Source organism: Meles meles, chromosome 6 (genome assembly GCF_922984935.1).
Source record: "Meles meles chromosome 6, mMelMel3.1 paternal haplotype, whole genome shotgun sequence".
Classification (NCBI taxonomy): domain Eukaryota; kingdom Metazoa; phylum Chordata; class Mammalia; order Carnivora; family Mustelidae; genus Meles; species Meles meles.
Genome location: NC_060071.1, coordinates 105278958 through 105423136, shown reverse-complemented (window position 1 = coordinate 105423136; position 144179 = coordinate 105278958). Strand labels below are relative to the sequence as shown.

The 144179-nt window shown below is 38.3% G+C and overlaps 2 protein-coding genes across 7 annotated transcripts; one reads left to right on the top strand and one right to left on the bottom strand.

The window, feature by feature from the left end:
- Positions 1–8169: 8169 nt before the first annotated feature.
- Positions 8170–8974, bottom strand: LOC123944333 (UMP-CMP kinase-like). Its single transcript, XM_046009352.1, has one exon. The coding sequence runs from the start codon at positions 8970–8972 to the stop codon at positions 8310–8312; it is 663 nt and encodes a 220-aa protein (XP_045865308.1). The 5' UTR covers positions 8973–8974; the 3' UTR covers positions 8170–8309.
- A 35411-nt stretch (positions 8975–44385) lies between these two features.
- DDHD1 (DDHD domain containing 1) lies at positions 44386–139678 on the top strand. Of its 6 annotated transcripts, none has more exons than XM_046008629.1 (14): positions 44386–45365; positions 84570–84743; positions 91796–91897; positions 93811–93939; positions 95021–95168; positions 103520–103626; positions 109039–109145; positions 117482–117744; positions 119343–119418; positions 124446–124595; positions 126578–126830; positions 128220–128411; positions 130862–130945; positions 136952–139678. In XM_046008629.1, exons 1-14 carry the CDS (start codon positions 44522–44524, stop codon positions 137131–137133), a joined length of 2811 nt encoding a protein of 936 aa, XP_045864585.1. In that variant the 5' UTR covers positions 44386–44521; the 3' UTR covers positions 137134–139678. The 6 variants fall into 6 exon arrangements, with proteins under 6 accessions (XP_045864585.1, XP_045864586.1, XP_045864588.1 ...); XM_046008630.1 differs by lacking the exon at positions 91796–91897 and adding an exon at positions 85364–85384; XM_046008632.1 differs by lacking the exon at positions 91796–91897.
- Positions 139679–144179: the final 4501 nt, after the last annotated feature.

The window sequence follows — 144179 nt, the reverse complement described above, 5'->3', positions numbered from 1 at the left end:
CCTGGGTGGCTCAGTGGGTTAAGCCTCTGCCTTCGGCTCAGGTCATGATCTCAGGATCCTAGCATCGAGCCCCACATCAGGCTCTCTGCTTAGCAGGGAGCCTGCTTCCCCCCTCTCTCTCTCTGCCTGCTACTTGTGATCTCGACCTCTGTCTCTCTCTCAAATAAATAAATAAAATCTTTTTAAAAATTAAAATAAAATAACTATGCTTAATATCTTAGAGGCGCTAGTGTAACATTTGGGGAGTTTCAGCAGAAAGAAACTATAACAAATAAAAACTATTAGAACTAATTCTAAGAGCCACAGAAACACAGGTGAAGAATGAGTTCAATGGATTTATAAATAGACTCAAGGTAATTGAGGAAAAAATCAGTGAACTTGAAAGAAGATCAGTAGAAATTAGCTAAACTAAAACATTGTAAAAATGGATTTAAAAAATACACGAATGGAGTAGTCAAGATATGTGAGACAATAATGAACGTTTTAACTACAAATATTGGAATCTTAGAAGGTGAAGACGGAGAGAACATGACAGAAGAAATCCTGGAAGAAATAATGGATGAGAAATTTCTAAAACTAAAAGAAAAAAAAAGGCATCACACTATAGATAAAGATGATCAGAGAACCCCAAGTAGAACAAATACTAAGGGAAAAGAAAACTTCTGAAAAGCAAAAAGAAAAAGAAAAAAGCAATCTTAAAGGTAGCCAGAATAAAAAACCTATTATATACAAAGACATAAAGACAAATACTAGTATACTTCTAGTCAGAAACTATGCAAGCCATAAGATAGTAAAGGCACATTTTTACAGAAAGAAACTGTCAACCAGAATTCCATACTCAGCAAAAAGTATTTTTTCAAAAATGAAGCTGAAGGAAAGATCTTTCAGTTAAATAATAGCAGGTCAAATTCATTACCAGCTGACCTGTGCCACAAGAAATACTAAAGGAATTTCTTCACACAGAAGGAACATATCAGAAATTTGGATCTATAAAAAGAAATGAAGAATCCCAGAAACACTAAAATAAAGGTGAACATAAAAATTTTGTGTTATTTCATTTATAAGACTGTCTAAAGTAAAAATATAGAAATGTAATGTGGTTTATAACACAAGTACAGAGTTTGGCAATAACACAGAAGATGAGAGAAGGAAACTCTCTCCTGAGTAAGACCTGCCAAGGCGAAGTTTGACTGCCAAGGAAAGAAAGGCAAGGTCACTAAGAAAGCCTTGACTCTGAGACTTTCATTAGAGAAAAGGAAAAAGAGTCTTTTCAACAAATGATTCTGGAACATTTATAGAATCCATACTTCACACCATTTATAGAAATTAACTCCAAATAGCTCATAAACCTAAATGCAAAACCTGAAACAAGGAAATGTCTAATGGAAAACCTAAGACTTGTTACTTTGGATTCTTAAATATGACACAAGCCACAGGCTGGGAGAAAGTGTTTGTGAAAGGAATATCTGATAAAGGACTTATTTCTAGAATATATTAACAAGTCTCAATGTTTAATAATAAAACAAAACAATCTTTAAGTGAGCAAAAGATTTGTATAGATACTTCATCAAACAAGATATATAAAGGTCAAAGAAGAACATAAAAAGATGTTCAACATCATTTTGTCATCAAGGAAATTAAAACACAATGAAGGGGCACCTGGGTGGCTCAGTTGATTAAGCCACTGCCTTCGGCTTAGGTCGTGATCCCAGAGTCCTGGGTTCAAGTCCCTTGTTGGGCTCCCAGCTCCACCGGGAGTCTGCTTCTCCCTCTGATCTTCTCCCCTCTCGTGCTCTCTCTCACTCTGTCTCTCAAATAAATAAATAAAATCTTAAAAAAACACACACACACACAATGAAGTTTTAACCTATTATGCTAGAATTTTTTTGTAATGACAACAGCCAAGTATTGACAAGGAATGTAGAGCAACTGTAACTCTGATACATTGCTGTATGAGAATGGTAAAGCCACTTTAGGAAGAAGTTTGACAGTTTCTTATAAAGTTAAACATACATTTACCATGTGATCCAGCAATACCACTTCTGGGTATTTATCTAAGAGAAATAAAAATATATGTTTACATAAAGGCATGTATGTAAATGTTTATAACAGCATTATTTATAACCATAAAAGAACTGTAAATAAATCTTCAACACATGAATGGATAAGCAAATTGTGGTCCAAGCATGCAACAAAAAGGAACTACTGATGTACACAATGACATACATGAACCTCAGAATAATTATGTTGAGTGAAAGAAGCCAGACTTGAAACGGTACGTACTGTATGATTCGGATCATGTGACTTTCTGGAAAATGGAGAGAAAAGCTTTTAGTTTTAATTTTAGTTTTAGCTTTAGTCAGTAGTTTCTAGGAGCTGAGGCTAGACAGAGGACTGTGGACAAAATGTAATATGGGAACCAATTCAAGTGATTAAAATGTTCTAATTTTTTTAAAAGATTTTATTTATTTATTTAACAGAGATTGAGAGCACAAGTAGGGGGTGTAAGCAGAGGGAGAAACAGGCTTCCCACTGAGCAAGGAGCCCAATGTGGGGCTCGATTCCAGGCCCCCAGGATTGTGACCTGAGCCGAAGGCAGCTGCTCAACAACTGAGCAACCGAGGCACCCCAGAAATATTCTAATCTTCATCGTGGTAGTAATTACATGTTTCTCAAAACTCACAGAACTGTATGCTAAAAAGGCAAATTTTTCAAATACACATTATAAATATACACACAATAAATCTGACTTTCAAAATATCTTTTGTAGGGAGACTATACAAGAAATCAGTTTGGAGGTATTCAAAGGAGAGAGGTTTGGGCTCTTGTCCATATCCTATCTTCACAATTTTACCAGGACTATGCTGGTGACAAATGCAACATGAATCAGAAACATCCTCAGGTATTTCCATGCAATTGTTCATTAAGCAAGGTACTCAATGTGTTCTGACTCTGAGGGGAGGGGGGGATAATTTCTTGTAAATATTTTGCTATTTGCCATTGGAGAACTTCTTATGCTATGAAGAAGCCAGGGTGCCAGAGAATTTTCTCATGTGATTGCATTCAGATTTCTCCCAGGATCTTTTTCTGACTCTGAAACCAACTATTGCCATTCAAAATAACCTTTTTGAATGCTTGAAAAGATTTGGCCAGGGTCAGAAAAAGACCCAGAAAAAGATCAGGGTTTCATGGGTGCTAGGATCCTAGCAAGCACTGCCTTTCAGGCATAGCGATCAGCCTAAGCATTTACATGTGCTCTTATCTTTGCAATAGCTACCTCCTTAGGAAGCATTGGAACACGCGGAAGTCTTTAAGCTGCTCGCCATTCTTAATAGGGTTTCCTACGGAAGTTAAAAACCTTTGTTGTATCCAAAGCATTCCTTTTTTTTTTTTTTTTAAGATTTTATTTATTTATTTGACAGAGAGAATCACAAGTAGGCAGAGAGGCAGGCAGAGAGACAGGAAGTAGGCTCCCTGCTGAGCAGAGAGCCCCATGTGGGGGCTCAATCCCAGGACCCTGAGATCATGACCTGAGCTGAAGGCAGAGGTTTAACCCGCTGAGCCACCCAGGCACCCCTATCCAAAGCATTCCAATCCATGGACTTACCCAAAATCAAATCTACTACCAATGTATATGTTAACTCTTTTTATCCATCGCTAATTGACAAGCTCTGATGAGTGCAGTGAGTTCTCCCACATAACAGATTTTTGCCTCTGACAAAGATCCCATTTTGGAGGTGAAATGAGATCTGGTCTAGTGCATGCCATCTGATATTTTCCTGTTTCAGTTTTTAGATATGACTGTCAACAAACTAGACTAAGTCTGAATTTTCTAGAGGAATTTTGGTAAATCAGTTTGGGGCACAGATAGTTCACAAACTGAGGTGCAACGGTTGTGAAGTTCTTCTTCAGATAATGGGAGAAGAGCAGAATTGAAAGGACCACAATGATGAATGGGAGAATATAACAGGGTTTCATAAGAGGTAACCCTACTGCTTGAAAATGTTGCATGTTTTCAGTGTGAAAAAAAAAAAAAAGATTATACAGCATGAGGGATCACTAGATTTAGGAAGACCCTAAAATCAAGTCAATAAGAATTTCCACTAGTATAGCAGCTGCAAAATAGCGGTCTTAGGCAAAGCCAGTAGGTTTCATCACTGAGTCAAGACACTGTAGTAAGCTATTGGTGTTTGCTGAATTCCTAGGTGAATCAGAATACCTAAGGCTTGTTTGGATCCCTCAAGTAAAAAAGGTAGAAAGATTCATATTTAGACAAACCCAAGACTATTAATCATGTGCTTCATAGGGAAGTGATTTGGTTACCCATGATTTAGTTAAGTCATATGATAGCACGGTAATTTCAGTAGCCAGAGAAATCCAGGAATCATCTTAATTGTCTCATATTACTAGTCTGGGGGAATTTTTTTAATAGTTTGTAGTCTATCGAAAGAGTAGGGGATTTACCTCTGCATAAACCATATCCTAGCTAATAATGAAATTGTAACATCTCTTTGGAAATCTTACCTCTTTTAAAGTTACAACAGTAAGTTATAGAAGAATTAGTTGTGAAGCTTACCTCTTCTCTGGAACACAACAAAAAGGTCATTCACATACTTCGTGAGAATAGAATCACAAGCCCTGGTTGAGGACTTGTGAAAGGTAAGAGGGCACCTCAAAAACCTTTGTGGCCTAAATAAGTCAAATATCTTATTGATTTTCCCAGGAGAAGGCAAACAAGTTCTGACTATTTTGATCCAAAGGGACACTAAGGGAGGAAAAACACAAATCTAGAACTACAAAATATAGTCACAGAGGCAGTAAGGATGAAATCATATTTGGATTTGCTATTACAGGTAGTATATAATAAAATATTTGGCTGGCCTTTGAAAGCAGCTATATTGCCCAGTGTTAGAAATAACCCACTTGACGCCTGGGTGGCTGAGTCATTAAGCATCTGCCTTTGGCTCAGGTCATGATCCCAGGCTGGGATCGAGCCCCACATCAGGCTCCCTGCTCAGCAGGAAACCTGCTTCTCCCTCTCCCACTACCCCAGCTTGTGTTCCCTCTCTCGCTGTGTCTCTCTTTGTCAAATAAATAAATAAAGTCTTTAAAAAAAAAAAGTAAGAAAAAGAAATAACCCGCTAATTCTGTACTTATGTAACCATACCTTATATGAGTGCGTGTGGACCGAGTGGGAGGCACTTGACAGACTAATACCACTGCTGATAACCTGGACCAACACAGTGGCCTAACCTAACATCCCTTCCACAGGTGGAAAAGTTTGGACATAAACAGAAAGAAAGAGGAATTATAACTGAGAATAAAGAAATGAGTACGTGGGTAAGGCAATGAGGGAAATAAAATAGTCATTAGCACTTAGGACATTAGCTCTGCACTTTAGTACAGAGCAAGAGATAAAGTTGTCTTTCAATCATACTAGATCCTGAAAAGATGAAACCATGTATTGTTGAGATCACTTCTTTTAAATTTTTTATTTTAACTCCAGTTAACATACGGTGTTTCAGGTGTACAATATAGTGATTCAACACTTCCATGCATCACCCCGTGCTTATCATGACAAAGGTACTCCTTAATCCCCATCACCTGTCTCACCCAACCCCCTCACCCACTTCCCCTCTGGTAACTATCAGTTTGTTCTCTAGTTAATTGTCTGTTTCTTTTTTGTTGTTGTTTTTTTAAAGATTTTATTTATTTATTTGACAGAGAGAGATCACAAGTAGGCAGAAAGGCAGGCAGAGAGAGAGGAGGAAGCAGGCTCCCTGCGGAGCAGAGAGCCCGATGCGGGGCTCGATCCCAGGACCCCGAGATCACGACCCGAGCCGAAGGCAGCGGCCCAATCCACTTGATTTGCCTTCCTCTTTTTTCCCCCCTCTGTTCATTTGTTTCTTAAATTACACATGTAAGTGAAATCATATTGTATTTGTCTTTCTCTGACTTACCTCACTTAGAATAATACTCTCTAGGTCCATGTCATTGCAAATGGCAAGATTTCATTCTTTTAATGGATGAATAATATTCGTGTGTGTATGTGTGTGTGTGTGTGTGTGTGTGTGTGTGTTTACGCTTGAGACCACTGTTGCTTTGGGAACCTGAGGAGATCAAATGGAAATGTGCAAACCTGAGTAACCTCACCTTGGGAGACATTTTGGTTATAGGATATGTTGATGGACTAAACTATTAATGACTAAATGGGACGCTAAGAATGTACCAGTCTCTTTTAACTTATTTTTCAGGTTACGTCTACCATACTGTACATTGGCGTTGTTGGTGAGATTATGATACTGATTATAATACTGATATTGATAACTAAAAGTATTGGCAGATGAAGTTAACATCCTTCTATCCCTACCCCACACCGGCTACTCCAAATGTTAGGCATATAAAAAGAATGACAGCCAAAGTCCACAGCGTGGTCAATTTTATAATAAAGAATTTTACTGGCCTTTATCCCTGATTCCTGGGAGAGAGACTCAGCCCTTGGAATTTTCTGAGGTTAGGAGTTTCTTTGTTATTTATGGGCTCCTTGGATAACACCTGAGTAGGTAAAATGACTCAAGATGGCACGTGGTCACCAAAAAGGACAGCCATGTGATTAGATGCTTGATGATTTGAGCTAGTCTGACCTCAGGGGAGGGGAGGAGGACGCATGAAGACAGAGTTCAATCACACGGCCAGTGATTCAATCAAATGTGCCTCTGTAATGAAACTCCCAATAAAAACTCTAGGTTCCTGATTGGTGAACCCATCAGTGTACTGGGAAGGTAAGGTACCCTGATTCCAGAGGGAAAGGTCATGGAAACGCTGCATTCAGGATCCTCCCACACCTCACTCTATATCTCTTCATTTGTATATCTTTTTATATCTTTTATAATAAAAGATGTATGCCTTTTATAATAAAATTGTAATTGTAAGTATAATATTTTCCTGAGTTCTATGGGTCATCCTGGTGAATTTCAAACCCAAGGGGGAGGGGTCATGAGAACCCCCTGGATTTGTAGCCAGTTGGTCAGAAGTGCATATAGCCTGGTTTCTGAAATGGGATAGTTATATACTGTGCCTTTAAGCCTGTGGAGTCTGATGTTAATTCTGAGTGGTTAGTAACAGAATTGAATTGTATTAGAGCAGACCAGTTGGTATCACAATAACAAGGAAATAGGAAATGACTCTCATTTATGCCTCTGAGATCCTGAATGAGTTTATATTGCTATCCATTGGGTTTTCTTTCTTTTTTTTTTAACATTTATAAGATATATTTATTATTTTTCTGACCAAAGTGCAATGATTTCTAATCTCCTTAAACAAATAACTAAAAAAAAGTATTCAAGAAAATAAAAAACAAATGGGAAATTAACCATTAGATGTTTTTACTACATACCAACCCTACATTTAGTCTAAAAAACAAACAAAAACACTTTGAATGAAGTGTTACCAAAACGCTAACCAATCATTTACCATAAACCTCGTACATGCATTTCAAGGTTCCACTGCTAGGAATTTTGTTAAGATCAATTTAAATCATTAATAACACTACATAATAGAGCACAGGAGCACAGGTCATTAGATGTGATCCTTGCCCCCTACCCTCAGATTTATGTCAGAATAAAGCTGACAAATCTGCCAGGCTCTGAACTCCCAGTGACCCCATCCCAATCCCTGGAAGCAAAGAAGATGCCCTGTCCCACAACTTTGTATAAGTTGTAATAAAACAAAGCCTATTTTCTTACCTTTCTATAAGAAATGGTCAGTTATTTGATATATACTAAAACACTTCTAGGAATTCATTTCATGAGTTTACCAAACACATTTTCCAAGAACCAACTACACAAGTTCCTTTGGAATTTGGTCCACAAATTCGCTTAACAGGTTGGAAATTTAAAACTTGCAAGAAAACAAGGAAGTGGGGAATCCCTAATCCTAACATGTTGTAATTATTAAAGGGATATATAGACATACTAAAAAGTTTTGCTCACAGAAGGCACAAACTATAAAAGGGATATGCTTTTTGAGTAAAAACAAAGAACTAAGCTGATATCCTTCTTTGTTTTGTGAGCACCATAGCTAAGATGAAGTTAGACCCGAATTCACTGTCTACTCTTATAGCCAAAAAAATCTAAGATAAAAAATTTAATTTGTCTTACTACATACTTTCCAGCCATTAATTGAGATGTAATTATGAAAGATTAAAATTGCCTTAAAAAGGGGTTGTAATAGCAGCTATCAAAGCAATATTCAAGCATGATCTCGAGGATGCCTTTAGGTTTAGAGTTAGCCTCCTTTGTCAAAAATCTTCACAACTTCATCAAAAACTTCATAACAGACTTAGAGGCATCTATTTTCTTGACTTTCCCCATTTCTTCATATAAGTCAATAATTGGCTTTGTTGACTGAAGATGGGTCTGAATTCTCTTCTCCAAGCTCTCTCTGTCGTCATCACTTCTACCACTACTCTTTCCCCCCTCAAGGCATCCTTCAATACAGATCTCATTATTACAGTCAAAAAACAGAACGAAAGACACATCTGCCTTCCCATCCATGGTCTTGTTCCAACCTTGAAGGTTGTCCTGATTTCTTGGAAACCCATCAATCAAGAATTCATTCTTCTGAGCATTGGCAGCCATTGTCTGATCCATTTCCCTCTTTAACAAACTGATGGTTATCTCAACTGGCACAATCTTTCCATCTTTAATGTACTTTTCAATGAGTTCACCATACTGTGAATCTGGGTTCTTCCTTTCATCACGAAGAAGTTCCTCTGCAGAAAGGTGTGTATAACCATATTTCTCGACGATGCGGGCGCACTGGGTCCCCTTGCCGGCGCCAGGACCGCCGAGGACGAACACGACCAGCGGTTTCATGAGGCGGTGAGGGCAGAGAAAAAGCGGCCGGCGGGTCAGCAGCGGGAAGCTAAGGCCCAGGAGGTGCAGCAGCCTGCGGCCGCAGCAGCTCAACATACACGGCGCCTCCGCCCGACGCTGAGGAGAGCTGACAGCGGGCGGGGCGGGCCGGGGCGGGGCGGGCCGGGGCGGGGCGGGCCGGGGCGGGGCGGGGCGGGGCGGGCCGGGCCGGGCCGGGCCGGGGCGGGGCGGGAGCTCCATTGGGTTTTCTTACTGAGAAGATAGGAATATTTAGGAATATTACAAGGATGGTAACAAAGGATCATGAGTCCTTTCTCCATTAAGCTCTCAACTTTGGGTTTTAGTCTTTGTTTAACTTCTGATTTTAGAGGGTATTGTACCAGTTTGGGTAAAGGTTCAGAACTTTGATGGTTTCAACCCCAGTAATCTTGCCTACATCAATTTAATTCTTTTGCTGGCACTCTGATACTTCCACTTATAGCTTGATTTAGGCTCAGACATACCTGAACACCAATGTCTAAATTAGTTATGACTTCATTATGAATAGAGATCTCTAGGGATTTCACGGAAGAGACCGTTGAGAGAGCATTTAAACTGGCGATTCTATTTGCATAGCAAATCACTTTCTATTAAGTAAGTAAGTATAATGTCACAAGGAAGGAAAGAATGTGTCTGGGTGGCAGGTAAGATCTGGGCCATGGAGGTTGTCTGAGAATTATTAGAGATACTCACAAACTGAGCTGTTTGTTGACCCAGGGGCAGCAATTGTATAATAATGGTAGGGTTTATAGTTAAGATTGCAGGATTTTTACTTAGAGGAATTTTTCCTTGTGGGTTCAAGGATAAAAAAAAAAATGGGGCTATTTTGAGTCTTCCTTTGAGCACCTTCTTTGATCACCCCCTTCATTGTTTTCCCCTTAGTTTCTTAGTTAACACAAACCGTTGTTTTTCCATTGTCTTTTCTGTCTACAGAAACCGTAAATGTCTTTATAAAAAGACTCTCTGTGCCAGTGGTTAAGTTCCATGTATGCGCTTCTAGTTGTTTTATCTGTAAGGCTATCAAGTTACTCTGAGTCTTACTGTTTTTTAAGACTCTTCAATGTTCAGCAAGGTGTTAGAGATCTGACAATAGAGCTATTTCCCTTTCTGATTCTTGTTGAATATTAAATCTCCTATTTCTGGCTTACGGTCATTTGTAAAAAGTCAGGAGAGAACTGGGGTCACATCTGCTTTCGGCTCTACTCCTGAATGCCGTCTAAAGAATAAAAGAGCTGATCCCTGACATCTCCAATTAGACTCATCCTTTCTTTATGGGACCGAACAGAGCCTATTCTATTTTCACAGGGAAGATTTTAAAGATAGTCTTCGAAATAAGTGGTACAACATCTATAGCTCTTATAAATCCCTCTTGTTTCCTGTGCGATCACCATCTTTTAAGTTACTCCAGCGTCTTCCTCTCCTACATTTTCCATCCAGTTAATTTACGTCTGAGAGTTCCTCTAACGTATGATCTATTTTACATTCCAACAGTAATCTAAATTTCTTTGCAAATTTCCCTTTATCTTACCTAAGCTTTTGAAAGTCTTCAAAATGACTCTCAGCTTAGAATGAGAATAAAATCAGCCACAAGTGATTTTTCCTTATAAGTTAAGAATTAACCAATATTTGGGGATTTTCGGCTAGCCAAAGGGAAGGAAGGGCAGCCTGTCTGGAGATATGTGGGCAGAGGGAGATGGAGGAGCAGGAAGAATAGTATAAAGGCCATTAAGTAATGTTGTGGTTTAGGGAAATTACTTTATGTTTTTCACAGTTTTGTTTTATTTTTTGGCCAAGCATCCTCTCAAGAAGCAATTTTGGAATCTGAATTTCTTACTAAGCTTCTTCATACCAACCAAAAAAATGTAGAACATTGGACATTTTTTATTTCGTCCTCTTTTTATTCTAAGGGATTTCTCAAATGAACAACTTTGTCTATATCAAAAGGTCCCCAAAGTAGCCACTGTAATTTTAAATTATTATTGGTGAAATTATGCACTTAGAAAGATAAGTACACAAGGTTGTGTTGTAGCATAAATATATATAAGAAGCAGGACTCTGGCTCAAAGAAGGTATGAACTTACTTAAGCTTAGACCAGGATGGGCAAACCATAGTCCCTGGGCCATATCCAACTCACTAGCTATTTACATAAAAAAGTTTTATTAGAATACAGCCTTATCTACTTATTTACATATTGTCTATGGCTGTTTTAGCAGTATAGTAGCAGAGTTGAGTAGCTACAACAGAGACTGTATAACTCATAAGTCTGTAACATTTACTACCTGACCTTTTAGAGAAAAAATTAGTAGGGCCTCAATTTAGACTGACACAAACCTATGAGAGTCTACAAATGATCAGCTGTTGTTCCAATTAGATTACTGACTCTGACCATACCACTCTGAGCCTTGAAACTAATCTGTGTAATGTGTTTAGCTTTTGGACCACCTTTTTCACCAAAGCCACACAGCACAGTTGTTTGATGGACTTTCCATACTTCTTCCCCTGCACACAAATCTGGATTTGTTGACCTGGAACAGCCGCCATAAAAATCAACCCAGATAGATTCTGATGACCTCCCTCTCCTCCTCCTCCACCACCTCCTACAGTGAATTTGGCTGTCTCCAGAAAAGATAATCTCTCAGGTCCTCCTTGGGTGGGATGAAAGGGGTACATGAGCCGATTTTGAAAATCTAGGATTCAACCCTGATCTTTGGACATACTTCATTCTTTCCCTAATGACAACCCCAGGCTAGCCTGATTTGTACATCTCCCAGGAGGCAGCTGCCCCAAGACAGCCTAGGGCACTCAGTCTTACTCTAGTTCAGCCACCTGGATTCTGTCATTGGATCAACATAGTCCTACGTCATAAGGATAATAACCACTTTATTAAATACCCTGTTAACTAAGTCCTTGTGAACCCACAAGGGCCAGTCCTAAGTGACCCACATGGGCCAGCATAGGGGATATGCAGAGATCTGTGATTTTCATAAAAATCCATTATCCAACTTTTAACTCACCCTTACAGACAAAATCCAGATGCGGTAGGGGATGACTGGGGGAGGTAGACAGTGAGGTTATAGCTACTGGAATGGTTCGTATTGATTTTGTGGTTGCAGGGGGGTGGAGGATAAAACCTCAGCCCTTGGGAGGGACGGCCTCAGCTTCCAAAGAGATGGAGGAGGAAGGACAGTAATGATCTTTAGAATCACCTCTGGAGCCTTCCTTGCAAAGAAAAATGCACTGATTGAGAAGGGCTTAGGATTTTGACATATGTGTTTGGGAGGGGGGCAGGGACACAAATATTCAGACTACAGCGTGGCTCATAATCAGTGCTACATAAGTGTAGTCTCAAGGATACAGTGTACTCTCTAAAGGAAAAAAAAGAATTTTTGAACATAAAAATAAAAATCCCAGAGTTGTTAAATTAGCAAAACAAAACCTTCTTAACTTAACTTTAATTTAGGAGAAGCCAGTTGGTAAAAAGTTATATTTGCATGATAATTTAAAAGAGTTTGTTATTTATAATCACATATAGCAATTCTTTTAGCAGAATATCCAAGCAGCAATTCCTCTGGATCTTTTTTTTTAAGGTTTTTTTTTTTTTAAGTTTTTATTTATTTATTTATCAGAGAGAGAGAGAACACACAAGCAAGGAGAGCAGCAGGCAGAAGGAGAAGCTGACTCCCCACTGAGCAAGGAGCCTGATGCGGGACTCGATCCCAAGACCCCAGGATCATGACCTGAGCCAAAGGTAGACACTTAACCAACTGAATCACCTAGGTGTCCCCTTCTGGAGCTGTCTTTTTTTTTTTTTTTTTAAGATTTCATTTATTTATTTGACAAGAGAGACACAGCAAGAGAGGGAACACAAGCAGGGGGAGTGGGAGAGGGAGAAGCGGCTTTCCACTGAGCAAGGAGCCTGATGTGGGGCTCAATCCCAGGATCTGGGATCATGACCTGAGCTGAAGGTGAAGCTTAACGACAAAGACACCCAGGCACCCTTGGATCTGTCTTAATGACATATAATTAGTAGATATTGGTAAATAACCAAGAACACAATCAAAGCCGTTAATAACAGCACTTCTCAGATACAGGGAAATGTTGATACCTAGAAACATCATCTCTATAGCAACACTAGTTTTATCAGTTTGCTGGGGCTGCCATACCAAGTACCACAGACAGGGTGGCTTAAACAACAAATTTATTTTCTCACATTTCTGGAAACTAAAAGTCTGAGATCAAAGTATCATCAGGATTAGTTCCACTGAAGGCCTCTCTTCTTGGTTTGTAGGCGGCTGTCTTCTCCCTGTGTCTTCACAGGGTTACACAAAAAGCCATTGCCAGTGTTGTCCCATCATCTGAAAAGTACACACCCCTGCAAACTGAACAAGTGAGACTCTGACATCCAGATCAAAAGTCCACTCAGCCATCAAAGACAGCCCCCAGAATGGAAGAAAATACTTGCAAATCACATATGTTACAAGGGACTTATATCCAAAATATATAAAGAACTCTTACAGTCAACAAATACTCTAATTTTTTAAATAGGGAAAGGATTTGAATAGAAATGTCCCCAAAGAAGATATACAAATGGTCAATAAGCACATGAAAAGATTAATTAATCATTATTAGTCATCAGGGAAATGTAAGTCAAAACCACAAAGAAATATCATTTCATACCCACTGGAATGGTCATAATAAAAAAGACAGCAATAACAAGTGTTGGTGAGGATATGGAGAAATTGGAATCCTCATACACTCCTGCTGGGATTGAAAAATGGTGCAGCCACTTTGGAAAGCATGAATGAACCTTGAAAACATTATGTTATGCAAAAGAACCAAGACAGAAAAGATCACACATCATATGATTCTATGTACATGAAATGTCCAAAATAGGCAAATCCATGGAGACAGAAAATAGATTAGTGGTTGCCAGGAGCTGGGGGTAGAGAAGAATTGGGGAATGACTGCTAATGGGTATGGGGTTTCTTATGGGGATGATGAAAATGCTCTGGAATTAGATAGTGGTGATTAAAGCATAATTTTATAAATGTATACAACCGATTCTCATTTTTCAATGTAATTATATTCTATAAAGTTGCTATAAACACTCAAGGAGTGAACACTAAGCCATTGCTCCTCAGGGAAATAGAGGAGTAGGTTCCCACTAACTTCTGTTCATAACATTTTAGTCAACCAATCAGTACGTAACCTTGTTTTATGTATTTCTTGTATTATGTATTTCTGTCTAAAGTTACCTTATTCAATAGATATTTCTTATAATTAATTATAGGCAGCATTTCTTTACACTAAACCACTAACCAAGAACAGTTTAACATTTTCCTCCTCTTGGGTAATGCAACAGTCAATTTTTCTGGCTTTCAGTCTCACAACAATGCCATCCACTATGCTTTATGCACTTTTCCATCTTTTCCATGGCTTCTTCAAACACTAGAGATGTTACTTTAGCATTTTCCAAAGCAGCCTCATGAGTAGATTGGCAAATTTCCTCCTCTTTTTTCCTAGATGTCCTGCATTGTTGATTCACTAACATTGAACTCATAGTGAACAGCACTATAACTCATGCATGGGGGAAAAAAAAAAAGCTTACAAAAATGTGTATTTTCTTTGTAAGGTACATCACAATCTTCCAGTGCTTGGGAACAGTAGATAACACTTCAACACTACAGGTGGGAGCCATTCTACACAGCAACATCACCAACAAAAGCACAAAAAATGCAAAAAAGGGGCGCCTGGGTGGCTCAGTGGGTTAAAGCCTCTGCCTTTCGATCGGGTCATGATCCCAGGGTCCTGGGATCGAGCCCCGCATCGGGCTCTCTGCTTGGCAGGGAGCCTGCTTCCTCCTCTCTCTCTCTCTCTCTGCCTGCCTCTCTGCCTACTTGTGATCTCTGTCTGTCAAATGTATAAATAAAATCTTAAAAAAAAAATGTTAAAAAAATGCAAAAAACATGACACTAAGTATACCACAAAAAGGGCACCTATCTTTAGTATGAGAGTTGTCTAACCTCAGCTGGAAAAGTGCATGTCCAGTAATCCAAATATTTCACCACTCTGCACGTTTCCATGAATAACCAACTCTACAAAAAACCACTACTGAGTTGTACAACTTTAAAAGTGAACTTTATGGGGGCACCTGGGTGGCTCAGTGGGTTTGCCTTTGGCTCAGGTCATGATCCCAGGGTCCTGGGATCGAGCCCCGCATTGGGCTCTCTGCTCAGCAGGGAGCCTGCTTCCTCCTCTCTCTCTGCCTGCCTCTCTGCCTACTTGTGATCTCTGTCTGTCAAATAAATAAATAAAATCTTTAAAATAAAATAAAATAAAATAAAAGTGAACTTTTTGGTATGTGAGTTTTTGAATTATATCCCAATAAGCCTGTTATTTAAAAAAAAAAAAAAAACTTTAGGGTAGCCTGGGTCACTCGGGGTTAAGCCTCTGCCTTTAGCCAAGGTCATGTTCTCAGGGTCTTGGGATCAAGTCCCACATCCAGCTCTCTGCTCGGTGGGGAACCTGCTTCTGCCTCTCTCTCTGCCTGCCTCTCTGCCTATATGTGATCTCTCTGTCCCTCTGTCAAATAAATAAATAAAATCTTTAAAAAAAACTTTAAAAAGAAAAATGTCAAGTATCAGTCTTACATGTAACATATAAAACTTATGTTTTATATATCGCTATGTGTGGCTTCTTTTTTCTCCCATGTATCCAGTGAAATAGAAAAATACCATATGAGAGATTAATGAGACTGACTAGCAGGAAAAAGCAGATGAGGAGGAAGTCTAAAAAGATGTGGGCTTCTTACAATGCTTCCAACTCCTGTTCCTATCCTCTAGAGGCCTGCTTGTCCATACTTTCTTCAATACCACTGTAATTAATGCCCCCTTTTTGCTGAAACTGGCTCAATTAGGCTTCTGTTCTGACAACCAAGACAATAGACTTTTAGAGAATTTTCTTGAATCTTTTGATGAAGCAATGAATGAGTATACCTAGGTCTTCAAACTGGAACTTGAATAGATGCCTTGAAAACATCTGACTGAATCTCTTGAATGCAAGTTATGATCTTGGTCTTTGCTCTACCCAGAATTTAGGCTTGCCATCCAACCCATGCAAGGAAAATGCTGACGCATAAGTACTGGGTGGTGTAACGTATTTCTGGTACTGTAGACTGTGCACTAGCATTCCTAGAACAAGAAGTCCTTTGTGGTCCTGACTCTGTCACTCTCTAGCTGTGAGACCTCTGAAACACAAGATCAGAAAAACAATCATTTCCTAAAGTCTCTTGCTGCTCTGGTATTTTTTGGTTACGTAAATGAAACATACTGCTTAAAATAGTTCATACACTATCGTTTATCTTGCTAACCCACTCCTTCATGGCCATTACAGAAGATAAATAACAACTCAGTCTGACTCAGCCCAGGGCATCCAGATCAAGTTACAGTGTTCAACTAAGCACTATTCCCTCTCAGCTGAATTAGCAAATCCCTATTAAGATTACAATGGATAATTAAAGTGTTACTGTGGTAGAGAGACCTTTGAAGTATTTTCAATAGGATAAAAAAAGAAAGTAAGCTTCATTCCCCTTCTCCCCGCAAACACTCATTTTCTCCACTGTCCAGGAGCCTGAGGCCCAAGGGAGCTCTCCCCAGATGATCTGAACCCCTGGGGCAGAGCAGCTGGGGAGGGTCTGTGAGGAGCAGTGTTGCCAAACTTTAGTCTGCTGCAGAATCACCTGGAGGGCTTGTTAAAGAGCAGAGTGCTGGGATCCACCCCAGAGTTCCTGGTTCAGTAGATCCCAGGAGGGTCAGAAATTTTACATTTCTAGCCAGTTCCCAAGCAAGTTAGGCTTGGGTTCGGAACCAAAGCTTGGGAACCATAGAAAATCTCAGAGAGTCAATCCTTACAGCCAGGTTATATTTGCCTCTGAGAGCTGTCCAGTGGGGAAGCTCTTGTATCAGAGCTTGCAGGTAAAGAGAACCTCCATAAAGGTTTTCCTTATTCTCTTCCTTTTCCTATTTTTAGCTTTCCTGGAGAGGTCAGGAGCTCCTCCTAAGAGCTTTCTAAAGCGTTAGGTATATCTCCTTTCAAAGTCCCATCACATGACGTGTCCACTGAAAGAAACCTGTTCCCTCTTGAAGCATCTGATGGCTATGTAATGTGAGAATAGTTCTTTCGTGAAACAGGTACGTTCAAACCTTCCATGAATGTTTTATGCCATATTGTTTATCTGGTAGTGACTCCTCTCCCTTTAGGTCAGAGATGCAGTGCTCTGATACTCTTTATGAATGCCTACTATGCCCAAGGGCTGTGGGAGATACAGATACCTAAATAGACTGGCCACGGTGCATTTACGCTGCACAGCAGAATTAAGAGTACAAAGTAGAAAATGGCACGTGGCATCGGAAGGGCACAAGCAAAATTCTATGGGAGTCTATAAGGACTATATTTTAAGAAGGAAATCATGGATAGCTTCATAGTATGGACAGATTTTTTTTCTTAAGGTTTTGAGTTTCTGGAAATTTGACCCTTTGTCACTTCGTGTTTAGTGCTTGTTATGGTACTAGGAATGATTATCTAATATTTAGAGGTATAACATTGTCTCTCTGTGAAAGAAAAAGAAAGATCGCTGCATGGGACAGAAAAATTAAAGGGCTAAAGGGCTCTTTACCAGGTGGCAATCTGGAAGTGATAGTAAGCTGACTAGTTATCCACAGTAGTTCAGTGGAACTCCCTTCTGTAACCTTCCATCACACACACACACACACACACACACACACTCATGCACACACACACCCACCCACGCTGCCCCTTTTCAGCTTATTCGTGGGCTGAGCTAGCTGGACAATTTGCAATTTTAGAAAGAGCAGAGAAGAAGAGCACCAAAACAGGTTGTTAACCTTGTAATTTGGAGCTGTTGGAAGAAACATACTTGAAGTTGCACTGAGACTTGCATTCCCATTTAGCATTAGAATAAATAGCGCCATGCATACTCTTGAGTATTTCAAAACAAATAGAAGTGAGAACATGTGTGAAACCCAAATTGTGACACAACTTTCCACTCCATATATTATGTTTGGCTAAATGTAAGTCTCTGATCATACTTGAAATTGAGATGGGGGAAAAGTATCTTAAATATTTAGTGGTGGGGGGGAGAAAAGATACCTAACCCAAATTATTATATTATAAAGAATACTTTAAATATGTGTCAATAGTATTTTTTATTATATTTAAATAACTCGGAGTATTTTTCATTTCAAAAGTCAGAGTAGAACAAAAGAGATTGTATCATGATAAATATTCTGTCTTTTAAAGAAAATGAATGATTTTTCAGTTTCCTTTTAATTCCATATGCTGGGAGACCATACCAAGTTATCCCTATCTTTTATTTAAATGATTGTTTGAGGCATTTATAATCAGATGTCCTAACTGCTGCTGGTGGTTATGCATACTGGTCCATCCAGAGCTAAGCTTCCTTCTTATACAATACCCGGGGGGAAAATGTTTTAATTATTTATAGAGCAAAGGCTGTGTCAGTGGAATTGAGGCTATGGTAATGTTAGCAAAAATATGGAAATCTATGTGATATAATAGAAAACACAATATTAGGTTCCATCACTAACTAGCTGTGAGACCTTGAATAGCTCACTTCAAATCTCTGGTTCTTACTTTCTTCATCTGTAAAGTAGAATAATTGGACTTGATGAGTTGTTCCAAACCAGAATAGGCAGCAGGATCACCTGGAGAGTTTCCCTTTTTTTTTTTTTTTTTAAGATGTATTTATTGATTTTTAGGGAGAGAGGGAAATAGAGAGGGACCACATGCAAGGAGTGGAGGCAGAGGGAGAGGGAAAAGGAATCCCCAAGTCGACTCCCCACTCAGTGTGGAGCCCAAGGTGGGGCTCAGTCTCAGGATCCTGAGATCATGACTTGAGCTGAAATCAAGAGTCAGATGCTCAACTGACTGAGTCACCCAGGGCCCCCTGGAGAGCTTCTTAAAAGCATTCGTGCCGGGACGCCTGGGTGGCTCAGTTGGTTAAGCAGCTGCCTTCTGCCCAGGTCATGATCCTAGCGTCCTGGGATCGAGTCCCATATCAGGCTCTTTGCTCGGCAGGGAGCCTGCTTCTCCCTCTGCCTCTGCCTACCTCTCTGCCTACTTGTGATCTTTCTCTCTCTGTCTCTCTCTCTCTGACAAATAAATAAAATAAAATCTTAAAAAAAAAAAAAAAAAGCATTCGTGCCAAGTCCCCCATACATGACTCCTATACTCCAGATCATCCCATCAAAAACCCGGCAAGTATGTTTCTGAAAAAGCTCTCTAGGCCATTCTGGATCATCTCCTCGGTCTTTCCAACCCTGCCCTCTACCCCTCAATTCTAGGATTCCCTAAGACTATGAAATATATCTTTATTTTTTTCTGTTTATCTCAAAGTAGAGCCAAGTAAGAGAAGAATTAAAGTACTTCAATGAAAATTTGGATATTTATTTTCAAAAGAGGCTTCCCTGTCTTATTCTAGTTGAAATCATAGAATTTCAAGCTCCCCAGAGACCTTCACAAACATAGGTTATCTCCAGAGCTTTAAAAATAAAAACATGATTCTATATTCTTTTAAAACCTTCAAAATTTGGGGGCACCCGGGTGGCTCAGTTGGTGAAACATCTGCCTTGGGCTCAGATCATGATCTCAGGACCCTGGGATCAAGTCCCACCTCACGCTCCCTGCTCAGCAGCAGGTCTGCTTCTCCCTCCCTTTGCAATCTCCCTCATTCTCTCTCAAAAAAAAAAAAACAAAAACAAAAAAACAAAAAAAAACTTTCAAAATTTTATTGGCCTCAACATTTGGCTTGTTTTCATATTTGGAATGCTTTTCTTTTGGAACTTTGTTCAGGAAAAAAGAAAATTATCCTTCCTAACTTGGATAGAGTTATTCAGTGATGATTTTAAAAAAAACACAAAACATTTGTTAAATACCCCTTTGTGCCTGATACAATGCTAGAAGATCTCTAAAACAAGTAAAAAAGAAATCATTACTGCTCCCTGAAAATATTTCTAAGATCGTAGCATAAATAACAAAACTTGAAGTTTTATGGTTTCACAATTCAAGGTATAGGATTTTCTCTTGACTCATCATGGACTCCTTATTTTCCAAAGCATTTGAATATTTATAATCTATTTTTATCCTCAACTCCAGCCTTTTGAAATACATTCAGAAGGCGTTTTCATTCTGATTTATTCTGGCCAATAAACTAAAAACCAGAATAGATCCCTTGTCTTCTGTGAGCAGCTTGAGTTCAGGAAATGTGGATGTTCTTTTGTAGCCCCAAAGCCTAGCACACAGCCTGACACTAAGTGGGTGCTCGGTAATTTTTTTTTTTTTTAAGATTTTATTTATTTATTTGACAGAGAGAGATCACAAGTAGACAGAGAGGCAGGCAGAGAGAGAGGGGGGGGCGGGAAGCAGGCTCCCCGCCGAGCAGAGAGCCTGATGTGGGACTTGATCCCAGGACCCTGAGATCATGACCTGAGCTGAAGGTAGCAGCTTAACCCACTGAGCCACCCAGGCGTCCTCGGTAAATGTTTTAATGGGTGAATAAATAGGAGTGTTGCCTCCCTCCTCGGGCCAGTTCTCCAAGGCAAGGAAAGCAATCAGAGCATTAACTGGGTGTCTTTTTTTTTTTTTTAAAATATTTAATTTATTTGACAGAGAGAGAGAGATCACAAGTAGAGCAGCAGGCAGAGATATAGGGGGAAGCAGGCTCCCTGCGGAGCAGAGAGCCCGATGTGGGGCTCGATCCCAGGACCCTGAGACCATGACCTGAGCAGAAGGCAGAGGCTTAACCCACTGAGCCACCCAGGCGCCCCTAACTGGGTGTCTTGACTGCTCTCTGAATCTCCTGGCTCTGGGTTCCTGATTTCTGGTGAAAAAACCAGGTGAGACACTGTAGATATGCACATAATTTATTATTTTCATTGACTTTGACTTCAAGGATTCTTTTAATTGCCTCCTGATGCCTGGGGCTGCCTCAACCTTGTATGCTTTATTTTTTTTTTAAGATTTTATTTATTTATTTGACAGAGAGAGATCACAGGTAGGCAGAGAAGAAGGCAGAGAGAGAGGAAGGGAAGCAGGCTCCCTACTGAGCAGAGAGCCCGATGCGGGGCTCCATCCCAGGACCCTGAGATCATGACCTGAGCCGAAGGCAGAGGCTTTAACCCACTGAGCCACCCAGGCGCCCCCCCCCCCATATGCTTTAGTAGCAGCTGCAGATGCTAGGCCTTGGGAATAGCTTACAGCTGAAAGCAGCCGTTCACACTCATCTTAGTATGCACAGCATCTAATACAGTGCTTGGATTGAGGATCAGTAGGGGCTCAATAAGTGTTCAGTAAATTGAATTGCAGAGGCTGCTGTGTCTGAAAAAATACAGATGCTTGGCTCCCATGCTTGGAGATTCTGATTTAATTGGTCTTGAGCATGGCCTTGCATCAGAATATTTAAAAGTTGTTCAGACACAGCCATGTCTGAGAACGCTGCCCCTTATTATTAAGAGGGACATGAGTAGTTCATCAAAAGCCACCAGGTGTTAAAGAGAGATTAGCACCTAATAGGAATTTTCTCTCTGATGTAGTCAGAATTAAAAGCTTAGAAATAGGGAATGCTACAGAAAAAAGTGGGCACAATTGTTATGCCCTTTCTTTACACCTTCAAAGACATCACAGATCTGAGACAAGATCCAATATCCTTAGCATGGACTGCAAAGACTCTTCCGTAACCCCAATCGGGTTTTCCAGCGTCATCTGGGGTTACGTCCTCCCTCACCTCCAGAGCCGTGGCCATAGGCTACGGCGTCTCTTCTCACTTCAGACCCTCTTCCCTCCCGGAATACTACCCATTCCTCATCCTTAATCCCATCCCACCCATTCACCCAGCACTTTGCCTTCCTAACTCCTACACACTGTGGAGCCTCACAATTGAATGTCACTTAGGGAGGAATGACTTCCTTGACCCTTCAGGTTATGTGTGCTAAGCACCTGGCATGATGACTCACAGCTGTCATCCATCCTTTGTTCATTGTTCGACATCTGTTGTCTCCATACAGGGCTGGAATGGAATCTCTACCGCCACCACCGCCGCCGCCCCCACCGCAGCTGGGGCCCTGCTACTAAAACATTCTGTAAGTTTGGGCATATTATTTAACCTCTCTAAGCTTCAAGTTTCTAATTAGTAAAATGGTGTTGTCACTAGTACCCATTCATAGGATTGCTATAAGAATTCAGCGAGATCATTCATGCAGAAGGCTTGTGGTCCAGTGCCTATCACATAGTAAGTGCTAAGAAAAATAAAAAGGATGGTTACTGCATTGAAATCTTTAGCTTAGATGTGGTTCATGTTCAGGATGACCTCTTCAGGTCCCTTCTAAACTCGATCTTACAACCATATGATGGCTTACAGAGAGTTTAAGGACTAAATAAATAACAGTTCTTTTTTTCCTCTCTAAAATCTGTAGCTAGGGATGTCTGGGTGGCTCAGTGGGTTAAGCTCCTGCCTTCAGCTCAGGTCATGATCTCAGGGTCCTGGGATCGAGTCCCACGTGAGCCTGCTTCTCCCTCTCCCTCTGCCTGCTGCTCCCCCTGCTTGTGCTGTCTCTCTGACAAACAAATAAAATCTTAAAAAGAAAAAAACAAAACAAAAAAACAAACCTGTAACCAATAAGAAATAAAATGCAGGGGATAGAAAAATAAGTATCTGTTGCCTTTACAGCAGATAAAGCTGATTAGACAATGTGACTTTAGATATGAAGCCAAAGGGGCTTATAACATGTTTCCCAAATGGAATTCACCTCAGATCTGAGCTAGCAGGCCTCTTCCTGGAGGCAGCGCTGCTTCAGTGTGAACCACAGGGAAGAGCAGAGGATGCGGGCATCCGGAAGACAGACTGACTCTGAAAGATGAGCCCAAAAGATACAGAGCCAAGCTCAGGTCATGATCCCAGAGTCCTGGGATCGAGTCCCACATCAGGCTCTCTGCTCAGCCGGGGAGCCTGCTTCTCCCCCTCTCCCTCTCTCTCTGCCTGCCTCTCTGCTTACTTGTGATCTCTGTCTGTCAAATAAATAAATAAAATCTTAAAAAAAAAAAAAGATACAGAGCCAAGCCAATTCACCAGTAAGGTCTATTCCATCTCCCTGGAGGAGTGGGGGGACAGAAGATGCAAGGGGTCTTGCCTTGTCTTGCCTGTTCCTTCTGGGAAAGAAGTGGATGGTCTATCCCTGTCCATGAGGAGAAGGAAATTAAGTACTGTCTCATTCACAATGTAGTTTCAATACGAAAAGAATGGTGTCTTTCCAAAAATAATTACGGGGGCACCTGGGTGGCTCAGTCGGTTAAGAATCTGCCTTTGGCTCAGGTCATGATCCCAGGGTCCTGGGATAGAGACCTGCATCGGGCTCCCTGCTCAGTGGGAAGTCTACTTCTCCCTCTCATACTCCCCCTGCTTGTGTTCCCTCTCTCGCTGTCTCTCTCTCTGTCAAATAAATAAATAAAATCTTAAAAAAAAAAAAAAAAAAAGAATTGCAAAGTGCATTTTGAAAAAAAATCAACCCACAGTGCACTGCCGGTGGTACATCTGATGCAGTAGGCAAGTAAAAACCAGGGTGATTGACTTCTTTTGTTTTTCTTCTAAACCAGTTGGTGTCTCTTTGTGTATAACAGTATTTGAAGATAACATCAAAGTCTAACTTTGAGGCTCTGCATGAAGCTGACGCCCCAGCCTCTCCAGCCTCCTACTCTGGTCCCTTCGAGAGAGAGACACCCTGTCTGTGTCTTTGACTGATGCAGGTCTGTGACCATGTTTCCACCTGTTGATGTCCAAATTTAAAAAGCAAGTTATGTAACCAATTTTTAGTGATATTAACTGTAAGGTGTGATTAACGCTTATCACATAGTTTTGAAAACCATGGACTCGGCAGACATGAATCCACACTCTGCCATTACTGTGTTTCTTTAGACACATTACCTCTTTGTACCCCCATTGTCTTCATCTGTAGAATGAGAATAGTAACAGTATCCATCTTACAAGGTTGTATGAGTAATACAGTATATTCAAATGTCTCAGTACCTTGCATTTAAGTGTTCAATAAGTGTTAAACACTATTATCTACTTTGAAAGACCATTCTTTATCCTGAAATAATACCCACCCTTTCATTTTGATATTTGAATGTCTTCCTTCGTGAAATCATAACAATAGTTTATAGGAAATCTCTTTTTTAATTTCCTCCACAAAATTTGCAAAAAGATTTGACAACCTTGTATTGATTAGTCTCTCCCATTTTTTTTGTTTTAAAATTTAACTGATTTATTAAAACCCAGTATCTGGAAACCACTAAACTATTGTACACTGCCTCCCACTTCCATTTTTTGAAGACCTTGTAAGTAAGAAAATAAGGTAAATATTTTGTTATCAAATAACTTTTAGAATATTACCAACTCTCCTGCCCCTTTGTCTTTGTTGCAACAAAGAAATGTGTTTGTTGCAACAACAAGTTGTCTTTGTTGCAAATTAACATCCAAGGTCCCATTAGTATATTTGCACAGGGGTCTGAAGGGCTCTGTGAAATGACCTATGTTTAAACAGTCTTTACTAGTGGGCAATTAATCTACTTATTTACATTGCCTTGGCACTGTGCATCAGTGACTTTATGATAAATACTGCTAAATGATTATGTCCCCCGTGACAGTGATTCTAATATCCTTTGTCACTCAACTTGAAGTAGTAGAGGCACTGAATGAACAATTCATACATGATTGACTGAAAGACAGAAGACACCAATTAAAACCAAACCACATTTCTTTTTTTTTTTTCTATCTCCAAACTTTATTGACCATTCTCCAGTGGTACTTCTAAAATTAATCTTTTTTTAAAATACAGTGTTGTGTTAGTTTCAGGTATACAATATGGCAATTCAGCAATTCCATATACCACTCAGTGCTCGTTACAATAATTGCACTCCTGAATCCCCATCACCTATATCACCCAGCCCCCCACCCACCTCCCCTCTGGGAACCATCAATTTGTTCTACATATTTAAGAGTCTGGATTTTTGTTCACCCTTCTCCCCTTGTTTAAAAACAAACCTCATTTCGAACTCTAGCCCTGATCTTATGAAATCGCTGGCACTCCGACTGTCACTACTGGGACATAAATTCGTATTTTGAAATAAGTTGGTAATGAAGTAAGGAAATGAGAACTTCTGTAGCTAGGAAGTGAGCATCCACGTCAGCACCCAGAAGTTCTACGAATTTTGTTGGAATGAACTTTAAAAGCCCAGAACATTTTCCCAGGACCTCCTACTTGCTCACACTGCAGCACTGTTGACTAAAACTGTGATTAATTCTGACAATAACCACAGGTAAGGGATAATATTTGTCATAAAAACAGAAGCCTTTGCCTCAAACTAACATGTGAAGGCATCTTTTATGATGAAAATATCCAGGCTCCTCCAGATATTTCTGAAGGAGATGTGTCTGTTTCTCCAAGCTGGCTCTGGGCGTCTGGCACGTCTCTGTGAGTGGGCAGAGGAGGGATGCCAAAGGAGCAGTCCCTCATCTGAACTCTTGATTGGCCTTCTCTGACAGCCCTGCTCAGAGAGAAACTGAGATTAGAGAGATACCTGTCTCCTGGGAATGTGACAAGTGACAGCTTCCATCAGCATTTATCTCTACTTCACAAAAATAAGGCAGGTCTGGATACAGGCCTCTGTGGAACTTGTTGGCAGTCATGGGCCAACCCGAGCTGGGCCCTCATGTCCTGGAATACATACATATTATCCGTCATAACCAGATAAAGAGGCTGCCAACTATGAGAGTGACTAGAATTTGACCTTCCTTCACTGAAATGAGGGGAATCATCTAATGACCAAGAGATTTTTATGAACTCTCAGATGTGTATTCCTATCCCTGTTTAATGGTTGGGGGCAGGGGAGGGGGGACAAAGCTGAGAAAGATTTGGTCATCTCATATACAAGAGCCCAGGAGGTAAATGCGCGGGGCGGGAGATGGAGGAGAGGGGGAACCAGGATTCCAACTTGCCTGCCTGGTTCCAAAATTCAGGTTCTGGCCACTGTGCTAATGGACCCCTTGGTCTCTGAGGAAGGCTGGGTAAGGTAAGCCTGCTCCCTGCAAGACTGTGCCATGTTTGTGAAACTGTCTTTCTAATTAACTTCTGTCCTGAAATGTTTCTCAGAAAGGAACACCCCATCTGAGATTCTTCAGGGTCTGGTTGGCTTACCTGTTCCTGTCATTTTAAAATCCAAAGCTAGGAATACTGTATATATTTATTTAAGTGCATCCATTTCCCCCTTTGTCTTAACTTTCCCTTCACCTCAGGAGAGTCTCCCGAGCAAGCTTTGTGAAACTGCAACCAACAATCCTTTTTGCTAGTAATTCTTCAGAAGTATCTGACTCTAAAGGTATGCTCTGCTGGCTCATCACCTAGAAAGATGGAAGCATAGAAAATTGTTTGTTTTATTTTAATTAATTAGCCATCTGTGAGAGTAAATCTACAACCAAGCTATTGAAAAGAACTTTTTATGGAGTTACACTGAGTATCCAAAATATAGTATCTTTTTAAATAAATGAAGACAAGTAGAAGAAATTATAGTATAGCTTATATGTTTTTATTTGGGTTCTGCTCCCGATATTGACCCTCCCCACCCTAATAACCCTAACCAATGCCCACATGTCTGGACAATAATGTGCCAAAGGAAAGACTTAGGACCTGGCACATTCATCTAGAATCTGGCCAAAAGCAAAGACCTGTGATCAGGAAGGCAAGAAAATGGTGCAAAAACCCAGAATCACAACCAGCCAATCAGCTGAAGGGTTGACTAAGAAGCTACAGATGCAATGAGATAAGCTAAGTCTAGTAAGGAGATATTGAACCATGTGTGGGCAGGTCAGGCTGGATAGTGGGAGCATGAGAACATTCTAGGCGATTCCTTTTATACTGACCTTGGTCCACTTTGCTGGGCCAAAAATGGAATGAAACTATGTTGGAAGATGTTAGAAATAACACTGTGTTAATGGACTAAATGTCTGCATCCCCCTGAAATTAATATGTTGAGATCGTAACTCCCAACATGATAGTATTAGGGGGTGGGGCATTTGATACACGATTAGGTCATGAAGGCGGAGCCCTCATAAATGGGTCTAGTGCCTTATAAAAGGGACCCCAGAAAGCTCTCTCACCCCCTCCACCATGTGAGGACACAGCAAGAAGATGGCTGTCTATGAACCAGGAAGTGGATCTCACCAGAATCTGCCAACACCTTGATCTTGGACTTCCCAGATTCCAGAACTGTAAGAAATAAATTTGTCATGGGGTGCCTAGGTGGCTCAGTTGGTTGGGTGACTGCCTTGGGCTCAGGTCAGAATCCTGGAGTCTCTGGGTGAGTCCTGTATCAGGTTCCTGGCTCAGTGGGGAGACTGCTTCTCCCTCTGACCCTCCCCCACTCACTCTCTCTCTCTCTCTCTCTCTTTCTCTCTCTCTCTCATTCTCTCTCTCTCAAATAAATAAATAAATAACTTTTTTTAAAAAAGGAAAGAAAGAAAGAAATTTGTCATTTCTAAACCACCCAGTCTATGGTATTTTGTGATAGCAGCCCAGAAGGACTAAGACAGAATTTTTACAATTTTGGCACTAATAATATACATCTGAAAACCATGTATTAAAATGAACTTAGCTTGATACTTAAGGAATATACCAAATATCAACTCTTGAAAATGAATTCTGACCAAATTTCCAAAGGAAGAAACAGCATATGTGCATGGTAAGAACTTTAAGGAGTCTACTTTCCTCATCATATCATCATGACCTTTAACCAGTCTGGTTCAGTATCTTTAAGCACACAACAAGCACACACCACATAAATAAAGCAAATCGCCTACCCCATTCCCTATTACCAACCTCACCCAGGAAGCCGCCAGCCTCTTCCACACTTCTCAGCCTGTCCTAATATTCCAGCGCACCAGCCAGGTTCCAGGCGTATCTCCAACTGGCTCCTCTGACCACAGCTCTGTAATTCGCCCTTCTCTCTGCCTCCGGGGTCCTCTTCTTTGTCTGAGTTATTCCTTGCTTACCTGATTTGTTCCACCCTTTCAGGGAAGGGAGAGAGAATGCCATTCCTTTACCTTGAACCATTTTAATGAGAAGATAAAAATCTCTTCCCCTACTACTATCTTAAGTTCCACCTATAGTGATCCATTCCTTTGTGTTAAACTAGGCTCTATCCCTACCACCCTCTTTTAAAATGTAAATACTTCCAGTAAACAGAGACTTTCAGCCTGAATTAATTTATCTCATTCCCCCCCCCCCCCCAGGACAGAAGAAATCAAGATAACAGAAACAACTTGGAGTAGAGACAGCAGTGAAATACAGAAAGAGAAGAAAGGGAAGTTAGAAGCAGTGGGCAACATCACCCCTTTGCATTTTAACTATTAATATGGACAGCACTGGACTTTTGAAAACAATATCCTACCTGAGCTACATCTCCAGAATGAAAAACTCAAAATAGTTTACAGGTTTATTACTGCTGCCTTGTGCCAAAAATCAAGGATTAAATGCAGACTCATTAATATTCATGCAGTGGGATAAGATTTTAAGATATTAACCTAGAGTTTTCCCTCTGATACCCATCTCTCTACCCTGTCCTCCTTACCCCCACCCAGTACTCTTAGGCCTTGCCTAGGCCCCTACAGCTAGACCTTCTTTATTCATTGCCTCGGTCAAGAGCCTCAGAAGCCTTCTAAGCCCTTGATCTCTGCCCATTCGGCCTAGCATGATAGACAACTTCACTGTGTCTCTTCTTTTTCCTTAATTAATTATTTTTATTAACATATAATGTATTATCTGCCCCAGGGGTAGAGGTCTGTGAATCATCAGGCTTACGCACTTCATAGCACTCACCATAGCACATACACTCCCCAGGGTCCATAACCCAACCACCCTCTCCCCGCCCCCAGCAACCATCAGTCTGTTTTGTGAGATTAAGAGTCTCTTATGGTTTATCTCCCTTCCGATCCCATCTTGTTTCATTTTTTCCTTCCTTACCCCCGAAACCCCCCCACTCTGCCTCTCAAATTCCTCATATCAGGGAGATCATATGATAATTGTCTTTCTCTGATTGACTTATTTCACTAAGCATAATACCCTCTAGTTCTAACCACGTCATTGCAAATGTCAAGATTTCGTTTCTTTTGATGGCTGCCTAGTATTCCATTATATATATATATATATATATATATATATATATATATATATATATCACATCTCTTTATCTATTCATCTGTTGATGGACATCTAGGTTCTTTCCATAGTTTGGCTATTGTGGACATTGCTGTTATAAACGTTTGGGTGCACATGCCCCTTTGGACAACTACATTTGTATCTTTAGGGTAAATACCCAGTAGTGCAATTGCTAGGTCCTATGGTAGCTCTATTTTCAATTTTTTGAGGAAACTCCATGCTGTTTTCCAGAGTGGCTGCACCAGCTTGCATTCCCACCAACAGTGTTGGAGGGTTCCCCTTTGTCTGCATCCTCTCCAACATCTGTTGTGGAACCAAAAAGACCCCGAATAGCCAGAGGAATGTTGAAAAAGCAAGCCAAAATTGATGGCATCACCATTCCAGACTTCAAGCTCTATTACAAAGCAGTCATCATCAAGACAGTATGGTACTGGCACAAAAACAGACATATAAATCAATGGAACAGAATAGAAAGCCCAGAAAGAGACCCTCAACTCTATGGTCATCTAATCTTCGACAAAGCAGGAAAGACAAAAGACAGTCTCTTCAACAAATGGTGTCGGGAAAATTGGACAGCCACATGCGAAGAATGCACAAGAATGAAACTGGGCCATTTCTTACACCACACACAAAAATAGACTCAAAATTGATGAAAGACCTCAATGTGAAACAGGAATCTATCAAAATCCTTGAGAAGAACACAGGCAGCAATGTCTTTGCCCTCAGCCACAGCAACTTCTTCCTAGAAACATCGCCAAAGGCAAGGGAAGCAAGGACAAAAATGAACTATTGGAACTTCATCAAGATCAAAAGCTTTTGCACAGCAAAGGAAACAGTCAACAAAACCAAAAGATGGGGGCACCTGGGTGGCTCAGTGGGTTAAGCCTCTGCCTTCGGCTCAGGTCATGATCTCGAGGTCCTGGGATCAAGCCCCACATCAGGCTCTATGCTCAGTCAGGAGCCTGCTTCCCCCTCTCTCTACCTGCCTCTCTGCCTACTTGTGATCTCTCTATGTCAAATAAATAAATAAAATCTTAAAAAAAAAAAAAGACAACTGACAGAAAGGGAGAAGATATTTGCAAATGACATATCAGATAAAGGGCTAGTATCCAAAATCTATAAAGAACTTATCAAACTCAACACCCAAAGAACAAAGAATCCAACCAAGAAATGGGAAGAAGACATGAACAGACATTTCTGCAAAGAAGACATCCAGATGGCCAACAGACACATGAAAAAATGCTCAACGTCACTCAGCATCAGGGAAATCCAAACCAAAACCACAATGAGATGCCATCTGACACCAGTCAGAGTGGCTAAAATTAAGTGTGTCTCTTCTTGCTCAGAGTACCTGAGACAGCTTCACAGAGGTTTCCATGGGCCACTGTGTGCTCCAGCTGAATGATGGTCAACATACAGCTGAGAGAAAGCTAGCAAACCTGAAGACAACTTGAGGTTGGAACCAGAAAGATACCACAGTGACCCACTGATAAATCACCCAAGATTAGACAGGAATGCTGCCAATCTTGGCAGGTGCCAGGATGGATAAATGATGACAACATAGAAGAGATGCTCCTGACCCCCAGCTCCAGGATGACTCATTGGCACAGGTGAGTACCCCAGAACTCAGACCCTGAGATTAATTTTCGACCACCTGACAGAATAGAGATAAAGACAGCACATTTCTTACATAACTGCCTATGTAGCCTGGACTGTGGACCCTCCACATCAGTTAATAAAATAAGTTGCAATTTAACCTCATAGAGAGAAAAACACTTTTTAAAAAAATTTTTACTTTTAATTCCAGTATAGTTAACACATGGTGTGATATGAGTTTCAGGTGTGGAAGCAAGTGATTCAGCATGTCCTCATATTACTCAGTGCTCACCATGATCAGTGTACTGAGAGAAAAACAGTTTTAAGAAATAGGAAAATAGGGCATGAGGAGGACAGGGACAGAAGCAAATGGAGAGCCTCTGCCTCAAGGCATGCAGTCACGCGGTATTTGTACTTGAATTACTTGCAAAAGGGTCCTTTCCCTGGAACCCAGTGCCAGGAATTCTTGGGAGGAGAGCGCCACCCACACTCCTACTCCAGAGGTATCTCACAGCGTGATCTGAGACATGAGGTTGGTTAGGATTACATTTCGGTTAGCACAAGTTGCAATAAGACATTTCTTTCAGACCCAGAATTCTGAAAATTCCTTTCCAGGAACACTGAAACCTGAATACTGTAAAGGAAAGAAAGGGTCATGGTTGGGAGAACAATATAAAACAAGATAAAACACAAAAATAAGAGAGGATGGGAATGAAAACATGAGAGAAGTATAGAGAGATAATGCATAAGATCATATAAGTGGTCTCTAAGCCATGTCCAATACAACCCCTACTCCTAGAACACCCCCACTAACTTAATGGCTTTACTTTGCTCTGGGTTCACATGACATATCAATTCCATTGCTCACATTTTGCTGGTGCTAATAATGGCATACCAGGTGCCCGCATTTGGCAAAAAGGCCAAAAGTCTTACGTACGTAGTCACTGATGCTGAATTAAGGAGTAGGAAAAATAATCACAAGAAGTCATAACTAGAAATGACTGTAGCTCAATTTCCTCATATTACAAATGAAAAAAAGCCAGACCCTCTGCAGATAAATTGTTGCCAGAGGTCAAATGTCTAGTTGGTGGCAAGCCTGAGTCTAGAATCCAGGTGTCCTAATTTCCTAGACCGTACTTACTCTGCTCCTTCATCCCCATATGCTGCTATTCACTACATATCTTGAAACACACCTGCTCTCCCTGATTTCTGTCAATAGCACCAACTTTTTTCCCTTCTGTTACTATGAAGGATGCAGTTAAGGACAGCTGAGATCAACAGGACCTACTGCACCCACCTACAAAAAGAAAGAAGAGGTGCCTGGTGGTTCAGCTGGTTAATCATCTGAATCTTGATTTCAGCTCAGGTCATAATCTCAGGGTTATGGGATTGACCCTGTATCAGGCTCGCACTCAGCAGGAAGTCTGCTTAGGATTCTTTCTCTCACTCTCCCTCTGTCTCTCCCACTCATACTTTCTATATCTCTCTGTCTCAAATAAATAAATAAATCTTTAAAAAAGAGAGGGAGAGAAAGTAACGATACCCAGAGATTCTATTTTTCCACCCATAGAGCTCTACCTGGGAAAGTTCTGGAAAATGCTTATAATAGTAATAAATAATAGTAATAATTTAAAAAACAATTCATTAGTTCTATAGTCACTATATTAGACTACAGTCAGCTGATGGTTGGATGATAGCAGACCTCATTTGGGGAAAGGGTAAACCATCATTGATTGCATCACCATGGTTTTGGTGAGCTCTAAGGGACAGGCTTAACACACAGGAAATAAACAGAAGAAATCTGGGCAGGAAAAAAAATGGGTTTTTGCTGGATGTTATTGCCAATTAAACAGAACTGTTACTTCTTTGAAAGAAGGAAACAATGTTTATGTTCACATAGGGCATCTTCTAAGAAGGTTGCAATATTTTTTTTCAATATGTATCAGAAAACTCTTTGTCCTTGGGGTAAAGCCAAACTTAAGGAAGCCTCATTACCACAGGATATCTTTGCAATTAAGGAGGACCATTAAAAATGAATGGCATAGCCATTTTAAGGAAGCTGAGAAATTGTTCATGTGTCATGGACATTGAAAAGGAAAAAAAAAAAAAAAACCAACAACACCTTCTGAAAATGGAAATCCCCCAATTCTTGATACTGATGCTTCCTGATTTTTGTGGAAAGACAAAATTTCTTTATAAGGACACTTCTGTTCAATTTGAAAAATGAGTTCTGGGCTGTTCTTATGTGTTATCAATTTATACAGAGTCTCATGTACATTAGCATGACTTATCAGGCTGCTAGGTCTACCTAGACACAGTATAATGGATGGAGGAAGTCAGTGCATTATTCAATCCTTTCTTGTGGGTTTTTCCAAAGCTAGATATCTAACGACATGCCTGTATAGACCATTTCTGGAACTGTTCCCTCATCTTTACAATAATGGAAGGCACCATGATCTTCTTTAATCCATCGTATACCCAATTGATTAACTAATCTTCCCTTTTAAAAAGAGAGGGGGCTGAGAGGATGTTATTCTCCTGCTAGAAATCTATCCATGTCTTCCTATCATATACAGAATAGATTCTAGACTCGTGAACATGGCATTCAGGGTCCTCTGTGATCTGGCACAAATTTTGCTTGGCACAAAGTGGCATGTGATTATAGCTTTACTTTCTGTATTTGTTATTATTGTTAATATGCCAGATGGACCTTTAATCCTATTCTTTTAGCTATTTTTTAAGTTTTCATTTCCTCATTTGGCAATTTTCTATTTATAACTTTTGATGGAGGTTTATTAGTTTTTCCAATACATAACTAGGAACTCTCTACCAATTAAGGTTTGTAATCTTATATCAGGAATGTTTTATGACATCTTTTTCAGGGTAGTTGATATGAACTTATGGGTGAATTTAGAAAGTCAAAACACAAAACAGCTTAACTGGTAGGGCCAGAGTTTGTCTTCCTGGCAATTCATGTCTACAATTTCTTTCTGGATACTTTCCTTCTCACCCTCTGCCCTTGCTGTTTTCTACTAGATTCATAAAGAACTACCCAGAGTTTTCTGGCTCCAGATATTTCATACATTGACATTGGCCAGTCTTAAGGGTTCTGACACTTTGTGCCTTTACCAATCTGATAAATTATTGAGAATTATTGGATTAATTTAAAAAAAAAAAAAAGCTGTCTTTTTCCTTCCAAGTGGCAGAACTTCCTTTGTGCCCAGGGTGCCCTCGCTGGACCCAGGACTTAAGACTTTTGAAACCTAAGTGAGGAAGTTGTCATTTAAGAATTGCTAGTTTGGGGTGCATGGGTGGCTCAGTGGGTTAAGCCTCTGCCTTCGGCTCAGGTCATGATCTCAGAGTTCTGGGATCGAGCCCCACATCGGGCTCTCTGCTCAGCAGGGAGCCTGCTCCCCACCCCACCTCTCTGACTGCCTCTCTTTCTATTTGTGATCTATCTCTGTCAAATAAATAAAATCTTAAAAAAAAAAAAAAAAAGAGTTGCAGGTTCATTTGCACCCAGGAGACTACTTTCTTCACCTTGCAAGAGACTAGTAATTGTTCCTGGGGAAATCTATGAGGTGCTTGACCTTGTTAGTATGTTAACTTGACCACAGATGCTAGATGATCACACATTATTCTGAAATTGAAGGGAAAGTTTGAAGGGGGAAGCTTTATGATTCCAGGCAGAGCAGTAGTACTTTGGGTTCCAGGTACAAAGTATGGCCCAGAGCTGGAAAGAGGCCTGATCCCTTCTCCTCCCAACTCAGCCTGGCACTGCTCTGGCAGGCCCCAGATGGTGGAGGCTTAGGGAGAGTCAGAAGAGAGCACCTTGGCAAGGCTGCCACCAATATTAGGAGGAGACAGCACCATTAGTGAGACAACAGCAAGGTTCCTTCAAGTATCTGGAGGCCAGGAAGGGTGTATGGGTGGACACAGTGTTGTCAGAACAAGAGAAAAGGGTTATGGTGGATAGGATGATTATTGTAGTATACAGAAGAGACCATAAGCTGATATAAGCCATCTTTGGGGAACAACAAGAAATATTTGGAAATATTTGACTAGCGATCAGGTCAGTGGGGACTCAAGTGATCATCTGGGCATTAAAAACTTATGACCTCATTTTATACTTAGTGAAAAGTCTGACCATACTGATTGCACACATTTTAAATCCTTAAATTTTAAATCCTTAAAATGTATGAAGACAATGCCTCTACCTTCATTATGTAACTCTAATTATGGGTGTACTTGAGATCCCATTTGGAAGGAAAGATCCACAATGGCAGGCCTATTGAGGAACTATTTTAAAGTAGGTTGAGCTTCGCAATGTCTTTCCTACCAAAATCCGAACAGTGACTTACAGAGGATGAGCCCCTGGTGGGCCCATGTGAGAATGATGACAATATCAGTAGAGACCATGGGATGAAACAAACACCTAGAAGTACCTGGTTTCAGCAGTATAGACTGAGTGGCAATTATGTGCAAGGCCCTATGCCAGATGAAGCAGGAGCTATCAAAGTGCTTACATTTGGGTTGATTTAAGGAAGGTCTTCTCTCCAATCATTCCAGGGTCTTAAGCCTGCTCTTCAAATATGATGGATTGTGTTCCTCTCAAAGAAGCTTCCATCAAATAACTGCTTTTTTTCCTTCAAAATATGTTAGACATCTGCAGTATCTACATGATTACGGTTTTATATTATTTGGCTTTTCCAATAATCTGTATGTGCTTCTCTCTCCTGCCCCAGTCTCTGTCTTCTACACAGTTCTTCAAATCCTAGGTCAGTGTGTACATGATTCTTTCTGCCTGGAATATTCCTCTGCAGCCCACCTCCACTCTCCTTTTCAGCTACCTTTTATTCTCCTTTCAGATCCTGCTTTAGGCATCTCTTTTTCTGGAAGGCTTGTGTGACTGTCTCCATCTTTGCCCTCATGGATGGGTTGGGCAACCCTCCGAGCATTGCCACATCACCCTTCAAGGTCTTTCTCCACGGCTCCTTTCAACTTTCACCTGCCTATTTGTCCATTTTCCCACTGGGCTGTGAGTTCTCTCCCTAATGCTGTGCTTGGCTCATACTTAATAGGCACGCAATACATACGTGTTCATTTCAGTTGACCTTCTGTCAGTTACCCCTAACAACTGTTATGCCTTGAGAGAGAGGTCATATCAATTGTCCTTTATCTTACAAGTAGGAAAGTATTGCCTGACCATTATTTATAGGAGCTACAAGATGCCACAGAAAAGAAAATTCCATTTATATCCTTTCTTCCCTAAGAATGATAGTAATAATTCCATGTTTCAGATTCAAGCTGCTAAGTCTCCAAATCAAACAACTCCAAGAAACTTTCACTTACCTTAAAATTCATTTAGTGCTAATAGGGCTCACGTAGTTTTCATGATCTTTGAAGGAGATCAGAAATGTATAGATATCAAAGAATTTCAGAGGTCCCTGGACTCCTCAGAAGAAGATTTCAAAGTGCATGGAAGAGTACTTGAATTCTCATTTTTATCCCTGCAGCCTGTGCCACTGTTAGTAAGAAAGCCAGCTGTGTTAAAGGGGAGAGGCACAGAGTGGCAAAGAGGACTTTGTGTTACCTAAAATTCAGGTGTATGCTCTTTCCTAGGAGCTGCACCAAGGTAGAGGAGCCAAAAAGGGTTTGAGAGCAGCTCCAGAGAAGAGGATACAAGTAATTGCAGGCCATCTAAGGACTGAGAAGTCCAGTTCCCTTTTCCTGACCTCTGTGTGGAGCAAGAGTTCTGACAGGAACAATTTTAAGCAACTGAGGAATCACAGGGCTAACTGAAATGTGAATAAATAAGGTGCTTTAGATGCTGAATACCACTAATCCTAGTTCATAAACCTTAGAGATAAAAAGAAAGCGGGTGGAGAAGGGGGAAAAAAAAAGGAAACCTTTAGAAATACTGGAAGGTGTTCTGTTGTTACACAATGTATTTGCCACCAGAGGTGCCAGATGACGACTGTGGGAGGTTCCAGAAGGACTTTCATGTACATTATCCTATGTTTTCTTAAGTAACCCTCAGCACAACAAGTGAGGCAAGTATTGTCATTATTCCCACGTAACTGATGATGAATTTGAGCTAAAAGCACACATAGCTAATCTTTGACAGGACTGAGAGCTGATTCTAGTTCTGTCTGCAACCTGTGTGGGGTATCTATGATTTTATTCAATAAATAGTGATTTTATTTGAATTGGGGAGTCAACAAGACTGATGTGGTCATCTAAAGAGAAGGCTACTTGGAATAGAGGAAACTCTAAAACAGTGGGAGTGGTGGACATTATATTATTCTCCATTTGATTTTACTTATTTAAAAAAGTTATTTAATTATACAAGTAACATACAAATATATGCTCAATCACTTAAAGTTCAAATAATATAGAACTTAAGGTCTAACTTCATTTCCCCACCACCTTCCAGGGCTAACTATGTGGGTAATTTGTAGATTATTCTTTCAGATTTTTACCAGTGATTTATAGATATATAGGTGAATATATATGTATATGTATGCACATATTTTTATTATATATGCATAGTGTGGATTTTTAGGGTTTTTTTAAAGATTTATTTCACTGAGAGAGAGTGAATGAGAATAAGCATAGTGGGGAGGGACAGAGGGATAGGGAGAGAGAATCTCCAACAGATTCCCCACTGAGTAAGAAACCCTGCAGGCCTCAATCCCCCAACCCCTGAGATCATGGCTTGTGCTAAAATTAAGAGTCAGACAGATGTTCAACCAACTGAGCATCCCTAGATTTGTGTTTTTAATGTAAAATATGTAAAAAATGTAAATATGTAAAATAATGTTTAAAAAACGTAAAAAGATCAAACCACAGGGTGCCTGGGTGGCTCAGTTGGTTAAGCATCTGCCTTCAGCTCAGACCATGATCTTGGGGTCCTAGGATGGAGCCCTGGTCAGGCTCCCTGTTTAGCAGGGACCCTGCTTTTCCCTCTCCCTGCCCCACCCCTTCAATTGTGCCCTCTCTGTATCTCTCTCTTAAAAAAAAAATCTTAAAAAAAAAAGTTCTCCAGTAAAGATTAATCTAGTCATTATTTACATGTTTGACAAAGTTGTTTAAACACTCATGCCTGTTTATTCACACTATTTATAGTGGATTCAGTGGTGTCCCCCCACAATTCTTTTTCATATGGAACTGCAAAATGTAGCCTTTCTTGGAAATACAGTCTTTGTAGGTATAATTTGTTAAGATGAGGTCATACCGGGGGCTCAGCTCAGTTCTCATTTCACAGTTGTGAATTTACACCCTGCATTGGGCTCCACGTGGGGTGTGGAGACTATTAAAAAAAAAAAAAAAAGAGGTCATACTGGATTAAAGTGGGCCCTAAATGCAATGACTGGTATCCTTATAAGAAAAGGAGAGGTCAGAGGCGCCTGGGTGGCTCAGTGGGTTAAAGCCTCTGCCTTCCGCTCAGGTCATGATCTCAGGGTACTGGGATCAATCCCGTGTTGGGCTCTCTGCTCAGCAGGGAGGCCTGCTTCCCTTCCTCTCTCTCTGCCTGCCTCTCTGCCTACTTGTGATCTCTGTCTGTCAAATAAATAAATAAAAATCTTAAAAAAAGAAAAAAAGAAAAGGAGAGGTCAGACATACAGACACATAAGGAAGAATGCCATGTGATGACAGAGGCAGAGATTGGCACAATGTAGCTACAGACCAGGGAACACTACAGACTGCCAGCAAGCACCAGAAGCTAGGAGAGAGGCAAGGAACAGTTCCTTCCTCAGAGCCTTCAGCAGGAACCAAGTTCAATGACACCTTAATTTTGGACTTCCAGCATTCAAAACTGCAAAAGAATGAAATTCTCTCGTTTGAAGCCACACAGTTTGTAAAAACATAGTTATGGCAGTTCTAAGAAACTAATATACTGTCCTATGTATTCATTAAAATTATTTCCAAAGCACCTCTCAAGAGCATTTCAAGAGATTTATAGTTTCTAACCTGGAAGTATGGTAAGATGAGCGATCTAGGTGAAAGGGGTTTGTGGGCTTGTGAGTCCATAATCACTGACATTTGAAATGTTGATTTATGATGTAAAGGATAAAAACACTGTCTTAAGCAGCAGTTGCAAAAACAATGAATTGATTCTACCATTCAGTCCTTTAAAAATTCAGTAAGTTACTCAGAGTTGCACTAGAGGAAATCCCCACTGAAACATAGCTCCTTTCTTCTTTCCTTTCTACTTCTTATATGAAAATCAGAATAAACTACACATAAGCAACATGCTACATCCAAGTCTTAGCAAAACTTGTGATGATCAATTTTTTATTGTTGAAGGGGATATGAATTAAATACTATATATAATATTTAATATTATATATAATATTGTATATATTATAATATATATAAATAAATAAATGTGTACTTTTGGTTTACCTCTGGTGTGAGAAAGGAAAAAATCCTGGAGTACAAAAGTCATCAAATTCATCTACAGTGGATACATAATATGGACCTCACAACAGGCTATGGTTATACTCTCTCTAACTCACTTTTCTATAACAAAAGGACAGGGATATAGCCAAATCTCTTTCAGATATAAATAAGCTAATGAAGATGCATAAAGAATGCATCAATATTTTATTGATCTGCAATCTGTTGCATTTGAGTATATACCCATTGACCTTTATTTCCAAAAAGAATATTTTAAAAAAATTTATGGGGTTTTTGTAGGTACAAATTTGAGGGCAGACCTCTTACAAATCTTTAAGTAAATGCATTTGATAATTCTACGTTTTAAGTGTGATTTGAAGTAACATAAAAACAAAAAACATTAGCAAAATAGCAGGAGACAATAAATATTTGTTGAATGAATATATAGAAATGAATGACTTTATTCATTATGTATTCCTATGTTATTTCTGCTCATGTAGTACATTTTTATTGTAATTTGGCTTCCTTTATTGATTTCTCTTTAGGGGAAGAATGATTCCTGCGGTCATTCTGGCATTGCAATTATATTCCTCATAGGAAATAAAAAGTTGGCATTCTGGGTTTATTTAAAGATACCTCTAGACTGTGAATGCTTCACAGTAGGGCCTAGCTAGTGCCTGGAACTTAGCAAACATCTAATGTATGTTCAATGAATGTTCTCTGCTTTAGTCCAGGTTGTCATTCCTTTTCATATGTTCACCCAAAAAAAGACACTCTCTGCCATTGTCCCAATGTTTGTGTACCCTCCAGAAGTCATATGTCAAAATTCCCAATGTGATGGGGTTAGGAGGTGGGCCCTTATAAAAGAGGCCTCACAGAGCTCCGTAGCCCCTCTGACATGTGAAAACCCAATGAAAAGATGACTGTCTATGAACCAGCAAGATCTCACCAAACACTAATCTGCCAGCATTATGATCTTGAACTTCCCAGCTTCTAGAACTGTGAGAAATATTTGTTGTTTATAAATTATCCAGCTTTGGGTATTTGTTATAGTAGCATGAACAGAGCAAGACATTCTAATTTTAAGAAACTCGGTAGCGATCCTAAAAATAAAAGTTACAGTAAAAATTTAAATGTAGTGGATGGTTTATCAAACAGGAGGTAGAGCAAACAGAGATATGGTTATATGACCAACCTCCTTCTCCATTCTAAATTTTCCATCTGTATACAATGGATTACGCCATTTCAAGTGTGGGTGTGGTTATTGCTTAGAATAAACTACATGGCATAAGGCCTAATGACCTAATATTTTTATACAGGCGAAAATGGATTAAAATGAACAATAAGGAAACCTTGAAAAGAGAAGAAAAGGGAAAGGTGGCATAAAATTGCACCATGCAACTTCTGAGAGATGGGGAGGGAAAGATGGTCGTTGTTGTTAGATAGCTCCAGTCATGTCTAATGGGTAAGGGAGGGTGGCAGGACCTGCAGATGAAATGCTTTAGTCTTTAATAGCACAAACCACCTAGCTTTGCCTCTTTATTTTCCCCATACCAGCCAGAACTCCCTCAGGTTTGGTTCCACATCCCACTGGTTATTGCAGTGGCCTGGATCCACAATGCCAGAAGTCTGAATCAATCATACTTATTTGGCTTATGAGAAGGAGGCTTGGTCTTGTGTAATGATGAAAACACAGCATCATTCTTTACATACAACCATGAATGTTCAGATACTTCTCTGTCCATTGCATACAATAATGATGTAGAGTGCCACCTGACACCTATACCAACAAGTGGGACTGCAATAGACAGAAGCTTCCTCCTCTTGTCAGGATATTATGACCTAAAAAGATGTTTTAAAAAGCAAAAGTAGGGGGCGCCTGGGTGACTCAGTTATTAAGTGTCTGCCTTTGGCTCAGGTCATGATCCCGGGGTCCTGGGATCAAGACCCCCCATCAAGCCCCACATCGAGCTCCCTGCTCAGTGGGAAACCTGCTTCTCCCTCTCCCACTCCCCCTGCTCATGTTCCCCCTCTCTCTCTCTCTCTCTGTCTTTCTCTGTCATATAAATAAATAAATAAATAAAATCTTAAAAATTTAAAAACTTAAAAAGCAAAAGAAGAGTAGTAGCAGGAAGGATCAGATAAAGGATTTTTTTTTTTTTTTTAAAGCAGAGAAGAAAGTTGAGAAGAGCAACTTCATGGCCTTTGCCTTGACATGGCTAAGGAATACAAGGAAATAAACACATACAGTCACATGAAATTAGAGATTATATTTTCAAGTATCTTCACTCACTGTTAGCCTGGGGCCAGCTACATGGGTCTGTTTACTAGTTGCAACTCACTTCTAAGGGGCAGAAGCAATCTCAACTCCCAGAAATACTGAAAGACATCTCTCCTCGCCAAGGTCTAAACCAAGATAGTGAAATAGAAGAGAATGTGGGATTCCCTTCTCCTGGATTCTCAACTGGGTTGTGGGGTTTTTATTCATCATCTTTGGGGATCAAGAGCTTCTTCAAGAAAGATCATGCTGCCTAAAAGAGCATGGCCTTACCCAACGGACCACAAGAGGATATATATAACCTAATAAGCACAACTGGATTGTGGGGTTTTTTTAAAAAAATATTTTATTTATTTGACAGAGAGAGAAATCACAACTAGTCAGAGAGGCAGGCAGAGAGAGAGGAGGAAGCAGGTTCTCTGCGGAGCAGAGGGCCCAATGCGGGGCTCGATCCCAGGATTCTGGGATCATGACCTGAGCCAAAGGCAGAGGCTTTAACCCACTGAGCCACCCAGGTGCCCCTGGATTGTGGGGTTTTTAACCATTATCTTTGGGGATCAAGAGCTTCTTCAAGAAAGATCATGCTGCCTAAAAGAGCCTGGCCTTACCCAATGGACCACAGGAGGATATATATAACCTAATAAGCACAACTGGATTGTGGGATTTTTATCCATTATCTTCGGGGATCAAGAGCTTCTTCAAGAAAGATCATGCTACCTAAAAGAGCATGGCCTTACCCAACGGACCACAAGAGGATATATAACCTAAAAGCACAACATTTATATAGTAGAAATATTCATTTGATACAGGGTGGAGAATAATTTTTTTTTAACAGAGGATAATATTCATTAGTGGGAATTATACTGTCCTAACAGGTTAACATTTGGCTAAAATAATCGGATCAGAAGCTATACAGGTAGAATATGTTCAATCAAGAAATAGAGATATTTTAGGGGCACCTGGGTGGCTCAGTGGGTTAAGCCTTTGCCTTCGGCTCAGGTCGTGATCCCAGGGTCCTGGGTTCGAGCCCCACATCAGGCTCTCTGCTCCGCGGGGAGCCTGCTTCCTCCTCTCTCTCTCTGCCTACCTGTGATCTCTCTCTCTCTCTGTCAAATAAATTAAAAAAAAAAAAAGAAATAGAGATATTTTAAATGTTATGACATCCCTTATTTTGAATTCCCTTTATGGTACTTATCACACTCTACTATGATGTATCTGTGTACTTGTCTGTATTCCCTTCTAGAGTGTAATGTCCCTAAAGAAGGAACCGAGTCTCCAATTCCCTTTTGTATTGACACCCAGAACAGAGGATGCCTGGCACATATTATCAAAGAATGGTAGAATAAACGCTTTCATGGGTAGTAAATAAAGCAAAGCTCATAACCAAGTTTCATATTCTGCATGTTGTCATAGAAAGACTGGAGAAGAAACTGAAAAGCAAGTACTCAGAAAGCAGTATGAATGGAGAGGAGTGCTCTGATCTTCAGTCAGGGCTGCTATGTCCAACTGGGCATGTTGTTCACCACATAAAATTATCATTTGGGCAAGGGCACAAATTGGAGCAAAAATCCAGCCCATGCTCTGTTTTCTAAGCCATGAACTTCAGCACTATCCCATACCTTGTATTGCACCCAAGAAGCAATGTCCTTTCTTTCAAATTCACTTTGCACTGCACAAGCTAGAGACAGCCATGCTTTGAATTATGACTTAATCTCTAACAGGTTAGATCACAGGGCAAGAAAAACTGCCCCACTGATCGGATTCTCCACAAGAGGAGTGAAAAACAGTGTAGACTGTGTGGTCATGAATTGATAACATGAGGTTGGAGATTGTTTTTCTCTAGATTCTCAACACAGGATAGGGTGTTGTGCTTATAAAATTAAACTTTTTTTCTGGTAATATAAAAGAACTACACAGTGGAGGCTCAGCATTCAACCGGATTCCAGAAAGTGAGCTACAGGATCAGAAAGGCATAAAGAACAGGAAGAGACCGTGAAGATCATAGAATTCTATTGCTGGAAGACACTTTAGAGATCATCTGGTCCAATAATCACCTCATTTTACAGATGAGGAAACCAAAGAGATCAAGGAGATGATGTGACTTGCCTGCGGTTAGTAAAACTAAGTCTAGGACCTAGTGTTTTCTGGCTTTCAGTATAATAATCTATCACAACTGTCTGCACTTACCACCAGTTATAATCAACATTGATTGCGCACCCACTGCGCAAGAAGGTTGAGACATATGGACTCGGTCTCCATCAAGGGCTTACAATGAGGTTGAGAAAACAGGAAATAAGTATTGAAAGATAAATAATAGTAGAAGGTGGCCCGAGAGGGAAGGTTTAGACTCAGGTTTCTGAGAGGGAATAGTGATGTCAACATTAGGGATCGCAGGCATGAGGTGGAACGCCTTTGTGTGTGCCGACAGGGACCAGAGCCAGGTGACTGAGAAGCTCCAGGTGAGGGCCAAAGGTCACAAAAGCAGTGTCAGGAGAACCCAGCTTCCTGGGAACCTCTCCTGTAGCTTAAGCCCAGCGGCTCATGACCCAGAATACAAGGCTGAGTGAGATAAAGCCACTCCTCACCTGGGCTCTGACCCCTAGAAAGGCGGGGGCCGATGCAGGTGTGCAGGGAGAAGAGCGTGGAGGCGGAAGATAACTGAAGCACGTGAGGAGTTCCGGTTGCTCTGCGCTACCCACTGCGCAAGGCCACAGAGCGTAGCCCAGGCGCTCGCGCGAGGCCCGGGCGGAGAAGGGGCTTCCGGGGCGGCGCGCGCGGCCGGCAGGGCGGAGCCGGGGCAAGCACCGCCCACGTCGGGCTGCGCGACAATGGGGCGAGTTGTGGAACGCGGCTGCGGCTGCAGTGGGCCTCGGGGGGGCGGAGCGACCGTCGCTGCCTCCGCAGCCCCGGTTGGGATTTGAAAGATTAAAAACTACCGGTGGAGAGGGCGACGGCGTTGAATGTGTGGCGGAAGCGCTGGGTACCACGGCTCGGCGCGGGGCCGGACAGCCGGCGGCGTCTCCACACCATGAATTACCCGGGCCGCGGGTCCCCGCGGAGCCTTGAACATAACGGCCGGGGTGGCGGCGGCACAGTCTGGGAGCTGGACTCGGATGCGGAGCCGGCGTTCAGCGGCGGCGTCTGCTGCTTCGACCACTTGCCCGGCGGGGACCCGGGCGACGACGAGGTGCCCCTGGCCCTGCTGCGCGGGGAGCCCGGGCTGCACTTGGCGCCGGACGCGGAGGACCACAACCACCACAACCACCACCTGGCGCTGGACTCCTGCCTTAGTGACGAGAACTATGACTTCAGCTCCGCGGAGTCGGGCTCCTCGCTGCGCTACTACAGCGAGGGCGAGAGCGTGAGCGTCGGCTGCGGCAGCTCCTCGTCGCTGCACCCGCCGCCGCAGCCGCCGCTGGTCCAGTCGAGCGCGGGGGGCATCGGGCCAGCGGGAGGGGGACTCGGGGAAAGGAAGCGCACCCGGTCTGGCGGAACCGCCGCCAGGCACCGCTACGAGGTGGTGACGGAGCTGGGCCCCGAGGAGGTTCGCTGGTTCTACAAGGAGGACAAGAAGACCTGGAAGCCCTTCATCGGCTATGACTCGCTCCGCATCGAGCTCGCCTTCCGAACGCTACTGCAGGCCACGGGTGGCCGGCTCCGGGCCGAGGACCCGGACGGCGACCGGGTTTGCGGCCCGGCCTCCAGCTCGGGGGAGGACGAGGACGAGGACCGCGTCTGCGGCTTCTGCCCGCGCGCTGCGGGGCACGAGCCCGAGATGGAGGAGCTGGTGAACATCGAGCGGGTGTGTGTGCGGGGCGGCCTCTACGAGGTGGATGTGACCCAAGGAGAGTGCTACCCGGTGTACTGGAACCGTGAGTAGCCGGCCGGGGAAGGGAGCGGGACGGGCTGCTTGTGGGGCGGACGAGCACCGGGTGGGTTTGGGACTTGACCGCCGCAGAGAACGAGGTGCTTGAGGCCTGGCGTTTGGTAGGGAGAAGGGTGGAGATGAGACACGCAGAGCCGGCAGGTGAATGAGCAGATGGCAAAATCCAAGCCGCCTAGGGTTCAGAAGAAGATTCTGCCGGGGTAGCGCTTCCTGGGTGAGCTGGGTGCTGCTGCCATCCCCTGGAGGTGATCCAGGAACGGATGCCCAGCCCGAAGGTTAAATTTCGCGATCCTACCTGAGCTTTGTCCACCTGGGGATCTGATTCGGTCTCATTTACCCAGAACTGCCTCTGATTTAAAGAGCAGCCTGTCCTCTGAAGTGGGAATGTTAGAGATGATCTGCACGAGAATGAACAGTTCAGTTATGGACTCAGGAAAAGAACATTAATCCCAGGCGGGAAAGGAAAGGAGATAGGTTGTTTCCACCCGGCGTGTTCGGGAGAAGTGGAAAGCAGTGGAAAGCATTGCTGGCAAATTGGTCCGCTCACTCTCTGTGGAATACTCGTTTTTGTCTCTTACGTTCTTGTTTACTTATTCTCAGTTTGCTTCTTAACCTTGAAAAACTACTAAGGCCTATGCTTTGGGTGTCCTCATCTATAAAATAGAGATAATTGTGTCTACCTTGTAGAGTTGTTGGAGAAATTAAATAATGTACCTAACTGGCTTGAAACTGTGCTTGGCACACGTGTGATTTATAAGTGTTAACAGCAGGTCTTATTCAGTTAGACAGCAACACAATTAAGTTTGTAATTAGGTTAAAAGCAAATGTTGCATATGTAATAATATACAGTAGATATTCTACTGTGACACAAACTATTGGCCAGCAGTAATTTGTAATATATAGTTTTCTTTTTTATGAACCTAGGGCCTTAATTCAGATATCTGTCTTCATTGGTTGTCACTAGCCTTAGGTCTTATCTACATTTTACAGTATTCTGCCTTATATTAACATATATTCATGACTTAGCTTCCTTTCTATATGTTTAGCAATCTATGGGCAGAGTCCACCTTTATCTTCATACGCTCACTGGGCCTAGTGCAGTAGATATTTAGTAAGTATTGAACTGCCTGAGTGATTCTGATAATATTAAAACATGAGAAACATGAGTCACTAAGATAACAATTATAGTGTGTGTCAAATAAAATAAACACAGCAGAAAATTTAATTTCTTACTATACTTAAGGATGACATTGAAGGCATTCGTTAACATTTTCACAAGACCAGATTCGTATGGGATTGTCACATCACTCCTTTTGATTACAAGTTCACTAAAGATAGGGTATGCCTGTATTCACTCATTTACTCATTCATTCACCTTTTTCATTTTTGTCAAGTATTTGAAGGTCCCTAATATAGTAGTCTCACGAAGGCTTTAGGAAAGGTGGAAAAGACAACCCTTACCCTTCAGAAGTCTCCCATTTAGTCTTTTCTTCAAATGTCCTAGAAATCACTATGGGCTTTTTCCCTTTGAATGTAGAAAAACAAGGACTTAGTGGAGCAGTAAAGTTGGATAAAATGCAGGGCATCCTTAGGGGTCTGGAGACCAAAGGATGAATCCTACCCTTAAATCGACTAAAGTATATTCACCTAGAATATTGCGTGCTCTTTTGGTTTATGGTAAAATTGTGTTGATGTTGTTTTTTTTAAATTTTATTTGTTTGAGAAAGAGAGCATGACCGAGAGATCGATCATGAGCCAGGGGAAGGGTAGAAGGAGAAGCAGACTCCCCGGTGAGCAGAGGGCCTATAAAAGGATCCCAGGACCCTGGGATCATGACCTGAGCCAAAGGTAGATGATTAACCAACGGAGCCACCTATATTCTCTCTGAGAAAATTGTTAATGCTTGCAAAATGCTTTACTATTTATAAAGTGATTTTTCACATTTTTTCATAGTGATATAAAATTAATGCTACTATTCTGTTTATGAAGAAATAGACTCAGTAAAATTAATGAACGTGTCCAAGGTTACGCAGCTAGAAAGTGGTGAAGCATTTTAGAGTCTACTGGGGGAATAGGTGGGACGTCCAAAGAGCATCTGACACACCACCCAAGGGTGAGGGTATCAGGAAAGCTTTCCAGATAATGTAGGACTGAATCCTAAAGGATGAATTTAATCAAGGGAAAAAAAGGGGAGGGGAGATGCAGGGAAAGTCATTTCAGCCAGATAGGGTAACATACAAAGACACAGAAGCATGAAAATGCATGGCATTTTGAGGAATTTAAGGCTGCACCTGCAGGGAACAAGACACATAGGGTAGGCTTGAGACTTGACCACTGCAGAGACAGGTGTTTGGTCCAGGAAGAGAGGAGATTGTGAAGGGTACCTGCCTTTGAATGGTGCATTTGGAGAGTAGCAAGGAAAGGAACAAGAGTAGATATGTAGTGCTAAGGACTTTGGACTATATTCTGTGAGCATTAAAAAACCAAACAATCAGGGGCGCCTGGGTGGCTCAGTGGGTTAAAGCCTCTGCCTTCGGCTTAGGTCATGATCTCAGGGTCCTGGGATCGAGCCCCGCATCGGGCTCTCTGCTCCGCAGGGAGCCTGCTTCCTCCTCTCTCTCTGCCTGCCTCTCTGCCTAGTTGTGATTTCTCTCTGTCAAATAAATAAAAAAATTTAAAAAATTTTTTTAAAAAAAGAAACAATCAGGGGCGCCTAGGTGGCTCAGTTGGTTAAACAACTGCTTTCAGCTCAAGTCATGATCCCAGAGTCCTGGGATCGAGCCCCACATGGGACTACCTGCTCAGCGGGGAACCTGTTTCTCCTTCTCCCTCTACCGTTCCCCCTGCTTGTGTTTTCCTGCATTTGCTTGCACACGCGCGTGTGCTCTCTCTCTTTGAAAAAAAAGAAGAAACCAAACAATTGAAGGTTCTCTATTACTTAGGTGATTAGTGACAGCACAAAGGCGGAATTAGAGAGTTGGGGTATATCGTTAGAATGGTGAAGGCCTGCAGAAGTTAATCTGAAAGGAAATGTGGACTTCGTCTTCTTAAATCTTTTCAAAAGCAGATAGCCAATAGACCAGTTATAAGCTAGTTTTCGTGAACTAGCATAATAGCAGCACCTATTTTCACTCCATTTTAGCATTTTCTAGTTTTCTATAGTATATAATCCTGTGGGTATCCCAGGCCTTCATATGAACTACAATGAAAACACAGTGGTGCTTGTTGTCCCTAATTGACCATTTCTCAGAAAATCCCATGTCCCTTGCTCCAGTTGGTTCTTCAGGTATGTCTGTATTATATAAGTTTTCATACATTCTCATGAGGGTTTAATCCCAGTATGGTCTCATCAGCTTTTGCAGCTTTTGACTTCCTTCTCATTTTACTTTTCTTTTTTAGTTCATCTGGAAGCTTTCTAAAGAATGAAAATTAAAAAACAAAAACAGAAAAACTTCAGAAAGTTCTTACAGAGGGGTGGTGTAGGATTCCAGTGGTTGTTTAGGGTTTTGTGACCTAATTAAGCCCAATGCATCTGGGTGTCAAAGCCAATAAATTAGCTATGCCTAGTCTAAAAGAAAGGTGTAGTTTATATTTGCTCTTTCTTTTGAACTCTTACTAGCAGACAAAATTTGAATTAATTTAGGGTATATGAATCAGAAGGGGAATAGAATTTATCTTCTATAGATAGGAAGCCCTTATTACATATGAAAAAGTATTAATTTTAGGAAATTTATTTTCATTTTATTGCCCATTTAGATATTTTTCTTACTGCATGTAGACATTTTATTTTATTTTTTCAGATTTTATTTATTTATTTGACAGAGAGAGATCACAAGTAGACAGAGAGGCAGGCAGAGAGAGAGAGAGGGAAGCAGGCTCCCCGCTGAGCAGAGAGCCCGATGCGGGACTCCATCCCAGGACCCTGAGATCATGACCTGAGCGGAAGGCAAAGGCTTAATCCACTGAGCCACCCAGGCGCCCCGCATGTAGACATTTTAGATAAAAACTGATTATTGCTGAGTAATGGCTGAGTGAACTCCCTTGCTCCTCCTCTTCTTTCTAAGCTACTTGTAGCCCTCTAATAGGCTTGTTTTGAGAATTGTTATATATAACATGCCTGGAACAGTGGGTGGTTGGCACAAAGTACTAGGTGTTAACTCTATCTATGTGGATCTCAGAAAACAATAATCCTTATTTGTAGAAACTCACCTGAAATTTCATTAGGATGACCAGCGCAAAATTGTCAAGAACAGGGTTTGTTACTGGCCTGTACCTCACCGTAAGTGAAAGAATGTTTGTAAAGAATATTGGCAAAAAAGTGGCCCTACTTAGAAATAGTGGTAGAAAGGCATAGGGAGCATTATAGAGATACTTGATGAATAGTCTCATAACAATTCTTATGTATGCACTGTACACTAGAGACTATGTAATTTCCATTTATTGACTAAAGTTATTTGACCAAATATTTATATGAATGTAATCCACTTTCTGATATATCTTGAGGTCTACTTGCATTGTTATCATTTTAAACCATTTTCAAACATTTTAGAAATTAACCAGTCTTCATGATATATTGAAGAAAGAATAATATTCCCACCAAAATGAGGTAGAAAAATAAGGGCTTTTTCTGCAAGTACCAAAATTAAATGGTGTTTATTAACTTGGTATACCTGTAACCATCTCTTCCGTCTTTTTCATTTAAGGATTAATAACCTTAATAATCCTTTATGAGGTACAGGGCATCATGGGAAAGTAATGGAGTCCAACCTGGGAGAAGTCACTCTTTCTTGATCAGTTTCTCCTCTGATAAAGCAGAACTATAGGGAATGGAGACCAGGGATTGACATGCCTGACTCTGAAAAAGTGTTAGAGTCTTTTCTATCTCTTTTTAGCTGCATTGTCTCCCACAAGCCTGGACTGGAAAGTAGCCTTGGGCTGCATTGGAACCCTGGCTGCTCGTTTGCAGAATCCTGACAGAAGTCTTCTGAGAACCCTGTTCTAGATCAAGCCTGCTTTAGACTGTATTTTTCAGCAATCTACTGAAGGAGCACAAGAAATGAATGACACTGAGTGATATGTAAGAAGGGCAGGATTTGACACAATCTGATCAAGGCATTCAGGACTTTTCTTCCCCTTTACATTGGACCATTACTTTCAAACTGCTTTCATATCAGTTATTGATCTGCCTTGTTTGTATATAGCTCAAATGTAATAATGCATGCTTTTCAAGTGCTTTATGTAAATATTCAGAGTAATTAGTATGTCTTTCTTTACTCCATCTGTCACCCGCTTCTTTTTTTCATCTCCTTTACTATTTTTTCATAAAAGAGACCTTTTATACTGTTCCTTCCTCCAGATCTTATTTCCTGGGTCTTTTATCTCCGCATCACACACTATAGTTTCTGCTTTGCTAAGATCTGATGTCTAGAACCCTAGCGGTGATCCTTTTCTGATCCCCGGTGGTTGGGGGTTGTGTAAAAAAAAAAGCTGGATGTTCTGGTCATGGAATCCTCTGAGATTATGGACACTGAGTGAGGACAGTATAGGAATGAAAAGGAGAAAGAGAATGGGAAATATACTCACGGAAACCTCAGATGATTATTGGCAGGAGAGATGGGGAGGTAGACAGTTCTAGAATCCCTGATTGTTGGGCAATCTAAGTCAATCAAATGGACATGTTGTCAAGAAAAACTTTAATACTGATAAAGGGTATAGATACCAGTTCCTTCTTTTTTGCCGCAATACATTCCTAAAAGCTTGGTTAAAAAGTAGAACAAGGAAAAACATCATTTTTAGAGCCAGTAGATATAACTTAAAATTCTACTCTTTTTGAGTCTGCTTTGGTAAAGGGAAATTATGTCCACAAAAATATTTGAATCACTGACAAATGAGTGGATTAGTGGGATGAAAAGCATAATATAGATACTTTTTGACACCCCCAGTTTAGGGGACAGGTAAAATTTAGGATGGTGAAAAGATTAGGGGCAAGTGACATTCAAGATTGTAAAAACTGCATGTTTACTGTCAAGATTGCCTGTGCCAGAGAACTAAAGAAAAATGGTGGAAGTTTTGATATGATCATATAAAAGTAGTTATGTTTTATGTAATGCTTTCTAATTTTGCCATATTGCCATACAAGATAAGTTATATACTCATTAGTATTTGTTCTAGTGTGTTATTCCATTAAGCTATATCTAGATAATCTTTATAATCATTGCACTTAGAAGTTTGAATAAATCTCGAATGACTTTTGGGGCCAGGCCAGCCTTTAGAAATTACATTGTCATTTGTACTGCTATACCCCAAGACCCCAGATATCTAGAAATCTTAGAGAAATGTGAATTATGTCTGAATGGATATCTTGTCCAAATTAGATGAGAGTTAAGCTTTTATTTGTTAAAGGGTAATTTTAACTATGTGAACGGAAATCTCTCTCATGTTACTATTTCTCCTTTTGGCCACTTCCCAGTGAACCGTCATTGTGAAAATTGGTACAGGATAGTTCTTGAGACACATGATGTGGGACACAGAGCTGCATTAACTGTGCCAAAACATAAATCTTCTAGATCATAGGCCATAGAACGTGTTGCTCAGTAACTTTAGATGATGCACAGGGAGCCTAGTTAGAATTACTTCTGAGCCTTCCTGTAGATAGAGATAAATGTAGTTCCACCTTTATTTTACTATTTATTAAAAATTATCAACTTTCAGTTAGTATTTTATTGACTGAATTCATTTCTTTCCTTCTTATTCTATAGAATTTCTTCTAGATAGGCCTAGGATATCCCTTGTCCACCTGATTCACTCACCTAGACCTTCAGTAATGCTTGCATTGTAACATCTGATATGTTTTAACATTAAGGACCCCCACGTTTGTTTATACTTTGGAAAACAAAATCTTTGCTGTGAATCAAAAGGCAGTTATTGGGGAGAGAGAGAGAGAGTCTACTTGAAAGAAATTGTTGAGGACCAGTCAAACTGAGGAAAGCACATTATGGCTGTTTTGTTTTTTTTTAAGATTTTATTTATTTGACAGACGGAGATCACAAGTAGGCAGAGAGGCAGGCAGAGAGAGAGGAGGAAGCAGGCTCCCTGCAGAGCAGAGAGCCCGATGTGGGGCTCGATCCCAGAACCCTGGGATCATGACCTGAGCCGAAGGCAGAGGCTTTAACCCACTGAGCCACCCAGGCGCCCCGCATTATGGCTGTTTAAGCACTTTTAGTGGGGCTCACTTTACCATGCTGGCTGTCCACTGCCAAAATGAACTCTTACTATATGGTTAGCAGTAAATCGTAAGGCTGGTATACATGTCTATGAGGTTTATGAACAAATGTTTGTCTTTGACATTTGCATTGTATAGCAAACCACTCTTATATGAGATTAGCACCACTAACTATGGTTCTGCTCTTTGTCTTTCACTAGAAAAAAATTGGGACCTTGTATTTCAGAGTATCTTTTTGGATATAATTTATTTTTATTTTTAACCTGTTTACTATTTAGCCTATTATTTTGTGTAAACTACATTATATATTACACTTTTTTGGTGGGCAAAGAAGGGCATTACTATACATCACATATAACAAATGTTCCTATTCCTGGAATACTGGACTGAATTGTTTGGAATTCTGATTGCCTGACAGGATTCTGTCTTTCATGGGCAGATCTAGAACACATCAAAGTATATGGTAGGTTACACATAAAGGGTAGACCTGGTTTACTTCATGTGTTTTCACATCAGCTCTTCTCCCACCTTAGGTCATCCATTTTATATCTTCCCCTTCCAGTTCAGTTCTTACTGGCTTTTCTAGACAGGCAGACCTGTGTTGTGTTTATGAATGTAAATGATTGCTGATAGCAACTGTCTGGGTCAGAATCCCACCTCTACCTTTGACTGTGTGACTTTGGGTAACTTAAATTCTCTGTGCCTCACTTTCTTCTATAAAATGTGGTTAATAGCACCTACCTCTTAGGATTGTTGACATAAATGTGTTATAATAATCAGATCTTGAAACCTCCCATGATGTTCTAAATATAAGTTCTAAATAACAGCTGTTATTCTCCATTTTCCTGACTCTTCTATCCTTTCAAATTTACAACCTACTTGACATTCTTGGCTTTCAACTCTCCTATTTCAATTTGCAGTTCCTTTCCTGACACAGCATTTTCTTTGGCCTTAACTCTTGGTAATCGGCTCTTGATTAGGCACAGGCCTAGAACCCCCTGTGAACTGTGGCCTGCCGCTGTGAGAAGCTCAGCGAGTTTTGCCCCAGAAAGAGCTGTCCTGTCTTGAGTTTTCCTAGTTTATGCACCAGGGGTGTGCACCATTTTCTTACATATCTACTGCCTGTGGGAAGGGAGGAATTCTTTCTCATGAAAGCATTCCAAGTTCTGGAGCATCTACTCTTTTTGGTATGCAGATCCTGTCACCAGCTATGGGAGGTGCTGACTTCATCCGCAGAGCTCATTTAGAACATCTCTACCAGCTACCAGGATTTTTGATACAATAGAGAACTTTACAAGCTTTCAAAAGGCAGCTCAGTTTTCAGTTGAGACAGAGCCAGTAGTGTTTTTGGTCTTTAGCCATGTTGGCAAGAAAGAAATGGCCCAAAATTCCTTTTACAGTGGAGACCTCAACATGAAAACTTTGAAGGAATCAGTTCCTCTTAATTGACCTGCAATTGAACCAAGAGTGGTAGGAATGGCAGCAAGGTTCTGCACCTAGGGCAAAATCCAGCTTCGAATCTGAAGTTACCTCTTAGACCAGGGATTCGAAGCAGCCATCCCTTACCAGCATTGGCCATAAAAGCTGAGTGGGCTCCGAAAACAGATCTTTGTTGCCAAATTCCCTTAGTTTGAATCCTTGATTTATCATAGCCATATGACTTAGACAAGTTATAATCTCTTGATTGTCCAGTTTCAGCTTTGTAAATAGGGATGATAATTCCTGCTTCACAAAGTTATTTCAAAGATTCTGTTAAAGTACACAGAGTACTTAGCATAGTATCTGGTTCATTAAGTGTTAGCCATTGTATTTAAGCCAGGCTGATGTATTGGCTCTTCAACTAGAAGCCTAGCTTCCGGAAATTAAAAAGTGTGTGGTTGGCCCGTTTTGTTTGTGAAAAAGAAGAATGTGAATCTGTGGCTCAACCAAAATTACTTCACCCTGTATTTGATGACCATATATATATATAACACATACATACATGATAGTCCCTCATTCTTCCTTTCCCCTTCTTTCTTACCTTTTTCTCTATGTATAGCTATGTGTTTATTGTAAAGCCGCTTAATCTTACCCCCACCATCCCCCCCCTCAAGTGTTCTGGTAATCACAATGAAGTATCACATTGCAGGCACCTTAATTGCTCTTGTCGACTCTGACACTGAACAAAATTATGGTGAGGACAGTGAAATACATTTCAGCCTTTTAATTGCCTCTGTTGGGTTCTGTTGCCTATGGAATGGCATCCTATCTTAGACCAATAGTTTGCGGATTTCATTGAGCTGGGAAGATTGTTAAAACTGTAGATTTTTAGATCATCCCTGGAGATTCGATGGAACAGATCTGGGCCAAGGGGCATTATAGACCTCAACATTGATAACTCTATTAATTAATTATCTCCTGCAGTCTAAATGGCTCACAAATGCCTCATCCTAGTTTGTCTTCATTTTCAATCAGAGGATTACCATTTCGGCCATTCCAAGGTTGTATTTCATGCAGCTTGAGAGGAACCAGCCTTTCACCCACGAATTGGTTTATCTTTATTTCATCTTTGTTTTTCTTTACCTGTTTCTGCTCTGACCTTCCAATTTAAAATTTCTGTGTTTATATTAATTTTCAATAAACTCATTCTGTCAATTATTGAGGAGGATGAAATACCATGTGTGCATAGATAAATAATTGACCAAAGACTCAAAGGAACTCCTCTAGAGATCTCCAGCAGTGTCTTTCTTTATAGCCCTCTGTTTTCCGATACTTTGCCCCACAGATTCTAGCTACCTTAGCCTCCCTGAACTCTGAGCCATTTGGCATCTGAGCAAGACTAGTGGACTCTGTTTCCTCTTCCCGTGTTATGGTATGGAAACTCTAGGCACTAAGGTTGGGCAGTTGCTGGAGTTCTCCCGGTGATCACTGTCCTCTTCTGCCTGTTGTGCAATATCTGAAAATCATCCTCCGTATATTTTATTTGATTTTCCTGGTTGTTAAAGGTGAGGCAGTAAATCTAATATGCATTACTCCATTATGACTAGAAGTAGAAGTCTGTCCTTCCAATTCAGCAAACTGATTTGCCCTTTCCATCCTTGGTGGCCTTTTTTATGCCTCTTTTTGTTAGGCACAACCTGTTACTTTTGTATCATATGTCTTTCTGTCCAGAAATGTTGAAATGGACAACAGTAATTATCTATTGAGCTAACATGGATTAAGTAAGTGGCTATATGCCACACAGAGTAGAATCAAAGTGTCTTCTCTAGCCGTTTTTATGGGCTGTAGGGTAGAAGTGATTGTTAGGCTTATGCATCAAAACTATTTGCTGCTGCCTCTTTTTGCTGAATATTACAGTACATGCAGTCTTCCAAACCAACTGCTGCATTTAATTTCTCATGTTTCCTAGTCTCCACCTTTCTTTTTCTATCTTATTTCTTACACCTCCATATAGAAGACTCTTGAGGATCTCTGTTTTCATAGTGAAGGATTTACCCTTCCCCCACCTTTACAGGTATCAGCATGAAGTGAATCAAGGTAACTGGATTAACCTGCCAGTCACACTATGTCTGCAGTGCTCTCATCTGTAGGTTTTAAGCTTATATTTAGTTTCTGGATTTCTGAGCCTGCTTCTCTAGTTGTCATAGTATGAGTTTTTCATTTTGGAAGAGATGGTAGGGGAAAAGGGAATTTAGTTGATTCAAATAGCTGAGGATTCTAGAAAGCTAGTCTTGATAGAAAGCCAGATTTAACCACTGCATATGGTTTTAGAAACTTAAAAAAAGATATTATATGAATCAGGGGCCTGGATGCCTCAGTCGGCTCAGGTCATGATCCCAGAGTCCCAGGATCAAGCCCCACATCAGGCTCAGCAGGGAGCCTGCTTTTCCCTCTGTCACTCACCCTGCTTGCTCACTCTCTCTCTCTCAAATAAATAAATCTGGGTGGCTCAGTGGATTAAGCCGCTGCCTTCGGCTCAGGTCATGATCTCAGGGTCCTGGGATCGAGCCCCGCATCGGGCTCTCTGCTCCGCAGGGAGCCTGCTTCCTCCTCTCTCTCTGCCTGCCTCTCTGCCTACTTGTGATCTCTCTGTCAAATAAATAAATAAAATCTTTAAAAAAAAAAAAAAAGAAAGAAAAAGATACTATTCAAATCAGACTAACACTATAATAAGGAATGGGATTTTATAGTTTACAGAGTACTTTCACATACATAATTTTATTAATCTCTATTCATCCTGCAATGAGCTAGAATATCCTCATGTTACAAGATGGTTGCAGAGAGAAGTTCAAGATCAAACTGGAATTAGGCCCAGCCTTCTGAGTCCTTATCTAGTTCCCTTTCTCCCGTATACCATCTACGACCCTTTATACCATCTGAGCAGATATGAAGATTATATGCTAACAGTACTGGATTATTTTGTAACCTATGTAAGAATTACTTGCCCCCTTTTATTGCTACATTCCCTTTATTTGACGATTCCTTCCTTTCTTCCTTCTTTTCTTTTTCTCCCTTTCTTTTTATTTCTTTCAGAGAGGAATAGACAGGGACAGAGGGAGTAGGGGAAAGAGAATCCCAAACAGGCTAAACGTCCAGCATGGAGCCCATAGAGGGCTCAATCCCACAACCCTGAGGTCATGACCTGAGCTGAAATCAAGAGTCATATACTCAATAGACCAAGCCACCCAGGCACCCCTCTATTTAATGATTTCTAAATATATTACTCAAATAAGTTTCTTGTGACTTAAGTCTTAAAAATTTAAGTGTTTTCCTCAACTTTTTTTTGCATATTTTCAAGTTTTTGCTTTTATACTTGTTAACGTTCTGAATTTTGACTATACAGATCTTTCTTTTTCTCCCTTTTCTCCCGTTCCTTTTTTACAAAAGATTTTAGCTTTCGTTTGATTTTGACCCAGTTTAGAGCTTACATTCTGAAATGATCATATTTCATTTGTAGCTCATTAGCCCACCTGAAGAGAAACTGCTTTGACAGATTAACATTTATTTGCCATCTTCCTAAACTCTGTGCTTCTCTTTTGTGATGTGATTTTTTTTTTTTTTTTGTAATGTGAATTTTTTTCTTTCAATACTTTTTAACTTAGGTCACATTTTTATTACTTTCATTCTATAAATATTCATCTAGTGTCTGTTAGGTTACAGAAGAGAGGGATCATCTCTACCTCAAGTTTACAAAAACTTTCCAAAGAAATACTTGACTAGGATCTTTAAGGGTGTTATTGGCAGAGGGAATGGCATGGCTAGAGGCCTGGAGTCTTTTTTTTTTTTTTTTCTAACTTTTTTTTTTTTTTTTAAGTTTATTTTAGAGAGATACGTGCGTGTGTATGTGTGTGTGTGTACTGAAGAGCTGGGGGTGGGGCAGAGGACTGGTGAGGGAGAGAAAGAATCCCCAAGCAGACTCCTACTGAGTAGGGATGGGGGCTTAGGTGAGGATCCAACCCAGGACCCTGAGATCATGACCTGAGCTGAAATCAAGAGCTGACTGAGCCACCCAAGCATTTTGAAGCCTAGAGTCTTGAAGGAGGACTCTTGTATACAGAGGACTCAAGAGTTTCTGTTTGGTAGGAGCATTGGGAATAAGGTAGAAAAGGGTAGAAGAAGAAAACTGGATATAGATAGGCAAGGACTAGATCAGGCCTTTTCATACTGGAAATTTTAAATTATGCTGTGAGAATGAAACACTGGAAGGTATAAAATGAGGAAAATGCTTGACCAGATTTGCATTTTAAATTATGAGTTTGGCAGCAGTGTGGAAGATAAATGGAAATCTGGAAATGTGATATCATACTCAGGGAGACTAGTAAAGGAGTTACTGCTGTGTTACAAGGGAAGAACAGGGTCTAGGGCAACACTCTTTGAATGGATATTGGAGGGTTGGAAGAAGATGTTAAGGAAGTAGGAGGGACAATATCAATGCAGTAAGAGTAAAAGGGTAGTCCAGCTTATCCATAATGTTTATGGATTGGATTGGGTGGATTATGGAGGAAGAACAGGTTTCTCTGCCACGTTCACCTTGGGGTGGCAGAAGGAAGCTAAATACTAGTGTATTTTGATTGCATTTAAGGTGCCTATTGCACACCCAAATGGAATCATCCCTGGGCAATTGGGTATATAGATCTAGAGCTCAGAAGAAAATAGTGTTGCAATTAAAGATGAAAAGATCCTCATAACGTAAGCCAAGGTCTCTAAAATGGGTCTGCAAACACTCTATTACAGATATTATAATGAACATGTTTGAATTTAAATTTCCTTTTTGTTTCATCCCTTCAAATTTTCTATTTTTGAATGTTTTCTAATGTATGTAGAATAGTAATACATATGCATAATTTAGAAATAAGTATGAAAATATGCTCAAAATATTTCTGGTAATTACTAATCTAAGTTGTTTATAAACTAATGGTCACTTCTGAGCATTTTGCTTTACAATAATAACCTGGAGAACTTTTAGAAAATACCATATTTCTGGACCCTATCTCTAAAAGACTATGATTCTAAGTGTGCAGCAAGGAATCTGAAAAATCCATTTTTTAATTTAATTCCTCAAGGGATTCCGATAATCGGCCAAGTTTAAGAGAACCAAGAATAAAACTGTGGAAACATGTATAATATAGAAAGAGATGAGAAAATAAGTTTGAATGCCACTTTGCTGATTCTAAAAGTTCCAACTATGTTAATTTCTATTCTTTTGATTTTAATACTCTGATGGAGTGGCTGTAGTCAGTATTGAATTAATTATCTCCATTAAGCTAAAATTAACATTAAAAATTCAAAAGCCTGTAACAAAACCAAAAGACAACTGACAGAATGGGAGAAGATATTTGCAAAGGACATATCAGATAAAGGGCTAGTATCCAAAATCTACAAAGAACTTATCAAACTCAACACCCAAAGAACAAAGAATCCAATCAAGAAATGGGCAGAAGACGTGAACAAACATTTCTGCAAAGAAGACATCCAGATGGCCAACAGACACATGAAAAAGTGCTCCACATCACTCAGCATCAGGGAAATACAAATCAAAACCACAATGAGATATCACTTCACTCCGTCAGAATGGCTAAAATTAACAAGTCAGGAAATGACAGATGCTGGCGAGGATGTGGAGAAAGGGGAACCCTCCTCCACTGTTGGTGGGAATGCAAGCTGGTGCAACCACTCCAGAAAACAGCATGGAGGTTCCTCAAAACTGAAGTTGAAAATAGAGCTACCCTATGACCCAGCAATTGCAGTACTGGGTATTTACCCTAAAGATACAATCATAGTGATCCAAAGGGGCACGTGCACCCGAATGTTTATAGCAGCAATGTCCACAATAGCCAAACTATGAAAAGAACTCAGATGTCCATCAACAGATGAATGGATAAAGAAGAAGTGGTATATATACACAATGGAATACTATGCAGCCATCAAAAGAAATGAAATCTTGCCATTTGCGACGACGTGGATGGAACTAGAGGGTATCATGCTTAGTGAAATAAGTCAATCGGAGAAAGACAACTATCATATGATCTCCTGATATGAGGACGTGGAGATGCAACATGGGGGGTTAGGGAGGTAGGAGAAGAATAAATGAAACAAGATGGGATTGGGAGGGAGACAAACCATAAGTTACTCTTAATCTCACAAAACAAACTGAGGGTTGCTGGGGGGAGGGGGTTGGGAGAGGGGAGTGGGGTTATGGACATTGGGGAGGGTATGTGCTATGGTGAGTGCTGTGAAGTGTGTAAACCTGGCGATTCAGAGACCTGTACCCCTGGGGATAAAAATACATTATATGTTTATAAAAAAATAAATTAAAAAAATTCAAAAGCCTGTTTTTGTGTTATAGGTTTCATTTTTGGTATAGGTGTTCCTCCCATATCCATGCAGATTATATTAAACATTTTTTAACTAGCCCGGGAACTAGAGAACTTTTCCCTAAGCATGTAAAATTCTGTGTTGCCTGGAACCACTCGAATATTAAACTTGGAGAGTTAAGAACAAGAGGGCCAGTGATTTAAAGTTTTTGCTAACACCATCTAAAATATGCCTTCTGTGAATTAAAATGTGTGAAAAGGATGAAAATGTAATGAGAAAGCCTGAAAGGATCATGTAATAAAAATGTTTGAGGACTTTTAGGGGCTGAATTTTGTCCTCCCCACAGACTCATATGGTAAAGCCTTTGTCACCACTACCTCAGAATGTGACTGTGTGTGGAGATAGGGCCTTTAAAGAGATGATTAAGTTAAAATGAGGCCATTAGAGAAGGCACTGATCCACTGTGACTGGTGTCATAAGAGGAGGAAACATGGACACGAGGGATGCATGTGCACAAATAAGGACTGTGAGGCTGTAGTGAGAAGGTGGCCATCTACAAGCCAAGGAGAGAAACCTGCCAGCCCTGTAATCTTGAACTTCTAGCCTCCAGAGCTGCGAGAAAAATAAATTTCTCTTGTTTAAACCACCCAGAATGTGGTCTTCTGTTATGGCAGCCCTAGCAAACTACTACAAGGACTATAAATTGCTTATTAAACTTTACACTTACACTAATGTAGAAGTAAGAAATAACACAGGTTCTAAAACCCATATGCCCTTGTTCCCTGAATCAAAAGAAGCAAACAATATTTAGGGTACAATTATATTGTCCAGAGCTTCTCACCTCTAAGAAGTAGGTTTAAATTTTGGTGAGTGGTACATATTATCCACAGAAGCTCTTGCCTAAACATAATTTAGTATTTAGTATTCTTAGTGTAATTGTTACTTCAAATGTGAACCCAGGTATATTTTGAGGTAAGGTATTTCTTTCCTAAGATAGAATTTTGTGTGATTGCAGAGTATGAACCCAGTTCTGCAATTACAACATTGTAAGCAAGCTAAATGAGGATTAGGTTAATGACTGTATAATTATTTTTGTCCTACATTATTCCTCTAGACTATAGCTTCTCGCGCAGTGAATAAACAAGTCTTCAGGTATTCAAATGGAAGGTAATATTTTGATATCTAGATCCTAATTTACTACCTTTCATTTCGTTTACCAATGAAACTTTCTTTTCAGGGGTGCCCGGGTGGCTCAGTCAGTTAAGCGTCTACCTTCTGCTCAGGTCATGATTCCAGGGTCCTGGGTCAAGCCCCACCTAGGGCTCTCTGCTAAATGGGGGAGCCTGCTTCTCCTTTTGCGTGCTGCTCCCCTGTTTGTGCTCGCTTGCTCTTTATAAACAGATAATCTTTATTTATATGTTATATAAATAGATAAATCTGTAAATAGATACATCTTTAAAATAGATAATAAATAGATAAATCTTTATCGAATAAATAAATAGATAAATCTTTTTTAAAAACTTTCTTTTCATAACTAATGTTTTTATCACCCACCTTCTGAGAACTCTCAGTTTTATCAGTAACTATTGATTTTATTATGAAATGTCTCAATTATATACAAAAAGCTAGGTAACGTAACCGAGAATGAGTAGTCCGCATCACTTAGCTTGACAAGTTAAACATGACCCCTCCCAGGCCCCTTTCTTCAATCCAGAAGTAACTGTCCTCCTTAATTTGTTACTCATTTTGCATACATTTTTTAGATTATTATTTCCATAGGGCTTTTTTTTTTTTTTCTTGGCTTGTTTCAACTTCATAGAAATGCCATTTCTGTGTGTTTCTTTCTGCAGTTTGTCTTCTGGTTCAGGTTAGGATTTTGAGATTTATCTGTGCTGATACATATAACTCCAGCCATTTGTTTTGACCTTATGTAGTAGCAGTAGTACATTGTATGAATATACCACAGTTTGTTTTCCTCTTTGGACACTTAAGTTGTTTGCAATTTTTTGCTATTAAAACATGTTGGTCATAAACATTTTCATAACATGTCCTATAGAGATGTGCCAGAATTTCTGTAGAGTATATACCTAGGAATGGCACTGTTTCAGATTCCATCTCTCCTTTGTTGACTAGTGAATCTGAGTATTTTTCATGCTGTATATTTATTGACTTTTTTTTCTGTTTTTTTTTTTTGTTGTTGTTGTCTTCCTGGTAAAATCTTGTTATATCAGAGTCCAGTCAGGAGACAGAAACCACACAGTAATTTCACCAGAGAAAGTGTAACATCAAGAATTATTAGAGGAATGAAGAGGGTAAAGAGAGCTCTATGAAGAATACAGAAGCAGCAGATGCACGGAGCAGCCCCCACCCTGTGACTAAGATAGAGCACCAAGAAAGAGGCCATGTCCTCTCGGGCCTGAGATTCTGAGCTTATTGGAGAGTGGCAGTGGTCACTGAGGTGCTACCCCAGGGGGACTGCTGGAAATCTGCCCTCTGGACAGCTGCACGAGGCCTTTCGCAGGGAGGTGCTTAGCCTCAGAACTCACTGCAAGCTCCTTTTGGGGGTTTGGGGTGTGTAGCAGGTGACATTCTAGTCTGAAACTGCCTGTCCAGCCCACGGGAAGGTGCTCCTGCTGTTAGCACACGGGTGCTGCTGAAAAGCAAAATGCACACTCTGAAAGAACCCAATAAAACGAGCCCACTGAAACTAGGGAGAGAAACCCCTTCCTTTTCCATCATAAAGGATGATCTGGAAGAAATAGTTCATCAATATGTTAGGCACATAATGGTTTACATAGGCCTTTATGGGGCTGATCCCTGAACTTTATCTACCGTTTACAGCATTAATTCTGTGGGAAGTATATTCAGAGTTCCCAAATAGTAAGTTTACAATAAACCTTAAGAATGGATGACAAAATATTTTTCTTAATCTGCTATTTTTCTTTTCCATTTTCCTTGTCTCTCTCCTCCTTCCCTTGTGTCTTTTATTTTTATTACATCTGATCCTTGCTGATTTCCTCTTCCCCTATATACCAATACTACACTATTCTTATTTTCCCTTATTCTGTGACTTTCTTCCTTTTTAAGCCCTGTGTGGTCAGATTGGCTGTGTAAGTTTTTAGAGCAGTGAATGATAAGCATGCCTTGAACCCTAAGTCCATAAAGCTACAGGAGCATAGCTAAGCTGGAGGAAAAGGGTCAAGACTTCCTCTCTACGTATCCTGTATTGCAGAGTCTAAGATGGGTTGAAATAGTTCTTGAAAAGAGTACTTTAGAAATCTTATAGTAGTTCCCTTTGCCTCTTGATGTAAGTGTGGCTTTTTTATATATAAATGTTATTATTGCCAAGTTTCCCCCATCCACGTGTAAGAGATCCATTTAGGCTTTTGCTTAAATGAAGAAAGTGTTCATAGTGGGAAATGGACCTTGCAATTGCTTTCTAGTCAACAAGAACCTGTATTTTTCTTTTTTAAAAATGTTTATTTTTTTTTTTTTTTAAAGATTTTATTTATTTATTTGACAGACGGAGATCACAAGTAGGCAGAGAGGCAGGCAGAGAGAGAGGAAGGGAAGCAGGCTCGCCGCTGAGCAGAGAGCCCGATGCGGGACTCGATCCCAGGACCCTGAGATCATGACCTGAGCCGAAGGCAGTGGCCTAACCCACTGAGCCACCCAGGCGCCCCTTAAAAATGTTTATTAAGGTGTAATTGACATATGACATTATATTACTTTCAGGTGTATAGCAGAGTGATTTAATATTTGTATATTATTATAAAATGATCACACTAAGTCTAATTAACATCCATTACCATACATAGTTACAAAAAAATTATTTTTTCTTGTGATGAGGACTTTTAAGATCTACTCTCTTAGTAACTTTCAAATAATATATGGGCTAGTTCCAGACCACCATGATAAAGCAAATGCCACAATTAAGAAAGCGAAATGAATTTTTTGGTTTCCTACTGCATATAAAAGTCTTTATACTGTCATCTATCAAGTGTACAATAGCATTCTGTCTAAAAATATAGATATAGATACAAACCTTAATTTTAAAACACTTTACGGCTGAAATGCTAACCATCACCTGAGCTTTAGTGACTCCTCATCTTTTTGTTAGTGGGGTTGGCAGACTTGCCTGAGCACTGATGGCTGCTGACTGATCAGGGTGGTGGTTGCTCAAGGTTGGGCTGTCTGTGGCAGTTTCTTAAACAACAATGAAGTTTGCTGTGTCTATTTTACTTTTCCTTTCACAAACAATTTCTCTGCAGCGTGCAATGGTAGCTGATAGCATTTTAACCATAGTAGAGCCTCTTTCAAAATTGGAATCCATCCACTCAAACCCTGTTGCTGGCTTTAGTAAGTAAGCTTATGTCATATTCTAAATCCTCTGTTGTCATTTCCACAATCTTCACAGCTTCTTCACCAGTAGATTCTGTCTCAAGAAACCACTTTCTTTGCTCCTTGTTGTTCAAGTTTTATCCTGAGATTACAGTAATTCAGTTCCATCTTCAGGCTCCACTTCTGATTCTAGTTCTCCCACTGTTTCCCCCACTTTTGCAGTTACTTCCTCCACTGAAGTCTTGAATCCCTCAATGTCATCATCATCATCCATAAGGGTTGGAATCCATGACTTCCAAAATCCTGTTCAGGTTGATATTTTGACCTTTTCCTGTGAATCATGATGTTTTTAATGGCACCTAGAATAGTGACTTTTTTCCAGGAGATTTGATTAACTTTGCCTGGATCCATCGGAAGAATCACTAACCGTGGCAGCAGTAGCTCTATAAAATGAATTTCTTAAATAATAAGATTTGAAAATTGGGGGTGCCTGGGTGGCTCAGTGGGTTAAACATCTGCCTTCAGTTCAGGTCATGATCCCGGGGTCCTGGGATCGAGTCCCACATCAGGCTCCTTGATCAGTGGGAGCCTGCTTCTTCTCTCTCTGCCTGCCTCTCCCCCTTCTTGTGCACTCACTCTTGTGCTCTCTGTCAATTAAATAAATAAAATCTTTTAAAAAAATTTGAGAATTGAAATTATTCTTTGATCTATAGACTGCCGAATAGATGTTATGTTAGCAGCCATGAAAACAACATTCATTAATCTCAGTGTACATCTCCATGAGAACTCTTAGGTGACCAGGTGCCTTTTCAGTGAGCAGTAATATTTTAAAAGGAATCTTTTTTTCTTTCTTCTTTTTTTTCCCTGAGGAATCTTCCCCCCCCCCCCCCCGCCCCTGAGCAGTAGGTCTCAACAGTGGACCTAAAATATCCAGTAAACCATGTTGTAAAGAGATGAGCTGTCTTCCAGGCTTTGTTGTTCCATTTACAGAGCACAGGCAGAGTAGAGCTAGCATTATTCTTAAGGGCCCTGGGATTCTCAGATTGGTAAATGAGTGTTAGCTTCAACTTCAAGTCACTAGCTGCATTAGCCCCTAGCAAGGGAGTCAGCCTGTCCTTTGAAGCTTTGAAGCCAGGCATTGCCTCCTCTCTACTATGAAAGTCCTAGGTGGCACCTTCTTCCAATAGAAGACTGTTTCATCTACATTGCAAATCTGTTGTTTAGTGTAGCCACCTTCATTTACATGTGAGCTACATCTTCCGGATAATAGCTTCTACATTAGCACTTGCTACTTCACTTTGTACTTTCCCGTTAAGGAGACTGCTTCTTTCCCTAAACCTCATGAACCAACCTCTGCTGGCTTCAGACTTTTCTGCAGCTTCCTCACCTTTCTCAGCCCTCTTAGAATAGAATAGTTAGGGTCTTCCTTGGGATTAGGCTTTGGCTTAAGAGAATGTTGCAGCTGGTTTGATCTTTTATCTAAAACACTAAGATTTTGTTCATATCACCAATGAGCTGTTTTGCTTTCTCATCATACATATGTTCACTGGACTAGCACTTTTAATTTCCTTCAGGAACTTTTCTTTGCATTCACAAGTTGGCTAACTATGGCATAGGAGGCTTAGCTTTTGGCCTGTCTCAACTTTCACATGCCTTCCTCACTAGGCTTCATCATTTCTAGCTTTTGATTTAAAGTGAGAGACATGTGACTCTTCCTTTCACTTGAGCTCTTAGAAGCCATTGTAGGGCTCTTAATTTCCCTGATTTCAATATTATTGTATCTCAAGGAATAGGGAGACCTGAGGAGAGGGAGAGAGGCAGTCTGTGGAGCAGTCAGAATACATACTTATAAATTAAGTTTGCCATCTTGTGTGGGTATAGTTCATGGTGTCCAAAAACAATTACAACAGTAATTGTTGTGAAAGATCACTGTTCACAGATCACCATAACAAATATAATAATAATGAGAAAGTTTGAATAATGCCAGAATTACCAAAGTGTGACACAGAGACACAAAGTGAATAAACACAGTTGGAAAGATAGCACAAAAGACTTGCTCGATGTAGGGTTGCCACAAATTTTCAATTTGTAAAAAAATGTATCTGTGAAGCACAATAAAACAAGGTATGAACACAATATTATTAACTACAGTCACCGTAGTGTACATTACATCCTCATGATTTATTTTATAACTAGAAGTTCGTATCTTTAGATCTGCCTTCATCCGTTTTGCCCACTCCCCACCCCTGGCAACCGCCAATCTGTTCTCTGTATGTGAGCTTCTTTTGTTTTTGTTTTAATTCCACATATAAGTGAGATCATATAGTATTTCTTTCTCTGTCTGACTTATTTCACTTAGCATAATGCTTTCAAGCTACACCCATGTTGACCCAAATGGCAAAATTTCATTCTTTTTTATTGAATAATAGTCCATTGTGTGTGTGTGTGTGTGTGTGTGCATACCACATCTTCTATACCTGTTTATCCATCCGTGGTCACTTAGGTTGTTTCCACATCTTCCATATCTTGGCTATTATAAATAATGCTGCAATGAATATGATTCCAGTAAAGGCCTTTCTTTTTTGCCTAAGAGTTACAATTAGGATTATGACTTACTTATTTTCTGATAGGCAGGTAGTAATTATAAGTATTAGTCTTAATTATATTAAGTTTATAATGATTTTCAATGAGTGTTGTCATAAATGAAAAAAGTAATACTTTGTTTATCTAGTTCCAACATATTCTTTACATGTGTTATCCCTGTGAAAAGTGTTTCTCTGGTGCCTAGCTACATAGTCTGTTGTTTAACAGATGCATCCAGATCTCACCATGCTATAACTACAAAGTAAGGTGACATTTTAAACATATATAACTGTGTAAGGCCATATCACCATGAGATTGTGCTGTGTGTGATCTTAAAAAGCTAAAATACCAGTGGCTTAAACACAAAAAGGTGTATTAATTTCGACTTAAAAGAAGTGTGGATGTCTAGCGTTCAGGGCTATGTGGCCCTATAACAAGGGACAGAGGTTCTTTCTGTTATTCAGCGTTCTGTCTTATGTAAGTCTTTAGGTTCTTGTAGCCAATTCCATGTATGTGAGTGTGGTACTGTGTGGGACTGTGGTGGCCAAGCAGTTCTCTAGGGATACCAGCTGTAGTTGTTCTATAGTTAAACAGTTCTGACACTGTCTCCCCAGAGATAGCATCAGATCCTACAGGTTAAGGGCTAAGTCCTCCAAGACTGGCTCCCTTACCCCCTACCCTCAGAAGCCAGTCACAAAGCCAGTTGTTACTTTTACTTCTTACTGACCAGCTATTGTTAATCAGAGGTTTCCACAACCCCCTGCTTGGGTTTGATTAATTTGCTAGAGCAGCTCACAGAACTGAGAGAAACATTCCACTTCCTGGATTACTGGTTTATTACAAACTATATAATTTAGGGACAACCAAGTGAAAAGATTCTTAGGGCAAGTCATGTGGGAAAAGGGGTACAGTTTCTATGCTCTCTCTTAGTGCTCCATTCTTACTACAGTTCCACGTGTTCCCCAATCCAGAAGCTCTCCAGACTCTCCGTTTGGGTTTTTAGGTTTACTTTTTCACATGGGTATGGCTGATTAAATCAGTGGCCATTGGTGATCCATTCAACCTTCAGCCCCTCCCCTCTCAAAGGAGGTGAGGGAGTGAGACTGAACATTCCAACCTTCTAATTACATGATTGGTTCCTCTGGTGGCCAGGCCCTATCCTTAGATGAGCTAGAGGTGGTCCAAAATTCACCTTGTTATCATAATAAAAGATAGCTTTATCTTTCTCATCTCTTAAGAAATTCCAAGGGTTTTAGGAGTTCTGTGCCAGAAACAAGGACAGAGACCACATAATGTTTTTATTGTTGTTAAAAAAACAAAATTCAGCGGAGTAAATTTGAAGATATAACTGGCTTTGTTAAGCAGTTCATGAATCAGGCAGCATCCCAGGAGTTGTGCTGAATGGAAGGTTTTATAGGAAGGAGAGTGGGTCAAGAAGTTATTAAGCAAAAGATTGTTTCAGGCATAGGCATCTTCCCTTAGGGGAAAGGGCAGAGGGTCTTACTAGGTAGGTGGATTACCTCATCTTCCTTTGGGGGATGGAATGAACCCAAGTGATAGATTATATTCTTTTTCTGATGAGGAAATTTCTGACAAGTTAAAACTATACTTCTAGGGGAAAGATTGGAACTTCAGTTTAGTTAGGTATTAAGCCTCGGTTTGGTGACTTGGTCTGGTATAAGTGACTCTGTCTTTGGCTTGTGGATTTTTTTTTAACATTACAAATCACAGTTTTATAGTAGGTGACTTGAGATCTTCAGGAGCTCAAGACATAAAAGTAACAGCAAAGAAAGAGGTAAAAATAAAAGAACTCTTATCACCAGTAATTTGTAGTATCCTTTTACTAAAATTTTTACTAAAATTCAGCCATATGATGGAACCTAGCTGCACAAGAAGACTAGAAAAAGTCTTTTAACCGCATATTGCTGCCCTGAATAAATTAGTATTGTGTTATAAGGAATAGGGAGAGAGTAGATATAGTGGGGGCATCTTGGAGTTTCTTCCAAAATATGTGATCTTTACTTTCCCTGAATGTATTAGGGTTCTGCAGAGATGAAGAGATGATAAGGATTTGGCTCACATAATTAGGGAGGGAGGCTGGCAAGTTGGCAGAGCTAGTGTCTCTGTTCAAAGGCCATCAAGAGGGAAAAGCTTAATGTTCCAGCTTAAAGACCAACAGACAGAATTCCCTCTTATATGAGGGAGGGTCAGCCTTTTGTTTATTCAGGCCTTCAACTAATTAGATGAGGCCCACCCACATTATGGGGGGCAATCTGCTTTACTCAGTCTATTAATATACATGTTAATCTCATCCCAAAACACACAAACACCCAGAATGTTTGACCAAATATCTGGGTACCCTGTGGCCCACTTAACTTGATACATATAAGACTAACCATCATTGTATTCATCATTAACTGAATATAAAACCAAAACATTTATATTATAAAAACACCAAACAATTTGACATTTATTATGTAGAAATAAAAATTTCCTTATAGCCCTATCTCCCAGAGATCATCTGTTAATAACAGCTTAGTGTATTTTTCTCCACTTATTTGTAGTATAGATACTAATGTATATATCTTACAGAAACAGGATTACATTACTTACATATAACTATGATTTAATTTTTAAATTTTTATTGTAGACATTATTCCATGTCATTAAATGTAGACCTACTTTTTCTGAACATTATTTCACTATGGCTATATTATCCATTCATTCATATTTTGATTTAATGAATATTTTTCATACCTACTATGTGCCAAGCAACATTTGTATGTCTGGTCCTCTGTTGGTAGAAATTTGGGTCATTTTGTTTGTTTTTATTCTTCTGTTTTCATTTATAACAATATTGAGGTTAACATCTTTATCTTCAGACATTTTTGCAAGAATTTATTCTATAAAGCATATTTCTAGAATTGCTGTGTAAGAAGATACCCATGTTTTAGGTTTTAAAAGGTGCTGCTGGCCCAGAGTTTATCTCAGCACTTGTTGATATTTTGGGCAGATGATTTATTATTTCTGGGCATGGTGGTGTGAGGTCAGGGGAACTGTTCTGTGCAAGATGTTTAGCAACATCTTTGGCCTAGATACCAGCAACACTGTCCCACCCCCAAACTGTGACAATCAAAAATGCCTTCAAACATTGCCAAATGTGAGGATGACTGGGTGGCTCAGTCAGTTAAGCATCTGCCTTCAGCTTAGGTTATGATCCCAGAGTCCTGGGATCAAGTCCCACATCAGGCTCCTTGCTCAGCAGGGAGCCTGCTTCTCCCTGTGCCTGTCACTTCCTCTGCTTGTGCTTTCTCTCTTTCTCTGACAAATAAATAAAATCTTTAAAAAACAACAGCAAAACAAAACATTGCCGAATGTCTCCTGGTGGGGAGAATTGTCCCAGGTTGAAAACTAGGAAACTAGCCCTTCTCTCTTTTCCTGCTCCTGAGCAATACTGACAGCTGGGCTTAGGATGTCAGAGTCCAAGCTGAGTGAAGAGATGTCCACATGAGAGGCAGCCTAGCATGGGATATTGGAGGCCAACTGTGTGGGGTGAGGAGGTTAGCCACAAGGGATCATGGCTTATTGTGGGATATCAGAGCATAAGCCAGATTAGGAGGGCTTCCAGCCATGAGGGCAGCCTGGCATGGGATATTCTGAGCCTCAGACAGGGTGAAAGTATGTCCATATTAGAGAGGCAGGAATAGTCCTCTCTAGTTCAAAGCTGTGAGTGCTTCATTTATATGGCTAAAGGCCCGTTTAGGGGGGTTTCCTTACATTAGAGCTTGCTCCCTATGGAGATCCATTAATGAATTGATGATTTAATATCTTTTAAAGCATATAATTAGGGATTTTTGGCAGATGTCTCTATGCTATTTGGAATTATTTTAATAGTAGAAGATGATAGCCTCAGAACATAGGTCACAGCTATGTAATGCCCACTTGCTATCACCTGGCGAGTACTTGAATCATGCAAATAATGCCATCTTTGTGGCTGACTCTCAGTTACATAATGCTGAGCCAAAGAAAGTCATAGAAGAATACATACTACATGATTCTACGATATAAACTACTAAAAAGCAAAAATAATCTGTGGTGCTAGAGGTAAAAATTATGTTTACCATTGGTAAGGGGTAGCACTCAGAAGGAGATGCATGAGGGGGCTTCCGAAATGTTAATAATGTTTTCTTTCTTGATCTGGGTGCCACTAACTTGTAAAAAGCCATTGAGCTGTATGCATAAGATTAGCACACCTTTCTATATGTATGTCATTCATTAACAGAATGTCCACCCCCCCACAAAAAAAATAACCTGTCCTTTTACTCTGGGAAAATGGTCAGACTCTTTCCTCTGAATCATATAATTATCAGAAAATAGAAAGTTAATGGCTGACCATGGCATAGACCAACTAAAGAGGCTGGCAAGTACCACTCAAACTGAGGAAGGCCCAGTTGGGAGTAATAATAAAAGTGTTCAGTCTACCACATTTGCCAGATGATAGGATAAGCTGAATGAAGTATGACTTGTTCAGCAACATTCAGCATACTTTTATTCAAATCCTACTGTATCATAGGTGCTCTTCTTTTTTAGGTTTTGGAGGCTCCTAAGACATAGTACCTACATGCAAGTATCCAATGGAAGTGAGGAAGACTAAGTAACATAAACACTGACAGATGTGCAGAGTTTATTCAGTGAAATCACAGAGAAGGGCAGGTCACCAAAGGCTTCCTGCAGGAGAGAAGGATGCAGGTTAGCTAAATGAAGAATATGGGGAAGAGAATCCAGGTAGAAGGAACAGCACATGCCTGATACAGAAATACAGCTCAACATCACACATTCAAGGAACTGTCCTTGTTGACATGGACAGCACAGCGACCATCAGCATTATCTCACGTATCATCCAGAGCCTACCCCAGAGCCTGCTTCATCATAGACATTCAGATATTATGTAGGTGAATAAGTACCTAACACAGCATCAGTTATGTGAAGAGGTAGTCAAAGAAAGATCATGAGCTTATAATTAATTCTAAGAAGCTCAGAGTTCATTTAGTAGGGAGTGAGGAGCCATTAAAGAATTTGAAGTATTAGAATAACATGATTTGTGGTATTTTACAAAGTTTCTCTGGAAACTCTGTAAAAGGAGGATTGAATCTTTCTCTAAAAAGAAGAGAGTAAGTTAGGGGGATTCGTGTATGTGTGTCCATGAACATCTACTTACACAGCTGTGTGAGCAGGCATTTGATGAGAGTTGAAGCTAGGGATACTACATTTAGAAAAGAAGTTCCTGAAATAAAACAGGTAAAAATGATAAGGGTGTGAACTTAGACTGTAGACCCAATGAATATGGGATGAATTTGAAGGTGATTTAGGAGATACAGTAAAGACTGATTAATGTCTGGTTATGAGAAGCACTGGAGGAGGAGGCGTCTTGGGTGACTGGTTCAATGCTGTCAGCACACCATTTGCTGTGACAGGGAATACAAGTCGAGTAACAGTTTGTGTTCTGTTTTGTTTTCCAGGAATCTAGTATGTTTCATGGCTACTTGTGATTCTTGTCATTGTGATCTGTCTGCTAGGAGACATTTTAGTTAGCAGTTGAATATTTGGACAAGATAGAGGACTGAACCAGAAAGATGATCTTTAATAGCATACTGGTAGGACTTGAAGCTTGGGTAAAACTCCAAAAACATCTATCAGTAGAGTTTTTGTTTAGATTTATTAGGCTAAAGAGAGGAAAAGAGTTCAAATTACAGATGTTTGCTATAAACTTGTTTTACTGTTTTTCACTCTGGTTTTTATGGGGAGGCATGGTTGGTTCTGGTTTGTAAGTCTTATAATAGACTGTCAGTATAAAATCTCCCAAATTACTTTTTTTCAAATTACTAACACAGCTAAACAGTCTGTATTTCTTGGGAGAAGGCTAAAAAGGGATTTTTCTTTCTTGAGAAGGTTGTGTGTAGAGTAGAAGCCTAGATGAACATAGGAGTCAAAGTTTGGCAGGAATCCTGCTTCTCATATTATTTAGCTATGTGCCTTTGGGCAAGGTATTTAGTTTCACTGAGACTTAGCCTATTTATTTGTAAAGGTGCAGTAACTATAGCTATCTTTTAAGATTATTATAAAAATTAAATGAGGGGGCACCTGGGTTGCTCAGTGGGTTAAAGCCTCTGCTTATGGCTCAGGTCATGATCTCAGGGTCTTGGGATCGAGCCCCACATCAGGCTCTCTGCTCCGTGGGGACCCTGCTTCCTCCTCTCTCTCTGCCTGCCTCTCTGCCTACTTGTGATCTCTGTTTGTCAAATAAATAAATAAAATCTTTTTTAAAAAATTAAATGAGATGAGCTTTTGGGTTTGGAAGATAATGACAGCTGTCCAAATGTTAGTCTCTCCACACATCCTTCCCAAAAGCCATAAGACCAAGCAGGACCATACACGTACATGCACACACACACACACAGCCCGTATATAAATCACACCTTCAGCATTACTACAGTGTAGATAATACCATGAATGTTAAATTGCCTTTATGTAAAGAAACAACAAATTACAGCAGTTCCTGTTGCTGCTACAAACCCTTGAGTCTGGAAAGTGGGGCAAGGAGAGGCTCAAGAGATAGTGAAGACAGAGGAAAGGAGATCAGAGGTTTAAAATGAACCACAAGCAAAATGACCCCCATAGAAAGAAAACATCCCCCACACAACTGGGAAAATACAGACACAGGCCTGGGACTTAGGAATTCATAGCACTAGCTATAGGGAAGGTGTGTGAAAGAGAGGGACGACTAACAGCATCAGAGAAACACTGCTCTTGGGAGAGGAGATAGAGAAAGGATGGTTCCCCTCAGAGCCATATAGGAGAGGAAAGAAGAAAGGAAGGAGAAAATAAGTGTCCTGGAGAAATCAAAGAGAAACAGGACACACAAGTTCAGTACCCACCCACCCACCACCACCCCTACTACCACCATAACATTATCCATTAAAACAACTGCTTTTACTAATCTGCAGAAGCAGGACAGCCTTCAACTAAGAACTTTGTCCATAAAGTGCTCAGGAATAGAAATAAATTAGATGTTATACAAAGTTACTTTAAGAGGAATACAGAAAATATGAACCAACATATTTCCACTGATAAAAATTCTTTCACATTGGGCGCCTGGGTGGCTCAGTGGGTTAAAGCCTCTGCCTTCGGCTCAGGTCATGATCCCAGGATCCTGAGATCGAGCCCTGCATCGGGCTCTCTGCTCAGCAGAGAGCCTCCTTCCCTCCCTTTCTCTCTGCCTGCCTCTCTGCCTAATTGTGATCTCTGTCTGTCAAATAAATAAATAAAATCTTAAAAAAAAAATTCTTTCATAAAAAGGAAGTCCAAAGCAGAGGAAAAGTCTTATTTTTTTTAATAACAGTTTAATTAATGTACAGTGTTAACATTAGTTTCTGGCACAGTATAATGATTTAACAATTCTTTGCACTACCCAGTGCTCATCACACCAAGTGTATCTTTTTTTTATTTATACTATTTATTTGTCAGAGAGAGAGCACAAGCAGGGGGAGAGGCGGGCAGGGGGAGAAGAGGGCTCCCCGCTGAGCAAGGAGCCTGATGCAGGACTTGATCCCAGGATCCTGGCCTGAGCCGAAGGCAGATGCTTAACTGACTGAGCCACCCAGGCATCCCATACTAAGTGTACTCTTAATCTCCTTCGTCTGTTTCATCCATTCCCCACCCACTGCCCCTCTGATAACTATCATTTTGTTCTCTGTATTTAAGAGTATTATTTGGTTTGTCTCTTACTTCTTTGTTTTGTTTCCACATATGAGTGAAATCATATGGTATTTGTTTTTCTCTGCTTTATTTCACTAACGTTATACCCACTAGATCCATCCATGTTGTTGGCAAAAAAACAAGATTTCATTCTTTTTTTATGGCTGAGTAATAGTATTGCTGTGTGTGTGTGTGTGTGTGTGTGAGAGAGAGAGAGAGAGAGAGATCTTTATCCGTTCCTCTATCAGTGGACACTTGGGTTGCTTCTATAACTTGACTGTTGTAATATGCTATAAAAATGTAAATATGCTGTAGTAAATATAGATGTGCATCTGTCTTTTCAAGTTAGTGTTTTCCTGTTCTTTGGGTAAATATCCAGTAGTGGAATTAGTGGATCCTGTGGTAATTGCATTTTTAATTTTTTGAGGACCCTCCATACTGTTTTCCACAGTGGCTGCACCAGTGTGCATTCCCACCAAAAACGTACAAGGGTTTGATTTTCCTCTGCATCCTCTTCAACACTTCTTTCTTCTGTTTTTTAGCCATTCTGACAGGTATGAGGTGATATTTTATTGTGGTTTCAATTGCATTTCCCTGATGCATTTTTTCATGTGTCTGTTGACCATCTCATCTGTATGTCTTCTTTGGAGAAATGTCTGTTCATGTCTTCTGCTCATTTTTTAATTGGATTATTTAGTTTTTTGGTGTTGAGTTGTGTAAGTTCTTTATATATTTTGGATACTAACCCCTTACTGGATAAATCATTTACAGATATATGCCCCGTTCAGTAGGTTGTCTTTTTGCCTTGTTGTTTCCTTTGCTGTGCAGAAGCTTTTTATTTTTATGAAATCCCAATAGTTTATTTTTACTTTTGCTTCCATTGTCTTAGAAGATGTACATAGAAAAATGTAGCTACCACCCATGTCAGAGAAATTACTAACTTTGCTCTCTGCTGGGATTTCTATGGTTTTAGTTCTCACATTTAGGTCTTTAGTCCATTCTGAGTTTATTTTTGTGTATGGTTTAAGAAAATGGTCCAGTTTTCCCAGCACCATTTGTTGAAAAGACTGTCTTCTCCCTGTTGCGTATTCTCACCTTTTGTTGTAAATTAATTGACAGTATAATCATGGTTTTATTTTTGGACTTCCTGTTCTGTTCCAGTGATCTATGTATGTGTCAGTTTTTGTGCAAGTATCCTACTGTTTTGATTACTACAGCTTTGTAGAATATCTTGAAAACTGAGATGTGGTAACACCAGTTTTGTTGTTCTTTATCAAGAGTGCCTTGACTCTTTAGGGTCTTTTGTGTTTCCATATAAATTTGAGAATTATTTGTTCTAGCTCTGTGAAATATGCTGTTGGTATTTTGATAGGGATGTCATTAAATCGTAGATAGCTTTAGGTAGTCTGGATATTTTAACAGTATTTGTTCTCCCATTCCATAACTATGGAATCTCTTTCTGTTTCTTTGTGTCATATTTAATTTCTTTCATTGGTGTTCTTTTATAGTTTTCAGAGTACAGGTCTTTCACTTCATTGGTTAAGTTTATTCCTAGATTTTTATTATTTTGGAGCAATTGTAAATGAGATTATTTTATGAATTTCTCTCATTATTCTACATTATTAGTGTGTAGAAATGCAGTGGAGTTCTATATATGGATTTTTGTATCATGCGACCTTACCTAATTCATTTATCAGTTCTATAGTTTTTTTGGTGGAGTCTTTAGGGTTTTCTATATATAGTATCCTGTCATCTGCCAACAGTGAACGTTTCACTTCTTTTTCTTGCCTGATGCCTATGGCTTGAGGATATAGGCCTGATGCCTATATTCTTGAGGATATTTGCATCTATGTTCATCAGAGATATGGGCCTATAGTTCTCTTTTTTGTAATGTCTTTATTGTTTTTGGTATCAGGGCAATGCTGGCCTCATAGGATGAATTTGGAATTTGGATGAATTTGGAAGGATGAACTTTCTTTCCTCTTCTACTTTTTATAATAGTTTGAGAGAAATATATTTGAGCTCTTCTTTACATGTTTGGTAAAATTCACTAGTTAAGCCATCTGGTCCTGGACTTTGTTTTTTGGGAGTTTTTTGATTAGTGATTCAATTTATTGCTGGTAATCAGTCTGTTCAAATTTTCTATTTCTTGCTGATTTTGTTTTGGGAGGTTATATGCTTCTAGAAATTAAGACATGTTTTCTACATTGACCAATTTGCTAGCATATAATTTTTTATAACATTCTCCTATAATCTTTTGTATTTCTTTTTTAAGATTTTGTCTATTCAGGGGTGCCTGGGTGGCTCAGTGGCTCTCAGCTCAGGGAGCCTGCTTCCCCCTCTCTCTCTCTGCCTGCCTCTCTGCCTACTTGTGATCTCTGTCTGTCAAATAAATAAAATCTTAAAAAAAAAAGATTTTGCCTATTCATTTGACAGGGAGAGACACAGTGAGAGAGGGAATACAAGCAGAGGGAGAGACACAGGGAAGAGCAGGCTTCCCACTGAGCAGGGAGCCTGATATGGGGCCCAATCCCAGGACCCTGGGATCGTGACCTGAGCTGAAGGCAGATGCTTAGCAACTGAGCCACCCAGGTGCCCCCCCCCCGCTCTTTTTTTTTATCTTCTAGATGGAGGCGTTCCAGCTTCGCAGCAGCAATGCCTGGTACAGTCTTTTGTATTCCTGTGGTGTTGTTATTTCTCTTTCATTTCAGATTTTGTTTCAGTCTCTTTTTATGATGAGTCTGGCTAAAAACACCCTTCCCCCCCCGCCCCCCCCCCTTTTCAAAGAACAGCTTCCGGTTTCATTGATCTGTTCTAATGTTTTGTTTGTTTTTTTAATTTCTATTTTGTTTATTTCTGCCTAATCCTTTTATTTGCTTCCTTCCACTGTTTTTTGGGTTTTGTTTTCCCTTTTCTAGCTCCATTAGATGAAAGCTTGGGTTGTTTATTTGAAATTTTTCTTCCTTCTTGAGGTAGGTCTATCTTGCCATTAAACTGTGTTCTTAGAACAGCTTTTGCTACATCTCGTAGGTTTTGGACTATTGTGTTTTCATTTTCATTTGTCTCCACATATTTTTTTAATTTTCTCTTTGGTTTGTTGGTTGACATGTTCATTGTTGTAGTAGCATGTTATTTATCCTCCATATATTTGTGTTCTTTCCAGATCCTTTCTTGTCATTTATTTCTAGTTTCAAGTCATTGTGGTTAAAAAAAAAAAAAAAAAAAAAAGATGTGTGGTATGACTTCATTATTTTTTAATTTGTTGAGACTTGTTTTGTGTTGTAACATGTGATCTGTTCTGGAGAATGTTCCATGTGCACTGGAAAAGAATGTATTCCGTTGTTTTTTAATGGAATGTTCTGAATGTATCTTGTTAGATCTGTTTGGTCCAATGTTATCATCCAAAGCCACTGTTTCCTTGTTGCTTCTCTGTTTGGATGTTTTATTCATTGATATAAGTGGGATGTTAAAGTCTCCTACTATTATTGTATTACTATCAATTACTTTCATTATATTTGTTATTAGCTACTTTATCTACTTGGATGCTCCCATGCCTGGTGCATAAATATTTACAATTATTATATCTTCTTTTTGGATTATTCCTTTTATAATTATGTGATGTCCTTCATAGACTCTTGTTATAGTCTTTGCTTTAAAGTCTGTTTTGTGGGGCACCTGGGTGGCTTAGTTGTTAAGCGTCTGCCTTCAGCTCAGGTTATGATCCCCAGGGTCCTAGGATCGGGCCCTGCATCAGGCTCCCTGCTCGGCAGGAAGCCTACTACTCCCTCTCTCACTCCCCTTGCTTGTGCTCCCTCTCTCACTGTGTCTCTATGTCAAATAAGTAAATAAAATTTTAAAAAATAAAGTAAAATTGTCAGGAGGCAATAATTAAGCAAGACTGTTTATTTGGGATCAAAGAACTGCAGTTTGGCACACACACACACACACACACTTGAATAGCAACCTGAAGTTGCTTAGCGAAACTTTCCCTTTAAAAAAAAAATAATAATAAAATAAAGTCTCTTTTGTGTAATTATAAGTATTGCTACCCAGCCTTTCTCTCACTTCTATTTGCATGATAAATACTTTTCCATCAGGTCAATTTCAATCTGCCTGTGTCTCTATGTCTGAAATGAGTATCTTTTAGGCAGCATATAGACAGGTCCTACTTTTTTATCCATTCCATCACTCTATGTCTTTATTGGAGCTTTGTCACTTAAATTTGAGCCCACCCCCTCCCACATTTTAGGTATATGATGTCATACTTTACATCCTTTTATTTTGTGAATCCCTTGACTGATTTTTAGATACACTTAATTTTACTGTTTTTATGCTTCCTACTGTTCTTATCCTGCTCATGGTCTTTCCAAAGAGTTCCCTTTAACATTACTTGTAAGGCCGATGTAGTGGTGATGAATTCCTTTAACTCTTGTTTGTCCGGAGCACTCTGTCCTCCTCTTCTGAATGATAGCCTTGCTGGTTAGATTATGTGTGGTTACAGGGTTTTTTCTTTCAGCACTCTGAATATATCATGCTCCTCCCTTCTTGCCTGTAACTTTTGTGCTAAAAAAAATTAGCTAATAGCCTTATGGAGTTTCCCTTATATTTAAGTGTTTTCTTTTCTCTTATTGCTTTTAAAATTCTCTCTTTATCACTCTACTTTGCCATTTTAATTACTATGTGTCTTGGTGTGGACCTCCTTGGATTGATTTTGTTGGGGGTTCTCTGTACTTCCTACATCTGAGTTTCTGTTTCCTTCCCCAGATTCAAGAAGTTTTCCATTATTATTTCTTCAAGTACATTCTCTGTCCCTTTTTCTCTATCTTACCCTTCTGGGATCCCTATATTTGAATGTTATTACACTTCATGGTATTATTGAGGATCCTTAATCTATTTTTTTTTCTTTTTCTTTTTTCTTTCTCCTGTTCAGCTTGTTTTTCATTACTCTGTCCTCCAGATTGCCAATCCATTGTTCTTCCCTTTAATGTACTGTTTATTCCCGCTAGTGTATTTTTTATTTCAATTATTGAGTTCATCTCTGGCTCTTTTTTTTTTTTTTTAAAGATTTTATTTATTTATTTGACAGAGAGAGAGATCACAAGTAGGGAGAGAGGAGGAAGCAGGCTCCCTGCAGAGCAGAGAGCCCGATGCGGGGCTCGATCCCAGAACCCTGAGATCATGACCTGAGCCGAAGGCAGCGGCTTAATCCACTGAGCCACCCAGGCGCCCCCATCTCTGGCTCTTTTTATGTTTTCTCTTTTCTGTTGTTCTCACTGAGGTCCTCGACTCTCTTCCATTGATTATCTTTATGACCATTACTTTAAATTCTCTAGCAGGCATATTACTTATCTCCATTTCATTTAGCTCTGTTGTTGTGTTTTGTCCTATTCTTTATTTGGGACATATTCCTTTCTCCTCATTTTGTCTCTCTGTTTCTCTGTGTTAGATAAATCAGCTACATCTCTTGCTCCTGACAGTAGTGGCCTTAAGATGAAGATTTCTATAGTGCCCTGCAGCGCAGAGTCCCCTGTTCACCAGAACCTAGCACTTCAGGTGCCTCCTGTGTGTGTTGTATGTACCCTCCTATTGTGGTGAGCCACATTGCATTTAGTCCAGTCATCTGCAGTGACTCCGTTTGCCTATTGCAGGCAAGGTTTGGCTCTTGTGTTGTTAGTGGGCCAATCTGGGGCTGCCTTGACCTTGAATGAAGTCAGACCAGGATTTTTTCAGAGATGCAGTATCACTGAAACTGCTGGGTGTTTTCTCTTTGTTGTCCCCTGAGAAGCTATTGTTCGTAGGTGGGACCTGCAGTCAGACCACACATTTGGCCTCTGTCTACTGGTGGTGCTACAGTGCAACTGGTGTGTGTGTGGTTGTCTTCCCCTCTCCCCGGGGCAGGGGTTACTTTGGAGCAGTTCTGGCCTCTGTTGGGGCTACTTGCACACTGCCACACTTGTTGCACTGCTTTGGATGGACTCCTGCTGAGGGCTTGTTGAAGAGGCAGGTCCACAGGAAAGAGCTCTGTTAACAAAGTAGGTAGAGAGAGTTCCCAATAGTTTTCCCAGGTGTCTTTGTATCTAGGCTGGGGAGATGGGGAGGCAAATGGCACCCTCCAACTCCTTTGTTCTTGGAGAAGACTCCTAAAAATCCCTGTCTCTCCAGCATACGTTCTGAGATTCATAAATGGATCTTCCCCAGGTGTTTTTCAAACTGCTGTTTCTAATGTGTTTCTTAGTGGGGCTGTTTCTTTTCTTTTTTTTTTTTTTTTAAGATTTTATTTATTTATTTGACAGAGAGAGATCACAAGTAGGCAGAGAGAGAGGAGGAAGCAGACTCCCTGCGGAGCAGAGAGCCCGATGCGGGGCTCGATTCCAGGACCCTGAGATCATGACCTGAGCCAAAGGCAGCGGCTTAATCCACTGAGCCACCCAGGCACCCCAGTGGGGCTGTTTCTAATACTGTTTCTTTTCAGCCAGGGACACATATTCTCTCCCTCTCTGGCTCTCCCAGAGCCAGGCCCACTAATTTTTTTTTTTTTTAAGATTTTATTTATTTATTTGACAGGCAGAGATCACAAGTAGGCAGAGAGGCAGGCAGAGAGAGAAGGGGAAGCAGGCTCCCCGCTGAGCAGAGAGCCTGATACAAGGCTCAATCCCAGGACCCTGGGATCATGACCTGAGCCGAAGCCAGAGGCTTAACCCACTGAGCCACCCAGGCACCCCCTAATTTTTTAAAGTTCCAGTTTTTAATCCCCACTGATTGTAAGAACTTGAGATGTTAGGACCCTGTGGTTTTCAAAGCCACACATTATGACGATTCCTCTTCCCAGTGCAGGTTCCCCATGCCTGGTGAGGTGTCTGCTCCTCTTTCTGTGCCTATAGCATCACTTTCTCCCGTGGACAGTCTCCCAGTCAGTTTGGTTCCCAACCAAGTCTCCACCCTTCCTGCACTCTTTGATGTGCCCTCATGTCTACATTTAGCTGTGGAGAGTCTCCAGATTGTTTTCTGGGTTATTTACACTGATGTGATTGTTACCTAGTTGTATCCTTGGAATGAGGCGAGCTTAGGATCTTCCTACTCCACCATCGTCCCCAGAAGTTTGAGGAAACTATTAAATACTCCATCCAAATAAAAAATTTCTCAAACTTGTGGACATACTAATAGGGACATTGACATAAGAGAGATTAACAAAAGGAAGGAAAACAAACAAAATAATGGGAAAATATGCAGAAAGAAATAAAAAGCTTGAGAAAGTGTGTGAAATTCCATATAGAAAAAGGAAGACCCAGCATATCTACAATTAGAGTCCCTGAAAGGGAGAAATCAGTGGAACAGAACTAAAGACTAAACCATAATCCGAGGGAACTTTTCAGAAACAAGAGAAAAATGGAAATCTATGTATCAAAAGGGCCCACCAAGACTGATTGATCCAGAACAATGAACTTTGAGTCAGAAACTATTAGACTTTAAAGGCAATTTTTTTTCTATCATCTGGGGTAGAGTGAGCAGGGGATCACTTTACTTAAAAAAAAAAAAGGGGGGGCGTCTGGGTGGCTCAGTGGGTTGGAGCCTCTGCCTTCGGCTCAGGTCATGATCCCAGGGTCCTGGGATCGAGCCCCGCATCGGGCTCTCTGCTGCGCAGGGAGCCTGCTTCCTCCTCTCTCTCTGCCTGCCTCTCTGCCTAGTTGTGATTTCTCTTGTCAAATAAATAAAATATCAAAAAAAAAAAAAAAGAACCACATTCTGGTTCTTTTTCCTATTTAAAAAAAAATTAGACTTACATCAGACTTCTCAAGAATAATATAGCAAGGAAAGCTAGAATAACATTTTGAAAAACTCAAGGAAACAAAATTCAGGCTTAAGATGTATCTGTAGTTCTTTTTGTTCACAGGATAGATCCTAATTCATATATGTAAACATTACTGTGTTTCAAACCCAGTTGAAATAATTTTTCTGTATATGATTAAACCACCAAATCTCTACATAATTAAGTTCATTTGTTTTATTTTGCTTTTTATTTTTAGGCTTGCTATTTCCATTTTATTTTTGCTTTATTTTTTTTACAAATCTTAAAGGATTCAAAATAACATAACTAACAGTTGTGGTTTATTTAAAAAAATAAATAAATAGGGGTGCCTTGGTGGCTTAGTCGGTTAAGTGTCCAACTCTTGATCTCAGCTCAGGTCTTGATCTTGGGGTCCTGAGTTCAAGCCCTGCATTGGCCTCCACACTAGGCGTGGAAGGAAAGGAGGAAAGGGAAGGGAGGGAGGTTTGGAAGGAAGGAAAGTATTAGGCTTATAGAAACAGCATTTAAATCTTTATTTTTTAATTAATTTATTATTTTAAAGATTTTATTTATTTATTTGACAGAGACACAGCAAGAGAGGGAATATAAGCAGGGGAGTGGGAAAGGGAGAAGCAGGCTTCCCACGGAGCAGAGAGCCTGCTGTGGGGCTCGATCCCAGGACTCTGGGATCATGACCTGAGCTGAAGGCAGACACTTTTTTTTTTTTTTTAAAGATTTTATTTATTTATTAGAGAGAGAGAGCGAGCACAGGCAGACAGAGTTGCAGGCAGAGGCAGAGGGCGAAGCAGGCTCCCTGCCGAGCAAGGAGCCCGATGTGGGACTCGATCCCAGGACGCTGGGATCATGACCTGAGCTGAAGGCAGCTGCTTAACCAACTTAGCCACCCAGGCGTCCCTGAAGGCAGACACTTAAGGGCTGAGCCACCCAGGTGCTCCTAGGAACAGTATTTAATCAAAGGAATGTTTACAGTTATTCAAGAAAACTTTCACTCAATTTTTTCCTAAAATGGGTAAGGAATTTACTATAATTAAATATATCAGCTATTCCTATATTCTAACTGGGAATCTATAACCTTCAAGGCAACTCTAAAAAGTACAACAACAGGAAGGGGAGATGAACCATGAGAGACTATGGACTCTGAAAAACAACGTGAGTGTTTTGAAGGGGCGGGGGGTGGGAGGTTGGGGAACCAGGTGGTGAGTAATAGGGAGGGCACATATTGCATGGAGCACTGGGTATGGTGCAAAAACAATGAATACTGTTACGCTGAAAAGGAAAAAAACAAAGTGAGGGAAAAAAAAAAGTACAACAACACTACTGCCACACACTCTAGTTCTGAAATACTTCTGGGAACGTATACAGTGAAACTATTACCAGCATCTTGCATGAACTTGTCTTAACCCCATCACCTACTAATTTGGGTTACTTGTGGCCTCAGTTATAAAGATAACAGCTCATCTACCTTTCTAATGCCAAAATAATTTTTGCATAATATCCAATATAAATAAAATGATATACTGTAAAAAATATGTACTGTGCCTTAAAATCTAAATTTAAAACTAAATGATTCTGCTGAGCCATGGAAGTTTTTGCCACAGTAGTAACAAAATATAAAAATTACAGTTACTGTGTCTCTCTCTGGGACCCTTGGATCCTAAAATGTATAATTCTGTGTTTTCTCTTTTCAGAGGCAGATAAAATACCAGTAATGCGTGGACAGTGGTTTATTGATGGTACTTGGCAGCCTCTGGAAGAAAAAGAAAGTAATTTAATTGAGCAAGAACATCTCAGCTGTTTTAGAGGTCAGCAGATGCAGGAAAATTTTGATATTGAAGTGTCAAAATCCATAGATGGAAAAGATGGTAAGACCAATTAATACAATTAATATGTTGTAAACCAAGTAAGTTCTTGATGAAGTTAGAGTAATTCTTAATTTTGCATAGTAATTCATGAGTGTTAGAATTTATAAAATTCCAGATTTAAACATTTGATTATTTTAGAATTTAATAATGCTATGAATTTCAAACTCTCTGTTTTTTACTTAATATGTGTTCATTGGCATGACACTAACATGACTTATTATTGTACAAATTGTTAAATGTTCTGTGAATTAGTCCTTTTCAGTAGTTTGTAATTACCAATGAAAATTGAATCTACAAAAAATCTGTCATTATATCAAAAGGGCAGTTTTATTAATATTTTAATGTCAGTTCTTTTCCTGAAGTTTAAAAAAAAACAAAAAACCTTAATTTCCTTTGTATGAGTACCTTTAGGTTGTTTCCATATTGATAACCACATCAACTTTTACTTTGAAACAGTCTACTCTTTATATTCCCTTACTCAGCATTTGGATTTGTTTGCAATACCTTAAAATATTTATATCATAGCCAAGATTGCCATGTTTCATTATGTGTCTGATCTTGAGTAAAATTCAAAATGTGTGGTAAAGTTAAAAATGCTTCTATTGTTCCATTTACTGCAGGCAGTGGGATCAGCTATTCTGGTGAGTATAATATAGGTAGATTAGAATTTGTAGATTTCTCTAAATATTTTTTTCTAAAAAGTATTTCTTCATCTATACTTGCCTTTATTTGGGAGGTTTCTTGGCAAGCCCTGTTGAAACTAGCGAATTAAAATATGAGTTAAGTGTTTTTTTCCCCTTCTCATAAAACATCTCTAAAGCAGAAAAACTCAGTGTTGATCAAGTAATTCACAGAATGCAGCTTGGAAAAAATTATGTCGTTAGAAGTAAAAAAAAAAAAAAAAAAAAAAAGAAAGATGGGATCCGGAGGGAGACAAACCATTAGAGACTCTTAATCTCACTAAATAAACTGAGGGTTGCTGGCAGGTGGGGCAGGGGAAGGATAGGGTGGCTGGGGAGAGTATGTGCTATGGTTAGTGCTGTGAAATGTGTAAGCCTGATGATTCACAGACCTGTACCCTGGGGCAAATAATACATTATATGTTAATTTAAAAAAAGTAATTATTCACATGACATAATGGCAAAACAATAAGCTTTAAATTGGCTAATTTTTTTTCTTATTGTTAGTATCAAACATCCTAGGTCTTCTTTCTCCTTTTTCTCTCTGAACACACACACACATACACACACATCACAAGCAAGGAAACTACATAGCTTAGTTCACACCAAATTAACATATCTTTTGTGTCTAGTTGATTAAAAGTCTACATAACTGAGGAAAGTTGTGGCTCATGATCACTACCAAAATAAGATTGCTACTGGAGAAGGCTGAATTCTATATTTCTTTCTATTAATTCTCCTTCAGTCCTCCCTCAGAAATGGCAGTTCACCTTAACAAACCCAGTTTAGCCACCTGAATTCATTACTATTAGTGTAGGGGAAAAAAATCCCAAGAGTTGGAGGAGAAAAATGATGAGTATAAAAAATAAAAATGTAAGTAGATTATTTCCCTTTCTTGTACTGTATTCAAAACATTCTTTTTCCTCTTACTAATTTATCCAATAGAAGTTAGTCATTAGCTCTGTTTCATCTCTAGATCCATCTATTTGGAATCTTGTTTTTATTTCAGTGAAAATTAGAATCCTGTGTGTCTTTTTTACTTCTACTGCCTGTCAAATTGTTCAGGATAGCAGGATACTTCCATTTTCTTCACAGTACCCTAATTTTAATATCCCAGTCATTTAAAGAAGTCTGATAAAGAACATGGTATATTTGTGTGAGTAGACTTTTAGTATGCCTAGAATGTCTGTGTTGATTCTAGAGTATCAATTTAAGATATTATAGTAATATTTTTTGCTAGCCTTAAGGATATACTTTGGTAAAATTCTCGTTAGTAGCAACAAAATTTTTAAACTGTTAGAACATTTTTGCCTTGTCATCTTTCAAAATGATGATTCTTTAAGGTTCATTAGAAGAAAAAATTGTTTTTTTAAAATACACTGTGGTGTATAAGTAAAGCTTCAGCATATTTTGTTATTAACAAAGATTTTAAGTTCAATGTGGTATATATACTGTTGTCATAATTCATTTTAGTTTTTATTCAGCTTTATGCAAAACATACATTTCTGTGTTAAGATGTGATATTTGACTTTGAAGATTATGGGAAATTTTCTAGTATACTTGAAAATTATCACTGGTCTTAAGAATATTTGCTAAAAAGCCACCATTGTTAGAAAAATCAAATTTACCATATCTACAAAGATAAAAACATAATCTTTTATTTTGCTTCTTACGTCCAAGCTTCTCAAATTTCATATTTCATTAATTTCTTAGGGTAAAAATATCTTCTCCACCTAAATTTTCTCATGCACATGTAAGAAAGCCTTGACTCTTCATATTTTTAGGAGGTTTTCAATGTTTCCATGTGCAGGTAGTACTATGCTCGGCACTTTTGTGAAAGATACAGGGTTTTGAACCTCATGAAGTTTTGGGAAAGACAAACCCAAAGATGAAAGTAGTTACAAAGAGTTAAGTATAATATAACACAGTAAACAGTGAATACAGAATTAGATATTCTGCAAACAGAGTTGGAATACAGAGTTGGAGAGCACAGTGCCGTAGAGTTTTTCATATAAGGCTTTCTGGAAAAATCCTACTTAATAATTAAAAACATTTTAAAATACTATATATAGGAACTTTTAAGTGCTCTGTGGAATTATTTTCCCTCTGGAATTTCTAAGAAACTAAACAGAGTTCTTGCCTTGAAGGACATTAAAATAATTACTTTTCTTTCTGACCTTATCTGTGTTTTGTTTAGGGTAGCTTATGCCACAAATAAATTGGCTTTTAAAATATTTTCTCCTTGTTAATTTTCCTACTAATCTCAAAGTGAGCAGTGAAATAGATTGAAAGTTTAGCATACATAAAGATAACCCATAAGAGTGTCATGACTTTTTGTGATTTAGATACTTTAATCTAAATTTTGTTTTCTCATAGCGTTGCAATAAAATTGATTCTCTTCCCACCCCACCTTAGCAGCCTAATAAATGGAAGTCTAGAGTTTCACTGGGGATGAATTCTACAAATAAAATCAGCACTTCAAATAAGTAATTTTGAAAATACCTGAATATAGTACCAAAGTAGTGTTTGACTCACTTTATTGATCCTAGCAATAATCAGTTTTAAAAAGATTAAAGTTTTTAAATGGGTTAGTCCTGTACTTCACCCTGGCCAAAAAATGCATAACATCAATCCAATCATGAGAAAACATCAGATAAACTCAAATTAAGGGACCTCCTACAAAATAACTGATCAGAGCTCTTCAAATTGTTAAGGGGTCTAATTAACTAGATAAGGGGAATACTTTCACAATGTATATCAATTTACTATGATGTACACATTAAATATCTTACACTATTGTCAATTGTACCTCAATAAAGATGATTTTTTTTAAAATGTTGAGGGTATGAGAGAAAAAAAGTCCAGTTGGGGCATTAAAATAAAATAGTAAAAAGTATCTAATTAACCCAAAAGAAATCAGGAAAGGATAAACAAGAAACAAAGTACAAATGGAGCAAAGAGAAAATAAATGTGAAATGGTAGGCCTAAATTCACCCATGTTAATAATTACAGTAAATGTAAGTAAACTAATGCTCCAATTAAAAGGCAGAGATTGACAGATTAAGAATGTGAAATCTAACTATATGCTATCTAGGAGTCACACCATCAATATAAATTCATAGACAGGTTACTGTTCAAGCCATTTTGGGATACTGTGACATCACAGGTGTTGGTGTATCTTGAAGGACTTAAAACATTTAACAATTTGGCTTGTAAAGTGTGTATTCCTGTCACTTTTGCTGGATAAGAATATCCCAAATTCTGAATACAGAACTGCAGAAGTCAAAAAGGCAAGAGGAGTAGGGGAGCTAATCCTTTCTAACCAGCTTTTCTTTCCTCCCTCTTTGGTGACTAAGAGGATTCTCCTCTTCTAGCTTTTTAGTTATTACTTTTTATAAATTTACCTAACTTAATTTCTCTGAGATCCAAGAAGGTTGCTGGGGGTTTTCTCATTACTGTTGGCATGTTTGAGATGTCAAAACTGCTTTCCCTAAAGTTGAGATTATCCAGGTTACCAGCTTTTAGAAAGGAAAAAGTCATTGAGTTGTTCTATTCTGGGAATTAGTATGTCATCAGCAACCCCTTTTTTTGATACGCTGTTGCTTTCAGAATTATATAATGAAGAAAATCCCTTTAAGAGGAGAAGGATTATTCTGGAAATTTATTAGAAATGCTTTAGTACTTTAAATCTTCATTGCTATGTAAGGCTTTGATATATAAAATAACATTTTAATTAAATGTTAGCATTTAATAAGTTAACATTTTGAATTTATGCATATGTTTGCTAACATAAAAATTCCTACCTAAAACTTCACATTTTAGGGGGAAAAATTCATTAATGCTTTTTAGCACGTGAGTTTCATTTAATGGGGATCCCTGTTGGATTGATAGTAAATACTTTTTGTCTCTCTTGTGCTCACGATGGTACCCTAATTCTGTCCTTTGGGTTGAAAAAAATTAAGCTTTCTAACTATGCTGTGAGCTATTGTGACAAATAGAGCAAATGACTTTCAAGTGAGAATAAGAATTTGATTTGAGAGGAAGGTATAAAGAACCTTGTCTATTTAATTTTGTGAAAATATTTTAAATAGGGGCGCCTGGGTGGCTCAGTGGATTAAGCCACTGCCTTCGGCTCAGGTCATGATCTCAGGGTCCTGGGATCGAGCCCCACGTCGGGCTTTCTGCTCCGCAGGGAGCCTGCTTCCTCCTCTCTCTCTGCCTGCCTCTCTGCCTAGTTGTGATTTCTCTCTGTTAAATAAATAAAATATTAAAAAAAAAAAAAAAGATCCCAGGGTCCTGGAATCAAGTCCCACATCAGGCTCCCCTACTCAGTGGGGAGCCTGCTTCTCCCTCTCTCTCTGCCTGCCACTCTGCCTATTTGTGCTCTTTCTCCATCTCTCTGTCAAATAAATAAATAAATACATACATATATACATACATACATACATAAAATCTTGAAAATGTTTTAAACAAATATGCTTTTCTCTTTTTAGTAAGTTGGGGTATTTGTCTTTTTTAATCCCTAAATCATACAGTTCCTTTAGAAAGAAAAGCCTTATTTTTTATATCTTGAGTAGCTTTCTGAAAGTGTTTGTATAATTTTGGAGTATAGTCAAAGTCCATATGTATTTCAAGTGAATTTGTAAATAATTGCTTTTTTAAAATGTAAAGACATTTTATATTGATTTATAACCAGCAATATTTAATAGGGAAAATGTTGATTTCAGGGTTATCTGCTGACTTGCTAAATACAAGTCTATGTCTGGCTTTATGTTGGCTGTTCCATGCTTACTAAATGTCACAGCATACATTTTTACTAATGTCTTTATTATTTTAGTTTTCTTTTGGTAAATATAGATTTGGTTCATGTTAGTTTTACTAGTGGATATATAAAGCCTAGGTTTTGTTTCTTTGAATAGTAAAGTCTCAAATTTATGCCAATTTGATCTACTTTGATATTTAGCTTTTTCCTAATGAACTTTTTTGTTTAAAAATGTTTCCTGCAAGTGGTACATCATCTACTCCTCAATAACTAACCGGAGGCACCTTTGAGAAGAAACTTTTTCAGTGAAGAAAATTGCTTCAGTTGTCATTTTCTACTTCTCTGTAACAATGAAATGGTTTTATAATCTTAATGTTACAACCCAGCTTTTAAATTCTAGTTTGTAGCTATCTAATTACAGATAGTTGTAATTATTAAGTGCCTTGTAAACATTTCTCAGTTACCTTTATTGCACAAATCTTTGAATATGCTTCACCTATACATACAACAGATATTTTAAAATGTATCAACAGGAATTAATATATCCATATTTGAGCAGTATTTAACCTTTGAATATCACATTATTGTAGAAGGGAGTGAGGATGAAAAAGCAAATGTTTTAGAACATAAATTTGAACTAAGTCATAAAGGTTCTGTGGTTCATTTCCTGAACTGTTAAGAAACTGCTTTATTTAAAAACAAACAAACAAAAAAGAATAAGAAGAAGAAAAGAAAAAAAAAACTGTTTTGTAAGGTTCAATTTCAAGTGGATTTTAAAAAAAAAAAATGCTTATTTAAAATGTAAAGAAATTTACTGATATGTAACTAGCAATGTTCAACAGGGAAAGTGTTGACTTTAAGGTTGTCTACTGATTTGCCAAAAATCAAGTCTATGTCTGGCTTTATGTTGTCTCTTTCTTGTTAAAGATGTCACAGCATGCATTTTTACTAGTGAATTTTTTCGTCACTTATTACTAACTTCCATTATTTTATCACTAACCAGCTAAAGAGCTTCCAATTTTATTTATTTTGGCAAAAGTTTCATTTTAAAATTCTTTTCACAGCTTGAACGGAGTTGTGAAAAGAATATTTTGTTTCTGTGGGAAGCTTCCATTATATACTTCAGGAATAGAAGGCATCTAGTGAAATGTATACTGTGATATTTTCTCAGGAAAACTGCTTTAAATGTCTAAAATGTTATTTATTGCCTTCCTAATTTGGACACCAGCTGTCAGCTAATTTGGTGAAAGTAAATAACCTTAGTATTGTCAAGATGGGTTTATATATCCCTTATGCATACAAAAATACCAGACCTATTTTTTATTCTATGTGTGTAAAGGCATTAAATATGATGATCACATAGTTGTCTTTAACTGATAAATTTTAGGTATCATTTGCCTTTTTTACTTTCAATAAAAGTAGAGGATCTATTTGATAAACATTATTAAACTAATGTTTTGCTTTACTGATTTTTAATTAGAAGTTATATAAATAAAGCATTTAGAATAATGTTTGTCAAATACAACTCATTTTTTAAAGTTAATACAAAAGGCAAAATGGCAAACCTCATTTAAAATTTACTTTGAAGCTCAGTGTTTTTGCTTTCTTAGTTGTCTACCACCTCCCTCCCTTCTCCCTCCCTTCTCTGTTCAAATGGAGAGGATATAAGGAGAGTACAGATGCGGCAGGTCTTAAACGAAAGCGTTCTCAAGGTACAGTAATTGTAGTTTTATTTCTCCATGTAGTTATTTCTCCCTGGCTTATAGTATTCAGCATTTAAAGCATAGAAGTTTTTAGTTTTTTAGAAATGTGTCCATTGTGCTATTTTGCTTAGAGTTACCTAATTATAAGCAACATAAACATTTGTAAATAATGTGTGTAGTCCAGTAAAGGGATGTTCACCCAATACTAAGAGGTTTTACTTTAAGGCGGTTTGTGGATGATTTGAGGAGGAACAAAATTTTGTTGGCTTCACTATTCTCTTAATATCTTGGTCCTGTAGTTTCAATGTTTTAAGCATGTGACTCAAAACTATTTGAAAAAAGATGTAGTTTAGAAACTTTAGATAAAAATGCTTTAATAAAATAGTGGTTTGGATCAGACATAGAAAAGTAAATAATTATTAAACTCTTGCAAATGATTTTCCTAATTTACAAAAAGCTCTTTTATGAGAAAAGCTGAGTTTATACATTGTTAATGGTTTTTGTTTTTGGTTTTTTTTTTTTTTTGATTGCACATTATTAATGTTTGTTACACTAATCACATCTAGGTCTGTGTTCATTGTTAGTAAAATGCATCCTGACAGATAAGTGAAATATAAATTGGTTTTTCATAAATTTTTGAAATTACATTTATCACATAACTAGGAATAATTTCCCTGAAATGATTTACTTCTCTATGTGTTTTTAGTAGGGAGTAGGTTTTCATAAAATTGATTTATGAACTTGATCTTGACCACGACTATATAACCTTTCATATTTAAACTTCAGGTTATTTTCAACTCATCTTCAAGTCAGAATAGTTAGACTCTGCTGGTAATCAGCTTTGTGGGAAGTCTCTTAATCTCTTTGTACTCTGGGTCTTTATATATATTGGGAGATAATATTTTGCTTAAAAGGTTTTTTGTTTTTTTTTTTTTTAAATAAATCAGGGATAGCAATTTTAAGGTGCTCAGTTTTCTGAAGATGGGTATGTGGATTTTTCTCTTTATACCAGAGATACAGAGAGGAAAGTTTAAGGCCTTCAGAATATAATTATCAAGTTATGAATGGATGAATAAGTTATGACAGTTCTTAATCTACTGCTTCCACAAATATTACTGAATTTGTGACACATGTCAGGCACTGTGCTAGGACGCTGGTGCCAGTGGTACAGAATGTGGTACAAGACATTGTAGCTGCCACAGAGAGCTTATGTATTCCTTGAGCACATAGGTTTGGTTATTTTTTTCCTTAGAGCTTATTTTCACCAGGCATACCTTAGTTATAGAAATGGCATAACCATACTGATTTGAACATCATAGTAGAAAATATTTCTTCAATATTTTGTTGATATCTTACTAAAATATCTTTCAACTTTGGTAAGCAATATCCAGTGATAATTGGTTTTTATATCCATTTCAAAACTACCATATATTCTAATAAGTTAGGTTGTTCTCATCAGTTAAAGAGAATTGTTTTCCTCTAGTCTTGTTTTGTCTTGCACTGAGTGAAATTTTCACAGATCCAAAAATAAAATCCGTAGAAGAAAGGAAACTTAAGTTTCTATGTCAAAGATATTGAGGACTTTGATGAAGGTATATATTATCCCTTAGACCTAAGAAATGGGCATATCACGTGGGAAAGCAGTTCTCTAATAATCACAACATACTGGCTACGTGTTACACGTTAAAATTATGGTGGTTAAGCCAGTTATTCTGTGTCGTTGAAACAAGTTGATATTCCCTGTAGCATGGTTTATCATTTATAAAATAAAGTCCCTATCTTTTACTTGCTTCACATCAATATGTGTTTCAGTAAAACAGTTTTTTATTGAACAGAGTTAAAATACTGATTCAAAAATCTGTGTGTTATAATTCTTCACACAAATGAGCAACCTTAACATTAATTTTTCCTTTTTGTAACAGCTATTCATAGTTTCAAGTTGAGTCGAAATCACGTGGACTGGCACAGTATGGATGAAGTGTATCTTTATAGTGATGCAACAACATCTAAAATTGCAAGGACAGTAACCCAAAAACTGGGATTTTCTAAAGGTAATTGTTAAATATTACTGTAGTTTGTCAAAATTTTGAAAGAATCTCTTTCTCTTACATTCAAAATAGACTATTCATATTCTATTTTTAGTATATTTTAAATATGCCTTAAATTTAGTGACAGTTACTGCCCTGTTAAATGAAACTTTTATTAAGGCGATTCAGTTCACATGTATTCATCAATGGTAATATATTTAGAATGATTGACAAGATTAGTAAATATCTTTTATACTTCTAGAAACACAACAGCAGTCAAACCTCAGGCAGTGATGTGAAAATAAAACATGGCAATTGAAGGTGGAAACTGAAATTTTATGTTGGATTTAGTGAAATGGAAGTCATTGGTGATTTGGGTAGATTGAGGGGGCAGAAGCCAGATTGGTGTGGGTTGAAGTCTAGGTAGGTGAAGACATGGGGGCAGTGAGATGAGACAACTTTTTCAAGAAGTGTGACTAAAGGGAAGAAAAGAGGCAATGGTACCGGAGAAAGATGTGAGAGCATTACTAATACATTTTCCAGAAATTTTTGTTAAGTCTGATATTAATCTTTTTTGCTATTCCATCTTTTGTTGTGATTTCTTTGGTAACAGATGTGCTTGAATATCTTCTTTATGTTTACTAGTCATTTGTATTTGTTTTGTGAATTACCTTGTACCTTTCGACCATTTTGCTATTTGAATGGTTGTCTTTTCACTTTTTGGTTAGTAAGCTCTCTTTTGTACCTTAGTAGTTAACTGATTTTGCACATATTTTGCAAAATTTTTCCCAGTTTGTCATTCACCTTTTATCTTTGCTTCATGGTATTTTTTTGATAGAGAACTTTTAAAAAAAATTTTTGTGTTCTGTCCATCGTTCCCTCCTTCCTTTTCTTTTTTCCTGTTTTTTCTGGCTTTGGCGTCATGTCCATTTAAGCACTTTATATCTGAGCCAGTCAAGATACATCTTCTTACAAATTTCATCCCCACCCAATCCAGTGAAATTTTTTCTTAATATTCCTTTTACTTTATTATTTCTTTCAGTATATTGTCAAAATACTATTATCTGGAATAAATAGTGAACTTAGAATCACAATTTTTCTACAGCATCAAGTAGTGGGACCAGACTTCATAGAGGTTATGTAGAAGAAGCCACATTAGAAGACAAGCCATCACAGACAACCCATATTGTATTTGTCGTGCATGGCATTGGGCAGAAAATGGACCAAGGAAGAATTATCAAAAATACAGCCATGTGAGTTCTTTGATGAATACATTCTCCCTCTAGTCTAGAATCCAAACTTTTGTCTGGGGTATAACAGAGTGTAATCATTCCACCACATGTTTCTTCAATGCCAGCTACTGTGATATCTCCTATTTTATGGATGGAATTTCTGGACCAAATTTTGAGAGTGATTATGTCCAGATGATGGTGATGACGATGATATTTGAATTCTTTTTCTCCCACAGAGTGGAGAAGATGAAGGACAAGAAAGTGTTTTTAACTTACTAATTTACATTAAACTAAGGTTGAAAGCAAAGAAAAAGGCTGTTTTCAGTTGTTTTTTTTTTTTTTTTTTAAGATTTTATCCATTTATTTGACAGAGAGAAATCACAAGAGAGGCAGGCAGAGAGAGAGGAAGGGAAGCAGGCCCTCCGCTGAGCAGAGAGCCAGACGCGGGACTCGATCCCAGGACCCTGAGATCATGACCTGAGCTGAAGGCAGCGGCTTAACCCACTGAGCCACCCAGGCGCCCCTGTTTTCAGTTTTTGATCTTACTGTTTGAACTGCGGAAACTGAGAATAATTGCGAAGTTGCATAATTATGAAAAAACCTAAGAATCATTTAAATTGCCCATCAGCAGTTTAACCTGGCCATTTAATTACTACCAGGGGGAACCAAACTCTAAATTTTACACAAAGAACAGTGGGTATTTTACCAACACAGCAGGTATATTATTTACCCCATTAATTTATTTATATTCATCTTTATTCTAAAAAGTCCATCATGTTACGGGGGTAGAGGATGTTTGTGTGTGATGAAAAATGTTAAGGACTGTGTTGAAGAGAAATATTAGGGTTAAAGATTAGGACTGTGTTGAAGAGAAATGTTAGGGTTAAAGATTCCACACTGAAGCGCCTGGGTGGCTCGGTGGGGTAAGACTCTGCATTCAGCTCAGGTCATGATCTCCCGCCTGCTGCTCTGCCTACTTGTGATCTCTCTGTCAAATAAATAAATAAAATCTTTTTTAAAAAAGTTTCCAACACAACTTTGGCTCTAACCTAGCAGCCAGTATAAAGAAAAATGTAATCAGGGCTTTCTGCCTGGCTCAGTCTGAAGAGCATGCATCTCTTGATCTCAGGGTTATGAGTTCAAGCCTCATGTTGGGCATGGAGCCTACTTGAAATTTAAAAAAAAAAAAAATCTAATCACATTTATGTGATGAAAACAAACAGTTGTTGGTGTGGAGCACACTTGATCTGGTTCTGAGGCTTTAAGTAGATGTGTTTCTTAAGTCCTTTAGAGCAAATACTGTGGGATACCAGGAGCTTTGTCCTCATCAACATCTCTGTAATAGTGCAATGTTGAGTTTTGTTTCACCTTTTATTGTAACACCTCTTAATGTCAACTGATATTGATTAAAGTAAAAATACAGTTCAGCTTTTAAAAACTTTGTCAGATACTGCCAACCTACCCTAACTCTGTCAGTCTTCATAGCTTATATTACAAAAATCTCTCCCTCTGATTCTGACTTTATTTTCTGATGAGTTGTGCATGACTTCTTGAATATTTATGGTTTATTGTTAAAATGCTGATTTCTTGCTTGGATATCTAGGAACCTGAGATGTAGGTTTAATGACATGTTCTTTGTGGATCTCTTGATAAATGGGAAGGTATCACCTTATTTTGGGTGTAGGTGAGGGAAAAACCTAACCCAAAAAGGCTTAAGCCAAAAGGGGGAATTAGTAATTCATAAAACTGAGAAGTCTAAATCTAAGATTTGCCAGGTTGGGAATCCAGAATTAAGTTTCTATCTACTCTGCTTTCCTTCATTTTTGAGCTGTTCTTGGACATCTGGTTCCAGATATGATTTATATTATACTGTGTTAAACTTCAAGAAAAAAAAAAAAAAGCCCTTTTTTCCCAGAAGTTCCAGCTAGTCTAGACATTTCAGTGACCAATGGCGTTGCATCCAAATGCCTGAATCTACACATGCAGCCATGTAGGGTCTGATCTGCTGAACTTGCCATCTTTCCAGTCAGATGGAAGTTGTCTTCATCATAATCATAGAGAGAGATAGAGTCACAGATAAAAATCAAGAGCTAGTACTGGAAGCAGAATGAATGAATCCAAAGTGGCTCAAAAAAGACAAGAATCTCCTGGGGCAACAGAGTGGTACAGGTGGTTGAGTGTCTAACTCTTGGTTTCTACTCCAGTGGTAATCTTGGGGTCATGGGATCGAGACCCATGTTGGGCTCTACAGTCAGCACAGAGTCTGCTTGGACTCTCTCTCCCTGTCCCTCTGTCCCTCCTGCTCGTGATCTCTCTCTCTCTCAAATAAAAAAAAAAATCTTTAAAAAAAAGTATCAGTTACAGAGAAGATTGTCATCATTCCTTCAGAGACAGGTTAATTTAATGGAAAACTCCCCACATAAATTAGTAAGTGATAAAAAGTAAACAAAGCAATTCTCCTTAATAAGTGGGAAAACCCAGAAGACCTCTTCATCCTTTCCCTGCTTTCTACCATTCCTAAGTTAGTTGTCCAAAACTATAAAAGAGTAAAATTAACTTCATCTTTGTCACTGCCATTGTGAATCTTGTTTGTATTTGTGAGACTACAGTTGAAATGAACAAAGTAGTGTAAAGGATTACCAGACTCCACTCAGCTGGCAGCCTTTTGTTCTCTGAGGACCTCTTGAAATCGTGTTCCAGAAGCCTAGAATTAGAGGTTTATCCCTCACCTTATTTTAGTGATTAATGTGTATTGAGAAGAAAGTTTATAGACTACTTCTAGGAATATCAGAACTGGTTTACTAAAAAGGATGAATGTATTTGAATTGGATTGGATTTACTTTTCGTGGTGATTTATAACAAGGAAAATCTTTGCTGAACTTATATACCAATACCATAAATAAGTAATGTTAAAGCTATAATTTTAGAAGAGTATAAAGAAACTTTCCACTAAACATGGTAGATTTAATACTTAAGCTTATCTTATTCCCTCTTGAAACCTCACTGAAAATGATAGCAAAGGAGTTTTTAAAAGAAAAAAGGCATAAGCACAGAGAAAAATGGAAGGACAACAGCAAACAAGATTGTCAATAAAATTTACTTTTTAAATAGGAAGTTCATTCACATGGTTAACGAATCAAAGTATAAAAGTGTGCAGAGAACTCTGACCCCCATTCTTATCTCCATCATCCCCCATTGTCCCTGTCCTTGTGTCTCAAAGCAATGTTACTCATTTATTTTATATTCTTCTAAAGTTTCTTTAGGCAAATCCAGATTTTTTCCATTCAAAGGTGGCATATATAGTTCTGGACCTTGCTTTCTTGTGTAAAGAGCGTACCTTGTTGATTGCTTTCATGATTTTCTATTTTTCTCCTTTCCTATATATATAGTCTTAAAACCAACTTGTTTTATCAATTGAATTTTTTAATTGAGGAGAATTAGAAAGCCTTACTCTTTTAGAGCAATTTAATGATACTTAATTGGACAGTAATTAAGTGATGATACTTAATTAGATCAAATATTAGTCTCTTCCTTCCTTTCTCAAAAGTACCAACTAAGCAAGCATTCGTGTAGGGGAACATTAAAGTTTAATAAGCTTATAAAAGGACAGAGCTTTGTGCATGGCCTTGCTTCACAGTCATGGGTTGTAGCCTGAGCCGTAGCATAATAGTTTTCAAGCATTCCTGTTTTGTTGTTTCCTCCACCCTCCATTGGTCTCAGTGTTTCTCATGTAGTCAAGACCTATACATTTTGGGAATGTTTTACCATTTTTAGTAAGGCAAATCTGGGGACATGACCAGTCTCTCTCTCTCCCTTCCTCCCTCCTACCCAGCTCTCTTCTTCCTCTTCTTTCCTTCTCCTTTTCCCCTTCCTTCCTCCATTCCCTACTATCTTTTTTCATCTTTTTTTCTTTCCTTTTTTTGAGTCATTCCAATTAATTACAACCAAGTTATTTAAGAGATATACCTGCTTGCCTAATCATTATCTACATGTGTGACCATTTGAGAACTAGGATAGTGATCCTGTGGAGTGGAGGACTGTGGAAGTTTACTAGAGAAAAGGACAGTATTTTATGAAAATGAAGTGTTTTCCTGAGTTTATAGCTCAGTCAGGGTTCCTCAACTCCATCACTTTTGACATATTTGATCAGATAATTCTAATTATTATGTCATAATGAAATACATAACTATACAGTCATCAAACATAAATATGTGGGTAGAGTAATATTAAAAGTCTTAAAATATGGTCTTTCTTATACATTCTCATACTTCTTAAAATTAAACATTTGAAAAGATGGCAAAGAAACGTAAAAATACATTTATAACCCTTATTGGACTATCTGCTGTAAAAAAATAAAAACAAAAAAGGAACTTTTAGACTCTGTGGGTAATGAAAGAGGTCATGCCTTCAAGTCTGAAGTTTTGTCTGTCATTTATTTTCAGTACTGTTAAAGGAAGCAGATTTTCCTTTCAGCAACCTACAATATAATATTTAGACATTTTTAAAGGCAACTTTGGAGCTATATAATCAATAAAATATAATCATATTATAAATAATGCCTTTTAAAATATGTTAGAAATGGAGACAGACTTTTTAAACAAATAGTTGTAGGATAGCTAGATGACCATAGAAAAAAAAATAAAATTGGGTCCATTTCTCACACTCAGATAAATTTTTATTGGATCACATTTAAACATAAGAAATGAAGCCATACAAATACTATGCATTTGAAAGGTGGAATTGAGGGGAGTTTGAATTATAGATTCAATAGATTCAAAAATAGAGAAAACTATCCTAACTATGACTTGATCCAGAAACAATAAGGAAAAATATTGATAAATACTTTCACCAAAAAAGCTATGTTGACAAAAACATAAAATAAGACAAACTGAGAGAAACTATGTGCAGCTTATATCACAGATAAACAATTAATATCCTTAGTATATAGGGAACTTCGAAAAATAAAGAAAAAATATCTGGCTACCTTTTAGAAAAATGGCCTAAAGAGGTGAACAGCTAATCCTCAGAAAAGGAAATGCTCAACCTTGCTCATCAAATGTAAATTAAAATTGCACTAAGATGCCATTTATTGACATGAGTTGAGCAAAAATCAAAATTTGACAACATTCTCCTTTAGCCAGACTGTAGGTGATAGGCATTCTCAAACTGCTGGTAAACTGCAATGAAGAAGAGAGAATGTGGGAGTGCCTGTCAAAATTATATATGCATTTATTTTTTGATCCAGCAAACTTAACTTCTGGATCAAGAATAATATCAGCAAAAATATTTTTTAAAAGATTTATGCCCAAAGCTAATCTTTGCAGCATTATGTGTAATGGGAAATTACCCAAATGTGCATCAGTAACAGACTGGTTGATAAACTATGGCTGTTTATATGATGGAAACTACACAGTTGTAAAGCAATGAGGTGACTCTTTGAAAAGATCGGTAAAACTGAGAAATCTGCAGCTAGACTGACCAAGAAAAAAGAGAGAATTCAATTTATTAAAATCAGAAATGAAAGAGGGGACATAATTACTGACCTTACAGAAATCAAAAGGATTATAAGGGATTACTATGTATAATTCTGTGCCAACAAATTAGATAACCTAGATGAAAGGGACAAATTCCAAGAAAGATACCTGCTATCAAACTGATTTGATGATCAGTAAGAAGATAAAGACAATCTACATTGACCATTTAAAAAGTAAAGCATTTGAATTAATAATAAAAAAGCTTCCTTCCCCCCAAAAAAAAAAAAAATCAGGAACAGATGGCTTCAATTCTTCACAAACTCGCCAAAAAATGGAAGAGGAAAGAAAACTTCAAAACTCATTCTTTGAGGCCAATAATGCCCTAATGCCAAAATCAGACAAAGATACCATAAGGACGAGAAAACAAACAAACAAAAAAAAAACCCTATAGACCAGTGTCTCTTATGAATACAAATCAGTATTCCTTTTGGGCACAAAAATCCTCAACGAACTGAATCTAGCAGCACGTAAAGATTATACACTATGACCAAGTGGAATTTATCCCAGGAATGCAAGTTTGGTTTGGCATAGTTTTTTTTGTTTTTTTTTTTTTTTTTTTAAATCAATCAAGAGTAACAGAACAGGGACACCTGGGTGGCTCAGTGGGTTAAGCCTCTGCCTTCATTCAGCTCAGGTCATGATCTCAGAGTCCTGGGATTGAGCCCCACATTGGGCTCTCTGCTCAGCGGGGAGCTTGCTTCCCCCCTCTCCACCCCACTGCCGCCTGCCTCTCTGCTACTTGTGATCTCTGTCTGTCAAATAAATAAATAAAATCTTTGTAAAAAATTGTTAATAAAAGGGAAAAATTAACCACTCATCCTCCTTTTCTCAGTTCATAAACTATTTGGTTATACTACAAAGCAGCCAAATATTTGAGGTGAGGAAATTTCTCTTTCTAGAAGTATAAGCTTTATAAACAAATAAGGAGTGATGGAATCTTAATAAATTAATCAATGTAAATAATGATCATCATAACTGATAGTATCACCAAAAAGAGACGACCACATTGTATGCACCTATGGCGTAGTAGTCTTGTCAAACAGTAGAACTTGAATGTGATCAAGCCCCTATATCTCACTAACAAATTATAGGAATTAGAGGACAAAGAACATGTTAAACAACACCATGAGGTTGCAGTCATTAAAAATCAGACCCCGATGGGGCACCTGCGTGGTTCAGTGGGTTAACGTCTGGTCTTGATCTCAGGGTCCTGGGATCGAGCCCCGCATCGGGCTCTCTGCTCAGCGGGGAGCCTGCTTCCCCCTCTCTGCCTGCCTCTCTTTCTACTTGTGATCTCTGTCTGTCAGATGAATAAACAGAATCTTTAAAAAAACAAACAAAAAAATCAGACCCTGATGAACTCTGCAAGACAAAAATAAATTACAAAACAACCCCCCCCAAAAGAGGAGTGAGGGGAACCTATAGATTGAGATGAATAAGAGACATATCCACCAACTACAGTGCACAGACATACAGTAGTCCCCCACCTTATCTGCAGTTTCACTCACGGTGATGTCTGTTATCCGGTGTCATCTGCATCTGGAAGCAGGTGATAGTAGCATAATGCTGCATCACAATGCCTACATCATTCCCCTCACTTCATCTTTCTGCAGAGGTATTTTATCATCTCATGTCATCACAAGAAGGATGAGTACAATGCAATAAAATTTTGAGAAACCACATTCATATAACTTTCATTAAATTATAATTGTTCTATTATTAGTTATTGTTAAGTTCTCACTGTGCCTAATTTATAAACTCTATCATTGGTGTGTATGGATAGGAAAAAAACCATATAGATAAGGTTCAGTACTATCTGCAGTTTCAGGTATCCACTAAGGGTCTCAGAATGTATCCCCACATATAAGGGGGGGGGAATCTCTTTGGAGCTCAATTCGAACAAGTGTAAAAATATATTTTGTGTTATAAAATAACATTTCTAGTCAACTGGGAAAATGGGACCACTGAACTACATATTTGCTGAAATTAAATTGTTAAAAGTTTTGGTGCGGTAATAGTACTGAATAGGTTATGTTTTCCTTATGTTTTAGAAATAGCTACTAAACAATTTACAGGTGAAATGATGTGACACCTGGGATTTGCTTTTAAAATATTATGGGGGAGGGAAGCCTAGATGGCTCAGTGGGTTAAGCCTCTGCCTTCAGCTCAGGTCATGTTCTCAGCATCCCATCGGGCTCTCTGCTCAGCGGGAGCCTGCTTCCCCGTTTTTCTCTGCCTGCCTCTCTGCCTACTTATGATCTCTCTGTGTCAAATAAATAAATAAAATCTTTCAAAAAAATATATTATGGGGGAAGGGTGCTACTATAAAAGCTGAGTGTGAGAGAATTTGGGGGGATGATAGAACTAGTCTGTATCTTAATTGTGGTGCTAACCACAAATCTACAACTGACACCAAAAGGGAAAAAAGGCCAATTCTGCTGTATCTTAATTTTAAAAATAAAATTTAAAAATTCATATTATGGACAGAATGAGTGGAGGAATAGATGAAATAAGACAGGCCATGACTTGCTAATATTTGGAGCAGAGTGATGTCAGAAGGGGGGAAATTCATTTTCTTCTCTCTCTACTGAAGATTTATATATATAATTAGAATAAAAGGTGGAAGCTTGTAATACTTGAAATCACAGGTGACAAATTTAGGGAAATATTCAGGTTTCCTAGTATTGGAAATTACTGCATAGGGTAACAATGATTGAAACATTATAGGATGAAGTTAGAAGTGAAAATGATATGATTAAAGACATTTTATACCATATAAGTACATATGAGAAGTTACTTTGATAATGTTTTCTTTTGTTTTTATTTTGTTTTCTTTAGGATGAGAGAAGCTGCAAGAAAAATAGAAGAAAGGCATTTTTCCAACCACGCAACACATGTTGAATTTCTGCCTGTTGAGTGGCGGTCAAAACTTACTCTTGATGGAGGTACAGTTTGTTTAAAAATTAAGTGATTTAATCAGTGACAACAAAGTGTTGCTCATTGGGAACAAAGTGTCTTTCATTTAGTTGTCTTGAGGTATATCACTCTTTGTTATAGATTATTTAAGCAAATCCATTGATCTTTGTTTTTTTATCTTCTTTTTAAATTAACATATAATGTAATATTTGTTTCAGGAGAACAAGTCTGTGATTGATTTTTGAAATAATTATATTGACATATGTTGATTTAGATCACCATGTAGATTTCACAGATAGCCCAGTTTTCATGCATGCCTTCTGTGGATTAGGGGACGGGATGGGGATGGGGAGCATGTGGAGGGAACAAAATATTGTCTCAAGTTTTTGACAGAAAGTGATTTATTGACAACTTTAAAAATATTTGTTGTCCACAGTTCCATATGAGCTTACATTTTCTTTCTAATAATTTTCTTTTCCTATATTTGGAAGATAAAAATCTCAGTTTTTTTGTTTTCTTTTGTTCCTACATTCCCTGGCTGGTGAATTATAATCTAACATAGAGAAATTATCAATATATTTGTTTAAATAAAATCACTTTTGTTTGCTTCCTTGAAGAGTTATAAGCTAAAATATGCACAAAGTTGTGACTTTTTAATCTTTAAACCATTAGGATGGCACGTTTCAGTTGATGATTTGCATAATCTGGAAAATGAAAGCGTTGTTCTAAACTTGACATCAGCTGCTGTTTGTGGGCTTTTCCTGTGTGCCTGGCACTCCATAGCTCATTCTGCATGGAGTTTCTCATTTAATTTTCTCATATGTCTTTGAAATATACCTACTTTGTTATCTCTATTTTACTGATAAGGAAACTGAAACTCAGTGAAAGGTAAATGAATTTAACTAAGAACGGCAGACAGAATCTAGATCTGTATGATACCAGAGCCCTTGCTCATCACAGCACTAACCTGCCTCCCTGGATGATTTCCAAGGATTATTCCAAGCCTGTGATTCTATCTCATAGTCAGTTAGGAATGTCAGTTTTAGCTAATGAACCTAAATAGTATCTGAAGTTGTAATGAATTCCAAAAAAAAAAAAAATTGCTAGTGATCGAAGAAGACTTCTTAGCAGCAGGAGCTGATATATAAGGTTCTAGTGTAACTAACACTATCTTTCGGGCTTTTCCCATTTACCCAAATAAATTTCTGAGGCTGCTCAAGAATGTAGGCAATATGAATGAACTAACATTTAATAAAATGGAACCTGTAATATTCCATCAGGTTTAAACTACTGTGATAGTTTTTTTTTTTTTTTTTAAGATTTTATTTATTTATTTGACAGAGAGATCACAAGTAGGCAGAGAGAGAGGAGGAAGCAGGCTCCCCGCGGAGCAGAGAACCCGATGCGGGGCTCGATCCCAGGACCCTGAGATCATGACCCGAGCCGAAGGCAGCGGCTTAATCCACTGAGCCACCCAGGTGCCCCAAACTACTGTGATAGTTTAAACTATCTATCTACTGTGATAGACTCTCAAGGCATTATGTTAAGTGAGAGAAACTAAAGGAAAAACACCACTGTTTCTCTTCTCAACACTTCTGATAACAAAAGTTCTGGAAGTTTTTTCCCATACCAACCACTTCTCCAATTCTGGGTGTCCTGCAATTTAACTCAATTCTGCCACAAACTCCCCAGAGAGAGTGCAGTCAGATTCAGGACTCAGACTCACAAGACTGCCCCCGCTTCAGATGCCTTCACACATTCCAGATTGTCACTTGTTACTTCTGACTGACTGGCTTTAAGTTGGGGGAGGAGGATCCTGTGACCCCATCCTAAGGTTCAGTAATTGACCAGATTCACAAAGTAACCCACAAAACTCAGGGAAGCATTTACTAGTTTAAAGTTCACTAGTTTAAAACACATTTACTGATTTAAAATGGTGTTACAAAGGATACAATGAAAAGCCAGATAGATAAGTAGGGCCAAGGTATGGGGAAGGGGTTTAAGGGGGTATTTAAATTTAAAAAGCATTTTTTGGGGTGATGGAACAGTTCTGTATCTTGATTATCCTGGTAGTTATGCAAAAGCATATATGCATTAAAACTCGAGTGAATTTTACTGTTTGTAATTTCAGAAATATTGATAAGGGGCATTTACCCATCATTGTCCTCATTATTCAAGGGATAAATTCATTTCCTTTAAATTAGGAACAAGCTAAGGATGTCTACTCTTACAACATATACAGAGTTTGAAATCTTAACCACTATAATGAGATAAGGAAAATAAATAGTTTTAAGGATGGGAAAGGTATGTTTTCATTTTCAGGTCTTATGGTTATCTATGCAGAATATACAACAAAAAAAATCTAAGGAAAAGTTAATAGAAATGATAAGATAGTTTACAACATTGTGAAATAAAATATCTATATGCAAAAATAACTACATTTCTGTATGCCAGCACAAACTATTCAGAATAGAATAAAAATACAAAGTTCCTAGAAACTAGAAAAATGTGTATTTTATATTAAAATAAAAGATAATCAATACAACTTTTAAATATATAGAAAGACCCTTTTTGTAAATTAGATGGTTCAATATCTAGAAATATTAATTCTCCCAAACTGATCTATATGTTCAGTGCTATTCCAATCAAAATCCCAATAGAGTTTCATAAAACTTAACAAGCTGATCCCAGAATTATTATAGAAAGATCAGAGGCCCCAAAATAGCCAAGATACAGAACAAGAGGGTGGAGAGGGTGTCATGTCCTGGTAGATAGCTGGACTATTTTTTAATTTTTATATTTAAGACAATTTAGATTGTCATGAGGATAGGCAAACAGAGCTGTGCACCAGAGTAGAGACCCCTTAAATGGATCTGTGCTTAGTTTGGAAACCTGATGTACAACAGAGCCGACATTACAGTCTGAGGTGAAAGGATGGCCTGTCCAATAAATGGTGCTTGATAACCACTTATTGGAGGGGGAGGGGAGTGAAAATGATTCATACTTCACATTCCAGAAGACCAAACGCATAAGCCAGAACTTTAAAACATATTAGAAAAAAAAATATGGCACAAAAAAAAACTATAAAGTAACATTGGTAAATCTAATGAGATTGAAATTAAGAACTTCTTTTTCTCAATAAACAACATAAAAAAGAAAGACAGGCCACAAATAGAGAAGATGTTGCAACAGAACAACAGATATGACCACCAAAGCTTTAATATCCAGAATAAAGAATGGGAAACTTAAGTGGAGATAGATAGGCAGACACTTGCATACACATCAATGTGTGTGTGTGTGTGTGTGTGTGTGTGTGTGTGTGTGTGTGGTGTGTTTTAAGATTTTATTTATTTATTTGACAGACAGAGATCACAAGTAGGCAGAGAGGCAGGTAGAGAGAGAGGAAGGGAAGCAGGCTCCCTGCTGAGAAGAGAGCCAGATGCAGGGCTTGACCCCAGGACCCTGGGATCACAACCCGAGCTGAAGGCAGAGGCTGAACCCGCTGAGCCACCCAGGCACCCCAATATATGTGTGTGTGTTTTGTAATATATATTTTTAATTATATATTTTCATATAATATAAAATGTACATCTCTCCTAGTAATCAAGGAGATGCGAGTTAAAAACACAATGAAATATCTTTCAGCCTTCAGGCAAAAATTTAAGTGACAATACCAAATATTGATGAGGATGTATAGCATTGACAGTTCTTATTGACTACTGGTGGGAGTGTGAATTGGTACAATCGCTTTGGAAGATGGTTTGTTATATTCTTACAAAGTTGAGTGTGCACGTGCCCTAAGACACAGCAGTTTCATTCCTAGATGTATATACCCTAGAGAAACTCCTATACATGTGTACCAGGAGACATGTGCAACAGTTATTAGCATAGTTTATATTAGCAAAAAACTAAAAACAACCCAACTTTTTTTCAAAGGAAAATGGGTACATTGTTAGACATGTGTGAAATACTATACAGCTGTGAAAATGAGTGGATTACAGCTATATGGGTTAATGTCAATGAATCTCAGAGGCATACTATCGGGGGTGAAATAGTTCAATTTACATAGTGTTCAGAAACAGACAAAATGAAATAAAATATTTAGGCTCTGTCACATAGTAAATGCTATAGAATTGGCTAAAGTTATTAATATTAGTGAACCTATAGTAAATTTATAAACCTGTAAAGCAAGAGTGTAGCTCCAGCTTCTTATTGGTGGTTACTTAGGGAGAGGCGTGTGATCGTTTAGGGGGATATACTGTGAGTTTCAGAGATACTGACAATATTCTTACGCTAGATGGCTGAAACATGTTTTCCCATATATAAATTATTCTTTCAGATGCACGTATATATTAAATTTCTTTATATGTATGTATATTTCACAGTAAAAACTTTTTTTTGGAAATGCATTAAAATGCATTGAAACTCTTCATATCAGTATGGTATTCACGTCTTTCACTTTTACAGTTTAAAAATGGGTTGTGCTACCCATATCCTTTCCATCTTTGAGAGGACTTCTAGTTTTGCTTGAATCATTCTCATTACTAGATTTTCATTATTCTAGTCACTATTAGATTGTATTAAAGTAGGGAATAAATAAAAACAAACCAATGCGGTGAAAAACTGGAAGATAAAAGAAACTTCACTAGACTAAAAATACAATCCTTCTCCTGCCTAAATTGTGCTTTCATTTTATGATGTTCATCCAAGTATAGGGCTTCTTTGTATTTCTGTGGGAAATGCAAAGTTTCCTCTATCTCAGATCATTTCATAAGGCATTTTGGAAAACAAGCTTCCCAAGATAGAATTTCCACAGGTTAGCTCTAATTCATGAATACAAAATTGTTTGCAGTGCGGTGTACGTGACTTTCTTTTTTCAAAAGCAAATTATACCAACTTGACCTTGTTTACTGAAGAGGACCTTTGCTGATTTGCCTTTGTGCTTATTTATAATTTTGCAGCTTTTGCCCATAGGATCTTGGGTTCACTAAAGAGAGGTGTATGTAAAGCATAGGGAAGCTTTTTAATTTGTTGCTGGTTTGCTACCAGTGGCAGTGGGCATTCCACATGGGTATTGCCAGGCCTAAGGTACAGAGGCCAAAGAAGAGAATGGAAACAGAAAAAGAGGTACAGGAAGAGTGAGATTGTGTCCCTTAACACTTGTTCCAAGAACAGAGATGGCCTGCTTTTGCTCTGGGTACCCCTAAATGTCATGCAAAAGCCAGTACATAAGAAAAATTAGTAAATCTTTATAGATTTGATAATAGCTTTCATCCTTAATGTTCCTTTTCTTCCTGTGTCCCCTTTAGTCTTCTACTGTTTTTGTTTTTGTTTTTTTCAGCATTTTGCAAGAAGGGAAGGTTCATTAGAGCCAAAGCCACTCCTGAATTTTTAAACAAAGGTCTTCTGTAAGTTTAATTTTTTTTTTTTTTAATTTGTAGACACTGTCGATTCCATTACTCCTGACAAAGTACGAGGTTTAAGGGATATGCTGAACAGTAGTGCCATGGACATAATGTATTATACTAGCCCACTTTATAGAGATGAAGTAAGTATCATGATCATCTTATTGCTGTTGGGTATTTTTTAGAGTGATATGTGTCCTGAATTTAAAATTTTTATGCACTTTTTTTATATAAGCAAATGAGAATTTACAGGAATCCATTAACTTTTAAATAGCCTGTGTTTAATTGTAAATTTAATTATCTCCAAACTACACATTGGGAAACGCTTAAAAAATGGATAATCTTGGAAGTCGGAGATTAGTTAGAAAACAGCTATTTGGGGGTGCCTGGGTGGCTCAGTCATTTAAGTGTCTGCCTTCCGCTCAGATCATGATCCCAGCATCCTGGGATCTAAGCCCCACATTGGGCTCCCTGCTCCACGGGAGCCTGCTTCTCCCTCTCTCTCTGCTGCTCCCCCGCTTGTGCTTTCTCTCTCTGTCAAATAAATAAATAAAATCTTTTAAAAAAGAAAAAGAAAACAGCTCTTTGAAAAATACCAGTTTTCGTAAATCTTATTATGACTGTAATTATTGTCCTCATGAAAAAGTTTGACACTTAAGAAATTTCCTTCAAGCTTTTGTTTGTACTAGACTTGCTTTTATTGTGTCATTTCTGTAGTAAATTTGTTCTTAAATAGTAATGTTGCTGATGCATCACAAAAATAACCCTGGGGTAAGGGTAAAAATTTATTCAGAGGGGTAAGGGACTCTCCACTGAATACATTTTGTCACTTTATTGATAAGAGAAAAAGAATTCTGTTTCATAGGAATAACCTTGTTAATTACCTACCATGTGTTAGCTTGCCTAATGCTCATAAAAACCCTATGAAGTAGGTATAATTAGTATTCTCATTCAAAAGATGAAGAAACTGGTGAAGGATAGTTACCAGTAGAGCTGCTCTGTGCTTCTCCATGCCAGTTCATTTCTGATTTTGTTCATTCAGAGTCATCCCTGACTTCACTCACAATATCCCTTGTATATCTACAAAAATATGTTAGGTTAAGTGCCACAGAACTGCCTTCTCTTTGGGCTGCCATCCCCTCAGGATTTTTCACCATTCCTCTTTCTATATCCCCTCATTGTCATGTCCCAGTCTGGGGCAAAGTCTGCCTTGATCTGCTCGATAGCAGTAAAAGAAAGTATAATAAACAGTAAAAAGAAACTATACTGAACCTCATTCTAACCCAACAAGGAAAGCCTGGTTCATGAAGTAAAATACTAATAATTTACATGTTCATATCCATTGTTGGATATGTTTATATATTTGGCCCTTAAGGTTAGGAAATTGAACGATAGTATTTCAGGTGAAACCAGTAAGGGGAAAAAAAAGAGAATGGCTGAGAACATATAACATATACAGACACACACTCATAAAGCATAAGTATACCTTACACACACACAGGTATATGGTTAGTAGGTTTCCTAAGAAGGTATCCTGAATGTTTAAGGGTAAAATGTTCTGAGGCCTGTCCCCCCAAACTAATATTAAGAGCTTTTTAAAAAAAGTTTTAAGTTGACATTAATAACAGGAAAAACTAGAAAGAGAAGAGTATCGGGCTCAAAGCTCTGACCATTGGCTAGTGATAACTGAGAAAGTAGTCACTTTCTATTTTACTCTTTTATCTCCAAAAATAGTTATCTTCAGAATGGAATTGAATAAAACAGATACTTAGTAGAAAGAAGAAACTGATAGCTAAGATAAATGAAACAGAGAACACCCAGAGTGGTTTGTTTGTTTGTTTATTTGTTTTTAAAATTTTATTCATTTATTTGAGAGAGCGAACCCACATGTACAGTGGTTAGGACACAGAGGGAGAGGGAGAAGCAGGCTCCCCAGCTCCCCACTGAGCAGGGAGCCTAATGCAGCCATCCCAGGATCCTGAAATCATGATCTGGGCTGAAGTCAGACACTTAACCGACTAAACCACCCAGGTGCCCCAAGAACACCAAGCGTTTTAAATTAGTTTGTCTTTTAATCCAGTTGAATTTTGTGGAAAAGCACCAGAGAACTTGTGGCTGAGATCTGTCATCAGTCTTGAGCAACATTTCCCAGACATCCTTAACTAGAACAATTACTTGGAGTACTCATTAAAAATACAGGCCAAAAAAACAGTCTCAAGGGGTTATTGGAATTAAAGGTCTCATAAATATGAATTCATAATTTTGAAAATATACGTGTATAGATAGCTATACATTAAGTGTATATGTGTATATATGCATGCATATATTTCCCACCCATGTGCATTAAAAGGGCCAAGAAGCAAGGATACCCCAGTCTAATGAGCACACCTAGCACCCGGATCTTTGTCTCCTGTACTACTATTACCTTCTAAGAAGAACTAGGTTTCCTTGGGAAAACAGCTGATTCCAGGCCTGGTGTAGGATAGATACAGATCAAAGCTGGAACCAACTTGTCATGACAGAAAGTAGGAAAATGCTTGGAAGAATGATGGAGTGGGTCACAAGGACATAGGAACCAAATTAAAGAAGCAGATCCCACTGGCCAAAGCTGGAACAATTTGAGCACCAAAATAATCAAGTAATTATTATTACTTATTATAAGGAATTAGTAGTAGTTGTTTTAATACAGAATTATAATAAAGATAATATAATAAGGAGTTATAAAATCACTGAAAAATTCATAATCCGAATCAATTACACATAGATAAACAATGGGGGAGAAAGCTACTGTGCCCACCATAAATGCAACGGAGTTTCTAAAAAATGTGGGAGGAAAATCCTTATTTTGCAGCTGTCATGGTAAGATAAGGTAAAGAGGCTTGGGCAAGATTTATCAATGGATGAATCATTAAGGGCCTTATTTTGATGAGGAACAAGATATTTGCATAGTCTTAAAGTATATCCTCACTGCATATTAGTTAAAGAGCAGGCATAGAATGGAGAAATTAGGCAATACCTTTACTGGGTGTTAAGAGGGACACTCAGAGGACACAACATCATTTATGCAGTTCTCCAGTCATTAGGAAACATCAAGCAAACATAGAATGAGGAAGTTCAAGTAAAGTAAGCATGGGACTATGTACTTTAAAATGTAAATATTGTGAAAGATGAAGAATGGCTGTGGACAATGTGCCAGATAAAAGGCTAAAGAGATACAATAGCTCAATACATCTCATCTTAGACTATAACTTGTCCTGGATGGGGGGAAGTGCTACCAAAGATATTAAATCATCTGACAAAAGGTGGATGGTAGATCAGATTAGATGAAATGTTATGTCAAAGTAAATTTATGAAGTTGATTACTACACTATTAGTATGGAAGAGAATATTCCTAGTCTTAGGAAGTATATACTGGAGTATTTAGGGGATAAAGGACGATGATATATGTAATATATCCTCAAATGGTTCACAAATGTACATGGGTGGTGTGTGTGCTACAGAAACAGAAGGAATGATAAACAGGATAAAATGCTAACAATGGATAAACCTTCGATAAAGGATATGTGGATGATCTTTGAGGAATTGCGGTTTTTTCTTTGGTTTTTGGTTTTTGGTTTTTTTGCAATATTTTATTAATTAGAAATTATTTTCAGGAAAAAGGTTAAGAAAAGGAATGAAAAAAAAAAATGGTTTCCAAGGTCTCCTCCCTGGAGATTCTGATTCAATGGGTCTGAGGTAGAACTGTGAATTTGTGTTTTAACAGTTCCCCAGGTGATACCATCAGGGAAATTTGGGAAACATTGCTTCAGGTATTGTGAAGAAAAAAAGAAAACTTAGTGAGAAGCAAGCAGAATTGTTCTTAATGTTAAGAAAGGAAAGCTGATTCTTCAAGCCCCATTTAGCACAGGGTTGATGTTAGCTAGTATTCTAGATTAAAATTTTTTTTTTCTTTTTAAAGATTTTGTTTACTTGACAGAGCACAAGCAAGGGGAGAGGGAGAAGCAGGCTCTCCACTGAGCAGGGAGCCTGATGTGGGGCTGGATCCCAGGACCTTGAGATCCTGACCTGAGCCAAAGGCAGATGCCCAACCATCTGAGCCACCAAGGCGCCCCTAGATTAAATTATTTTTAAACTGTATATGTTTCCTTAAGGAAGTAGTGATAAATAACAGCAATCAGGAGTTCTTTAGAGGATTATATCATGCCAGGTGAATGAACTTACTTAGTTTACTCAATAGGCATATGAAAGAGTCTTTTTTTCCGTCCTCTCAGTTAAAATAGATGCCATTCAAAACCTGCCACTTAACTAGCTGTGTGACCTTAGACCAAATTTCTCACTTTCTCAGCTTCTTGCTTATAAAGTGAACACAACATACCTACTGATAAAGTTGTCATGAGGATTAAAGATGTAATGTATATAAAGTTCCCAGTACAATTCCTCATCCTTAGATTCTCCAGTTGTGACCATCTGTCTTTATGTATTTCAAGGGCTCCCATTTAAGAAAAAAAAGGAATAGACTTATTCTGTTAACTCTAGAAAGTGAATAAGGATCAGTGATAGAAAATATGGAAAGGAACATGTTTGTTTACTAATGAAGAACTTTGTAAGTAACTAAAGCTGCCTTTAAAAAAATAGAAATGTCTCAAGGGAAAAAAATTGTAAATAATGTGAAGTGTTTTAACTAAACTTATTTGTAGTGATCATTTCACAATTTATACATATATCAAATTGTTATGTTGTGCACCTTAAACTTATACAATGTTATGTGTCAATTATATAATAAACTGGAAAAAAATTTGCAAAAACTGGAAGTGTCCACCTTAGAGTGGAGATACTCACTGGGGTAGATGCTGAGCAACTTAACCAGGATGCCACTGAAGAGACTTCTGCCTTCACAGCAGTTTAATAGATCATCTCTTAGTTCCCCTTCACTGGAGATTGTGAAATGCTCATGGGAGGACCCTAATTAGTGATTGTGCCAATAATCATTAAAAAGCCAGAATTAAGGGAAAACTTTTAGTGTTTCTCAGGTCATACTTTCCAAGGACCAATTTAAAAAAAGGAAACTAATCCAGACTACAGAGACCTCATCAGAGAGTCTTTGGCCCTGACTTTAACCCTAAATAAAGTAACATGAAAAATGCAGAGAGAACTATGTATCTTGTACATCTGAACTCTCTTTTCAATGACTTTTAAAAATAAAAAATTTTGAAGAGAATGGTCATGGCTATCTCTTGTTATTTTTACTTGAAAATCATTCAACTACTGCATATGACTAAAACTCTGTAAATTACTTTTTCTCATTAAAATTTCCTAAAGCAGAGAGAAGGACAAAGGACTAATTATATTCTTTCATATATTTTAGATATGCATATATTTAGATGTGCATTTTAGATAAGAGTAATGTAAAGGCCATTGTATGATTGAAAAAAAGCTAATGTTGATCTACTTGATATTCCAGCATTCCTATTAAGTTGGCAGTATGGATATGAGTAAAAAGTTATTTTATGTGGCTGCTAAGCAGGGCTTTTTAAGGCATAAGTTGGGAAGTATATATTCATACTTTGTCAGTTTGGGTTCTGTCTTGAAACTGCTGACTTTTTCCTTTTCAGTTGATTTTCTTCATAAATTTTAACTTTTAAGCAGCTGTGAAAATTAAAAACTCTTAAGCTTTTGAAAACCCACCAGTTACCTACCATGTAAGAGGTTGATTAGATAATATTGTAGAATTAATAAATTAATATCACACGGTATATCATTAATCTTGGTTCATATATCTCAAATGAATATACTTGGTCACCAAGGGATCATAGCTGGAAGAATATAATTGGAATACACACACACACACACACACACGCACACAAAACCTTAGGATGGATAAACCATCCAGTCAGCAGCAAAAGGAGAACTCTACCTCTGTTTTTTGTCCATAAAGTCAACACTATTTAGGGTTTTTTTCTCCTTTTCTTCACTGATCCAGTAGAAAAAAACCCTATTTAGGAGAAAAAACCCTAAATAGTGTTGACTTTATGGACACAAAAATAGAGGTAGGGTTCTCCTTTTGCTGCTGACTGGATGGTTTATCCATCCTAAGGTTGTATACAACTGTTTAAACTTGGCTTTCAAAATCATAATGTTTTGGAACACAAACATTGCTGTATATGTAAAGCTATGGGCAAAGATTAAAAATGCTACCATATCTAGATATGTTCTAATAAGGAAACATGACCACTTCTATTCAATTATACGATTATTAAAACAAATGAAAGCATCAGCTTTTCAGAAACTCTGCATTCTGTGTATTCATTCCATGGTGAAATATTTTTTTTTTTTTAAGATTTTATTTATTTATTTGACAGAGAGAGATCACAAGTAGGCAGAGAGGCAGGCAGAGAGAGAGGAGGAATCAGGCTCCCCGTAGAGCAGAGAGCCCGATGCGGGGCTCGATCCCAGGACCCTGAGATCATGACCTGAGCCGAAGGCAGCGGCTTAATCCACTGAGCCACCCAGGCGCCCCTCCATGGTGAAATATTTTAACATCAAATAGACTTTCTCTGTCTTGGATATTTATCCTCATTTTGTTATCCATATATGATTACTGAAGTATTGGGTATAGTGAGAAATGCTTTAAAAATTTTTTATATGATATAGATTAATCACTGGTAGAGATGCTGGTAGATCTTTCCCCTTTTTTTTAATTTTTGAATTTTGATGGGGAGGGTGGTATTCTAAAACAAAAGATTGGATACCTTTTGCCAGAGTACTTAAGTACTTGTCTTTTAGTGTGTCTAGATTTACATGATGTGTCTTAAAATCAAGGACTTCAAAAGTAAAGCTGTTAACAAATGTTGCTTTTGAAGGAATTTATCTTGACTATATGTTAGCTTTTTCTGGACTTCCTTTCATGTAGATTATAAATCAAGAAAATTACAAATTTTAAGGGTTTCCTGATATTCTTCTCAAAGCTAAGTCCAAAACACTACACTATAGCTCCCTTTGAACAGAGCCCTGTAATATTCATATCACGGTGCATACTCTTTATATTGACCGGAATTATCTATAGCCCATGTCTTAGAAGGTTTTTATATGCATTTGCCACTAAGGCAGTATAGTAGCTCCTAAAATGTGGTACACAGAACTGCTGAATCAGACAGTCTGATTCAGGAGCCTAGCGATCTGTCCTTCATAAGCCCTCCATGTGATTCTGATGCACTTTGAAAGTTGGAGTTGGCTTTTCCCAAGAAAAAAATTGAAATGTCCAATTAAAGTAAAACATTTCCATTTCTTTCCACATGCTAGCAGCTCTTCCTATCCTCCTCTTCCTTCATTGGATGAATATATGTCATCAGACCCAACATGTGCTTTCAGTAGCTTTAAGCAGACCTCCATATTGCATTGTAGAGTCTGTGATGCCAGCAATCATGAAAGAGCACCTTGCCTTCGTTCATGTCACTGCTAATCCTGCCAAGCATGGATGCTCAAATGATTTTCAGTTAATGTCAGAGGTAGAAAATGTTCAGTAAAATCTAGTGGAGCCTAGTTAACTCTTGAGATAGAATAACAAGACCAAAAATAGAAGTAACACATAAGTTATATTTTTGTATGTAGGCATATTAAGACGTATTGAAACAAGGAATTCAGTTAATATCAAGCAGGAAATTTATACTCAAATAGTAGTAAGCAATGATAAGAAGAGGCAAGGACTGCCTTAAAACTCAGGTCAGGGCCCAGTATGGGTTGGGTAACAAACATTTTTCTGACTTTAGGAAGTATTTCAGTTAATATTTGTTAAAGCTAAATTTCAAAGGAAGCAATTTTACAAAGAAAAATGACTAAGATACTTCCCAACTTACGCCTTAAAAAGCCCTGCTTAGCAGCCACATAAAATAACTTTTTACTCATATCCATACTGCCAACTTAATAGGAATGTTGGAATATCAAGTAGATCAACATTAGCTTTTTTTCAATCATACAGTGGCCTTTACATTACTCTTATCTAAAATGCATAATGAAATAGTATGTATGTTGGCACATCTGTTGGCATAAACTCAGATAAATTCTTTACCTAAAATTCACTATAGCTTAAAACTACAAGGTATAAAAATTTAGGGTAGCATATGAGTAGGTTGCAATGAAGAAAAAATTTGAAGGGTCTCTTTGGAAAACATATGGGAATCTGCATGGAACTTTTTGTTTTTAATTTGTGAAACTGCTAGTTCATATAGTTGGTATAAGGACTGTGAAAAGTTCCAGGTGGGTATATCTGCCTTTATTCTTTAGTGATGAGATGGTTTACGCATTATGCATACTTTTCTTCATTTTCTGCAAGGTTTTGAAGCACCTGAATTAATTTTAATGACCTAGACATATTTGGCCAGTAATGTCTGTTTTTCTTTCATAATATATTTGAGTTTAGAGATAAAGTCTACAGCGAAGTCAGTGACTACTCTCTAATATGATGTTTTCTTATTTCAAACAGCTAGTTAAAGGCCTTCAGCAAGAGCTGAATCGATTATATTCCCTTTTCTGTTCTCGGAATCCAGACTTTGAAGAAAAAGGGGGTAAAGTCTCAATAGTGTCACATTCTTTGGGATGTGTCATCACTTATGACATAATGACTGGCTGGAATCCAGTTCGGCTCTATGAACAGTTGCTGCAGAAGGAAGAAGAGTTGCCAGATGAACGGTGGATGAGCTATGAAGAGCGACATCTGCTGGATGAACTCTATATAACAAAACGACGGTAAAATACCTCGTCTCTGCAAAGCCTTTTAAGTCTTTGAGAAATTACTGAACTTCTTATGAGAGCACTGTAAGATTTTCATGAAAAAGGAAAATATATTATTCAGAGTGCAAAGATTATTAGAGAACACACCTGACCAGCTAGAGACTGTTTTGTTAATTTTCATGTTAATTCATGTGTGTTCCAGTAGCACAAAATAAGTTGTTTGGTCACCATCTACTTTTTCCTTCCATCTCTTCTTCACAGTTTATTAGGAGTGAAATCTAAAACTTATTCCAAGCTGAGTCACCATACAGAATCCTTATCGAAAGTGTTTACCAGTTTATAATCCTTTGTAGTTCTTACAAATCTCAGAGATGGACCTTTGTCTTATTATTCTGAAAATAATTTTAAAGCCCTATTTTTCCTTGACAAATAACTTTTTTCACAGATTTACAGTTATTTGATCACTTGTGGCCTTCCTGATACCATCTTATAATTCTTTAACACATTCCTGTCTTCCTCTATAGTTACATTTTCTGTTCTTTGTCCTCTTAATGCATCTCATCAATTCTAGTGGAACAGTGAAAAGCCACTGATTTTGATAATTAGCATCATATAAAAACAAACAATTTGACTAAAACTTTTGTTCCAGAAGCCTTGGATTTGTTTTAGTCTTATAGAAGTTGTCTAAGGATTTTATTTAGAATATTATTAAATACCATAGGCTAGATATGTAAATTTTATAGTGTCAAAATAATTGATAGTTTTGAAAGAAAATATAAGCAAGCCCAGAGCAGCATTTGAGATTTTAAAAAAAAAAAAAAATCCAGTTAAAAAAAAAAGTTTAGAAAGTGAACTGCACCATTAAAAAAAAAAATTAGGGGGCGCCTGGGTGACTCAACAGGTTAAAGCCTCTGCCTTCGGCTTAGATCATGATCTCAGGGTCCTGGGATCGAGCCCCACATCAGGCTCTCTGCTGAGCTGGGGGCCTGCTTCCTCCTCTCTCTCTCTGCCTGCCTCTCTGCCTACTTGTGATCTCTGTCTGTCAAATAAATAAATAAATAAAATCTTAAAAAAAAAATTTAGTTCTGTTCTTTATTAAATATAAGTAGATATAGAACGTAATAATGGGGAAAAATTAAAATAACCCAAATGTTCATCAGCAGAGGGTTAATAAAGGTTGATTTGTATGAAGGACAATTGCACAGCTGTTACAAAGATTAAAGTAGATCAGGAGGCCATGAAATGAAAAGACCTCCAAGATTCATTATTAAATGTAGGAAAAAAGACGTAGAACAGTGTATATGATATGAGCATTCAGTGTGGTTTGTTTTTTTTTTAAGATGTATATGTGCTTGTATTTGCCTCACGTTTTTCTGAAGGATCCTCCCAAAAAGCTACCAATAGCAGCTATTATGAAGAGTAGGGCTACTTTTACTAATCACTTTATAACCATTTATAGACTACAGCAGGTGCATTTATTAAATACTGTCAGCAGGGATTAATTTGAGGAACTGGATAATGGGCCATCATTTTCTTGAGTGAACTAGTGAGCATCTAATATTTATGAAACGATAAGTATAAATATGCATTCATAACCTCATACTGCTTTCTAGGCTGAGAGAAATAGAAGAACGGCTACATGGATTGAAGGCGTCATCCATGACACAAACACCTGCCTTAAAATTTAAGGTAAGGAAAGAGAGATGAGATTTTCATTGTTTATCTCAGTTTCTTTTCAAACATCATTTGAAGCATGATATTAGCATTCAAGTGAGATCTGAATTTTTCTTTCAAATGAGTGTGTATTGAGCACATACTGTGTGTTGGACATTGCTAATTTGGGGGTTCTACAAGAAAAAGAATGGACAAGATGGTTCCCAGCCCTCAGGATCTGTAACACAGTGTTTTTGGTACTATTAGCAGTGTATAGAACGATACATACACGAGAGAGGGGTTTTAATTTTGCCCAGAAATGTTGCAGAGGAATGACATTTGTACTTGATCTCAGTAAATTGGATCTTGCCGAGTGGAGGAAAGGAGAATTGCTATTCTGTGTAGAAGAAACGGCATAATAAAGGTGTGGCAGAGTATGACTTCATAGTACCTCATGAAACATGAGATAATCTCAAATAGTGAAAAGAGAAAGAGATTTGGGAAATATTTAGTATTTAGAATTAATAAGCCTTACTAACCAGCTAGTTGTGACTGATAAGAAAAATAAGCAGAAGTATAATCAGTGGCGATATTAGGCTAGAGAACTGGCATTTCATTCGATGAGCAGTGTATGACAAAAACACAAGACGGGGGTGTATGTGGTTAGTTTGGGGCAGGCAAAACAGTTTAGCTAGAATGCATAGGATCAGGCAGTGGGCTGTGGAAAAGCTAGAAATGAAGAACTTATATTTCATTGGACAGTAGGAAACTTTTAAGGGTTCTTGAGCTTCAGGATGGAGCTGTTGAAAGCAGTGGTTTAGAAGAATAAAGAATGACAGAGATGTGGACATTGAACTGACTGTTGGAAAGGACACAGTCTATAACTGAATAACAGAGAACTTGTTTGCAATGTTAAATGGAGCATGGCATAACTTCCCTAATATTCATTTGTTTTTGAATATTTACCCAGGGATAGTGTATTATATTGAAATCTCTTTATTACAGGAACTTAGTATCCAGGTTAAGTGAAATGCTGTAGACATTTTTTTTAAAGCAGTAAGAATTTTCTTACTGAGCATGTCTCTATGACTTACAATGTTTTTTTTTTTTTTTTTTAAACTTAACACTTTTAAAAGCCACATGGTAAAATTATATTTAAAAACCGTAAGAGCATGGTCTTTGGACTCATCACTTGGAGTTTGAGTTCCATCTCTACCACCATTATTATATATGATCAATGTGTTAAATATGTAGAATTGATCTAATAGAAAAAGTTAACTCTTGTATTTCAAGTCCTGGGTTTGTTTGTTTGTTTTTTTTTAAATATTTTATTTATTTATTTGACAGAGAGAGAGGTCACAAGTAGGCAGAGAGGCAGGCAGAGAGAGAGGGAGAAATAGGCTCCCCACTGAGCAGAGAGCCTGATGCGGGGCTCGATCCCAGAACCCTGAGATCATGACCTGAGCCGAAGACAGAGGCTTAAACCACTGAGCCACCCAGGCCCCCCAAGTCCTGGGTTTTTTACGGGAGAGTTGAGTATGATCCATCAAGTATATCATGGTTCTCAAAATTTAATACCATATTATTAGAACTTATACACTAACTGCATATTTTTCTAAAACATAGTCATGTCATCTAATAATATGGATTTTTAATTGTTATTTAATTACTCATAGAGAAAAAATACAGAAATCTGAAATTTAAAAAGGAATATCTGATGAACTGGCAAATATTTAGGACTCCAGAGATCTAAGAGGAACAGAATAGATGGATTTACTTTCAGAATACAGGTATTAAAATTGTTATAGGTGACCACTGAACTTAAAGACAAACAAACTTGAAAAATACTCATCTGGAGAGTGGGAAACTTTGTTTCTGATCATGAAGATTTGCTGCTAACTGGTTATGTAATGTCAGCCAAATCATTTAAAATTTCAAATTCATCTGTTTGCTCCTCTGTGGACACAGAGGTTAGACTAGATGTCTGAAGCTCTTTTTCACCTTTGAAGTTCTTTGATGGATGTAGATCTCACTAAGGTAATCATTACCCCTAGAATAATTACATGGTATGTTTGTCTGTGACCTGCATACCAATCATAAAGAAAAGTTATTAATTCCAGGGATCTAGCAATTTAACAAACATTTATGAAACGCCTGACCAAAGGGTAAAGCATTTTGCTAGGCTGTGTATGTATGTACATGTGTCTATCAAATAGCAGAAGGATTTACAAAGAGAGAGAGAGAGAGAATAAGAGAAAAAAAGAAAGGATTTACATAGCTTCTATCTCAACTATTTTCTTATCTTTATCCTTTCTTAATTATCTTAATCCTTTCAAAATTGCTGTTTTCATCTGTGTATTTCAAATGCTTTTTCCTATAATTTTAATTAACAAGTTAATTTTCTTCAGCCCTCAGACATGTTGATGTTACCCAGTCCTTTAAAAACAAAAACTTTCTCATACATTCTTTAACATAAAGGTACCATTTTCAAAATAAATATTGGTTCATTTGGGAAAAAAGAAGAATCACTTCAGATACGGTGAGGGGGCATATTAAAGGTACATAAAATTCGTGCCAGGGACAAGTTAGTTACAGTATAGTTACAGTGCAGTCCAGATTGGATGCCATGAGGAGAAGTGTTAGAGTCTGTTAGAATAATTTCTTTGATGTTGGGAAGGAGAGAATTGGGAGAGTCATGCATCAGGGTAATGGGACATATGAGAGATGTAGGGTGACTTTAGGAGGAAGAGGTGTCACATTCTGTATATAATCCAGTGCTGCTGACCACACTAGTTTTCTAGAAGCCTTCTCCCATGGCTTCCATGTATACTGAATTATCCTGGTTCTCCTTTTATTTTCACTCTCCCTTTTGTAGTCTCCTTCCCCTGCTAATCAAATGCAGATGCTCCTATTTCCAGTTAAAGCCCTCTCTTACTCTGTGCAGTTCCTAAGCCATCTTACACCTTCTCTGGCTTTACATGTCACTTCTGTAATGGCGACACATAGACTTGGGAGAGGACATATCCAACTCTACATCTCTTACCCTAAAATTTCAGCCCATTAGATATGTTACAGATACTTCAGACTTAACATGAACAAAAGCAGGACTACCTAGAGTTTCCTGTTATAGTAAATGGAACCACTGTCTTCCCAGTCAGCCAGACCCAAAGCTTGTAACTTGCCTCTGACTCATTCCTCATCCCCATCTCCATTCAGTCATGTTGATTGCACCCTCTCCCCTCCCATTTCCATTTCTGAATGAACATCTTGTCCTGGCCCAATTCAAATTATCTTTTGCCTAAGTGCTTTGAGTAGTTTCCTAACTCGTCTCTGAGTCATGAGACTCTGTTTTCCAGTTCATCCACACACTACTACCAGGTTTACTAACCTCCTAAAACATAGGTCAAATCCTGTTCTTCTTTACTACCTACAAAATCAATTAAGTCCTACTTTTTTTAGTCAAATAGTCAAGGTTCCATACATTCTCATTCCAAGTTACATTTCCCTGACACGCAGTTTTTCAACTCTGTCCAACTATTTCTATTTTCTAAATTGAGCCATACTTTCTCCTGCCTCTGCTTTAGTTCACAGTGATTCTGTCAATCTCAGATGTCCTTTCTGGCCCCAATGATCCAGCCCCAAATGTAGAAATCCTTTTTACCTTTTATCGCCAAGGTGAATGCTTCCTCCTCGGTAGAAGACAGGAACAGACATTTCTTCAAAGAAGACATACAGATAGCCTACAGACACATGAAAAAGTGCTCCACATCACTCCCCACCCGGGAAATGCAAATCAAAACCTCAATGAGATATCATCTCACACCTGTCAGAAAGACTAAAATTAACAACACAAAAAACAGCAGGTGTGGGTGAGGATATGGAGAAAAAGGAACCATCATGGATTGTTGGTAGGAATGCAAACTGGTGCAGCCACTATGGAAGACAGTATGGAGGTTCCTCAAAACATTGCTGTATAATCCAGTAATTCCACTACTGGGTGCAAACCCAAAGAATACAGAAACACTAATTTGAAAAGATATGCACCGCTATGTTTACTGCAGCATTATGTACAATAACCAAATAATGGGAGAAATGTGAATGTCCATCAATAGATGAATGGATGAAGATGTGATATATATATCTATATGCGTATAGACATATATACAGATATATAGATAGATAAACACGCACATACCATGGAATATTAGCCATAAAAAAGAATGAAATCTTGCCTTTTACAGCAACATGAATGGATCTAGTGGGTATAATGCTGTGTGAAATAAGTCAGTCAGAGAAAGACAAATACCATTATGATTTCACTCATTTGTGGAATTTAACAAAACAAATTGACAAAAAGACAAATAGACTCTTAAATACAGAGAACTAATTGGTAGTTGCCAGAGGAGAGGTGGGGGCGGGGGTGATGGGTGAACTAGGTGAAGGGGATTAAGAGGACACTTACTGTAAGAGCTCTGAGTAATGTTTAGAGTTGTTGAATCACTATACTATAAAACTGAAACTAATAAACCCTGTTAATTACACTGCAATTAAAAGAAAAAAACTTCACACAATCTGGGGGGGAAATGCTTCTTTCTGTATAAACATCCTCAGAGTTGGAATTATTCCTTTCTTTACTCTCTTATAGCAATCTTTCCCTCTCTTCGTTTATTTTTTCTGCTTCCCGCACAGGGTTATAAACTCTGAGCACAGAAACTCTTCACAGTGGTCTCCATAGACTTCACAGAACCTAGAATATTACCACAAAACAGTAGCTCAGTGAAGCTAAGGAGGTGAAGGTCTTCCTCCTCCTTCTCATTCATTGTTTTCTATTTGAGTTAAGGAAAATGAAGGTTGCTTCTGAAAATAGATTTTTAGAATAATTAATGGTTGGCATATAATTAACAAATAATTGCAGATATCATCCGAACCAAGCTCATGAAAAAAGAAGACTTATATTTGAAGATAATTCTATTATTCACATTTTTACCATATATTATGTTGTGCCCAAATTCTGCTGAAAAACCCTACACTGGTTTTAAAATTTAAGATAACTATCATTTTAGGTTGAGAATTTCTTCTGCATGGGATCCCCACTAGCAGTTTTCTTGGCATTGCGTGGCATCCGCCCAGGAAACACTGGAAGTCAAGACCATATTTTGCCCAGAGAAATTTGTAACCGGTTACTAAATATTTTTCATCCAACAGATCCAGTGGTGAGTTGCAGTTGTAGATGTTTTTCCTCTCAATATTAAATCATTCTTAAAGACCTTTTAAGAAATATTGCAAGGTACAACTGAACTAATGAGAAATGAATTCATTTATCTGATTATATTTTCATAGATTCATATTTTTAAGACGTTTGTATTTTGGTTAATTTAGGGCTCAGAAAATACCTTAGAGATGATGTGTTTATGTTATAGTGTAAGAGCATAATGAAAAATACTATCTCTGGACAATTAATTCCTGGAACAGGAGTCTTCTCGACTGTCAAGCCATTATCAGTTGTGATACCAGTAACTCAACGAGCATAAATTTTAAAACCCCACTCTAAGGTTTTCTTTCTCTAAAGCATGCTTCAATATTGAAATGTGTCTAGTAGGTCACCTTAGAAATGAAAATACTTGAATATTCTGTTAATCATGAATAAAGAAATGAAGTTATTTTAGCCTGATGAGATTATAAAATTTGAGGTTTTTCTGTTATATTTGTACTGTGAATAATTTTTTACTGTAAACACTCCAGTGATCTTGCATCCAGCTAGACCATTTAATACCAAGTAAGATTATAGATGAGAAAAATGCTTCCTTAAATCCTTTTGGGGACAAGGCTAGGTATAACTAAATGTAAAACAAACCATTTTAAAATAGCATTCATTCTCAGAAAAATAGCTTTGTCTTCTAAAAGATCTTTAGGTAGTACCAAGTAAATATAGCATTGATTAAATACAAGAGTTTTAGAAAATGTCCTATATGTTAAAGAATCAAAAACACTATGAAATAAATTTCACTTGAGTTGGAAACTAGTATTACATTAAAATACAGACTGCACAATCTTGCCCAAGTCTCTCCTGAGACTCTTCGTTATCCTTAGGATGCAGATGATAATATTTTACCTCATAAGGTTGTTAGTATTAAGTAAAACATGTGTGAAAACCCCCAGCTAGACATTAAGTATTTCATTAATATACATTGATTTTACTCATTGCCTTACAACTTGAACGTGAACTTGAGTTCATAGGGGAACTCTGAGTTTTCATTGTATACTCTGTTCTGGATATAATCTTAACTTTGTTATATTATAAAAGGGTGCTCCAAAGTCATTGTATTATTTTAAGTTATTTTTATTATTCATTTTATATTATTCATTTATTCATTCCTGTGATTTTTTTAAGTAATGTTTTTTAAACAACGTTTATGTTAGATCTGTGCTAGGCAGTATTTACAAACATTATCTGTTCTTCCCAACATCCTTGTGAGGTAGGGAAAGTTAATCTCCTTCCTATAGCTCAGGAAATGGTATCTCTGAGACCTTACAACTTGGCAGGTGTTACATAGTTAATAAACAACAGAGGCCAGAATGTGTACATGGGGAATTCTAATTCTAATTGGCCAAATCCATTCATTGCCTTTCTGCTCTATCATCCCTTCTTCACATTAGACAAATGGTCTTGTATCAGCATCTATGTTAATCTTTTTGAAAATTTAGAACTTACTAAGAGCTCCTAAGATTATATTATAGATTATATTTATAGATTTATAGATACATATTATAGATAAATATAAATCTATATTTATATATAGATTATAAGATTATATTACAGATTGACCCTATTTATTGTGTTCTAGTTTACTGTTTATTGCTTCAGCTGTGTTGGTGAGACTAACATAAATCTAATTGTTAGATGATATCAGAACATCATAAAATGAATCTGTTTCTCTAAAAAACAAATTAATGGGCACTGTTAGACCAGTGCTAATTGGTTTTTTAATAATCTCATCATTAAAGATATATAATTAGACCAATTACATATTATTAACAGTAAACAAAGAGGAATGCATGTTAGAAATACCAGGGTTGTTGTTTTTTTAATTCCCTAAGATCTGCTGAGCATGCAATAGAGTAAGAATAAACAGTTTAGTAAAATCCAAACATTGTGCCTTAATGTTGTGTTTCTTTGAATTTTTTTAAATTCAAGGCTTATAGATTAGAACCATTAATACTGAAACACTACAGCAACATTTCACCTGTCCAGATCCACTGGTATAATACTTCCAATCCTCTACCTTATGAGTATATGAAGCCAAGCTTTCTCCACCCAGCAAAAGAACCTACCTCAATTTCAGAGAATGAAGGCATTTCAACAGTACCAAGCCCTGTGACCTCACCAGTCTTGTCCCGCCGGCACTATGGGGAATCTATAACAAATATAGGCAAAGCAAGTATATTAGGTAATTTCTTATAAGTATTTCTTATTAGTAAATATAAGCACTTTCTTCGATAGGTATTAAATTTGGAGTTCTTGAAGATATTTTATGTATTATAAAACATCCAATATTTAATCCCTGTGTTTAGAATTAACTACCCTCTTACTGTTCATATTGTGAGCCAAAAGCCCTAAAGGCTCTCTAATTAAATCAGATCTTGTAGTTTTAGACTATGAGGTAGATGGAGAGTCAAGAGAAGGTCTGGGAATCAAGGCCCTCATTTTAATCTTGGCCTGGCCACCTACTGTGAGATCTTGGGTAAGTCACATCATTTTTTTTTTTTTAGAGAGAGAGTGATAGAGCGTGAGAGAGGAGAGGGTCAGAGGGAGAAGCAGACTCCCTGCAGAGCTGGAAGCCCAATGCGTGACTGAATCCCGGTCCTCCACGATCACGACCTGAGCCAAAGACAATTGCTTAACCAACTGAGCCACCCAGGCGCCCAAGTCACATCTTTTTTTTTTTTTTTTTTTTTTTTTTTTTAAGATTTTATTTATTTGACAGAGTTCACAAGTAGGCAGAGAGGCAGGCAGAGAGAGAGAGGAGGAAGCAGGCTCCCCATGGAGCAGAGAGCCCTATGTGGGGCTCAATCCCAGTACCCTGAGATCATGACCTGAGCCAAAGTCAGAGGCTTTAACCCACTGAGCCACCCAGGCTCCCCAAGTCACATCATTTTTAATGGTCTGCTTCGTCTGTAAAATGAGGGAATACGTGAGTTCTAAGGGTGCCCCTGCCAACCCATTCTCTAATTCGTGCCTCTCAAACCGTGTCCATCCTGGGGGCAACAGGTTATTTAATTTCTCTTTAAAGGATCACCAGCCACAGTGTTTGTTGGTGTAGAGCTGGAGCTCAATTATGTGTCACTTGAATTAGTCCGTTGGTTCTGGGTTTTCTTAATATAAAATGCCACAAGATGGCACTGTAAATAGGCTTTTCATTGATATTTCACTTTGTCATACAGATTATTTATGATAGCTTTTTGTAAAATATTCACTTAATTTCAGTAGTAAAGCATATCAGTAGTAAATATAGACCCATGTTGATGGCATGGTTCTGTTATTAAAGTTTTTAATCTTACCAAATACTTTAATAAACAATGAACACTTGAATAAAATAGAATCTTTGTTCCATTTTTGGTAAGCTCTATTCCTACCGTTTGTACAACTCTCATTCTGTTCAACACCATTTTTACTTAGAAACCAACAATATAAATTGCAGTTTTCCTATGTTCCCACCCTGGAAAAATATGACTAGGGCTTGATTCCTCTGCCAGTTGGCTGTAACTGTGGCTGGTGTTCTTTAGCTTGGTATGTGGTGTAATTCAGCAGGCTGACTGCCCTGTTTTGTGAAATGCAGGGGCCGCTAGCATTGGAAAGGGCCTTGGAGGAATGTTGTTTTCAAGATTTGGACGTTCATCTACATCACAGGCGTCTGAGGCATCGAAAGACTCAATAGAAGATGAGAAGAAACCAGTTGCCTCGCTCCCCACAACCACTGTAGCAACGCAGACCCTTCCACACAGCAGTTCTGGCTTTCTGGATTCTGCATGTTAGTTCATACTCTTTTTTCCTTATGTTTATACCATATCTCTTACAACTTGAGGGCAGAGAGGATTAAGATACTGACAGGAGCAGTCAACTCTAAAATCTAAAGCCTAAGTTTGCTTTTAAAGAAAAAATACTTTGATTATATTTTTAAGTATAATTCCCAGGTAAATGCAGTTTTACTCTCTGCATTGGTGAATTAATAGTTAAGAACAGTAATAATCAGGGCCGGGTATATAACAGATTTCTTTGGAATGAGCACCCCCTGGTTTTTATAAAGTAGATTTTTTTAAATATGACCTTAAAAATTCATGTAAGTGCTTCAAACCTATGCTGTATATATTCTTGATACTTTTTAAAAGCTACTATGCCAAACCCATCCTGCTGCTAATTCCACCGTCCCCTTCATCCAGCCAAATTATAAGACTTTCAAGCTTATATTATTGTATTGGATCCATTGTATGGCTTTCACTCCTATTTCAGCTGCCTAACAAAAGTAGATATTCAAGAAGTGAGGGAATGAATGGATAGTTAAGCTGGACTTATTTTTTTCTGGTAGATTTCTAAGGTTTAAAATCTTGAATAGTTGTGAAACTCCTATACATTTAGTATATATTTAATTCCAAGCATCTAAATTTGAACCTTATTTTTAAGTGTCCATTAAAATAAGGCTAATGAGTCCTATTTTTCTATTGATTCACGTAAGGAAATACGGATTCTCAAACCAGCTGCTTTTTGTGACTATATAGCAAACAGAAACTTTCCTTCCTTTCTCAATAAATGTTAAAGCAGATTTTATTTCAGATACTTGTAACCTTATTTTCTTGCTGTGTCTGCTCTCTAAATTTTCAAATGACCAGCATCCATTATCATCCATAAAATGTGCTTAAAAAGGAAGCTCAGGCGTGGCAGTCCTAGAGGCTGGATCTTTCTCTACAGTCAACCCCACTACAAAAGGAATTACCCTGGATGTTCCCAAGTTGGACATTCCAGTTTGGACCAGTAGCATTTTTCTTAACCTTAATCCTATTTCTGTCATACTCTTGAGTACTGAAAATTTTATAATTGTAAGCCTTTTGAACAGTGTGTAGAGAACTCATTTTAGACTTTGATATTTGTATAGACTTCATTTTTTTAGTTTCTTACATAAGTTCCTATACTGTTGGTGATTGAAGATTTCATTTCTACTTAGTATCAGGAATGTGACTATAAAAAAAACAGAATTCTGTTGTAACATGCAGAGGTCAAAACTCTAAACTTCTGAGGAAAAATATTTTCAAAGAATTGTGTAAGATGGCAAGTTTAAAGTCACAATTCCTTGTAATGTTAATGCCCCGAGAAAGGGTAATGAAAACATAAAGAGAGAATCTGTAGGATCTGAGGGACGAAAGCTGTTTTTTAGGTCTTTTTACTATTTAACATAGTAATTTCAAAATTAATGATAGAGAAACCTGTTTCTTCTTTCAGGACAACAGTTAGATGCTTAGCTATATTGCATCATTACATTTTGATAACAATACACTTTCTATTATTCTTGCAAATAAATTCTTCATTGGTCCTAATGGTAAATTCCTTGTGGACTGTAGATTCCACCAAATTTGAGCTAATCATGACTCTTAGTTAACATTGTTTATCTCTAGACATTTATGTAATTAAACTATTACAGAATTCCACCTTTTAAACCAAATTCCCAAGATTTGCCTTACTAATTCTTAGACTCGCTTCAATAATGCACTTTTCTATATAATCCAGATTTCGACATTCCTTATGTCATACTTGCTCTATCTTGCAAATCATAAAGCTTTTCTTCCTTAAATCTTCTTTCTGGAATTTGGTCATTGTGATTGGGTGATTCTGGCTTGCTTCCTTCTTTCTGCTTACATTGATTGCCTCAGTTCTTGATAACCTTTATTCTGAAGCTATGGACTCTTTGATTCTCTTGCTTTTTGAGGGTAAGATGGACACAAACTGAATTCATGAATCAATTAGGGTTTCTGTCTTTGAAGAGTATGTGTTGTTGTCTGTTGAAACCACTTTATTGTCATGAAGTTGAAGCATCTAAGATAGTTATTCTTCATTTCTTTTGAAAATTCCAGGTTTATATACAGTGGTTTTATGATTCCATTTCTTGCACTCCCCTGTGTTTTTAACATATTATGGAAAAAAAAAGTTTCTTTTAGCACGTTTTGCCTCTACATTAGAACTTATATGAGCTATAATTTTGGGGGATATCTGGGTATTAACAGATTATGACATTGTATTTCAAAGTTAATTACACTTACATTTTCCATGAAAGAGCTCTTCATAAAAACCAAAGTGTGTACTTCTTTATGTATGCTAGCTTTAATCAGCATATTTGGGAATAGTATTCTAACTTTTGGCCACTACATCACTGAAGGCCCTTTGTAACCATCAGCCAACACTTTACAGCATCTTGTGTTTTTTTTTTCACAGATTTCAGACTTCAGGAATCGTTCTTTAATCTCCCACAACTTCTTTTTCCGGAAAATGTAATGCAGAATAAAGATAATACCCTCGGTATGGTATATGTCAGGAATAGCATTCAGAATACTATGTATCACTTCTTCTATGAGATCAGCTTGAATGTCACCATTGTAGACTATTTTATATGTATTTTCTATTCTTAAGTAGCAGTGTCCTGAAACCAAAGTGATTAGCCACTTAATGTGCTAAAATGATACTCTGTATGTTTCTACAAAGAAGGAAACTTATAGAGAGGGAAGAAAAGCATTAGGCCATTTTCCTTCTTTATTGTCCTAAAGGCTTCAAAAAGGTTCACTGTTCTTTTCATGCAAGACATTTAGATATAGAAAGGTTTCACAGTATAAGAAATATAATCATTCCCAATTATTTCAGGTGTCAGTAACATCATCCCTTAGGGCTGGAGGTGTGCCATTGCTGCTGGTATGTGGTTTCAACACAAATACTTAATCATCTGTAAGAGGGGTCAGGTTGCTTTTAAAAATTAGTATTTTATAATGTAGGAGATATTTTCAGTCTCTTAATTTACAGCCGATTCTAGATGTATCACTAAGGATTAATCTGAGTTTAAAATCACTTTTATCATTAACTTTCATTCCTATTTCCACAGCTCCTCTCTCTTTCCTTTTTCTTTTTCTTCTTCTTTTTTTTTGATATTGGATTTGACTTTAACAGAAAATAATGTTGGAGGTTTTTCCTTTGATTTTTAACCGCATCTAATTTTACAACTTCTCTATTTAATTGCTAATATCCCATCCTTTTTTTTTTTCTATTTTCAAAGAAAAAAAAAACCTCTTTCTTGATAAAAATTCCAAAACAGTATTTTAATATAACAGACTGATTTGGGGTTTTTTTGCTCCCTAGCAACAGTTTGTGTTGATGTAATTTCATGAATTTCCCTCAAGGAATGATCTTACATAAGTGCTGTCTCTTGCCCCTGCTCATGAAGAAATTATTTGACTTGTGGTTTTTGCATATTTAATTAGATGAAGGAATATTAATCCATTCATTTATCCTGCATTCAAGTAACCCTTATATCTACAATCTTAAAGCCATCCCCGCTATCTTAGGCAACTAGACCACTAATCTTAACTACACCAAACTGATTCAAATGGTAATATGTGTATGGCTTCCGTTTCTCTTCCTCTGCTTTTTTTCGTTTAACAATTGCTTGTTAAAGGTTTGCCATGAGCCTGGGTACCAAGCTCGTCACTAGAAAAGATACCAAAATGAAACAGACTTCAGTACTGCCCACAAAGATGTTAAATGCTGTTGTGGAAATTAACTATTTTCTAGAGAATATTTATTCTAGTAGGGAGGTAGATAACCACATGAATAATTATAGTATATGGTAGACTATGGTGAGCCACATAACAAAGATACAGGTAAAGACTCTGTCAGTTCTAGGGAAAGAGAAAATGCCTTCACCTGGAAAATCATAAAAGGCTCTGTGGAAGTAGGATTTGGACATGCAGAGGTGAAAAGATGTTTCAGGAGGAGAAACCACATAAACAAAGCACAGGGTATAGCGAGAACCAGAAGAGAGCTGAAGGGAAGGAAAGAGCTCTAAATACTATTGGAAAAGTTTCTTAAACCAGATTGTAGGGGTGCCTGGGTGGCTCAGTGGGTTAAAGCCTCTGCCTTCGGCTCAGGTCAGGATCCCAGGGTCCTGGGATCAAGCCCTTCATCGGGTTCTCTGCTCGACAGGGATCCTGTTTCCCCCTCTCTCTGCCTGCCTCTCGTCCTACTTGTGATATCTCTGTCAAATAAATAAATCTTTAAAAAAAAAAAAAAGATTAGGCGCCTGGGTGGCTCAGTGGATTAAGCCGCTGCCTTCGGCTTAGGTCATGATCTCAGGGTCCTGGGATCGAGCCCCGCATCGGGTTCTCTGCTCCGCAGCGAGCCTGCTTCCTCCTCTCTCTCTGCCTGCCTCTCTGCCTACTTGTGATCTCTCTCTCTGTCAAATAAATAAATAAAATCTTAAAAAAAAAAAAAAAAGATTATAAATGGTCCAACAAATCTGGCCATCTTGTGGAGTTTTTTGTAATCAAAATTTACCCATAGAGCCTATATTTACCAGTAAAGCCCATTTGTTATCAAACATGAGGTATTTTTCAGGATAGATTAGTGTTGGGAAATTATTTTGGCAGATATGAAAACTAATTATAAGGCTCATTTTTTTAAAAGATTTTATTTATTTATTTGACAGAGATCACAAGTAGGCTGAGAGGCATAGAGAGAGGTGGAAGCAGGCTCCCTGCTGAGCAGAGAGCCCGATGCAGGGCTCCATTCCAGGACCCTCAAGACCTGAGCTGAAGGCAGAGGCTTAACCCACTGAGCCACCCAGGCGCCCCTATAAAGCTCATTTTAGAGTGTTTTGTTTTTCTTTTTTCAAAAAAGGACAGTTGGAGAATATTCTTAAGTATATTTGAAATTATAACAGTTCTCAAAATGTAAATATTCCTTGAATGTCAGACACCTAACCACATGAAATGTACAGCTAGCTGCACTGCAGCAGCACAAAAATAAGAAGGCATAATTTACCAACAAGAACTCAGCATAATCTTTCTATGAAAGAATCTTTTGCCAGTCATTTGAAAAAAGTTTCCTTTACTAGTATTTTTCTTGGTGTCTGCCTGTAACCAAAAATCATTCAGTTATGACTGCATAATTACTACTTACAAATAAGATAACTTTTTTTAAGATTTATTTATTTGAGAGAGAGAGGGGGGAGGGGAGAGGAAGAGGAAGAGGGAGATCCCAAGCCAACTCCCTGCTGAGCGCAGGGGCCGATTTAGGGCTCAGTCTCATGACCCTGAAATGATGACCTGAGCTGAAACCAAGAGTCAGACACTTAACTAAGTCATCCAGGTGCCCCAAGATAACTGTTAAGTTTTTGAAGAATTCTCTCCAGGGAAGTTAAGATGTTTCCATTTAAAACAGTAGAAACCTGTCCAATTAGTATACATTTTAATACTAAGATGCTCTCTTTCTGTTCACACATATTTTTTAATTCTACATCCATGTGGACAAGACTTGTGCAGAGAATTCTCTGATGAAAACACAGTACTGATGACACTTTACTTCCATACTTCATGAACTGCAGACATTCACTTTGGGGGAAAGGAAGAGAAACAGGGCTGTATGCAAGACTCCCCCGAAGAAAAACAAATCCACGTTTTCAAGCAATAGAAGCAAACTGCTAAGGATTGTTAAAATCTTAACAGTCTTTTTCTCAGTTTTACTTCTCTTCAGTTTTTCAGGATCTCTGTCTTTTCTTTGTGGATCAAGGTATTCTAGTCCTTAGGCTCTCAAAAGAGAGAAGAAAGAACAAAGTGATGATTTTATGTTTTCCTTTCTCTTTGACCTAATTCGGTGAGAGAAACTAGGAAAAAACTACGAGCTGTGTTGTGCCACCCATTTTTGATATGCTAATCATGAGACAGTAGATCCAAGGCAGTCCCATATAGATTTGGGCCTGCTTTGGCCAAGACTACATCTCATAGCACATGAAGAATGGTACTGCCATCTAGACCCTTGCTCCCTTGGAAATTCTGAGATCTGTGTAAAAGGGAGAGAGAAGATGAGACCTGAGCCCACCTAACTCCCATCTCTCCATCTGCAGAACCAACATATGTGAAGTTAGCAGCACTAGCAGCTAGACTGCCTGTTGTAAACCTTTTAAGGAAAATGAGATACTAAAACCAATTCATCAGGTAGAGGGCGGCTAACTTATTCGCATTTTGATGAAGACAACCTACAGATAAATAGCAAGGGAGACAGAGTCCCTGTAGGTGATAAGCATGGCAAGGACTATAACAGGTGATAATTAAATACAGCTTTTGAGTGAAATGAAAGGCAGTGTTTCACGAATGTAAAGCATTTAAGAATAAATGTTAGGGACACAAAATCAAAGCCAAATACTACTTGCTATAACGGAAAAAATTTCCCTTTCTTTGATTCTAAAATAACAATTCAACTTAAGACTCTTAGACTAGGAAGACATTCAACAGTGGCATTTTAAAGTAGAAATTTTAATTTGGTGGTCCTCGCCGATATTTATGTGTATTTTTCTCATCTCTTCTGTTTTTCCTCTTATTTCTCCTCTTTTCTTTATAACTAACTCCAATATGACTTCTCTTCATATGCTTGAGAATTCCAGTTTCCTTCTTTTTTCATCTTCCTGTCTGTTGTGCCAGAATGTGCCTACAAATCAAGCTCAAATGTCCCATGGAATACAAAAGACAAAAGATCCAGACATTACTACCCCACAGTTCCACATATAGATTTCAGCTATTTCTGATGTATTGTGGATTAGCTTATTGTAATTTAAATGAGAAAAATGGCAGTTTAAGCCGCTGCCTTCAGCTCAGGTCAAGATCTCAGGGTCCTGGGATCGAGTCCCACATCGGGCTCTCTGCTCAGCGGAGAGCCTGCTTCCCTTCCTCTCTCTCTCTCTCTGCCTGCCTCTCTTGTGATTTCTCTCTGTCAAATAAATAAATAAAATCTTTAAAAAAAAAAAAATTGTAAAAGGCCTGTGTCAATTTATATATATATATATATTTTTTTAAAGATTTTATTTACTTATTGGACAGACAGAGATCACAAGTAGGCAGAGAGAGAGGAGGAAACAGGCTCCCTGCTGAGCAGAGAGCCCGATGTGGGGCTCAATCCCTGGACCGTGGGATCACGACCTGAGCAGAAGGCAGAGGCTTTAACCCACTGGGCCACCCAGGCGCCCCATGTGTCAATATATTTTACAAGTGTTTTATAACCTAATTGGTATTTATGCTGCTTAAGGCTACTCTTATCTGAAAACATATAGATAGATCCATGGACTTTCCTTGTCAGAAAAGCATAGTTGAATAGAAAAGCAACAACTATATGCATTTTTAAATACCTATTTTAAAATAAGCATTAGCTAAACATTTATATCAAAGCATTCTCTTGAGTGATAGGATTTTCTATGTGCAATTATTAAATTCAGTGGAAAGCAAACCCAACTTTTGTTCCAGCCTCCTTTATTTTTGCCACCTTTTACTTTCCACATCTTCTGGCACTCTGAACAACAATTTGAGTGTTTTTGGTTTCTAAGAGCGTTCCTTCAAAATATCCTACAGCTCAGTGACAGTTTTAAAGGAGTTCCTAAATCGAAGTATTGTTTTTCTAAGTGTTTTACCTCTAAGGACGTATTAAATGAATCCTTTGTAATTCTCTTTTTGCCTTGATTTTTCTCTAACAAGTATTGCAAGAACTTTCTGTGGGTTTTAGAAAAAGACTTAATTGAATTCACTGATTTGTTTGAGGACAGCCCTGTTAAAAATGAAGTCCTTCCTCCCAAGGATCACCACTGTTCCTCCCAAGGATCACCACTGTTCCTCCCGATCTAACTGTCCCAGCCACCCAATGCATTCTTTATTGAATCATACATTTAGTGAGCACTTGTATGTCCCTGGTGCACGTGAGGCCCTGCTGACTGCATGGGGACCAGGCAGTGTGATGGCAGCCAAGTGGGGAGTCTGGGACTGCAATAAGTCACCACTGAGCGAGGTGATGGACCAGGCCTCCCCAGGCAAGGAGACTTTGAGTGACCTGTGCACCCCCACAGACATTATGGCACATAAGCCTGGCCCCCAATTTTGCAGGAGGGCTGTTTTCCTTGTTTTACAAATTAGGAACTAAAAGTAAATGGGAAGTCTAAGATTTGAGCCCAGTTTCTTTACTCCAAATATACTCTGTGATATCGAGTAAATCTTTTTGTTGTATTCTTTTATTATCCCATACTGACCTGAGTATACAAAAGAAAGGACTCCACCAAATAGAATCCTGAGCTATTGAGGCTGTTTTGGGTGTTGTGTTTTTTGGGGTTTTTTTCCCCCATAAGCTTGGAGTGGAAAGTCACTAAAGGGGAAAAAAAAAAGATAATTATTAAGATAATCACTTCTATTAGCTAAATTTTTATTCTCTACTCTAGGTGAAGTCTACATAGAACATATTATAATACTTCTTCCTTTGTTTGATTTTTTTTTTTTTTCTTTTCAGTGGAATTGGATCACAGAATTGATTTTGAACTCAGAGAGGGACTTGTGGAAAGCCGCTACTGGTCAGCTGTTACATCCCATACTGCCTATTGGTCGTCCTTGGATGTTGCCCTCTTTCTTTTAACCTTCATGTACAAACACGAGCACGACAATAATGCAAAACCCAATTTAGATCCAATCTGAACTCTTGAAGGACATTAATGGCCCAAAACTGATTTCTTTCTGTTAAAATATGTGTGTCAAGATACGAAGATTTCAGGTTTAAGTGTGTTTCAGTTTTGTTTAGGGCAAGAAACATTTGAATTTAAAAGCACTTTATTTAAAAAACAAAAATATTTTTTCAGTCTGAAAGAAATTATTTACAGTTTTCATCATTTTAATTATGAGTCTGACAGAACCCCCTGCCGAAAATCAAGCACGACCTGGAATTGAGTTTAGGTAAACTGTGAGGTTATAAATCACAATCTGAGTTCTCCCAAATATAAAGGCATATTAATGAATTGAATCTAATGTATTAACCAAAATATGTTGTAAATCTGAAATGGCCTATGTCCAGTGTAGTCTATGTAAAGATCACAGGTGTTATCACTGTTGTAGATTTCCATGAAAGCTTCTTTTTCCCACAGTTCCTTTGAAACAAGAGGATAACAGATTTCAAGTGTTTTGACTTTAACTTGCTTAGAAAAATTAATGCTAAGAAAGAAACAATGTTTGAACTACTGTATTTATAATTTATTACCTCTAACGGCTTTATTTCAATATATGAAACATGACATTTTAAAAATGTTTCCTTTGAACAATTTAAGAACCACCTTTGTTTTCTATAGCATTAAGTCCCTTTTTCCCTTAAAACTCCATCTTTGTACTCTTCAGATGAAAATATAGACACTGTGGCATACTTTCAGTATTTTTTTCATTAAAAACTTGTGGTTTCACATAATTAACACTAGTTATTTTGAAAGAAATGAACTTTCTATTATGTCACATGTACCTCAGTGAAAGCTAAAGTTTTCTAAATTTGACACGGAGTACTCCCATCGTGGCTACATTTCATTAACTTTATTGGACAATTAGTCAACAACTTTGGAGTAGTGAGTACTACAACTATTTTAAATATATAAACATCTGTGTGCCAAACAATTAACATATATAAGGGATGGAGTGCTACTAACACATTTTACATGTGAAGTGTTTTAAGAAAACCCTGTTGAGACACAAGGCACATAGATCAGGATTCCAAGGCACTGGAAGAGTTTTCCTCTGCTGTGATTGCCTCCACAGTGCTTTTCATCTGAGGAGCTCAAAGTGCTTTAAGGTTCAGTCATCTGTGTGGTAGCTCCTTGAGGTGAGTAAATGAGTGTTTTTCTCATGTTACGTGTTAATACACTAAGGCACCAAAACATTTTAAAGTGCCTTGAATTAGATTACAGAGCAAACGGAAGAGCTCAGATTGAGGCTAAACTATATTCTTTTATATGCTGTTCAGTGACTAGTAATTCACATGTGACCTCTTAGTAGTATGCAAACAATAATAATCACAGAAGTTGCAATGCATAATTTGGAGAAGAGACTGTGAAGCCAGTATTTTACCGTACTTTTCAAATATGTTCTGGGGTTCTCACATGCAGAGGAGAGTTACTCAGAGGGGACCATCTCTACCCCGACCAACCCTCACTTCTCAGTGGCTTCTGCTAGGTTCCACTTAAGGTGCTGTGTTCGCTTATCTTAGCGAATCCTAAAATCTTAGGATTTTCTTAGCGGCCCAGTAATGGTTGTCAGACTGGGAGCAAAGTTGGATCAGTTGTATATCTCACCTACTCCTTTCTTTACAAACTAGTGGAATCCATACGCTCACCTGTAGGTTTTCCTGCAGCACCGTCCGTCCTCTCATCTGTTCTGGCCCTTCACTGAATTTGCACAACAGAAAGCACTTCTTCTTAGTGCTTAGAAAGATCCCAAGGCTCCATAACCAAATATGTGACTCCCCAAGAAGTGCTTGCTATAGAAGGCTTTTGATGAAATCTTAGCAAAGCTGAAGCAATCTCTTTTGAATTGAGAGATTCCTATGAACTCAGGTCATTTTCATACCCTGTTTTATTTCATAAGTCTAATTTAGTTCTCAGGAAAATTAAACTCCTGTCTCATATGACTGTATCTTAAAGGTACTTGAGCATATGTTGCTGTAGGTGGTGTGACACTCAAATGTCTAGGAGCTTTAAGGGTTTCATTCTTAACCACTAGAATGTGAAGAGCCGTTTTTACCTGAGAAGAGTAAAGTCTATCAAACCCTTTAATTTGCTACTGAGTGGGGAAAAAAAAATATGCCCATAGCTATAGCATATTGTCTGCTTCTCATTTTTCATGTTGAGAAAACAAAATCAAATTTAACCATATGGAGTTTATTTGAATTCTTGAAAAGAGCAACATTTAAAACCCCCTTGGCAAAGTGAGGTATTCTGGATTACTCAACAGGTGTTTTGATTTTAATTCATTATTTCATCAATAGAGATGGTAATCTTGATTTGATAGTACTCTTCTTGTTTCCATGTCCCTGCATGTTATCATGGAATGTACTTGTATATACTCAAGTAATATACAGAGTATGTGTAATTCCAGCTTGATTTAGAAGCTAAGTCCGTTACTGAGTAACATTTTGCCACTTTATTCCAGCAAGTACTAAATTGGCCAAAAAGTTCTGTTTTTGATACCATTAAAATTTTATTCTCTATTTTGTGTACATGCTATGATGATTCTTCTGAGTACTTGTCAGATCATTCAGTTTTAACCCAGTTAGGGTCCCAGGAATTATCAAAACTTAGAATAAGCAGAATGTTTTGGATTAAAACTTACCTTATTTTTACTTTGAAACGAGCTTTTGCTAAAGCCTTTTTTTATTGGTTCATAACTTTATTTTCAGCAGTAATTATGCTTGTGTTCCAATCCATCATTACTGTATTATAGAACATAATTAGAGAATGTACTGGAACTATCCCTTTATATATGAAGCAAACGGTAAGAATCTTTTACTTCTTTCTATTGAATAGCATCCTCAGCCTTTGGAAATTCTCACACTGCACATGTTCTGTTGAAGCCTTCAGACAGTGACGTGTGAGCCTTCGTCATCATTCTCTTCTCTTCTCTTGTTTCCTCATTGGGGGCCGAAGTATCCTAGTCTGCAGGCATTTCACACACCATACCCCCACTTTGCAGTGCCCTGAAGAGTAGACTGGGAAAAGCAGTGGTGTCCTGCTCAGGTTGCAGTAATGGCACCTGAGCCCCTTAAAGTAGAGCGGACCAGACCTAGAGATTTCACTGTAAGGCCTGCAGTGGAGGAAAAGCAGTCAAATGGCTCTCTTGTTAATTAGTTTGGTTAATATTTCTGTCTTCTCAGCTACTACATTTGGGTAATTGAGAAAGTTAACGAGTGTATGTTAACTAAATGTAGTGTATCAAAAAAGTGTTTCTTTTAATATTCTTTTAAGTTTCCTTAAGTAATCCCCATACCCAACCTGGTGCTCGAACTCACAACACCAAGAGCAACAAGAGTTACATGCTCTTCTGACTGAGCCACCCAGGCGCCCCATCATAAAAGTATTTTTCAGCAATCTTGTTGGCATAGAAATAGGGCTAAAGAAGAAATGCATGACATTGAAGAAGGGTCAAGACAGCACGAAAGAGGATATAGTAATCCTGCACTAGAGAAAGAACTAGAATTTTACTAAACTGTGAGTGTTGGCTGGTTGACTTCCGTGGATATTCTCAAGTTGTCTATCAGTATTCTGTCGTCCCTGGGCCTCACATCTCTGCCAGGAATTGGATTGTACTCTGCCTGGATTTGAAATACATGCACTGAATATCTTTATGATTAGGTATGGTCAATATGTATAGTTTCCTAATGTTTTGTAAGAATTTATTTACATGATAAGCCTTTCATTGCACCTGCAAAGAGCAGATTTGGCAAGAAGCACTGCCACTGGATTCTTAACTCTGTCACTTCTACGCTGGGTCTAGGGAGCCCGTACAACCCACACTGTGTCCCTGTATATTCTCCTTTTGCATTGGTCAAGAGGAAAGGAAGTTGCAAGGAAATACAGTATTGAGTTTAGAGCCATGTACAGAATGGCAGGCTATAGAATTTCATCTCAAAGTTCTCATTTAGTAAACCCGACTGCTGTGATGGGAACAGCCTCAGTTATAAACATCCTGTTTGGGTCTTCGGTGGATGTTTGTGATAATATACAAAGAATCCTAAAATCTCGGGGTTTGTACAGCTTGTAGAGGTCATTGGACCCAACCCTGTTTGAGTTTCATGTGAGCATTTAAGTAGCACAAAGTCATGAAAAGTAAAGCCAGAGAGAGCACATTAGGTTCAGCCCAACAGACTGGACGAAAGGCTAACTGCACAGTGCAAAAGAGGAAAGTAGTGATGGCACCCATAAGGAAAAACAGCCGCTAAGGACAGTAGCATTCTAAAGGCAGGAGGACCGGAGAGATCAGCATTTTCCAAAGCAGGGTTTGCAAATGTCAGCTGATGGTTTTTCAGAAAATAAGTTTGGGAAATGCCAAATTTAAAAGAATCCTTTACAGCAGGACTTTGGGAACCTTTGATACACTAAATGTAGTAAGAGTCCGGCTGGTACTATGGGAATCAGGGAAGGGAAGTTTTTCTAAATTTATTTAACCAGAAAATGCTTATGAAAATGCTGATCACATTTAATTATCCCATTTTACAGAGATCTGCCCCTTCGTATGATTTCTTCATTTGACAAGGGACCACTCCCACCCTGTAAGATCACATGTCCAGCCAATGATAGAGTCAGAATTAGAACCTAGTCCCCAAAGCCCCCCCAACCCCCCCCACCCCCATGTCTTGTAGAGGTCATCAGACCCAACCCTGTTTGAGTTTCATGTGAGCATTTAAGTAGCATAAAGTCATGAATAGTGACTGAAAAGTCATGAAAACAGGCCACACGGCCTCTTTCCTTCCCCTTGGAGATCCAGAGCTCCTGTAGGACAGAAACTGCCTCTCTCCATTTTTGTGCATCCCCTCTGCCCCACCCACAGCCCTCTTGTGTAACCTGATGCTTTAGGGGCTGCAAATTTTTTTGACACATGGCTCCAGGCTTGAGTTCCCCAGTTGGTCTCCTTTGTTTGCAAGGCCCATATGAAAGAGTGCCCTACCTGATGGGGATAGATCTTTCTCAGACTCAACATACTGAAGAAAAATAAAAAGAAAACAAAAAAAATAAGAAAAAAATAAAAGCTACACCAGAAACACATTAGTAGTTTTCCATTCTGGAGACAAATGCAAACTTGGTAGGGAGGTTACACAGTGTTAAATAATGTTTGATATTCCTTTCATTTCCTCCCTCCCTGTTTGTATGTTGGCCTTTTCATCAATTCATGACAAGCAGCTCCCTTCTAAAACTGTCCCAACATAGGTTAACTAATCGAAGTTTATTTAATCTAAGTACTTCGGAGAATAGAAGAATTTTCTGCGCTCATCCTGCTGCTGCTGTGTGTGTGTGTGCGCACGCAGGCTTGTTTTCCCAAAAAATAATCTCTTGGCAGATTGCATGAACTTTTCCTCTGCCTTTGTGTTTGAGTAAGGGTGGGAGTGTGCTTAGTATTGTCTGTCACCTTCTGGTTTTTCATTTATTTGTAACAGGGTGCAACTTGCTTCCTCTCCACCCTACAGTTATCAGGATACTTTGGGAAGTCACCCTTTAGGAAGATTACATCTGGTCTTCTGTCGGAGTAAGATGAAAAACAAGTGTATTAACTCTTCACCTTTACTGCTTTCTCTTGGAAAACGAGTATCTATGAGCATCATTCATACCTTCCCTTGACTACACCCCCACACACCACCTTCTCTGCTTGATCTCTGAAAACCTTTGATTCCCCGTGAGCATTGTCATAGACAAATATAACCATTTGTGGTTCTGAGACTATCATAATCCAAACTCTGCCAGTAAGAGTCGGGAATTTTCGCTTTCTGCCATTGGGTACACTTCTCAGAAATAGCTGGCACTGTGACTCTCCGGAGACCCTTTCCTCACTTCTGGGACTGCTTCTGGTATTCACCCACACTCCCTGACGGTAGAAAACACTGCCAGTGGCTGCTGTAACAACTCTTAGAAGGCACCCTTTTTTTTCCTTTCTTTCCTCTCATTTTAACAGTCAAGGTTAATTTTCTCAGAAACTTCAGTTTTTACTGGAGCATTATTCCCATTTTATCTCTTCAGTGATCTGCTTGGATGAAAAAAAAAAACATTTTAGCAGTGTTTTTGTTTTTTGCAGTTGGAGCTAGTGTGTGCACATTTAGTAACTTCAAGGGAGTGAGGTGTAAATGTAGTTTCCTCCTGGATTACACTGTGTTTCTCTAGCTGAATGGATCCATTCATTATCTCGTTCCCCAGGAGCAAGCAATTATGCCCTATAGTAACAACTAGAAAGAGAGTAGGCTGTTCTAAGCATTCTTAGGAACATCATCTTCCTGATCCTGTACAGTTTATGGTAATCTTCCCCAAAAGTTTAAGATATTAAAAAGATATTAAAAGTGAAAGATATTAAAATCTACACATTTGTGAGCTATGGCCACATACCACCTCCTAGTAGGAGGGCTGGCCACAGGGGCACACTGGCTCCTTCAAGAACACACAAAGAAAAAAGATGGGCATGTTCAGATCTCATACAGTATAATCCATTTACAGCTTATCAGCCCAGGGTTCAAAAGATGACCATAGTTCACAAGCTTTCAGGCTGAGTATGTGATAAGCAATAGAAAATTAACCCCAATAACCCATGCAGATTAGCAACCAGCTGGTAGTACATTTACAATTCCCACCCACCCACCCACCCCCCTTTGGTTGGTGCCAGAGTGACTGAAAAGTAGGGTTTTAGTATGTATTTTATAAGAATCAACGAATTTCGGTGCTGGACAAAAGTAAGTCCCTAAGGGGGTATTGACCTTAGATTTGGAAACAAGCTGCCGGGATGTCAGGACTACACCTAGAATTGAGGTGAGACAGGGTGTGGACTGGAAAAAAGAAAAAGGTGGGCCAGGAAAAAGTCCATCTTCATGAGAGCCTGACAGTGGGTCCAGAGGAGTTAGCCCAGAGGCTATATTTCTGAGAAAGCGGGGAGTAGAGCGACCTACTTATCGCAACAATCCTTCAACTGCGCCCTTTGACAGGTCCCGTTTATCAGTGGAGGCTCCCCGTGACCCA

Excerpts from the sequence above, each read along its gene's own strand:
- LOC123944333 (XM_046009352.1), bottom strand. The coding sequence starts at position 8,972 with ATGTTGAGCTGCTGCGGCCGCAGGCTGCTGCACCTCCTGGGCCTTAGC.
- DDHD1 (XM_046008629.1), top strand. The coding sequence starts at position 44,522 with ATGAATTACCCGGGCCGCGGGTCCCCGCGGAGCCTTGAACATAACGGC. Across the intron at positions 45,366-84,569 it reads CTACCCGGTGTACTGGAACC|AGGCAGATAAAATACCAGTA; the intron begins GTGAGTAGCCGG and ends TTCTCTTTTCAG. Across the intron at positions 93,940-95,020 it reads AAAACTGGGATTTTCTAAAG|CATCAAGTAGTGGGACCAGA; the intron begins GTAATTGTTAAA and ends ATTTTTCTACAG.